Genomic DNA, 144,179 nt, shown 5'->3' with positions numbered 1-144,179 from the left:
AATGTGCTGAATTGGAAAAATATGTAGCCAAGAATTCTTTATCCAGCAAGGTTGCCATTCAAAATAGAAGGAAAAGTCTAAAAGTTTCTCGGACAAACAAAAATTAAAGGAGCTCATTACCACTAAACCAGCCCTGCAAGAAATTTTAAGGAGGATTCTCTGAGGAGAAAAAAAGACAAATTTAAAAGAAAGCAAGAAAAGAAAAGAAAAGAAAAGAAAAGACCAAGAGCAACAAAGACTAGAAAGGACCAGAGAACACCACCAGAAACTCCAAGCTCATTCTAAACATCAATGGACTAAATGCTCCAATTAAAAGACATAGGGTAACAGAATGGATAAGAAAACAAGATCCATCTATATGCTGTTTACAAGAGATCCACTTTAGACCTAAAGACACCTTCAGATTGAAAGTAAGGGAAATGGAGAACCACCTATCATGCTAATGGTTGACAAAAGAAAGTTGGAGTAGCCATACTTAAATCAGACAATCTACACTTTAGAATTTTTTTGACATTTATTTATTATTGAGAGACAGAGAGACACAGAGCATGAGCAGGGGAGGGATAGAGAGAGGGGGAGACACAGAATCTGAAGTAGGCTCCAAGCTCTGAGCTGTCAGCACAAAGCCCAATGTGGGGTTTGAATTCACAAACTGCAAGATCATGACCTGAGCCACAGTCAGTTGCTTAACCAACTGACCCACCCAGGCACCCCAAGAATCTAGACTTTAAATTGTCTAGATTTAGACAAGAGATGTAACAAGAGATGAAGAAGGGCATTATATCATAATTAAGGGGTCTATACATCAAGAAGACCTAACAATTGTAAATATTTATGCTTCAGATGTGAAGCACCCAAATATGTAAGTCAATTAATCATGAAAATAAAGAAACTCATTGATAGTAATACCATAATAGTAACGAACATCAACACCCCACTTAATGCAATAGACAGATCATCTAAATAGAAAATCAAGGAAACAATGGCTTTGAATGACACACTGGGCCTGAGGGACTTAACAGATATATTCAGAACATTTCTTCCTAAAGAAGCAGAATATACATTCTTCTCCAGTGCACATGGAATGTTCTCCAGAATAGATTACATACTGGGACACAAATCAGCCCTCAACCAGTACAAAAAGACTGAGATCAGACCATGCATATTTTCAGACCACAACGCTATGAAACTCAAAATCAACCACAAGACAAAATTTAGAAAGATAACAAATATTTGGAGACTAAAGAACATCTTACTAAAGAATGAATGGGCTAACCAAGAAGTTAAAGAGGAAATTAAAAGGTTCATGGAAACCAAAGAAAATGATAACACCACAGCCCAAAACCTATGGGATGCAGCAAAGGCAGTCATAAGAGGGAAGTATACAGCAATCCAGGCCTTCCTAAAGAAGGAAGAAGGGTCTCAAATACACAACCTAACCTTACACCTTAAAGAGATGGAAAAAGAACAGCAAATAAAACCAAAAACCTGCAGAAGATGGGAAATAATAAATAGTAAAGCAGAAATCAATGCTATTGAAGCCAAAAAACAACAACAAAAAAAAAAAAAAAACACAGTAGAACAGATCAATGAAACCAGAAGCTGGTTCTTTGAAAGAATTAACAAAATTGATAAACTGCTAGTCAGTTTTATCAAAAAGAAAAAGCAAAGGACATAACAGAATAAAATCAAGAATGAAAGAGGAGAGATCACAACCAACACAGCAGTAATAAAAGCAATAATAAGAAAATATTATGAGCAATTATACGCATGCAATCTGGAAGAAATGGACAAATTCTTAGAAACATAAACTGCCAAAACTGAAATGGGAAGAATTAGAGAATTTGAACAGACCCATAACCAGTAAAGAAATCAAATTAGTAATCAAAAATCTCCCAAGAAACAAGAGTCCACTACCAGATGACTTTCCAGGGGAATTCTACCAAATATTTAAGAAAGAGTTAACACCTATTCTATTGAAGCTGTTCCAGAAAATAGAAATGGAATTAAAACTTCCAAACTCTTTTGATGAAGCCAGCATTACCTTGATTCCAAAACCAGAGAAAGACCCCATAAAAAGAAGAACTATAGACTAATTTCCCTGATAAACATGGAGACAAAAGTCCTCAACAAGATATTAGCCAACTGGATCCAACAATACATTTAAAAAATTATTCACTATGACCAAGTGAGTTTTATACCTGGGATGCAGGGCTGGTTCAATATTTGCAAAAAAAATCAATGTGATTCATCACATCAATAAAAGAAAGGACAAGAACCACACGATCCTCTCAATAGATGCAGAGAAAGCATTTGGCAAAATACAGCTCGTTTCTTGATAAAAAACCTCAAGAAAGTAGGGATAAAAGAATCATACCTCAAGATCATAAAAGCCATATATGAAAGACCCAATGCTAATATCATCCTCAATGGGGAAAAACTGACAGCTTTACCCCTAAGGTCAGGAACAAGACAGGGATGTCCACCCTCGCCACTGTTATTCAACACAGTATTGGAAATCTTAGCCTCAGCAATCAGACAACACAAAGAAATAAAAGGCATCTAAATCAACCAGGAGAGGGTCAAACTTTCAATCTTTGCACATGACACGATACTCTATATGGAAAACCCAAAAGATTCCACCAAAAAACTGCTAGAACTGATTCATGAATTCAGCAAAGTTGCAGGATATAAAATCAATGCATAGAAATCAGTTGCATTCCTATACACCAACAATGAAGCAACAGAAAAAGAAATCAAGGAATCGATCCCATTTACAGTTGCACAAAAAAACATAAAATGCCTAGGAATAAATCTAACCAAAGAGGTGAAAAATCTATACACTAAAAACTATACAAAGCTTATGAAAGAAATTGAATAAGACACAAAAAAATGGAAAAAGATTCCATGCTCCTGGGTACGAAGAACAACTATTGTTAAAATGTCAATACTACCCAAAGCAATCTACATATTCAATGCAATCCCTATCAAAATAACACCAGCATTCTTCACAGAGGTAGAACAAACAATCCTTTTGTATGGAACCAGAAAAGACCCCGAATAGCCAAAGCAATCCTGAAAAAGAAAACCAAAGCAGGAGCATCAAAATTCTGGACTTCAAGCTGTATTACAAAGCTGTAATCATCAAGACATTATGGTACTGGCACAAAAACAGACACTTAGATCAATGGAACAGAATAAAGAACCCAAAAATGGACCCACAAACCTATGGCCAACTATCTTTGACAAAGCAGGAAAGAATATCCAATGGAATAAAGACAGTCTCTTCACCAAGTGATGCTGGGAAAACTGGACAGCGACATGCAGAAAAATTAACCTGGACCACTTTCTTATACCATACACAAAAATAAACTCAAAGTGGATGAAAGACCTCAATGTAAGACAGGAAGCCATCAAAATCCTCGAGGAAAAAGCAGGCAAAACCTCTTGACCTTGGTCGCACAACTTTACTCAACAGGTCTCCGGAGACAAGGGAAACAAAAACAAAAATGAACTATTGGGACCTCATCAAAATAAACAGCTTCTGCACAGCAAAGGAAACAATCAGCAAACTCAAAGGCAACCAATGGAATGGGAGAAGATATTTGCAATGACATATCAGATAAGAGGTTAGTATCCAAAATCTACAAAGAACTTATCAAACTCAACACCCAAAAAACAAATAATCCAGTGAAGAAAGACATGAATAGACACTTCTCCAAAGACGTCCAGATGGCCAACTGACACATGAAAAAATGCTCAATATCACTCATCATCATGGAAAGACAAATCAAAACCACAATGTGATACCACCTCACCCCTGTCAGAATGGCTAACATTAACAACTCAGGCAACAACAGATGTTGGCGAGGATGCAGAGAAAGAGGATCTCTTTTGCACTGCTGGTGGGAATGAAAACTGGTGCAGCCACTCTGGAAAACAGTATGGAGATTCCTCAAAAAATTAGAAATAGAACTACCCTACGACCCAGCATTTGCACTACTAGGTATTTTATTCAAGGGATACAAGCATGCTGTTTCAAAGGGCCACATGCACCCCAATGTTTATAGCAGCACTATCAACAATAGCCAAAGTATGGATAGAACCTAAATGTCCATCGAAGGATAAAAGGATAAAGAATATGTAGTATGTATACACACACACACACACACACACACACACACACACACACACACACACAATGGAGTATTACTCAGCAATCAAAAAGAATGAAATCTTGCCATTCGCACCTATGTGGATGGAACTAGAGGGTATTATGCTAAGCGAGATTAGAGAAAGACAAGTATCATATGACTTCACTTACATGAGGACTTTAAGATACAAAACAGATGAACATAAGGGAAGGAAAGCAAAAATAATATAAAAACAGGGAGGAGGACAAAACATAAGAGACTCTTAAATATGGAGAACAAACAGAGGGTTATAGGAGGGATTGTGGGAGGCGGGATGGGCTAAATGGATAAGGGCCATTAAGGAATCTACTCCTGAAATCATTCTTGCACTACATGCTAACTAACTTGGATGTAAATTTTAAAAATTAATTAATTAATTTAAAAAAAGAAGAGAGAATAGGTCACTGAGACAAAAATGAAAATATTATGCATAAATGCTGATTTATAGTAATTAAAATAGCCTTATTATTCTAATTGAACTTTGTGGGTATTGTTAAATTTTAAAATAGAAAATGGTAACAAACTTGTTTTTTTTCTTTTCTATTGGGGTCCTTTTCTTACCTTTTCTTTGTTGTTGTTGTTTTACATTTTTTTTTACTGAAATGAAACAAACATACAAAGAAGATCATAATCTCAAGCTTGGTGAAATGTCATCAAAAGAACACATTCATGTAACCATCCCTAGAACAAAAAGTAAAACATTAGCAGCATTTCAGAAGCCCTTCATCCCACTCTTAATCACTTGCCCCTACCTACTTCCCAAATATAAATACTATTTTGACTTGCTATCCTGACACCATAAATTCATAGTGCCTACTTAAACTTTATATGAATGAAATAATACATAATGGAAGATTCTGAGACTGGATTACTTTAATAACATTGTATTTGTAAGATTTTTATGTTTTGGTATATGTAATAGTTTATTCATTTCTGTAGATATGTAGAATTTTACTATGTGAATATACCAAATTTATTTCATTTAGTGGCCATTTTGCCTTTCTCTGGTTTACTTTATTATTATAAGGGCAATTTTGGTCATTCTTTAGATGTATTATAGTACATCATAAATTTGTGGTTATAAAATTTACATATATTTGAGTAAATAATCACTAATAATTTTTCAGAGTGATTGTATGAGCTACCCAAAGCCATCTATAGATTCAACGTGATCCTTATCAAAATTCCAATGGTGTTTTTCACAGAAAAAAATCCTAAAATTTATATAGAACCACAAAAGTGTCTAAATAGCCAAAATAATCTTGAGAAAAAGAACAAAGCTAGGAGTATCACACTTCTTTATTTCAAACTGTATTACACAGCTATAATAAAACAGTGTGGTACCAGCATAAAAACATACACATAGGCCAATGGAAAAGAATCAAGAGCCCAGAAATAAACCCACACATATACAGTCAACTAATATTCGACAATGGAACCAAGAGTGTTCAATGGGGAAAGGACAGTCCTTTTCAGAAATGGTGCCAAGAAAACTGATATTCATATGCAAAAGAATGAAATTGGACCACTATTTTACACTTCTCAAAAAAAGTAACCTGAAATGGATTAAAGACTTAAATGTAAGACTTTAACTTTATAACTCAGAATAAAACATAGGGAAAACTCCCTGACATGGGTGTTCACAACATTTTTTTGGATATGATACCAACATACACTAGGACATTATTCAACCATAAAAAGAAGGAAATCCTGCCTTTTATGACATGGATGAACCTTGAGGGCATTATGCTAAGTGAGATAAGTCAGACACAAAAACATTAATATTGCATGATCTCATATGTGAAATTTTAAAAAGCTGAACTGATAGAAACAGAGAGTAGAATGGTGGTTGCTAGGGACTGAAGGATGGGGGAAATGGGAAGATGTTTGTCAAGTGCACAAACTTTGAGTTATAAAATAAGTAAGATCTGGGTTTAATGTACAGCATGGTGACTATAACAATACTGTATTATTATATACTTCAAAGTTGCTGAAAGTTTAAATCTTAACTATTCTCACCACATACACATAGTGACTATATGAGGTGATGGAGTGTTAACTAAACCTGTTGTGGTAATCATTTCACAATATATATGAATCATATCATCTCATTGTATATTTTAAATTTACACAGTGTTATGTGTCAAATATATTTTCAATAAAGCTGGAAAAATAAAATAAAATAAAATAAAATAAAATAAAATAAATAAATTAAATAAATGTTTTCTGGAGGGAAAAAAAATGGTTGTATGAATTTACACCCTTCCAGCAGTATAGGAGAATTCCTATTACTCTACAACCAACCATTAGTATTATCAGTCTTTTTTAATTTTAGCAAGTCTGATAGTTATATGCTGGTATCTTATGATTTTAATTTGAATTTCTCTGATGACTAATGATACTGAAATTTCTTTTCCTTTACCTGGTAAAGACTTCTGCTCATTTTTCTATTGGATATCTGGATCCTTCTTATTGATTTCTAGGAGTTTTATAGAGACAGAGACATAGATTCCAGATGGAGTTCTCTGTTGGTTACTGTATATTTCATATATATTCCATTCTATCAACACTATCAACTCAACCAAATCTTGAGGTTACATTTTTGCTAGTTTTAATTTCCATTTCCAACTGTGTATGTCTATTTAGCAGTCACTGAGACATTGCTGGTTTCTGTGAGACTTATAGGGCTTAGCATTGCCAGGGTAGGTCTGCTCTACAGTAGTATATGAAATAGGTTTCTTTTACAGGTGAGAGAAAAGCCACCTCCTTATCAGGGTTTGGTACATCCCTTCCTGCTGGAATAATACATTCTTATATGACTTAATATGCAGAAGTTCAGGTCTTTTCTTTGTGATTCTTTTCAGTGTGATCTCTAGAACTCTTATGGCTTAGTTTTAGTGACTCTCTCTTCCCACCTCCCCCAAAATCCTTTGCACCATCGTCTTCACTGCTAGGCCCAACATGCCTGCTTGGCTTGGTCCTACAGAGGTGATTTTAATCTGGAGTGCAGCTGACTGGGGCACCAAACTCTGAATGGCAATGGGGTTTTAATCTTGAAGCCACAGTTTCAGTAGATGGGTGGGCAAATCCAGGATTCTCTTTGACAAGCTAGTGGTTTGGCTACTTTCTACATTCTTCGGCATCAGTAAATTTTATCCCATCAGGTAAGCAGGGAAAGGTGTCAAGAGCTTACCTGAGTCATTCCTTGGCTCCTTCTGGCCAGCCTCACATCCTCTGGTAAAAACAGGTAGGCTTACTGGCCATTGACAGTATTCAAAAAAAGAAACAATAGGTTATGAAGGCTGGGCCAGTATATGTGGACCAATGTGTCTCTTGTCAGGGAAGAGAGAGGCTGCTTCCTGATCTGCAGAATAAGCTTTTCTGATGTCTTCAAATCCTCTTTTCCCTGGATGCACCAGCTTCCATGGGATTAGTGAGATGAATCCCACTTCTGATGTCTTAGAATCCAGCATGTTTTCACTCTCTTGATGGTGTCTTTTGGTGATCAGAAGTTCCTAGTTTTACTGTATTCCAACTTACCAAAATTTCCTTCTAAAGTAAACTATTTTGTGCCCTTTTATAGAAATTTTTGCCTACCTATGGATAAAGATATTCTCTTATGTTATCCTCTCAAAGCTTATTACTTTTCCTTTTGCATTTATATCTAAAATTTACCTAGAATCAATTTTTGTATATAGTGTGAGATAGGCTTTCATTTTTGAGGTAGGGAAGGAATAAAAATGTTTTCACTCTTACAAGAGTTTGAAAATCACATGGCTATAATATATATCATTATTTAATGGGTACAGAAATAAAATCTAAAAGATGAAGTGATTTTTCTAGAGGCATATATTGTGGCTAGACCCTGGTAACCATTGACCCGACTTCTAATTTTAAATCTGTTCTCCCTCCTCTTTCCTCTTTTCTGTCTTCTTCAAGGGCCAGTGTCCTAATGCTCTTCCCACTATTTCTCCGCTTAAAAATATTTTCTGTATTTATGTAAGGTATCAATGGTCATAGCTTAGGGTTATCATTCTGTAAGTATCTCCATTTCATATAATCATTAAGTAAAAACTGGTGATGTTTTAAAGTAGACTTTTAAGAGAATGCCATTATGTGTGAAAGAATTAGGCAGGGGTGACAAGATGTTTAAATGTCTTTCCTTATTGATAAAGGCTCCAAGTTTAGGATAAAGGTATTAGAGGCCCACACATTCTAGAGGGATGCTACACAAAAACAGTAGGACTTGCTAACAAGTGGCCATACTGGCCCTTTGACCATCCCCCCTCAAAAACCTATATAACATAAAGCTAGAGATTAATTGAAAAAGAATTCTTAGAAGAGAATTAATAGAAGTAGAGAAATTTATGTCAATTTTCTTTTCTCTCTACAACTAATTATTACTGATCTAGTAATTAGTAAGCACTCACTATGTATTAAGAATTACACTAAGTTCTGTAAATATTTATCTTATTTAATTATCACAATATTCCTATGAGGTGGACACCTGTATCTGCCTGACCCTGGGAGTGAGTGCCTCTGTGAATTTTATGTCATAGGTGCCTCTCTTACTTCACCCTGGGCCTGGCCTTGCTGGAAAACCATGAACAGTATGAGCAAAAACAAAGTCCCACCTTCCACATTTTCTCAGATTATGCATACAATTTATGTTCTACCAACTGGGTTCAGTTTAATGATACTTAGAAGATAGAAGTTAGCAGAGGTCATCTTTTGGTTGCTGTTCGTGCTGGCAGGTGAAGGTTTGAATGTATGAGAATCAAGATGCAATAGTGGCAGCCAAAAATGGCAGCTGTGTCAAGAGGCATTTGTGGCAAAGACAGTGGCTTTCTGATCCCGGAATTGCAGCTCTAGTATTGTGTCCTTGAGCTCAATTATTTCAACCCTTGGCTCTATTGCTGCAGCAATTCTAATTTATTTTGAAGCACATAATTTTCCATATTAAGTCCCTTTCTCATGAAGATACCCTGAGTGATTTTTGTTTTATGTGCTGAACTCTGTCAGCAACAATGGATAAAAAAAAATGGCAATGGTGTTTCATTTTTTGCCTTACCCTAATAGATTCATCAAATCCAGTATCTAGATAGAGTCAAGTCTTTCCCATCTGGAACTCACTCTGTTATCATGAGCCAAGTTAGCTATGGAGTGAAAGGTGGAACCCCATCCAGGCAACAAGAGCTGGCACATGCTAAGCTTTTCATTAAAAGCAGCTCTGAGGAAAGATGCCATCCTCTTGCTCTAAGACCATGCTGGAAACTATTCACTTTGCCCTCATCACCAGTGCTACACATGCTTTCCCAAACTACTTCCCAAAGTACTGATCATGAGGTTTCTTTCTTGGCCATATCTCTGATCCTCCCAGGGTCAGCTCCCAACTCTCCCTGCTGAGCACACTACTCTGTACTTGACCCTGACTGCCCCCCATAACTCCACTTCCTGAGTGTTCATTCACTGTTTCTATAACACCCAACCCTGCACATCCCAGTCTTTATCCTGTCAACCTTCATGTTGAGGCAGAATACTTCCTACTGCTATTTTTGATTTGAGAAGAAAAATCGCTAGAAATTTGTAATAAGTAGCAAAGCAGTGATGTTTTTGGCAGGACTTTGGCCTTCTCTCAGTAGGACATTTTTTGCCCTGCAAGGCAGTTTAATCATAACCTTAATGATGTCTGCCCACTGCTTAATATGGTGCTGCTCTTGTCTCCAGAGTGAGGTGCAGTGTGGGCACGTAGGCACCCTAGGGCTTCGACATGTTTGAGTTGTCAAGCTCAGCTCTTGGAAATCTGTTAATTTCCTCTGAGGTAATTTGAGTGTGATTAAATTAAGCTGCCACCAGGTGGACATTGGAGCCTTAGTTAAGCCGTTTTAATCTCAGTAGCTAGCCTCCCTATAGACATGATAAAATGAAGAGAGGATGTAGTGTGATTTCCACTTAATTTTGTTTAAAAAAAATAAACAAAAAAGAAAAAAATCATAGTTTACCATACTACTTAACCAGAAATAAAATAAAGTAGTATAAAGACATTTATGCATTTAACCAATATTTACTGAGTATCTACTATATGACAAATATTCCTCTAGAATCAGGAATTGGGCAGAGAACATGACAAACCAAGTACCGGACTTTATAAAGTTTACATCCTAGGAGGGAGAGGGGCAGGAAGGAGAATAAAACAAGCAATAAATAAAAATATATATGTATCCTATATCACATAATATTATGATATGTGATATTATATCATGATATATATAGTATATCCCTAATCACACCCAACCATAAAGACAGATTAAATCACAATAATAATCACCTAGATATTACTGACTCTACCCCCTACTCTGCCAGTTTAGCCACGAAGGACTGTTCTCCTCTATAGAGTTTCCTCTTTTCCCAAGTCCAAAGTATTTCTGCAATTTTTTAGGACACATCTCAGTTATACTTATAGATAATCCTAATCAGTAATCTCAGTCAGTTGCCACGTGGTTCACACCAGCCACAGTTAATGTTTATTCTGAGTACCCATCACCAACCAAGTATCTTTGCCTCTGCTACACACAACTGCTTTCATCTTCTCCCATTTATTGCTCAAACGAACATTTGTTAAATACCTACTTTGGTCCAACAGGGAATAAGACAGCTACATCTTTATCCTCAAAGAGTTGATAATCCCTGCATTGAAGAAAGACAAGGAAAGGAAATATAATTGTGAATGAGTGTAGCTAAAAGAAAAGTACAAAATACCATGGAATCACTTAGAGGAAGAAGATAGAAAAGATGCTCATAAGATAGGCTTTTGAATAAGTCACGTGTAGATTGAGACTTAAAGGACTAATAGGAGTTAACTATGTGAACAACAAGTGAAATAATGTTCTCTGCAGAGGAAACACCATACTCTGTAATCCTGAGACTTGACACATTTCAGGAAGAATAGTCTCCTGCCCTGCACTTCTATTAATGTCACAGAACACTTAAAACATGGACATTAGGCCAAGAAGAAGTAACCAGAGACTAGATATACCTCCCACCAAAAACAACTAAAAATTAACACAAATATAGATTTAAAAAACATAGTGTTTGAGATTGAAAAGTCCCAGGATGGAATTGATGGCAAATTAGACATTGCATAAAACACTAGCAAACTTGAGTATACTGCAATAAAACTATTCCAAACAGAGAAATTAAAGGCTGGGGAAAAAAGGACATCATTGGGCTTTAGGGAATTTTCAAGTGGTCCAATTTGTAAAGTAGGAGTTACTAAGGGCCATAAGGGATAGAAGTGACAGAAAAAACATTTTTTTTAATAGTGGCTAAAATTTTTCTAAATTTTTCATCCATGTCATGGCAAATGACAAGATTTTATTCTTTTTGTGCCTGAATAATATTCCACTGTGTATATATACCACATCTTCTTTATCCATTCATCAGTTGATGGGTACTTGGGCTGTTTCCATAATTTTGCTATTGCAGATAATGTTGCTATAAATATTGGGGTGCATGTATCCCTTTGAATTAGTATTTTTGTATTCTTTGGTTCTTAACAGTAAAGAACAAATTGATGGTTACCAGAGTGGAGGTTGGGGTGAGTTACATAGGTCATAGGGATTAAAGAGTGCACTTGTGGTGAGAACCACATGTTGTATGGAAATGTTGAATCACTATATTGTACACCTGAAATTAATATCACACTGTATGTTAACTAACTGGAATTTAAATAAAAGCTTTAAAAAATAAAAATAGAACTACCCTATCTATGATCCAGCAATTGCACTATTGGTACTTACCCAAAGAATACAAAACATTCATTCAAAGGGATTCATGCACCCTTATGTTTATTGTAGCAATTTTCAATAGCTAAATTATGGAAGTTGCCCGAGTGTCTATTGATTAAAAAAGGGGGGCGGGCACCTGGGTGGTTCAGTCGGTTAAGCGTCCAACTTCGGCTCAGGTCATGATCTCACAGCTCATGAATTCGACCCCACGTTGGGCTCTGTGCTGACAGCTCAGAGCCTGGAGCCTGCTTTGGATTCTGTTTCTCCCCCTCTCTCTGTCCGTCCCATGCTCATGCTCTGTCTCCCTCTGTCTCTCAATAATGAATAAATTCAAAAAAAAATTTTTTAAAGAATCTCAACAAATCCAAGCACAAGAATGTGAAAAAAAGTTACACCATGCCAAATTCCCTAAAACCAATGATAAATAGAAAATCTAGCAGTCATAGAAATTATACATCTTGTATACAGAAGAACAAATGTCATAGAAATGGCAGCAGATTATTCATTAAAAGCATTGCAAGCCAGGGGCGCCTGGGTGGCGCAGTCGGTTAAGCGTCCGACTTCAGCCAGGTCACGATTTCGCGGTCCGTGAGTTCGAGCCCCGCGTCAGGCTCTGGGCTGATGGCTCAGAGCCTGGAGCCTGTTTCCGATTCTGTGTCTCCCTCTCTCTCTGCCCCTCCCCCGTTCATGCTCTGTCTCTCTCTGTCCCAAAAATAAAATAAACGTTGAAAAAAAAAAAAAAAAAAAGCATTGCAAGCCAGAAGTACTTTAAAGTACTGAAAGAGGAAAGAAACATTATTTTACCCAATAAAAGTATATTTCAAAGAGGAATGTGAAATAAAAACTACTTCAGACATTTTAAAAAGCTGAAAGAATTAATTATCAGGAGACTTGTTCTATAAGAAAAGTTGAAGAACTTGTTTCAAGCAAAAAAGTAAAATAAATAAATAAATAAATAAATAAAATTCCAGATAATAGTCTCAATTCATACAAAAAGTATCAGAAATGTGAACTATATAGATATATGTGAAGATAATTTTTCCATTATTTAAATATCTTTAAAAGATAATTTATTATTTGAAGCAAAATAATAACAATATATTGTGGATTTTATAACATATATGAAAGTAAAAATTACATTAAAAATAACCCAGGGGCACCTGGGTGGCTCAGTTGATTAAATATCTGACTCTAGATTTCGGCTCAGGTCATGATCTCATGGTTCATGGGTTCGAGCCCCATATTGGGCTCTGCACTGACAGCATGATGTTTGCTTGGGATTCTCTCCCTCTTTCTCTGCTCCTTCCCTGCTGCCTCACTCTTTCTCCCTCAAAATAAATAAATAAATAAATAAATAAATGTTTTTTTAAAAAAATAGCCCAAAGGCCAAGAGAAGAGAAATGGAAATATACTCTTGTAAGATTCATAAGTTTAACAGGGGTACCTGGGTGGCTCAGTCAGTTAAGCGTCCGACTTCAGCTCAGGTCACGACCTTGCAGTTTGTGAGTTTGAGCCCCGCATCAGGCTCTGGCTGACAGCTCAGAGCCTGGAGCCTGCTTTGGACTCTGTGTCTCCCTCTCTCTGCTCCTCCCCCGCTCATGCTCTCTCTCTCTCTCTCTCTCTCTCTCTCTCTCTCTCAGAAATAAAGAAACTTAAAAAAAATTATACATATAACAATGTCATATTGTTATATTGTTTGACATATATGTATATGTCAAAGTAGACTCTGACAAGCTAAATGTTCATTCTACAAAGGTGCAAAGGCAAATTAGTAGAAAAACAATTGTCTTTTCAACATATTTGCTGAGACTATTGGATAGCCATATGGGGAGGAGGAGGTTAAAATAAACTTTAATCCATATCCCGTACCACATAAAAATTAACAATGGATTATGTACCTAAATATAAAACTAAAATTATAGGGGTGTCTGGGTGGTTCAGTTGGTTGAACATCTGACTTTGGCTTGGGTCATAATCTCACAGTTTGTGATTTTGAGCCCTACCTTGGGGTCTGCACTGACAGTGCAGAGCCTGCTTGGGATTCTCTCTCTCTCTCTCTCTCTCTCTGCTGCTCCCCCACCCATGCTCTCTTGCTCTTGAAATAAATAAATAAACAAACTTTTAACAATAAATAAATAAATAAAAACAAAATTATAAAACTTCTAGAAGAAAATCTTTGTGACCTTGGTTTGGACAAAAATTTCTTAGATACATTACCAAAAACATGATCTATACCCAAAACAAAAACAATAACAGAAGATAAATTGGGCTACATCAAAACTAAGACTTCTGTTCTCCAAAAGATTATTTTAAGAGAATGAAAGACTGGGAGAAAAATGTTTGCAAGTCACATTTATGATAAAGAATATGTATCCAGAGAATACATCAAAACTCTCAAAACTCAATAACAAAGTAAAAATAAACAACTCAATTAAAAATGAACAAAAGACTTAAAAGATACTTCACTAAAGATATTAGCTGGATAACAAATAAGCACAGGAAAGGATGTTCACAGGGTTAGTCATGAGGGAAATGCAAATTTAAATCATGAAATACCTCACTACACATGTATTAGAATGTCTAAAATTAAAAATGACTGATCATACCAAGTGTTAGTAAAGATACAAAACAAAGGAACACTCATACAGTGCTGGTGTGCATATTAAAAAAGCACAGGCACTTTAGAAAGCAATTTGGCAATTTCTAAAAAACTTAGACATGCACCTATCAGATAATTGACATTCCATTCCTAGCTGTATATCCAAAAGATATGAAAACATGTGTTCATCCCAAGATTTGTAGGCAAATGTTTGTATCAGCTTCATTTGTAATAACCCAAATCAACAAACAACTCATATGCCCAATAACAGGTGAAATGGATAAACAAATTATAGTTATCTGTAAAGTGAAATATTATTCAGAAATAAAAAATAAAATACTTTTGATACATAATATGTTCAACAATGAGGATGAAATCAGGATAGTTAGGCTGAATCCAAAGTCCAGAAAAGAAGGGCAAATATTTTTTTTCTATTTCTAGAAATTTCTAGAAAATGCCATCTCATCTATAATTACAGGAAGCAGGTTTGTAGTTCCCTGAAGATAGGGCATTTGGGAAATTCATGAGGGAGGAATTAAAATGGAGCATAAGGAACGTTTTAGGGTGATGGATATGTTTATTATCTTTATGGTAGTGACACTTTAACGGATATACACACACATCATATGTAATACACACATCATATATAATGTATATAATTTTCCCAAATTGAAATGTACAGCTTATTATATGTCAATTACATCTCAATGAAACCATTAACAGCAAAGACAACAATACTGCAAAATGGCTGAGGCTCTGTGGCGAGAGAGCCTCCATTGCCAATTTGGAGTGGGCTTGCTCAGAGCGATACCAAAGTCCTGCCGCTTGTGCTTCCAAGCCATAAAGAAGCTTTTTGTGAGATAGCTTTTTGTTCTTACTTCTGCATACTCACTTCACTTTCAAGGATGCAGCGTGGGAATTGGGGGAAGGGAGGGCGTGCTCAGTGCTTCCTATAAATCCAAATGGCAGGCTCTACATTTTACCCAGAACCACTGTCCTTTCAGACCCAGAGGCTCCCTTTTGCAATTGGTCGAAGTTTATAGGCCAGGCTCTCTTTCCCTAAGGATGAGCACCCTCCTGGCCATCCTTGGAGTGTCTCACCCCAAACCACATCTGGTAGATTCTATACTAGTTTGCCAAACATCAAATGACTTGTGTGAACTCAGGATAAGGCTTCTACCATACATATTTAAAGGGAAATGCAATTAAAGCAATTCAAAAAAAATAGAAATAATTACCCACTTAATTTATCAATCATTGCTTAATCTACCCCTGGTTTCCCCTGCAGATTTGAGTTGAATAATTTGTTCAGCTCAACTAAATGTGTATACCTCTATGAAAGTCCCTCTGTGGAGAGATGCACAATTTTTCATTTTCAGCATTTTCATCAGTTTTGTCTCTGCCGTCTTTCTTATATAGAGCCTTTAATTGTCCTGACAAGAGTGTACAATTTTAAAAGGCTTCTGTTAAGGATCCTTGCCTAAGTGCTCTGAGACCTCATTTATGGAAGGCTGGGATGGAATCCTGACAATGAGGATGGCTCTTTGGGTGTAAAAGGGAGAGAGCAAGAGGAGAAGCCACAGTGAGTATTGTCTTCAAACATTTCTCTCTTCTCCCAACATCCCAATAAATTGAATAAAGATGTATTAACTCCCCTGGGAAATCTCACCTTGCCTCAAGAACACCAAGGTATATGTAGCAAGCAGATAGCAGAAATTCATTTCCCTAGTTAAAACACTTGATAAGTCTCCAGTTCCAACTAAGCAGGGAAGGGAACATAGACTCTTAATCATGGGCTATAATTCTTTCTTATTAACTCAAAGTTTGCCATTAGTCTTTGTATTATAAAATTCTGATTACTTACAGATATCAATAATATCAATCACTTGAACCAACAAAGAACCTTAACCTTTTATAGAATTGAATGTGCTACTCATTACAGAAAACATCTTGTATCCACTGAAAATTCTGTTTTAATCAGTGTTTATCTTTTATTCTTTTCCATAATTTTTTCACCCAGAGATCCCTTGGGCTTCAATGTGTCATATAAATCTACGGTGTCGTGGAATGGTCTGAAGTATATAAAGTGCTCCCTCAGTTAATACTACCACCCACAGCAATTTGATTTCACTGCTTTCCTTGGGTGTTTCTATGTTCTCCAAACACAGACTCACAATCCTATCCTAATTCCTCTTTTCTTCTCCTCTTCACCCTTATAACACTTCCAGCAACATGATGGATCACGAGCAGTGGGTCACCCTTCAGTCCACCAACACAGACAAAACTTCAGATGGATAAAAGATAAATACATCATAATATAATACCATAGCAATCCCTTCTTATGCATATTTCTTTGGACAAAGGGGAAGCCAGCCTCTTGTTCTGCCCTATAACCCACACCCTGTACCCCACACCCCACAGTTCCTATAGATATGGGAAATTTCTATACATTGCTTAAGTTTGCTTTTAAACATTACAATTACAGATACCTTGGCAGGGTTTATGGTTTGGCTTCTTTTGAAAAGTTATGTCCCTTTTCTAGTCATAAGTTCAAGCTTGTATGACTTTTAAAACAAATTTAAGTGGAACACGAACGTATTATGAAACAAATATAAACCTCAGGAAGGTGAGAGAACCTCAGAACCTTTATTTATAAACCCTCGCAATTGGGGCACCTGGGTGGCTCTGTCGGTTAAGCGACCAACTTCGGCTCAGGTCATGATGTCACGGTCTGTGAGTTCGAGCCCCGCGTCGGGCTCTGTGCTGAGAGCTCGGAGCCTGGAGCCTGTTTCAGATTCTGTCTCTCCCTCTCTCTCTGCCCCTCCCCTGTTCATGCTCTGCCTCTCTCTGTCTCAAAAATAAATAAACGTTAAAAAATTAAAAAAAAAAAACTCTCAATTAACCCACTGTTAATAGTTAAGTAGAACAAGAAGCTGTGAGCTCTTCCATTCTTGGTTGTCCTGAGCACTGTGGAATAAGCAGCCTTGCCTTGTGCTAATACCATAAGGACTCTGGTTCCAAGATTCTAGCCTTAGAATCTTGGCATTCAAGAAAATTTCTTGACAATATCGATGTTGAAATTGAATAGAATTTTCCTTTTAGAGTCCCAAAGCCAAGTTCGGATAATTACTATCATCAAATGCACAAGGATCTGAATGAGACTGTTTCTATGTCCAGGAAGAACTTTGGATTTGAAACTACTAGACATTTGTTGCCATAATTAACTTTTTTAACATCTTGCTTTCCATGTAGATAAAAACAAAATGCACTTTTTAAAAGCTCAAAAGCAGATAATTTTGGGGTTCCTGGGTGGCTCTGTCGGTTAAGCAGCCGATTCTTGTTTCAGGTCAGTTCATGATCTCACAGGTTCATGGGATTAAGCCCTGCATTGGGCTGCATGATGACTGTGTAGAGCGTGCTTGGGATTCTCTCTCTCTCTCTCTCTCTCTCTCTCTCTCTCTCTGTCTCTCTCTCTGCCCTCCTCTGCTCACACACATTTTCTTGCTCTCTCAAATAAATAAATAAACATTAAAAAAAAAAAAGCAGATATTCTTTCCAAAGTCCCATTCATCTTCTGCTATGGGTTGTTGGCTTGTTTTGTGGTTTAACAAAGTTACCTGGCATGTGTAACACCCCGGGTGCAAATTGTTATGATTGAGAAACATGATTGCATTTAGTCAGAGAAAGTTGAGAGATAATTCCCACATGGCAAACAGAAACTACCTCATTCCTCTGAAAACTGGAAATATTTTAATGGGATTTTCTGAGGAAACATTTCAGTTAGTGCCTCCAGGTTTAACAGAATGCACTCATGACAGCAGTTCAACAGGCTGCACATTCTCCCTTAGGTCTTTGAGATGTGTGAGTCTCTATAATATGTGTCACCTGATCTCAGGTGATCCTGAGGTGGCCTGCATTGAAGAGTTCCACTCAGAAACAGTGATAGCAATTAGGAAAACTTATCAGACTATCTTTCTCTAAAGTTTGCACTGAAGGGTATGAAGAGATTTCGTTGATCAGTAGATCAACTACTGCTTAGAAATAAGCAGTTGCTCGGGGCGCCTGGGTGGCTCAGTCGGTTAAGCGTCCGACTTCAGCTCAGGTCACGATCTCGCGGTCTGTGAGTTCGAGCCCCGCGTCGGGCTCTGGGCTGATGGCTCAGAGCCTGGAGCCTGCTTCCGATTCTGTGTCTCCCTCTCTCTCTGCCCCTTCCCCGTTCATGCTCTGTCTCTCTCTGTCTCAAAAATAAGTAAATGTTAAAAAAAATTAAAAAAAAAAAAAGAAATAAGCAGTTGCTTTGACTAAGACACCATGGAGTCCATGAGACCAAGATGGAGAAAGTAGCCAGTCCCCAAAGTGCCTCCCTATCCTGATGCATTCCCAATGCCAATGCCAATCTTTGTATCTGCACAATTCTTTTTCTCACAGCAACCTGAAAGAGCCTTTTTACGTTGTAGCATAAACATAAAAAAGATACTGATAGCATTGTAATAACAGTTGATTTTATTGAGACCTTACTGTGTGCTAAGAAAAATTATACGTGCTTTCTTTATAACTTATTCATTGTTAACTTAACCCTGTTAGATAAGTATTTTAATGTCGATCCTATTTATAGGTGAGGAAAATGAGGCACAGAGAAGTTTAGGAGATTTCCCATAGTCATGCAGATGGACAGTGGAAGATCTGAGATTGAAATGTAAACAATCTTGCTACAAAGCCCACATTATTTCACATTTAACCTCTATACCCAACAACGTGATGACCAAAGTTTTAATGGTATAGACAAGAATCAAAGAGGGAGAAGAAAAAAAGGAAAGAAGGTAAGAGAGAGGAAGGTAAGATTTGGAAGAATTTGTAAGGCTAGGAGTAGAAATCAGAAATTAGATATGAGAAACCAAGACCATCCAGGGATACAGGAACAATGCACAAGACATAGATAACAAGAGTAGACAGGACATGTCCCAGAGACAGAACAGAAACACCAAATTAAAGTGACACACTCACTTGGGGTAAAATTTGGCCTTCTGGTTCAGGCTGAGGAATCCATGCTTCATCTTATCTTGTCCTGTCTAGTCTCTCCACCATGTCCCAGAAATGTGCACACCTCATTTCCCATGGAAGCTGCCCTACTATGTCACAGCTCACTGGCAATGAGAAGAATGCCAATAATCAGTAAAGGCTGTCATGCAAGTCTAGATGAGCAGGATCTAACAGAGTAGGGATACTAATTCACAACTCTCTCCTGTATTAGCAGAGAAGGTGGATTGTGTCTTCCATATTATTGACAAACTAATAAAGTTTAAATCTCTTTTCTCTCTTCTGAATCTTCATCAATGTTTAACTTGAAAATAGCTGTCAACAGCCTTGACTATCATGTCAACACCGGGTCTAGAGCAAGGATAACCAAAAGAGTGGGATCATTCTGTTCCATTCACTGAATATTAGGGTATAGAAAACTTAAGCCAGATGAAGACCGAATAAAATGAAATATTTAAGTGCTTAGTATAATGATGGGCACATAGTAAGAGTTCCAAACGGACTGCTATCATTAGCAACAGTAACTGTATAATGAAATTCAACTCATGAATCATCACCATACTATCAACATTTTAACATCTAGCCCATAGAACATTGAAGTCCTTAAAGAAAATTAACATTCAGATCACTCTTGGGCAGAGGCATAATTGCTTCTACCTTGCACACTCAATCCCTAGCCTTCAAGACCCATTCTGATGCATACACCTAAGATGCTCCATTCTGATGCATACACCTATGATGGTCCTCATGACAGCAGCTTCTGCAGCCCCCTAAAATTATGCTTTGGTGCTCTGGCTTACACCCCAGGACTACTTAGCACAGATGAATGATTGCCAAAAAAAAATCTATCTTGTCTCAAACTTAGAGAGTTCTCTGTTTCTTACCTGTTCTTTCTCTAACCATAGGATTCAGCTCCTGATTCCCTTCTAATAAGAGATAGTATGGGAAAAGCTTGAGCTTTCAAGTAAGGCAAATATAAATAAAGGAACTACACTGGGGAGGATCAGGATGAGCATGACAGGAGAGGATTCAGTCTGGGGACAGATACAGTTATTTCTTTAATTTTATCTATAAGGCTATCAGATATTACATACTACCATTAAGTTTCTGCAGCTTCTATAAGAAACAAGCACCAGTTCTGTTGGGAGACTGAGGTGAGGTCATCTAAGAAAAAGTATTCTTTAAGTAAATTTGACATGCCCAGAATCCTCTGATCAGGTGGTTTTTTGGAGCCCACAACTGCAGAAAACTCCTCTCAAGCCTTGTGGAAGTGAGGGCCCCAGAAGTCCTGGGCTGTGTTATGCTTGAATGGTCAAGGCCAATTCCAACTCCAACATAGATTTGGCTCCCAGGGTCTGGCCCACTCCCCACTTCTCATAGCTCAAACTTCAAAGTGGCCAGAAATACCTACAAGTGTCACACATATGGTTGCACTGATTACCACTCTCTGATTTGGGGATTCCTGCCAGGGAGTGGGAGAATGAAGGGCACATGATGCTAAAGAGACATGAAGAAGAAATCTGTGACTTCCATATGGACAATGCCAGGGTTCGGGAGGCCCTTTCATCAGGCTTTTGTAAATTAATGATCAGCATTAAGTCAACAGAGTTTAGTGGGGTGGCTGCTCCCTAGTGCAGAACGGGGTAAGTTATAATTCATGAAATCTGTTAGATGTGCAGGCCTCTGACAAGTTTGAGAAGAAAAGGTAAGGAGATGCAGTGATCAAGGACTTTAAGACAGGAAGGGATGGTGTCAAGAGAATGAGCAGCTGTGTCCCATTTCCTCTGATGACACCATCAGAAGGATCAGACTGCTTCGCAATAGGAGTGCCCAGGTGAGTCTAGCCCAGCAACCCCCGGCAAGCCTGCAGCTTCCATATGCCTCGCCGTGTTCATGGCTTGATTGAACACTACACTCATTGCATCTATCCTTGCAGTGATTCCTGATGGCAAGGAGGTGAAAGGCATCCAATAGTGAGGAAATGTCAAAAAGTCTTTCAATATCATATGAACAGTTACCAGGGTTCTGGCAAAACTATCCTTCCGACCCCATACATCCATTCCTAGCTTTGATTATTTCTCCTTGGAAATGCCCAGCACCTGGTGGGCCGGTTCAGACTGGCATGTGCTCCACCTCAACCCATCAAGACGCTGAGTTCTCATGCCACCTCCACCACCCACCCGTTCCATTCCACCTGACAACTCTATGCTCACGAGGTAATAACCAGCTGTCAGATTGGGTTTTATCCTGGTTATAAATTAGTCTGTTTTAATTGGTTTTATTTCCAGTCAAATGTAGAGAATGGGGCAAGGGATGGATCCCCGTAGGGTTTCAGAAAAGCATTTTATTTTACTCTATCACAGCATCTTAGAAGAATTACAATAAAATAAAATGTGGATGCCCCCTCTCTCTTGCCCGCCTGTGTCTCAGAGTAATAAACTTTCCATTTCAGTGGGGGAATGAAGCTATTTGTCAGTTCCAATGTCAAGAATGAATACAATTTGAATTCTCCAGCCATTTATTTCAACAATTCTCTATTCTACAGCTGAAATAACTTAACATAAGAAATAGCTGTTCACTGTATGTAAAACTTGCAAACCTGGTTCCACAAGGCATATTTCTAAAAAGTAATGAATCTGGAAGGGCTGTTGGGTAAGACGCTCCATCCATCGTGGTGCGATGGTAATGCCCAAGTCCACTGGAGCACTTTCCTCCATCGTCCTAGGCTCAGGAGAAACGTCCCAGTGGGCCAATCTCTTCACTTCCCTCTTCATTACCATCATCATAATTGCTGCCGTTTTCTCATAAACATTCACGATTCATCATCTTTCCTCTTTAAACCTGAAGCATTGATGACACCCAAATGGCCCTGAATGTGAAACCGTCAATGACTGAGACATTGAGAAAAATTAGAAGTAATGATAAAATTTTTCATTTCACTCCTGACAAGTCCCTACTGCAGACTGCTACAGAAGGCAAACCTGAGCCGCAGCATACAGCAGGAAAATGGCTTTGTCTGGATGATAGCATGAGAAGTAGACTCATGGGAAACCTGTCAATACCCAATGCTAGACTCCCATGTTTGGTATCTGTCCTGGGACTGAACACCAAACCTCAGTGTTTGGAAGAATCTACACTTCTTCACCTCTGCCCCCATCCCTGACACACCACCCTAACCAGGGTGAGCATGCAAATGTAAAGATTGACAGGAGCCTAAAGAATGTGGTCTAGTGAAAGACCAAATTTTTAGCTTTTCATTAAAAAAAATAGCAAACATTTATGCATTCTATAGCTGTGTACCAGATTCTGAAGTATTTTACATATACTGCTTAGCCTTTATTATAACCCTAGAAAGTAAATGCTTTCACTATCTCCGTGTGAGAAAACTCAGATTCAGTGGCCTGGCCAAAGGCAGAGAGTTTTCAAATTGTGGTACTGAAATCAGATCTAGGTAATTTCCCCAGAGTGTCCCCAGAGGACACTACATGTCCTCTCTCAAAACTGCATGTTACTGAAATTTCCAGAGGACACTTTTTGAGAATTGAATGTTCCTAGCAACGATTTCAGTGAGATCGTGCCTAAAAGTAGAAGACAATAAATTCCAGCTACTCTTGCAGCCTCAGTGTACCTATACATGTTTACAGCTCTTTTCCAGATTCTACAAAAGAGAAAGAACCAGTCCTTTTTCTAGTATGTTTGTGTTCTTTATTTCCCTTTGGATAAAATGAGGGGAAAAAAGAGGGGGACCAGGGAGGAGGGTTAAAGGCCAACACAGATGGAAGGAGCCACAAATGGAGGCATCTTGCATGTTAGAGAGAGAGTGGGGAGGAAAATCTCTGAAGCATAGAATTCACGCAGGAAACTATAAGGAGATATAGTTAGGTGGAAAGATGAACTGGAACAAGTTACATATGGCCTTGGACATTAGAGTAAAGAGCTAGGCAAGGTTTACTGTGGGACTGGTGGAGCAGGGGTAGGAATGGACAGGAACCCCACCAGAACTACACTCAGTTATCCTTCCCTGACACTCAGAAACTGTCCTCCCAAGGTCCTTCCCCTCTGCTCTCAAAGACCCTGTCATCTCTTTTGTGTCCAGAGAAATTTGGAAGACAAAACTTAGATCTCAAGGCTCCCCTCTTATAAGGCCAGGCTGTTTGTTAAGGAAATTTCTCACAGCTCTTTTCTCTGTTTACAGACCAAAACAGAGCTAATATCCACAACCTCTTACCTGTCAGTCATCAAAGTCTCCTGTCTTTCACAAAGAATTTATTTCTGCATGTCTTCTTTCATCTACCAGAGAGCCCCAAGTGTAACACTAGCCACATTCACAAATCTCTCTTTCTCTCTCTGTCTCTCTCTCTCTCCCTCTCTCTCTCTCTCTTTAAGCTCCAGAGAAATATTTTAGACACTGAGTGATTAGTTCATAGACTGCTAAGGAGGAATATACAGTGCAACTCGTCTCTTAGCTGAGTCAAGTCCACCTCCCTATTTCCATCCATTTAATTACTTTCCAGTGGCTATCAACCACCATGAAAGTCTAGAGTATTGTGGGGGAGAAAAGAAGGGGCCTCATTGTCACTCCTATTCTCCCAGGACCTTGGCCATTGGTAGTTGGACCAGGTAAGGGGAGATAAAGTGGGATCGGTCATAAAGGTGGGGTGAGTGTGAGAGTATCACGGACTTTTTCTTACCCACACTTAAGTGATAGGGAAATAAGGGGCATGTCACTGTCTGCCAGAGCCAAAGATAATAAAACCTTGATCAACCAGGATAACGCTAAACTAAATCCTCAATTAATTAGATTTTTTTTTGTTTCTCCACTTTTGGCAAAAAGACAAATAATCAGATTTCAGATTGATGCCAGATATACATTTTTAAAAATCTATATCATAAGATTGAGAAGACAAGCCAAAAACTGGAAGAAGATATTTTAAAAGATATGTCTGATAAAGGACTACTATTCAAAATATACAAAACTCATAAAACTCAACAATAAGAAAATGAACAACCCAATTAAAACATGGGCAAAACATCTGGACAGAAACCTCACCAAAGAAGATATACAGATAACAAATAACACATATGGAAAGATTCCCCACAACACCTATCATTAGGGAAATGCAAATTAAAACAACCATGAGATAAACAGCTATTAGAATGGCCAAACTCCAGAACAGTGATAACACCAAATGCTGGGGAAGATGTGGAGCAAAAGGAACTCTCATTCATTGCTGGTGAGAATACAAAATGGTAAAGCCACTTTGGAAGAAAGTTTGGCAAAATAAGCATACTCTTACCACATGATCCAGCAATCACAATCCTTTGTGTCTACCCAGCAGAGCAGAAAGCTTATGTTCACACAAAAACTTGCACACAGATGTTTATAGCAGATTTATTAATAATTGCCAAAGCTTGGAAGCAGCCAAGATGTCCTTCACTAGGCGATGGGTAAATTGCAGTACACTTAGAAATAGAATATTATCCAATATTAAAAAGAAATGACCTATCAAGTCATGAAAAGACATAGAAGAACCTTAACTGTATATTACTACATGAAAGAATGTATGTTATATGTTTGCAATTACAGGCAGTCCCTGACTTACAATAGTTTGACTTATGAATTTTTGACTTTATGAACATGTGAAAATGATATGCATTAAGTAGAAACCATACACCAAATTTTTAATTTGGATCTTTTTCTAGGTTAGTAATATGTGGTACATTCCTATCTTGGGATGCTGGGAAGGAGCAGTGAGCTGCAGTGAGTTGCACACAATCATGACAGGAAACAACCCATACACATAAAGCTATTCCATACCCATAAACCATTCTGGTTTTCACTTTCAGTATAGAATTCAATAAATTATATGAGACACTTAACTCCTTATTATGAAACAGACTTTGTGTGAGATGATTTTGCCCAACTATAGACAAATGTAAGTGTTCTGAGCATGTTTAAGGTAGAGTAGGCCAAACTATGATGTTCAGTAGGTTAGTGTATCAAATACAATTTCACCTTAAAATATTTTCAATTTATAAAGATTTTATTGGGCAAAACCCCATTGTAATCTGATGAATATCCATATATGGCATTCAGGAAAAGGTAAAACTATGGAAACAATAAAAAGATCTGTGGTCTCCAGGAGGCATAAATGGTTGCAGCACAGAGGCTTTTTAGGGAAAGGTAACTAATCTATATGAAATTATGATAGTGGATACATGTCATTATACATTCATCAAACCCATAAAAAGCACAACACAAAGACTGAGCGCTAATGCAACCTATGGACTTTGGATGATAATAATGTGTCAGTTACAACAAGTGAACTGAACCACTCAGGTGCAGGATGCCAACAATGAGGATGATTGTGCATGTGTGAGGCCAGAGAGCATATGGGAACACTCTATACTTTCTGCTCAATTTTTCTGTGAACACAATACCACTCTAAAATATTGTCTACTTTCTTCAGAGCTTGAATAACAAATCTCTCCAAACTAATGCTTCTGAAGTCCTGACTCCTGAACAATCAAATTATGACCAGAACTAGGGTCCTAAGAAAAAGGCTCCTACTGCCTTGTAAAATTTTTTCAAAAATTATTTCTCTAATACTTCACTAAGCAGTTATTGAGGCATTGGACTAATCCCTGAGGGTCTAAAAATAATGCAACCCTGACTCTGGCCTTTGAGGAACTCACAATGCAGTGGAAGAAACAGACCTGCAAGCAATCAATTGTACCGAGTAGTAGAGACTCAATGCAGTAAATGTAAATCGCTATGGGAGACCTTAAAAGAGATGAGAGTTGGCTTGGAGGAAACTTTTGGTCAATGCTCAGTGAACCATCATCCATTCATACCTTCATCCATGCATTAAGGGACAATTCTGCTGAGCATTGGACCAGATAATAGGGAAACAACAATAAGCCAGATGACACAGCCCTTATTGGTCAGGAAGATGACAGTTTAAAGGTCCCTATTTTAATTACTGAAGAACATAATATTTAAGCAGAAGCAGAAAACCCTTCTCAAAAACCTGGTTAAAAAAAATGTGTAAGTTCCAATCACAGACTATTAGCATTAAGAGGGACATTAGAGGTGCAATATTACAGTGGTTCACAAACCTACTTACACATTAGCCCTGCATGGTACTCTGTCAGCAAACATCAACACCTGAATTTCCACCCAAACCGATTAATTCAGAATAGCTCGTGATTGGTAGTAGGTTTAGGTGCTTCTTAAATATCTCTAAGTGATTCTGGTGCATAGTGTGGGCTTGAAATACCGACTAATCTAATCCTATCTTTTCACTGATTGTGAATGATTGTCAAAAGATTGAGGTCAAAATTATAGATCCAGTCAATATAACAAATCCATGATCCACCATACAACTTAAGAACTATAACACTACCAATACCTTGTATCTAATATTCTCCTCCGAGTCCTTTTCCCCCAAATAGTAACCACTACCCTGAATTTTATAATTGTCTTTTTTGTTAATTTATGCCATATGTATATACTGTTTACCCACATAACAAACTATTAGATGTATCTTGGTTTTGAGCTCATAAAGAAGGTGTTTATATATATATAGGATATATATATATATATATATCCTATATATATAGGTTGCAGCAGCAACCTATAGATGCAGCAGCATCACCCAAAAGTTTATTAGAAATGAAGAATCTGGGGTGCTAGCACAGATCCACTAAATGAGAATCTTCATTTTAACAAGATGCCCACATATTAAAGTTTAAGAAGCACTGTTCTAAAGACTCATTTTATCACTGAGATTTATCCAAGTTGTTATATGTAGGTATAGTTATGTAAATGAGTACTTATGATGCTTCCAGCTATTTTTTATATTATGGAAAATACCCCTATGAATAATCTTGTATGTCTCCTACTGTACAGGTGAAGAGGTTTTGTAGGATATATACCAAGGTGTGGAATTCATGGGAAATAAACTACAAAAATGTTTAAATGCCAAAAATTTTCCAAAGTACTTAGATTTATGTATCTACTGGAGTATGTAAGAGTTTCTATTAACTCACATTTTCTCTAACACTGAGTATTGTCAGATTTCTTGATTTTTGCCTGTTTAATGAATGTACTTATCACAGTCTTGATTTATATTTCTTTGATTTATTAATGACTTTTGAAATAATTTTAAATGCTTTCTCGTATTTTTCTTCTGTGTATTTTGCCAGTTTATTTATTGCGTTATTTGAGCTTTTTCTTTGGGTTATAGTTTTTTTGTGTTTATAGATACAGATATGTTTTCAATCATATGTGTTGCAAATAACTTTTTCTAGTATAGAGGTTCTCTTTCTATTTTATTCACTGTGACTTATGATGAACAGAAATTCTAAGTTCTACTGTAATAAAATTTATTTCTATCTTAGTAACTGTTCCCTTTTTAAGAGATATTTCTTTACCCTGAGGTCTAAAATATATTCTCTTCACATTTTCTTCTAACAGTTTTAAAGATCGACTTTCATATTTAAGTCCTCAATCTATCTAGAATTAATTTTTGTGCTCTTGGTGCAGTCGAGATTAATGTCATTTTTTTTAAGTATGGAGAATCAATTGCCACAGAATCATTACGTAATAGCCCCTCCTTTCTTCCAGATCTGCAGGACTCTTGTGTACTATATATTCACCAATCTGTTTAAAGACACTGTCTTGTGTCACTGAACAATTTGTACTATTCTGACACCAATACCACAGAGTATTAATCACCACAATTTTATAGTAAAACTTGGTATCTATTAGGGCAAGTCCTTTCACCTTCTTCTCCTTTAGTATTTGAGCTATTCTTAACCCTTGTAATTTCCATATAAATTATAAAATCAGTCTGTCATATTCCACTCAAAACATTGTTGGGATTTTTATTGAGACTACATTATGAATCAGTTTGAGAAGAATTTATATCTTTATAGTGTTGAGAATTTCTTTTTATGAACATTGAACATTAATGTCTTTCAATCAAGTTTTATCATCTTCTCCACAAATTATTATATATGTTTGGTTACATTTATACCTAAACATCTTTTTTTTAAAACTTTGATATTGTAAATTTTATTCTTAATATTACTTTCTAATGTTGTGTTGATAAACTGTAGAAATGTAAATAATTTCTATAATTGTTTTTAAGCAGTCACTTAGATAAACCCTCTCATTATCTCTAATTATATATATACATAATTTGTCAATGAATTATTTAAAATTTCTATACATACAAGTCATTGTATCTGAAAAAATAACAGTTTTGTTTCTTATTCTAATATGCATATGTGGCAGGGACTGCTAACCATACTATATATATATATATATATATATATATATATATATACACACACACACACACACATACACACACACACACACACACACATATTCTTTCTTTTTAGTAATAGAACACTGAATTTCAGGTGGGATTATTGCTACCTTGCAGCTAAGTGTGCTGCAATTGACCAAGTTCAGGGCAGTCAGTTGTGAGGAGAAATATATGAAACTTCCACATCATAACCATAAGGACCAAGTATAATCTAATTGACTAAGACTAGGATTTTGAGTTTGGCTGTTTTAGAAAAGTTAACTGATTCTCTACCCCCAGACAGCAGGCAGGATATTGATACTCTGAGACTTTCTCAAGAATCTTCCATTACCTGTTCTCATCAACTAAAGAATGAGAGATAATCTAGTGGCAAAAATCAGATTAAGACTGGTGCTTCTCACACCAGACTGTCATGGCAAATGGCTTCAATACAGCTACGACTAAATTAACTGAGTTATGAGCTGAGCACAAAAGCTAATACCTAAAAGAGATTTGACAGATGTAAAAACTACAATCTGAAGAGATCATTGGATGTGTTTACTTTTACATGAAACTGACTAGAAACTCAAAAATTAAAAGCTATTTAGTTTGTGGGGCATTATATTAATGCAAAAGACAAAACTCTTGCCTTTAGAAGTATAAAGTCGTTCAATTCTTAAAGCCACACTTGGGCCCCAAACTTGCACTAACAGGAATTGGGCTGTGAAGATGTGAAGTTCCAAAAAAGCCATATGTTCTAATACTTATTCTAGATAGATGTATTAAGAGCCATGGAAAAAGGGAAAAAACCTAGTGGGCAAAGGCAAAGAAAAATGCACAATGGACTTACTTCCAGAGGGCAGGAGCAAGGGCAGGCAGCTGTGCTAAGCAAGGAATCTGCTCTACTGCCAGGGCAGGGAGGCTCATAATTCATGCCCAGCAAGATTTGATGACCTTTGCTGTTTCTCACTCTTTGCTTTCCAAGTAGGAGTTTTCATTCTAATTGTATTTTTCTTATTTGGATTAGTAAAGATGTAGGCTAAGCTGTTATAGAAAAAGGCACCAAAATAGAAATTTATTTTTTTCTGAGATAATATTCCAAATAAATACCAAATAGAAATTTATTTTGTTCTGAGCTAATATTCCAAATAAATTAGACTCTAAGAAACAACCCAAGGTCATAGGCTGGCAGAGTAGAGCTCTTATCCTTAATACATGACTATAGCTTCTTTTTCTGTGTCCAAGTTGTTATGAATTCCTTACTAGCTATAAGTCCACAGTGAGTAGTGAGTATGCCGTCTTTAAGGAGGTATCACAGAAGGTACACACATTACTTTTACATATATTTCATTGACCCAAATTTTGTCACATGTCTGCACCTAGCTTCAGGGGAGTTTAGAAACTTGGTGTGTGGCTAACTGGTCATGTCCCCATTGTAAAACTCTACTATTGAAGATAGTAGATAATAGTAGATAATCAGTCACATTAATTCATTATTTTATATTGAGTGTGAAGTATTGGGATGAAGTTACTTTGCCCTTTATTTTTTCATAAGTAAACTACAAGAAGATAAGAGGAGAGAAATAAGCATCATACAGATAACCTGAATTTTGAGCCTGCTGCATTAACAGAATGGGGCTTTGGGTTATAAGGGAAGAGTTTTGCTGGGGAGTGGGGGGGTGGGGGAGGGGGAAGAAATGCATGAAAACCTAGATGCCATAAAGGGAAAACTCAAGTCTACAAGGGAAAATGTACAAAGATATTCATCATAGCATTATTTGGTGACAGGATGTAGAAGCAAATCTAAGTGTTAATCTCTGGGAGAATAAATACATAAATGTGGTAGATGTATATAAGGTTTACTATGTAGCAAACAGAGAGCAGCAGTAGATTAGATAAGTGGGAATATGGATGCATATTAATGACAGTGCTAAGTACAAAAAAAGCAATTTATACCTTAATACAATTTATATAAATTTATATATAAATACAATTTACTTTAAAATCTAACAATACATATATGCCAGATTCCAACAAAAATATACAAATTAGCTTGTTAAAATGGTTACCTATAGTGGGGGAAAGAAGTAAGAGTAGGGATCAAAAGAAAAATGTGGAAAATTAAAATAAGCAAAGAGCCTTATGTATATCCGTGTCATTTTCTGACATGAACTGCAGAGGATTAACTACCCTCTGAAGCTGAAGTCTGGGGAAAAAAAAAAAAAAAAGAAGTGACTGTGGTGTTCTCAGAAGTGAAGGGTTTGGAAACATAGCCCCATCTGAGATAAAATTTGGGGGGGAGATGCCACCTGGCAGGCATGGACACAGACAGTGTAGAAGTAGGGAGTGGACAGAAGCCTGAGACAAAGGAGGGGTGCTTGATTGCTGGTTGGTGAGAGCACAGAGTTCCTATGCCAGAGACTAGGAAGCTGGGTGACACCATTTTCACTTCTCCCATGCATGTGTGTGTGTGTGTGTGTGCGCGCACACACACACACACACACACACACAGCCACATCCATCTACCCCAGTAAGCTAAGCAGCGCCAACTAGTGGAGAATGGAACCATTACACCAACCCTGCCCAACTGTGCCCTCCAAGCACATGCCTTAGAGGACCAGCACAAGTCTCTCCATTGGCTTAGTGTATGGACTATAAAGTGCTTCATAGTTTGAGTTCTAGGGGAAATTGGATGTAACTTCATTCAGGTTTCATTCTGTTTGGTGGTTCATCTATTTGTGGGTTTTTTTGGTTTTTTGTTTTTTGTTTATTTTTTTTGCTTTACTTTAAGTTGGTTTTCTTTTCTTTCTCCTTCTTTTTCTTGGATACAAAAAGAGAAAAAAATATGTTTATGTTTCTTTTTTACAAATTTTTAAATTGTTTTCACTATTATTTATTTTTTGTAAACTTTTTAATTCTATTTCATTTTCTTCATTTCATTTTATTCTATTTTATTGTATACATTTTTTTAAATTTTTAAACCTTTTCTTTCTTTTTTTTCTTTTTTTCTTTTCTTTCCTTTTTCTCTATTCTATCAAGCTTCTCTCAGCTACCAGACCAAAACACACCTAGGATCTAGCTTCCTATGATATTGTGTGTTATTTTTTAATTTTTTAATTTTTATTTTTAATTTAATTTTATTAATTATTTTCCTTCCTTCAAAAGGACAAAATGAAGGAATTCACCCCAAAAGAAAGAATAGGAAGAGACGACAACAAGGGGCTTAATTGACACAGATATAAGCAAGATTTCTGAACTAGAATTTAGAATCATGATAATAAGAATACTAGCTGGGCTGAAAAAAACATAGAATCCCTTTTTGCGGAGATAAAAGGAAGTAAAATCTAGTCAGGACAATATTAAAAATGCTATAAACAAGATGTAATATCTAATAGATGCCTTGTTGGCAAGGATGGATGAAGCAGAACAGCAAAGCAGTGATACAGGAGATAAAATTATGGAGACCAATGAAGGAGAAAAAAAGAGGGAAACTAAGGCAAAAGAGAATGATACAAGAATTAGAGAACTCAATGACTTATTAAAAAGGAATAACACCCAAGTGATAGGAGTCCTAGAAGATGAAGAAAGAGAAAAAGTAGAAGGTTTATGTGAGCAATATCATGGAAAACTTTCCTAACTTAGGGAAAGACACAGACATCAAAATCCAAGAAGCACAGAGAATTCCCATTAGGTTGAACAAAAAACAACCATCAACAAAGCATATAATACTCAAATTCACAAAATACACAAACAAGAAAAGAATTATGAAAGAAGCAAGGGAAAAAAATCCTTAATCTATATGTGAATACAGATCAGGTTCACAGCAGAACTATCCACAGAAACTTCTCAGACAAGAAAGGAGTGGCAGGATATATTCAATGTGCTGAATCAGAAAAATATGCAGCCGGGGCGCCTGGGTGGCGCAGTCGGTTAAGCGTCCGACTTCAGCCAGGTCACGATCTCGCGGTCCGTGAGTTCGAGCCCCGCGTCAGGCTCCGGGCTGATGGCTCAGAGCCCGGGGCCTGTTTCCGATTCTGTATCTCCCTCTCTCTCTGCCCCTCCCCCGTTCATGCTCTGTCTCTCTCTGTCCCACAAATAAATAAACATTGAAAAAAAAAATTTAAAGAAAAATATGCAGCCAAGAATTCTTTATCCAGAAACACTGTCATTCAAAGTAGAAGGAGAGCTGTTTCCCAGACAAACAAAACTAAAGGAGTTCATGACCACTAAAACAGCCCTACAAAAAAATGTAAGGGGTACTCTCTGAGGGGAGAAAAGATGAAACAAAACAAAAAAGACCAAAAGCCACAAATACTAGAAAGGACCAAAGATCACTACCAGAAACTCCAACTCTACAGGCAACACAATGTCAATAAATTCATATCCTTCAGTACTCACTCTAAATGTTAATGGGTTAAACACTCCAATCAAGACAGAGGGCATCATAATAGATAAGAAAACAAGATCCATCCATAATGGATAAGAAAACAAGACCCATTTTATAACTAAAGATGGCTTCAGATTGAAAGTAAGGGGATGGAGAACCATCTATCATGCTAATGGTCACCAAAAGTAAGCTGGAGTAGCCATATTTATAACAGAAAAACTAAATTTTAAAAAAGACTGTAACAAGAGATGAATAAGGGCATTATTTCATAATTAAGAGGTTTATCCACCAAGAAGACCTAACAATTATAAACATTTATGCCCCCAATATGAAGTACCCAAATATATAAAACAATCATAAACATAAAGAAATTCATTGATAATAATACCATAATAGTAAGGGACTTTAACACCCCACCTACAGCAATTGACAGATCATCTAAAGAGAAAATGAACAAGGAAACAATGGCTTTGAATGACACAGTGGACTGGAAGGACTTAATAGATATATTCAGAACATTTCATCCTAAAGCAGCAGAATACATATTCTTCTCGAGTGCACATGAAACATTCTCCAGAATAGATCACACACTGGGACACAAATCAGCCCTCAACAAGTACAAAAAGATCAAGTTCATACCAACAAGTACAAAAAGATCAAGTTCATACCAACAAGTACAAAAAGATCAAGATCAGACCACAACACTGTTGAAACTCAAAGTCAACCACAAGAAAAAATTTGGAAAGACCACGAATACTTAGAGATTAAAGAATATCCTACTAAAGAATGAATGGGTTAACCAAGAAATTAAAGGATAAATTAAAAAGTATATGGAAGCCAATGAAAATAACACAACAGCCCAAAGCCTTTGGGATATAGCAAAGGTGGTCATAAGAGGGACATATATAACAATCTGGGCCTTCCTAAAGAAAGCGGAAAGGTCTCAGATACACAACCTAACCTTACACCTTAAAAAGCTAGAAAAGGAACAGTAGATAAAGCCCCAAACCAGCAGAAGACAGGAAATGATAAATATTAGAGCAGAAATCAATGCTATTGAAATAAAAAACAAACAAACAAACAAAACCAGTAGAACGGATGAATGAAACCAGGAGCTGGTTCTTTGAAAGAATTAACAAAATTGATAAACTCCTAGCCAGATTTATCAAAAAGAAAAAGGAAAGGAACCAAATAAATAAAATCAAGAATGAAAGAGGAGAGATCACAACCAACACTGCAGAAATACAAATAATAAGAGAATATTATGAACAATTATATGCCAATAAATTGGGCAATCTGGAAGAAATGGACAAATTCCTAGAAACATATAAACTACCAAAACTGAAACAGGAAGAAATAGAGAATTTGAACAGACCCATAACCAGTAAAGAAATTAAATTAGTAACCAAAGATCTCCCCAAAAACAAGAAGTCTATGGAGGGATGGCTTTCCAGGAGAATTCTATCAAACATTTAAAGAAGAGTTAACACTTTTGAAGCTGTTCCAAAAATAGAAATGGAAGGAAAATTTCCAATCTCATTCTACAAGGCCAACATTACCTTAATTTCAAAACCAGAAAAAGATCCCCCTAAAAAGAACTACAGACCAATTTCCTTGATGAATATGAATGCAAAACTTCTCAACGAGATACTAGCCAACCACATCTAACATACATTAAAAGAATTATTCACCACTATCAAGTGAGATATATACCTGGGGTGCAAAGCTGGTTCAATATCTGCAAATAAATCAATGTGATACATCACACTAATAAAAGAAAGAATAAGAAACACATGATCCTCTAAATAGATGAGGAGAAAGCACTTGACAACATACAACATCCTTTCTTGATAAAAAAAAAAAAAAAAACCTCAAGAAAGTAGGGATATATGGATCATACCATAAGATCATAAAAGCCATACATGAAAGACCCACTGCTAATATCATCCTCAATGGGAAAAAGCTGAAAGCTTTCCCCTTAAGATCAGGAAAACGACAAGGATGTCCACTCTCACCACTGTTATTTAACATAGCGTTGGAAGTCCTAGCCTCAGCAATCAAACAACACAAAGAAATAAAAGGCATCCAGATCAGCAAGGAAAAATCAAACTTTCCCTCTTCACAGACAATGTGATACTCTATGTGGACAACTCAAAAGATTCCACCAAAAAACTGCTAGAACTGGTCCATGAATTCAGCAAAATTGCAGGATATAAAATCAAAGCACAGAATTTGGTTGCATTTCTATAGACAAATAATGCAGAGAAAGAGAAATCAAGGAACTGATCCCATTTACAATTGCACCAAAGCCCATAAAATATCTAGGAATAAACCTAATCAAAGAGGTAAAAAATCTATACACTGAAAACTATGGAAAGCTTATGAAAGAAATTGAAGAAGACACAAAAAAATGGGAAAATATTCCATGTTCATGAATTGGAAGAACAAATAGTGTTAAAATGTCAATACTACCCAAATCAATCTACATATTCAATGCAATCCCTATCAAAATAACACCAGATGGGGCGCCTGGGTGGCGCAGTCGGTTAAGCGTCCGACTTCAGCCAGGTCACGATCTCGCGCGGCCCGTGAGTTCGAGCCCCGCGTCAGGCTCTGGGCTGATGGCTCGGAGCCTGGAGCCTGTTTCCGATTCTGTGTTTCCCTCTCTCTCTGCCCCTCCCCCATTCATGCTCTGTCTCTCTCTGTCCCAAAAATAAATAAACGTTGAAAAAAAAATTAAAAAAAAAAATAACACCAGAATTCTTCACAGAGCTGAAACAAACAATCCTAAAATTGTATGGAACCAGAAAAGACCCTGAATAGCCAAAGCAATCCTGGAAAAAAAAAAAAAAACAACTGGAGGCATCACAATTCCAGACTTCACGATGTATTACAAAGCTGTAATCATCAAGACAGTATGGTACTGGCACAAACACAGACACATAGATCAATGGAACAAAATAGAGAACCCAGAAATGAACCCACAAACATATGGCCGCCTAATCTTTGACAAAGCAGGAAAGAATACCCAATGGGGAAAAAAAAGCAGTCAAATGGTGACTTCAGCAAATCATGTTGGGAAAACTGGACAGTGGCATACAGAATTAACCTGGACCACTCTTATACCATACACAAAAATAAACTCAAAGTGGATGGAAGACCTAAAAGTAAGACAGGAAGCCATCAAAATCCTAGAGGAGAAAGCAAGCAAAAACCTCTTTGACCTTGGCTGCAGCAAGTTCTTACTCAACAAGGAAAACAACAGCAAAAATGAACTATTGAGACCTCATCAAGATAAAAATCTTCTGTACAGCAAAGGAAACAATCAGCAAAACTAAAAGGCAACCAATGGAATAGGAGAAGATATTTGCAAATGACTTAATGGATCAAGGGTTAGTATCCAAAATCTATAAGGAACTTATCAAACTCAATACCCAAAAAACAAACAATCCCGTGAAGAAATGGGCAAAAGACATGAAAAGACACTTCTCCAAACAAAATATCCAGATGGCTAACTGACACATGAAAAAATGCTCAACATCACTCATCATCAGGGAAATACAAATCAAAACCACAATGAAACACCACCTCACACTTGTGAGAATGGCTAAAATTAACAACTCAGGCAATAACAGTTGTTGGTGAGGATGCAGAGAAAGAGGAACCCTTTTGCACTGTTGGTGGGAAAGCAAAATGGCGCAGGCACTCTGGAAAACAATATGGAGGTTTCTCAAAAAATTAAAAATAGAAGTACCCTACAACCCAGCAATTGCACTACTAGGTATTTATCCAAATGATACAGGTGTGCTGTTTTGCAGGAGCACTTGCACCACAATGTTTATAGCTGCACTATCAACAATAGCCAAAGTATGGAAAGGGCCCAAATGTCCACCAACTGATGAATAGATAAAGATGTGGTATATATACATATACATATATATGTACATATATATGTGTGTATATACACACACACACACACACACACATACATATATGGAATATTACTAGGCAATCAAAAAGAATGAAATGTTGCCATTTGCAACTAGAGTGTATTATGTTAAGTGAAATTAGCCAGAGAAAGACAAATATATGACCTCACTCATATGTGGAATTTAAGATACAAAACAGATGAACATAAAATAATATAAAAACAGGGAGTAGGACAAAACATAAGAGACTTTTTTTTAATGTTTATTTTTGAGGGAATGAGAGACAGAGCAAGAGCAGGGGAGAGGCAGAGTGAGACAGACACACAGAATCTGAAGCAGGCTGCACGCTGTGAGCTGTCTGCACAGAGCCCGACATGAGGCTCAAACTCACGGACCACGAGATAAAGTCCTGAGCCAAAATCAGATGCTTAACTGACTGAGCCACCTAGGCACCCCAAAATATAAGAGACTCTTAAATACAGAGAACAAACTGAGGGTTGTTGGAGAGGTTGTGAGTGGGGAGATGGGCTAAAGGGTGAGGAGCATTAAGGAGGACACTTGTTGGGATGAGCACTGGGTGTTATATATAGGAGATGAATCACTGGATTCTACTCCTGAAATCATTATTGCACTATATGCTAACTAACTTGGATGTAAATTTTTAAAAATTAAAAAGTAAAATAAAATAAGAGGATAAAAAGTACAGCATAGGGCATATAGTCAATAATATTATAATAATTGTGTATGATGACAGGTGGTAACTGCACTTACTATGGTGAACATTTCATGTTGTACACATACCTGAAGCTAATGTAACATTGTATTGTGTCAGCTATAGTTTAATAAAAAATTTTTTAAATTGAAATTACCAGGCATGCAAAGAAGTAGGAAAATATACTAAATATAATGAAGAAAAATGAATCTCAATAAAAACCAACCCATAAATTATATAGACAATAAGATTAGTAGATCAGGACATTATCATAACTATATTCTATATGTTCCAGAAACTAGAAAAATATTTAACATGTCAGAGATTGTGAAAAGTTTTTTTTAAATTCCCAAATGGAACTTCAAGAGATGATAACTACAATGTCTGAAGTAGAAAATACAATGGGTGGGATTAACAATATAGTATAATATAATATATATAATATATATAATATAATATAACAATATAATTTGCAAAAGAAAATATTAGTGAATTTGAAGAAACTATATAACAAAAAAACATGGAAAGGAAAAAGATTTTCAAAATAAGCAGAGCATCAACGGACTGTCTGGTGATTTCAAGATGCCTAACATGTATTTTTTAGCCTGAAGAAAGGAAAAAGGGAAGAAATATTGAAAATTTGAAAAAAATAGCCAAAATTTTTCCAAAACTGATAAAAATTTAGTAAATACACAAGTCTAGGCACCTCAATCAACCCAAGCACAAGAAACATCAAAGAAACTCCAAGAAGACACATCATAATTAAATTACTTAAAACCAGAACTTAAGAAAAAATTTCAAAGCAGCAAGAGATAAAAGGCGTATTTCATACGGAGCAACAAGATGAGGATGAGAGCAATTTCTCATCAGAAACAATGAAAGTCAAAAGAAAGTGAAGCAATATTTTTAAAGTATTGGAAAAGGAAAAAAACTGTCAAACAACCTTGAATTCAATACCCAGAAAATATATCCTGCAAAGGTGAAATAAAGACTTTTTCAAGCATAAAAAACTTTTAAAACTTTTATTACCTGCAGAATGTTGACACACACACAGACACACAGACACACACACACACACACAGACACACACACAGACACACACATACACACGTTAAGGAACTCCTTTGGGCAGAATGAAAATGATACCAGAAAGAAATATGAATGCACACAAAGAAAGAAGAGCATCAGGTCTGGTAACTACATGCGTAAATACAAAATACATTTTTATTACTTACATCTCTTTAAAAGACAGTTTACTCTTCGGCTAAAATGAACAAATCAGACTATAGATGCTGGAGAGGATGTGGAGAAACAGGAACCCTCTTGCACTGTTGGTGGGAACGCAAACTGGTGCAGCCGCTCTGGAAAACAGTGTGGAGGTTCCTCAAAAAATTAAAAATAGATCTACCCTAGGACCCAGCAATAGCACTGCTAGGAATTTACCCAAGGGATACAGAAGTGCTGATGCATAGGGGCACTTGTACCCCAATGTTTATAGCAGCCCTTTCAACAATGGCCAAATTATGGAAAGAGCCTAAATGCCCATCAACTGACAAATGGATAAAGAAGTTGTGGTTTGTATATACAATGGAATACTATTTGGCAATGAGAAAGAATGAAATCTGGCCTTTTGTAGCAACGTGGATGGAACTGGAGAGTGTTATACTAAGTGAAATAAGTCATACAAAGAAAGACAGATATCATATGTTTTCACTCATATGTGGATCCTGAGAAACTCAACAGAAGACCGGGGGAGGGGAAGGGGAAAAAAGAAAAAGTTACAGAGAGGGAAGGAGGCAAACCATGAGACTCTTAAATACTAAGAACAAACTGAGGGTTGATGGGGGATGAGGAGAGGGGAAAGTGGGTGATGGGCATTGAGGAGGGCACCTGTTGGGATGAGCACTGGGTGTTGTTTGGAAACCAATTTGACAATAAATTATATATATAGATAAAAAGACAGTTCACTCTTTAAAGCAAAAGCAAAAATACTGAAATGTATGTCAGGGTTTACAAAATATGCTGAAATTAAATGTATGACAATATCACAATGATCAGAAATAGAAAAATAAAAGTATGTTTTTGTAATATTCTTAAACTATATGTAAAGTGGTATAATTTTAAATATTTTTTATTTTATTTTATTTTTTTAAACATATTTATTTATTATTGAGAGACAGAGCATGAGCAGGGGAGGGCAGAGAGAGAGGGAGACACAGAATCCAAAGCAGGCTCCAGGCTCTGAGCTGTCAGCGCAGAGCCCAATGCGGGGCTTGAACCCACAAACCGCAAGATCATGACCTGAGCCAAAGTCAGACACTTAACCAACTGAGCCACCCAGGTGCCCCAAATATTTTTTATTTTAATTTCAGTATAATTAATATACAATGTTATATTAGTTTCGGGTGTACAATATAGTTATTCAACAATTCTATACATTATAAAGTGGTATAATATTACCTGAAGCTAGACTGTACATTACAGATGTGTACCATAAACCTTAAATGAAACACAAAAAGATCATTGCAGATGAGGCAACAAAGAAGAAAATATGGTATCATTAAAATGTTCAATTAATCCAAAAGAAAGCAAAAAAACAGCTAAAAGAAAACAAAGAATAGGATGGCCCAAATGAAAAACAAACAGCAAGATGATAGATTAAAATTCAACCATATAAATAGTCATATTAAATAGAGGTGGTCTAAACATCCACATGGATAAAAAAAAGCAATAACTAACTAAAAGCTACCTACAAGAAACCCACTTTAAACACAACACATTGTTAGAAGTAAATGCATAAAAACTACATATTATTCTAACACTGATCAGAAGAAACCTGGAACACAGCTTGAAAGGGATCTTGTGAGCCAAATTTGTGGCAGGGCATTAAAAAGAATAATGGCAGAACGTGGAAAATGAGGGACTTCTTTCCAATTCATTCTGTAAGGTCACCATTTCTCTGATACCCAAACCTAAGACATTATAGGGAAAAAAAAAAAAAGAACATCTTTCTTTCCTTCTCTTTCTCTCTAAATACATATACACACATATATATGTGTGTGTGTATATCTCTCATAAATGCAAAAACTCTCAACAAAATTTTATTCAATCAAATCTAATAATAGTTTTTTAAAATGTGTTTTAATATTTTATTTATTTTGAGAGACAGAGAGAGACAGAGAGTATGGGCCGGGAGGGGCAGAGAGACAGGGAGACACAGAGTCCAAAGCAGGCTCCAGGTTCCAAGCTGTCAGCATAGAGCCCAACATGGTGCTCAAACCCACAAAATGTGAGATCATGAACGGAGCTGAAGTCCAACGCTTAACCGGCTGCGCCATCCAGGTGCCCCTCTAATCATATGTTTTTTAAAAATAATACAGGGGCGCCTGGGTGGCGCAGTCGGTTAAGCGTCCGACTTCAGCCAGGTCACGATCTCGCGGTCCGTGAGTTCGAGCCCCGCGTCGGGCTCTGGGCTGATGGCTCGGAGCCTGGAGCCTGTTTCCGATTCTGTGTCTCCCTCTCTCTCTGCCCCTCCCCCGTTCATGCTCTGTCTCTCTCTGTCCCAAAAATAAATAAACGTTGAAAAAAAAATTTTAAAAATAAAAAAAAAAATAAAAATAATACATAATGACCAAATGGGGTAAGTTCCAAAAATTCATGTTTGGATTAGCATGAGAACATTAGTTAATGAAACTAATATTAACAGACTATATGATTCTCTTAGTAAATATAGAAAATGTATTTGATGATGTCAATGTTAGTTTTATGCATCAACTTGGCTAGGCTACAGTACCCAGTTATTTAATCAAACACTAATCTAGGTGTTACTGTGAAGGTATTTTGTAAGTGTGGTGAACATCTACAATCAATTGACTTTAAGTAAAGGAGATTGCCCTTGATAAGGCAGTGGGGGCAGGGGCCTCATCCACTCAGTTGAAAGGCCTTCAGAGTAAAAACAGAATTTCCAGATAACAAATTCTGCCTCAAGACTGCAGTATTAATTCCTGCCTGAGCCTACCCTACAGATTTTAGACAGGCCAGCCCCTATGATTGCATGAGGCAATTCCTTAAAACAAATCTCCTGATATTTATATAGATAATTTATGAATATAAATATATATTTATTATTTACTTAATACATTCAAAAATATACATTATTTATAAAAATGTATATTATTACTCAAATTCCATCTATATATAAGATATAGATAAACAGAATATTAAGGATAAGTTTCTGAATTGGTTTGTGGGTTTCTGGAGTTGGTTCTCTAATCTTACTATATTTAAAGGTAATAATGACTTTATTGCCAGTGGTAAAGACAGTGATAGTCTATGGCATGATGCGACAATAAAGATATATAAAATATCATTCCTGGATACTCCTCATCAAATACTTACAAAAGACAAGGCTCTGAGTGACCATCTGTTTGATACCTAGTTTATTTAGACTAATAAGTATAATGAGATAGACTGGTTGCTCCTAAGTGCACTGGAGAAAGTAGGAAAATAAGCAGTTGAGCTCAAGGCTTCAAGTTCCTAGCTCAAGCTCAGCATAAATAAACAGAAAGTGTCTATGCCATGCTACAAAGAAAGTCTTATGTCCTATAGCAGCAGAACTGAGACTTCTGAAAAACAAACTCGGAGTCTCATCCCCCAAGTAGCTGAATTACAAAGCAAATTGAATTCTCAATTTCATAAGGTATACTTTGCTAAACTAAGGACATTGTCTAGGAAGGAATAGGATCCTGAAAACTAGAATAAGAAGATGTGGGCAGATCCTGATGAAGCTGGAGTTACTGAACCCCAAATCTTCTTTGCCAACAGACTGCTTTGCTATCCCTGTCCGAAGAGATGACCCCACTTTGCCTGAGAGAACTGTAATAGCCTTTCCTGAGGTAGTTGACTTGTAAGACACTACTTATTCTTCTCAGGATCTACCCCCACATGACCTCTAATTGCTTCTAGACTCATAGCAAGATTCAAGTCCCAGCAGATCCTCAAGGATGAGATACAAAATGTGACCCATTAGGAAATGCATACACTCTAAAACACTGTGTGATTTTTCCAATTCATACAGGGATAAATCTGGGGAATATGTGTGGTAATAGATATTAGTGGTGTGAGAAAATGGTAGAAGGAACATAAAATTGGATCAGATCAAATTCATTGACATGGTCCACTAAGCAGAGATTCTCATTTCAGTGTTATAGCTCCAGGGGTTAGAAAGAGATCTAATAGTTTGTCTGGTTTGTTAGCTGAAACATGGACCAAAGATTGGCCAACACTAACTGAAATTGACATGCCAGAACTGCCTTGGTATACCATAGGGTAACATATCCCAAAGCTTAGGAAGATTTGAATGTTACAGGGATTTTATCAGGTAAGAACTGCTTTACTTCTGTGTCCAAGTGACTTGCCTTTCACCACAACTCTGTGAAATAAACTGTGAGGTGAGCCCTAACATTCTTAACTGTGGTCGCTTTTCTCCTTAGGCCAGAAATTCCAATGGGATCTGCTGCTGCAAACTAGGATACTTAAAAGAATGGATATAATTGGATCCAAAGGTAGCTGGGGGTCCAGTGGAGGCACTTAATCATCAAATACAAGGTGGGTGTGGTTACAAATGGACAGCATGATCAAGACAGTAATCAGAATAATCCGACACAGACACCTATGCTATTGGTTATTTGATCATTGTCCCTGGAAGAGAAATAGATGGGCAATCTACTAAATCAAGCAAAAGGGTTGTAGGTCAAGAGAACAGAAGTCTAATTTGAATCACGAAAACAAAAAGTATTGCCCCTTCAATCAATGTTAAGACTTGATCAAGTTTTACCAGGGAGATTGTACATTACAGAAAAGGAAAATAATTGTACTTTTGGGGGGTTATTGAAACATTGGCTCTGAACTGTCACTAACTTTAGAAGACCCAAAATGCCACTGTGGCCCACTAGTAAGACCAGGGGCTTAAGGGGCTTATGCAGGTCAGATTATCAATATGGTTTTAATTCAAGTCCATTCCGCAGGGGGTACAATGGGTCACCAAACACATCCTGTGGTTATTTTCACAGTTCAGAATGCATAATTGGAATAGACTTACTGAGGAACTGGAAGAATCCCCACAATATCTTCCCTAACCTGTAGAGGAAGGGCTACTGTCATAGACTCTAAGTCTAAAGTTCTCTTTTTGCCAGGAAAAGAGTGGATGCAGGATTAAAACGAGAGATGGCTTATGTCCAGGGAAAAGACAAGAGCCTCGAATAAGAATCCTTGCCCCGTATTTATTCAGATCAGAAGGCTTACAAACGTGATGGGCGTGCACAAAGAGACAAAGAAACTGTAAACATTAACTTGGGGATGTGAGGGGAAAAGGGGGGTTTTGGAGATATACAGTGTTTGGGGTTTGGGTCAGTGTAAAACAAAATCCTGGTGCTGGGCAGATGGGTAGATGGTTGTTAACAGCAGACAGGAGGCACCATGCCTGTTTATCTTTGCTAACCTAAGGGATGAGACAGATAGGGGAAATAACCTCAGGGTTAACAAGACACCTTTTCTTTTGTTAACCATCTCTGCTCCAGGCTGCTTTGCCTGCAGCACAGAGGTCCATAGCCCAATTCACCAATTTACCTAACCTGGCCCTCTTCTCCTATGAAAGCAGCCTTCTGCTATAGTACTAAATTTGGGGTGCTTTCACCCTGAATATCTAATCTTGTTATTCCTATGTATTGGCCACCTTTGTGCTGTTTCAGTTCCAGGCCTTTGCCTCTCCATTTTGGGGACTCTGCACCCCCTCTATATTTTGAGGGTGCCTTTGCACCTCCATATTCCTGGCACCTTTATGCCTCCCTATTCTCAGGGTGTCTTTGCACCCCCCTATTCTTGGAGTGCCAATCTGGTTTACCCAAACTCAGGTGTGAACATTTTATGACTTTGTATTTCTTTATGCCTTGTTAACCCATTGGTGTAAGCCCAAGAGATTCTTAAACTTATCCCCACAGGCTACTATGGTGGGAAAGGCCAAGTGAAAGCCACTAAAACTGCTTCTACCTGGGAAAAGAGTAACCCAAAAGCAATAGCATACTCCCGGATGGATTTCAGAAATTGGTGCCAGCATCAAGGACTTGAAGGACACAGGGGCAGTAATTCTATCATACTCTGATTCAACTCCCTAGTTTGCCTGTGTGGAAAACAGATGGATCCTGGAGACTGACAGTGGATTATCATAAACTTAATCAGGTAATGATTCCAATTACACCTGCTGTTGCAGATGTGATTTCAGTGCTTGAACAAATTAACACATCCCTGATACCTAGTATGTAGCTATTGATCTGGAAAATCCGTTCTTTTCTTAATACCTATTAATAAAGACCACCAGAAGCAATTTGCCTTGAGCTAGAATATACTTTCACTGTCTTAATTTAGGAGTATATCAGTGCTCCAGCCTTATGTCATAATTCAATCCACAGAAACTTGATTGCCTTTCCCTTCCACAAGATCTCACGCTGTACCATTACATTGATGACATTGACATGCTAGTAAGCTCAAATTGGCAACTATTCTAGACTTATTGGTAAGAAATTTGCATGTCATAGGGTGGGAAATAAATACAACAAAAATTCAGATGTTTTCCAGTTCAGTGAAATTTCTAGAAGTCCAGCATTGTCATATATATTGAGGTGCTCCTGTATCTCCTACACACAATGCCTAATGACCCTCTGGATTTTAGAGGAAACGTATTCCTCATTTGGGCATGTTATTCTGGCTCATATACTAAGTGACCCAAAAAGCTGTTTTGAGTGGGGTCCAGAACAAGAAAATACTCTGTAACATGTCCAGGCTGACATGAAGGTGCCCTGGCAGTTGGGCCATATGCTCCATCAGGTCAGTGGTGTTTGAAGGATCAGTGGCAGAAAGGGATGCTGTTTAGAGCCTTTGGCAGGCCCTTATAGGTATTTTCCCAAGACAGGAAAAAAGGAATATCTCCATATAAAGAATTGCACACAAAGGTTCACAAGAGTTTTATTTCATATAGTCGTAAACATTAAAAAATCCAATGTCCATCAACAAATGAATGAATAAGCACATTATGACATATCCATACAATGGAATACTACTCACCTATAAAAAGAATGGATCAATTGTTAATTGATCCATGCAACAATATGAATGAGCCTCAAAACAATTATGCCAGGTTGCCTGGGTGGTTCAGTCAGTTAAGCATCGGACTCTTGATTTCGGGTGAGGTTACAATCTTACTGTTCATGAGTTTGAGCCCATCATCGGCCTCTGTGCTGACAGCCTGGAAGCTGCTTGGGATTCTGTCTCCCTCTCTCTCTCTCTGCCCCACCCCTGCTCGCTCTCTCTCTCTCTCTCTCTCTCAAAATAAGTAAATAAATAAAAAATTTTTTAAATTAAAAAATAAATTTGAAAAAAAAAGACAATTATGTTGAGTAAGAGAAGCCAGACACAAAAAAGTCTATGGTGTATGATTTCATTTATACACAATTCTGGAAAATACAAACTAATCTAAAGTGAAAGAAAATAAATCAGTGGTTGCCTGGGGGAAGGGGCAGGACAATGTTGAGTGAACAGAGGGAAAGTTTTGAATATGACAGATATGTTAGTTATTACTGTGGTAGTGGTTCCATATGTCAAAACTTAATCAACTTGCACACTTTCAGTATGTGCAATTCATTTTATGTGAACTAAACCTCAATCAAGTTGTTAAAAATATTTAAATATAAAAAATTAGTGACATGGGGAAAATGCTTCTCTGTTTCCCATTCAAAATGATACCGTTGCCCTCTTACCATAGTTTGTTTTGAGGAATGTTTTTATTTTATTTTATTTTATTTTATTTTATTTTATTTTATTTTATTTTTAGCCTCTTAAGACGTTTATATATTATATATATTTGGAATGACTATATTACATTTGGAATTGGTTTGGTAGAATTGGCTGGTAAAACTCTCCAGTGTTTTCTTTGTGGTAAACTTTAAAAATAGTATTAAGTTTCTTGATAGAGTAGATTTATCCAGACATTTTATTTCCTCCTGAAATTATTTTGTAATTTACATTTTTCTAAAAATTTTTCCATTTTATCTTAGAGTTTAAGTTGGCTGTCATAAAAATTGTCTAGCCTTGTTCTCCCCTATATCTGTAATTATGTCTCCTTTTTCTGACTCAATATTGTTACTGTGTTTCTCTCTTTTTTGTTCTCAATTTATTTCACTTGATTTTTTCTTCTTTCTTATTACAATCAACTTTTGACTTTCTTACAATCAACTTTTGACCTTGTTGATCTACTTTATATTATTGACGCTTCCTGAATCTATGTGTGGATTTATGTTTTCATTCCAGTTTTAGAAAATTCTCTGCCAATATCTCTTTGATTCATCTTCTCCATTCTATTTTCTATACATTATCATATCTCCTTGCTCTCTGTGATATAGTCTAAGTAATATATTTAAACATATATTCCAGGTCATTAATTTTCTCTTTGGTTATGTATAATCAACAATTAAAGACATATATTAAGATGTTTATTTCAGTAGTGTGATGGAGGAAAAACTTTTCCTCTACCCTCCTGGGTTCTGTGACTAATTTAAGAATTACATTGACATAAAACAGATTAACAGGGAAAAAAACATTTTAATTATTCTTATGTGCATCAGAATTTCAAAAAAACATGAGACTCAAGGAGGCAGCCAGATGATTGAGACTTTATATACCATCCTGAGCTAAGGAAAATGGAGAGGGGTTTCAGGCTTCTGCAGGTGGGGGGGGGGGGCAAAATAGGGGAAGGAGAGAAGAGGAAATACATGGTAAATTAAAGTTGCCTTCTTATGCAGTTAAGAGTCTCTCAGATGGGAAAAAAGTTAACTCTGGAAGTAGCTCTCTTCCTGGTACATACACATTTATTAATGGAAATTTCATTCATAAGTGTAAGTTTCCTTTATACAGGGGAAAAATTAAACTTTATTTGAAGCTTTTTTTTTTCCTTTAGCTCAAAATAATCCATATGCCAAAGTGACATATTTTGGGAACTTCTGAACTTCTGCAATTGATTTTTTCACTTATTAAAATTCCATTTGGCTATTTTAAAAAAATCTGTATGGTCATATTGTATTATCTGTAATTACTAGATCATATTTATGTTTCATTCCTTTGGAGTTCATACACAGATAAGTATCAGTTAATTTCCATTTCTACAGCCCTGTTCGTCTAAATTTGATCTGTTTATTATTTTTTCTGATTGTCACTCAAGGTGGCTTGCCTTCTCATATACCTGATGACTTTGGATTTAGAATTCATATTCAGTCTATATTAAATGTGATTAATTTGGGGGGTTTAAAATGAGTATATTTTCTTCCGGAAAGGATTTTCATCTTTGTCCTCCAGAAGCTAGGGAGCACCACTGGCCTGGAATCTCTTCAAGTTCCCCTCAAGGATTGTGGGTAAGGCAGGAGTCAGGGGCTGAGTTTTAGCTCCTTCTGCTGATACAAGGCTCAGAACCTGGATTACAGTCCTGCTGAGGACATCTGTCCTTACGGCCACCCCGCCCACTACTCCCAGTTCTGCCTTCATTTCAGAGTTCATTTTCTGTTCTTTTGTTTTGGGAGAGGGCCAGGATAGCGCAGCTTGAACTTATTACCTATTTGTTTCCTCTTATGGATCCATCAATTCACCAAAAAGTATTTGCATTCAGGATCTAGTTGTTCTGCAGTGGAAAAGCACTTAATATTATGTGCAGTCAGATGACATATTTAAGTCTGGGTCTCTTTGAATTGTAGTTCAATGTTATTTTCATTTTTGTATGCCATGAAAGCAAATCCTGACAACTATTAAAACTATCATCCTCCTTTTCAGTATCCTGATCATCAAATTGTGACCATCCAGATAAGCCACAGACAGAAAGGAGCTCTTATGGGCTGAATTGTGTGTCCCCAGAATTCATATGTTGAAGTCTTAGCCCCCAGTACACCTCATAATGTGACTGTATTTAGAAATAAAGCCTTGTGGTAGTTAGTTTTACATGTCACTTCGACTGACCATGGGATGCCACATTAAACATTATTTCTGCATGTGTCTGTGAGGGTGTTTCTGGAAAAGATTAACATATCAGTTAGTGGACACAGTAGATTGCCTTTTCAAATAAGAGTGGTCATCAACCAATCCATTGAGGGTCTGAATAGTACCAGAGGTGGAGAAAGAAGACATTCACCATTTTTACTGCCTCACAGATAGAGCTAGGACATATCTCATCTTCCTCAGCCTTTAGATTGGGATTTACATCATCAACTCCCCTGGTTCTCAAGCCTTTAGACTTGTACTGAATAATACCTGGATATCCAGGTTGCCAATGGCAGATCATGGGACTTCTCAGCCTCACGGGCAGGAGCCAGTTCCTCGTAACGAATCTACGTGTGTGTGTGTGTGTGTGTGTGTGTGTGTGTGTGTGTACACATATATACTTGTTCTGTTTCTCTGGAGATCCAGACTTAGACTAAGAACTTAGTCTAACTAAGACTAACTAACTTAGACTAACAGACTTAGACTAGCTAAGAACGGACTAAGTTCTCCTGACAAAGAGAACTTTAAAACAGTGAGTAAAATAAAATGAAACTATATAGGTGAGCCCTAATTCAAATGAGTGGTGTATTTATTTTTATTTATTTTTGAGAGACAGAGACAGAGCATGAGTAAGGGGGGGGGGGCAGAGAGAGAGGGAGACATGAATCTGAAGCAGGCTCCAGACTTCAAGCTGTCAGCACAGAGCCAGACATGGGGCTCAAACCCATGAACAGTGAGATCATGACGTGGTCTGAAGTCGGACACTTAACCAACTGAGGCACCCAGGCGCCCCTGAGTGGTGTCTTTAAAAAGGAGAGAGAGAGGTACCAGGGAGGCACACACACACAAAGGAAAGACCATGTGTAGACACAGTAAGAAGGCAGACATCTGCAAGCCAATGAGAGAGGCTTCAGGAGAAACCAACCCCGCCAACATCTTAATCTTGGACTTTCAGCCTCCAGAACTGTGAGAAAATGAATTTCTGTTATTTAACCCATCCAGTTTGTGATATTTTATTATAACAGTTCTAGCAAATACAGGAGCTTACTCGGTGTTCCTCATGTTTTCCTTACTCCTGGAATGACTTGTTCTTCTTGTCTTCATGAGAAATTTAACCCATCTTTCAAGGCTAACACAAATGTCACTTCTTCTATGAAACTTTCCCTAATTCTCTGTGTTCCGGTATTTTGACATATTTCTTTGATAGCACTCAACATTGTGTCAATGCCTGTATCTTGTAAAAGATTGTGAATTATTTAAGAAGAGCAGCCACACAAAGTCCATCTTTGAATTCCCAATACCTAGCTTAATGCTAATGAATGGATACATGAAAGGAAGAATGAAGGAGTAATGGAGATAGAATTTCCCGTTAAGATGCCATTCTCCCTTCTGCCCTCTGGTGGCTATTTATTCTCCAATGCTACATCTGAGACAGCTCTTTGTAACTTCTTCCAGATAACTTGTTTTCCACTTTATGAAAAACTCCCTCCTCCTATTTTGATATTACCATACACCACTCTTCTCATCACATCACCCATAAACCTCTGGTCATCCTCCTCATTTTTGTACAAAACCCCCAGTCCTCGCTACCCTAACATCAGTACCTTCCAATGCCATGTAGATCATCCTTCTCAAAAACAGTTTCAAAATTTCTTCCTCAGAAGAAAATTTCTTCTTTATCCTACTTCAGAATCTCATTAATTGGATACACCCAGACTTTATCATCACAAATATTTTCACCTCTGGATATTTTGGCCCTGTAAATTAAATAATGACCCCCCAAAGATGTCCACATCTCAATCCCTAGAATCTGTGGCTGTGTTACCTTTTACAGCAAAAGAGATTTGCAGATGTGATTAAGTTAAGAATCTTGAGATCAGAAGATAACGTTAGATTATCTGGGAAGGCTCAATACAATCACAAAGATCCTTATAAGAAACACTCAGAAGGGTTAGAGTGAGGGGAGAAGTGACAACAGAGGCAGAAGTCAATGTAATGTGAGGTCATGAGCAACAGAAGGCAGGCAACCTCTAGAATCTAGAAAGGGCAAGAAAATTGATTCTCCCCTAGAGCCTCCATAAGGAACACAGCCCTGACAGCTGAGTTTAGATTTTTGACTTTCAGAACTTTCAGAGAAAAAAACTTACATTGCTGTAACCACTAAGTTTATGGAAACTTGATAGAGTAGCAATGGAAACTAACACAGGCCCCAACAAACCAATCTCTAACCACAAGCTTTGGTTCTTCTGGCTCACTCAGTCTCTTCCAATACAACTAACCCTATCTCATAATTGATGATCTCTCTCCTGGCTTCATTTCCTTCCTTAGACACATAGACATGATGATTTTAAGTTTTAACAACTCTCTCTTCAAGACCTCAAGGTCCTAACCCGAGTTAGGTCCTCAGTCTCTCTTTATTCTTTACATGAACTTCAATACCTCCTTCTGTTTCTCACAGCAATAATTCCAAACCAAATCACTTGCCCCATCACTACTTCTCTCTTTAGTAAGTTACCTTGACTTCCATTTTTCAGAGAAAATTGAGGTGTGGCATGAGCTGCTTTCAGCATGCCCCCTTGGTGCAGCCCCCCTTGTTCTCATTATCAATGCCTATTTCTCTCTGCTGTCTCTGCCTAACAGACTTTCCCTCTCTCTTCCACTTGTTCTCTCTATCCTACACTCACCTAAAATAATTTATTTACTTCTTTTTCTTTTTCCAACATTTTTCCAACTTTCTATGAAGACTTTATCGGCACCACCCAATTCCCCAGTTGACCACCCTTTCTTCGTGTTCCCATTTTATTGTACATACCTCTACTGCAACTATCATACCACACACGATAATATTTTGTTGCATTTATTTATTTATGTGTCTTTCTTCTATAATTAGACTAAGAATCCCTTGAGGTGAATCACTATGTCTTATTTGTCTTGTTATCTCCAACAATCTAGCACTTTGCCTACAATGTTTTAAGAAATAGTAAGAAGGAAAGGAAGAACCTATTGAGATGGTGAGTGATGTGGCCAAACAGCCAGCCTCCTCCCACCACATATACACAGCATCACTACCACCAAACATCAGTTCTGCCTCTCACCTCCTCCCTGTGATTAATCTGTTTGGAGACTAAGGCTGGCCCCAGATCTCTAGGCAGAAACTCATTCCAGTCAAAATGACAAGTGCACTGGCATGTTCATCTGAGAGTCCTGTTTCATCAAATCCATTTCAGAATCAGGAAGGCACTCTTGGCTACCTCCATGCTCCAGACCATCTGGTCAGGTGGCACAGCGCCCACTTACAAGGTCAGTTTCTTACTACCCTGAACACTCCAGATTATGCTGCAGAGTAAACTTTCTCTCTGAACTGTCATTTAAAACTCTTCAAGATCACATTAGTTTCTTCCTCATCCACTTCTTTTAGTTCTTGGCTAAGTGGCAAGGATATTTCTGCAGAGCATCATTGTGATCTAACTAAGGACAATGAAGTGGTCTGGGTGGATAAAGGCGGCAGCACCCGCTTCTTATCTTCCTTTTCTGTGGGAAGAAGGGCAGCAGAGAAGTAGTCTGTGCCATGGAAATACTGAACTACATTCTAGGATCTCAGGGATGTGCTCAGTCTGCTTTGTGGACATTCTGATATTAAATCAAATATTTGCATTAGAATTTATAGGCATTAACTACGATGGTTCCTTTTGTTTTCAAAAGAAATCTTTGCCCCAACAATAGAAATGAGAGAAGCTACAATACGTTTTCTTCTTGTTGGCACAAATTTTGGTTGGAGTTTGCCTGATGATTCCTCTAAGCATCTGGGAACTAATGCTATAATGATGAAGGCTGCTAACACCATTGAGAAAGCTGAAGATGAACAATCATAAATAGCACTATACAAATGATATACATCCTGTGTAAAAATAAAAAGGATAGTCACATTGCAGGCAGAGCTCCTAGGGACCAAGACGGTGAAGAAAGCTAGCTTCTAATGACACTGGCACAAACATTCTTACACATGGTCAGTACTACTATTAGGTATTCAATCTTGTAGGTAATTTTGTCTGTGTAGATAACTGAAGGCAAATTTACTAAAACAAAACAACCAAACATAGAGCACACTTCAAAACAAATATATTTGAGGATTGTCTCTAACTTCATCTCTACTTCTGCCTTCTTTTCTCATATATTTGGGGAAGAAAGTGGAAGAAGACATGGAGTGGGTAGAAACAAACTCACCTGCTTGAAGATTCAACATAAAGGCTACTTTCTCTGTGAGGTTTCCCTTACACCACTGCAACCCACAGTGATCTGTCCTTCCCCTGAACACCTATAAGATTTTGCATTTTACTATACACCATACTGACTTGCGTTGTTATCCATCATGATCCAAGAACTTGTCGTCTCCCCCATTAGCCACAAGGTTCTTGAGGACAAGGACTGCTTCTATGCCTCCACAGTACCCATTCACAGTGGTTAACTATAGCAGATGCTCAAAGTATCTAATAGCTTGGGTAATGCCACCAGCAAATAACTCCCAAATCACAAATAGGATTTTGTAACACAGTATATGAAATTTAAGGAATAAATCCATCCCTTAATAATGTTTTATGCCTTGTGTTCTGCAATTGCTCAGAACAAGGTAGGTGAGCTGTGTATTGGGGATTCGGGGGTGGGGGAGGGGGCTCTGGGGGGAAGCAGGGTAAATGTTGAAATGTATCATGACAACGAAAACATTTCCATATGGGATTGAAACAAACTGGGTTAGTGAGACTTTGCCTAAGCAGGAAGAGATGTCGGCGAACTTATTTAATAATTAAACCTAGAAGTCTCAGTCCTTCGACGGGGGGGGGGGGGCTGCCTGCAAGGCCGCTCTGCGTTCCACGCGGCTTTGGTCACACCCTTGAGCACTGGCTCTGCAAGCACACAGTTTGGGAAACCGGTGTCCGCAGGTGCTGTCACGGCCGTTCCTCACCACCAGGGGGCGCTGCGCAGCGCCGCGCCTAGGGGTGCGCTAACGCTCTCCCAGCATGCCCTGCTCCGCCGACGTCGACCCGGAAGCTGTCGCCGGCGGCCGCCGTCCGGCAGCCGTGACAGAAGTCGGGCTGCGGAGCGCAGTCGTCCGGGACCCCAACCCGGCGGAGGGTCTCTCCGAGGGCGGCGGCGAAGACACCGTTGAGTCCCTCGAACATCGGGGCTCCGTCTGGGCGCGCCCCCCAGCGGTATGTGACCCGGTGCACGGCGTCTGTAAGTGTCAGGTGAGGACCGCTGAAGGCCCTGCCCCGCCCTCCCCAGGCTGCGCGGAGGCTCTCCGACCCCGCATTATGAAGGCAGCCGAGTCTTTGAGAGCAGCTTCTCCGCTGGAAGGGGCTGGAGCGAGGGGGAGAAGCAGAGCCGCCTCTGTCGCTTTGCATTGCCTCTAGGACGTGGAGGGCCCAGAGCCCGCCGGGTCCTGAATAGCACTCCACATAACCTCGTCTCCGTACACAGTTAATGCCCCATTCCCTAACTCAGGTGAGATAAGAGAGCGGTTGTCTGGGTAGCCACCTGACCCTTTCAGCCATGAAGGCAGAGACAGTGTCCTCGTTGCAAGAGACTCCAGCTGAGTCCAGCTGGAGCCTCAGTAACCTGCTGAGTAGCCGGAAGCTGATGACTGTGGGGATCGTGCTCGGCTGGCTCATGGTCATCCACTTTCTGGTCAATGTGTGGCTTCTCTGCCTTCTGTCTGCATTGCTAGCGGTGCTGGGAGGATGGCTGGGCTCAAACGCCATTGTGGGGGCTTCAGGTCGACTGCATCTGGAACGCTTCATCCCAGTGGCCACCTGTCCTCCAAACCCTGAGGCAGAGAGGCAATTGGAACAGGAGATCAACCGCACCATCCAGATGATTATTCGGGACTTTGTGTCTTCCTGGTATCGCTCAGTGAGCCAGGAGCCAGCCTTTGAGGAAGAAATGGAGGCCGCCATGAGAGGCTTGGTCCAGGAGCTCCGGAGGAGGATGGGCATGGTGGACAGTCATGCTCTTGTTCAGAGGGTTCTGACTCTGTGCGGTTGTCACCTGCAGAGCTATATTCAGGCAAAGGAGGCCACAGCTGAGAAGCAGAGTGGTACAGTTGAGCCCTCCCAGCTCTGGGAGGCTTACTGCCGAGCTACTGCCCCACATCCTGCTGTACAGAGCCCCAGCACTGAGGTCACCTATACACGTGGCATTGTAAATTTGTTACTGCAAGGACTCGTGCCAAAGCCCCACTTGGAGACCCGGACCGGGCGCCATGTTGTGGTGGAACTCATTACTTGCAATGTAATCTTACCACTAATCAGCAAGCTTTCAGATCCCGACTGGATCCACCTTGTACTTGTGGGCATCTTTTCCAAGGCCAGAAATAATCCTACAGGAGTGGTTGAACCAACCTCCCCAGCCAGTGCTCTGGAAAAGCCCTCAGTGCCCACATCTCTGCCTCTGATTGTTGAGGTACAGAGTCTGCCAGAAGTGAGAGCCCCGTCTCCAGCAGCAGCACCAGTGCTACTAAACTGTAGTGAGCCAGAGGGGCCTTCCCACCACTCACCAGAAGTTGAAGAAGGCCATGAAGCAATAGAGGGAGAATTGGGTGGAGTGCCAGAAGAAAGAAAAGTAGGAAACAACGCATCTCATTTCCTACAGCCAGATATTCGAGGCCCTTTGTTCTTATGTGAAGAGCTGGAGTCTCCATTGTCTGAACTGAGTAAAGAAACCATCATGCTCATGACCCCAGGCAACTTCCTCTCTGACAGGATCCAGGATGCCCTGTGTGCCCTAGAGGGTCCCCAGTCTCTGGAGTCTAAGAATGTTGAGGCATCTGAAGGAATCGAAGGAGCAGAGGCCGAGGAGGGTCCAGGAACAGAAACAGAGGCAGGCCTGCTGGTCTCCATGCTGACTTCCTGCCCAGAGATCCACATTGACACAGCAGACAAGGAAGTAGAGCAAGGAGATGTCACCTCTCTTACAGCTTTGCTGACAGATCCGGAGAGGACCTGCCCCCCACGACCCTCATGCTTAGAGAAGGATCTCACCAATGGCGTGAGCTCCTTAGATCCTAGTCTCCCACAGGTTCTGCTTTCCTCCTCTCCAACCGGTCCTGTCAGCTCAGCCACCTTCAGCTTTGAGCCCCTGAGCAGTCCAGACGGCCCAGTTGTTATCCAGAACCTTCGTATCACTGGTACCATTACTGCTCGAGAGCACAGTGGCACTGGATTCCACCCATACACACTCTACACAGTGAAGGTAACAGGATTAGAATTCGGTCACCCCCACTGGGCTGGGAATGGGTTTTGAAAGCAGAGACAGTGAAGCTAGGAAGCTAAGGGAGAGAGGGTACTCTTCACTTGTTATGTTTAATTGAACAGGAATCTATATGTGAATGGTCTGAAGATCATTTGTAAAGCAGAGTTGGCCTCTGTTTTGTACCCATGCAGACAATCCTAGAATCTCAGGATTCTTAGGATACTGAGGGTCATATTTTTCAGTGGTTCCCAATGTATAGAGTTTTGTCCAGAAAGTCTCTTTCTACTGTTCATTTCTTTCTTTCCTTTTTTAATTACTAGTATCTTTTGTACTTTGTTTAGGAAGGAAGTTTATTTACCTATATACATCTCAGAAGGTGGCAAGTTCCTCATTCCTAGAGATGTTTAAGCACAGAAGTAGGAACTACTTGGCAAAGATGATATGAAGGGGTTCATGTATCAGATGGGTTCAGTTATAGCAGAGTCTCCCTTTAACTGGCTGTAGGATAGGCTGCTTCCAGATTACCTGAAGAGGGTATTTTTGGAAATTCTCATTCCAAATCTATCAGAATCTGAATATTTAAAAAGCAGCCCAAGTGATTTTTGTCGTGCAGCCAGGTTTGGGAATGTGTGAGTATTGACTAGTGTCCCTCAAGGAGAAAAATCCACAAAAAGCATCCTAATTCACAGGTGCTCCAAGTTTGAGAGCCCCACCCTGAATTCCATCTGTCTCATAGCTAGGCCTTCTCAGTGCTAGTGTGAGGGACTACTACTTTGCTCATGTCAGTTCATAATGAATAGTTCTCTCTGGCTCTAGAGAATTTTAAAATAGCTTTAAGTCCCACCAACAAAGAGATCGTTTCTTCCATCACTTGCCTCACACTATAATACCTCCTCCAAATAATAATGGTAACCTACTCCTAATGACAAGTGCATACATAGTTCTTCCACATAATTTCATTATATCTTAACTACTCTGTCAAAAAGTCTACCCTGTACTAAGTCACAGCTTCCATGCTGTTCAGGGTGTTCACTCTGGGGGAACATCCAGTACAAGTTGTCTTTTCCCACATACTGGCCCTCCACGCATATTAAGACAGCAAACCTTGACCCCTTACGACATCTCCAGTCTTCATGTGACTTCCAATCATACAGATGATATGTACTTAGGAAAACAAATTTCACTTGAGCTCCAAGAATAATAATTAATCTGCCCAAAGCAAAATAAAAACACATGGTTCTTTAATGCATTCCAGGCAAACAAATGATTTTATTCATCAGCTGTTCTGGATTATTTGTTCTTCTCCCAACTAACATAAATAATCACTGGTTGAGTATAATAGCAAATGGTTATCCTCTTATAACGTCCAAACCCATTATTTAGGAGTGAAAGAGGCAGTGTCACTTTTATTGCTGTTTTATCTTCTGTTTTATACTCTGAGATTTGAAAATTAATTAGCCAATTTTATAAGTCAAAGTGTTTGCAGGAGGGAGTTTTGAGATGGAAGAAGAGAATGGAGAACAGGAAAACTCTTCTTTTTCTGGGGCACATGTGTTAGGAAATGCATCTCATTCCTTAATTCAGCTGCCCTGGGAATTTGAGTTACTCATTACAACTCAGGGCAGCAATCAGCTCTAATAGGTTCAGAAACAATAGGAACATCTTTCTCCCTCTACCCCTACTCTGCTCTTACTCTGTGGCCAATGAGCTGCTGCACTAAACAAATTTGTTCATTCAACAGTATGAGACAGCTCTGGACGGTGAGAACAGCAGTGGCCTGCAGCAGCTGGCCTACCACACTGTGAATCGCCGCTACCGCGAGTTCCTCAATCTGCAGACACGTCTGGAGGAGAAATCAGATCTACGGAAGTTCATCAAAAGTCAGAGTTTCCCCAGGCTGGACTGCCTGCTTGCTTTACATATCTGGCCACCTGATCTGAGAGGCTAGAGGCCTACTAGTTTGTGAGGAGGGATGGTGGAGGAGAACACAGCATCAAGGAGCCTGTGCTTCCCCCATTTGTTTTCAGATGCTTTTTAGTGCAGGATGGCACTGATCACATTGTTTCTGAGGAATTTCTTTGCCACTGAATGCTCTGTTCTGGGGCCTATCTAGTTTAAGCTTAAGAAGCTTTCACATTTGCACCTGTGTCTGTGAGGTAGCATGAGGCATTAAATTAACTTTTCCAGAGGCATCGATGGATTGCTCTTAAATATTAAAATAGTATCCAGAAATGTTTGCCATCCTTCAAAAATCAGGCTTTTGTGTCTGTGTTGTTTGACACCCATAAGGCGTAGGAACAATACAAAAAGGTAATAAAATTTAAATCTAAATAAAAGCTGGTAAGCAGCTACTTTTTAAAAAAAACAAAATTACTGATGATCACCCAAATAAAGTTTAGGCATAAGTTATGGACTTCAGTTATGTATTTTCTTTCTTAATAACAATAGCTACTACTGAGTTAAACTTGAAAATATATGCCAGTTTCTCTTCTGAGTACTTTACATATATTAGCTCATTTAATTCTAACAGCTTATGAAACAGATATTATCATTATACAGAAAAAAAAAGTCAAAGGAAGATTAAACAACTTGCCTTAGGTCATTCTCACAGTAGGGACTGGAGCAAAACTTTAAACTTGCAGAAGAAAGGGACGTCTGGGTGGCTCAGTCAGTTAAGCATCCGACTTCAGCTCAGGTCATGATCTCGCAGTTTGAGTTCAAGACCTGCCTTGGGCTCTGTGCTGACAGCTCAGAGCCTGGAGCCTGCTTCAGATTCTGTGTCTCCTCTCTCTGCCCCTCCCCTGCTTGCACTCTGTCTCTCTCTCCTCTCTAAATAAACATTTAAAAAACTAAAATAAATAAACTTGAAAAAAAATTTAACTTGGGCAACTGGAGTTCAGAGCCTTCATCTATAACCATTGTAGTGTATGGCCTCATATACCTTAGTACAAGAGTAGATTGTAAGTATTATTTCCTTAAGATATATTTGGAACTCCTGAAATTAAAAAAATCCTAGGAATGTATTCAATAGTTCTGTTTTCCTTACATATATGATATGTTTTATATGGAATACCTCAGTAAATGTTAAGTGAATGAGTTTGTGTTTTTGTTTTTTTTAAGATGTAAAGGGTCCTAAAAAGCTCTTTCCAGATCTTCCATTTGGAAACATGGATAGTGACAGAGTAGAAGCCCGTAAGAGCCTCCTGGAATCCTTTCTAAAGGTCAGTATCCTTCTGTTTTGCTTGTGCTCTCATTCTGATTACCAGATACCCAAGCCAAGCTGGAGAGACCTGGGGACAGGAATTTCTCTTTGAAGTCTTTCTTGTGTCTTTTGCAGCAACTCTGTGCCATTCCAGAGATCGCTAACAGTGAAGAGATGCAGGAGTTCCTTGCTCTGAACACAGATGCTCGTATTGCCTTTGTCAAGAAACCATTCATGGTGTCCAGAATAGACAAGGTACCTGCAGGGCCACTGTGCTCAGCTTTAGTGTCCCATCAGAGCATAGGCAGGGACTAAAAAATAAAGGAGATTGGGGATGGGGAGAGACAGCAGAAAGGAGTCAGTAGAACGTGGACTAGAATTTTCAAGACCTCTTGCAAATATTGCTTGGATCATCACCTTCCTGAATTACAGTAAGCAACTATGAGGAGACACTCACCCTGACACTATACATGTACACATATCTCCTGGGGGATATTATGACATTGTTATTCTAGTGGAAGGAGGTAAGGATAGATCTGTACCTCCATAAATAGGTGAGGTCAGAAAAGTCTTTTCTGGAGGAGATCATTCTTGGTATTGGTCACTCAAGTAAAAGAGCCCCAAGACCACACACTCAGCTGGACTTAGACTGGTGTGGTGATTCTCTGCTAGAGAACAGAGAGTGGAGAGAATTGTACTTTCAAGAGGGGATCTCAGAACCTTTGGAGATGGTAGGAGAAGGATATTTGTGTAGTACATTATATCCTATAAATAGTGATTACCAGCTGATTTTAGAGTCCCCAGGGCACAAGTCTGAGACTTATGTTTATCGAAAGATGGCATATGTTTTAAAAGGTTAGAAAACACTGACTCATTAGCCGAAGGTGGGACATCACTCTAGACTTAAGAGGATAAAATGTTAAAGTGGAATTTCATGTGGTAGGAATTAGGAGAAATTCACTGCTGTGGGGAAAAACCTGCAGACTGGAAAGGGATGAATGAGGTAGAATCCCCAAAGTTCCGTGCAGATGTGTCCATCCACACAGATGTGTTCACTCACTGACCCACCATCCAGTTACTGCTTGCCTCCTCAAAGCCATGAATAGTACTAGCTGCTGGTGACACAACAGTGACAAAGCAGATAAAGACCCTCCCCAGAGATCTACAATTTTGTGAGCCTTGAGAGCAAGGTGCCATTATCTATTCATACTAGCCTCTGTGTTCTTTCCTTGGTTTGTTATGCCCTATGCTTTACTGTAGTCTTACTCAGCCACTCCAGCCTTGTCTCAGCTGTGCTAGCTGTGCTCCTTATAGAGGATGAACACAGGCATGAATTCAGGAAGGCATGACACTACTCTTAGCCAGCAGTGTTAATTAGCAAGGAGCACCAAAGGAAAAGTAAAGATTTCTTTTCATTTCTTGAGTATTGTAGGGTTTCATTTGTTTGTGCATTTTCCTTTTTAGCAAATATCTATATGCCATTTTCCCGTTCTGAGAAATACAGACAACTCTTACTCTTCAGTGAGGATTGCTTTATTTGGTCTTTATGACCAAATATTTGGTGTTTATGAGTAGAAAAGTTGATATCAACTCAAGATTCCTTAATTTTGACATGAGTGATTTTTGTTATTCTTTCTGTAAAGAAGAGAAATTGTTTGAATTAACTGGAAAAACCAGTTCTTTACTCTGTGAATTACTCTGAGCATGTTAATATGTATGCTACCAGACTGCATTTCTTATTTGATAATCTTTACTCTTTCTTTTTTCCATATATCCCTGCCTATGTTACTTCCATTTATTCACATCTTGGTGAAAGTATTATTGATTTACAAACTAAAAATTATTCCTTTATATACAAGGAAAGAAATTGAGAAATGAAAAGTATTTCACCAGCCTGTAGAACTCTCAAGGTTTTTATTTATCTCATTGTTTGTTTTGACTTATTTTCCCATGGTATTGTTTGTCTTAACTCTGTGAGGAAGAAGATTTTTATGGCCATAGAGAAAAGGGAGAATAGTTGACAGTAAGTCTGCCTGATACCTGACTGTGCTGATGAGTAAGATTCCACTAGCTAGCCTAGCTATCTGCGCATCCTAATTGCATAAAGCAGCATGAGACAACTGCTCATTTGGTGGTTCCTGTCTGACCCTGCACCTCTGACCCCTGCAGATGGTGGTGAGTGCTATCGTGGACACCTTGAAGACAGCATTTCCTCGCTCTGAACCCCAGAGTCCCACAGAAGAGCTGAGTGAGGCCGAGACAGAAAGCAAGCCCCAGACAGAAGGCAAGAAGACTAGCAAGTGAGAAACCCTTCATTTATCCAGGGACCCTTTCCAGTTCTCAAGTTGATTGCCAGTCTTCAGCCAAATCCCATCTCCACTTTCAATCCCTAGGAGAGAGGAGATGGGTAACACATACCAGTTATTATACAAAACCAGGCTCCATCAACCTAAAGGAGCCTAAGATCCAGCATAGGCATCCCTGATGAATGTTTGTCTCGCCGTAGGATTCCAGGACTTAAACTGATCAGGAATTTTTAATTAGAAGGAAAACTCTAGAATACAGATAGCGTCCTTTTCTATTTTCCTATAAAATTGAGATGTTTCTTTTCTATGAAGAATTAAGGCTGATAACTGATCTCTGTTTGCCATCGTTTCTGCAACTCTTAGCTCCAAAGATGCATATACTAGCAATAAACAGGAAGGGGCCAGCTATTGTTTCCTGCACTAGGGTCCCAAATATACCCTTTCAAAGCCAACATGTGGAAGGGAATGGCACCACTCTTAACCTTTAGTGCAAACTTCATATCTGTATCTGGGCCATTATGAAGAGACAGAGAGAAAGACTGAGAGAGAGAGAGAGAGATAATGTGGGTTTATGTGTGTGTTGGAGTGGGGAGAGGGAAGGATAGAGTTTGTATTTTTATGTCTGTATGTCTGACTGTCTTTGTGTACATGTGTCATGTACCAGCAATAACACTCATAATTTTTAGCCTTTTTTTTCTTTTTCTTTTTTTTTTTACTGAGCCCATATTTTGAAAGGTGACCATGATATCTGTGCTTATAAGATCCTTGAAACATTGAGGTTAGCACTTGTGGTCCTTCCCCTGGTTTTATTTGGAATACAAGGAGAATAAATGGATGTGCAAATAGGGTACCAACAGTAACAACTAAAGCCTTGGTTTATTCCACACGTCTCTTTAATCTTTGACAAATTTTTAATGAGAATATAGTATATGCTAGCCATTCTTCTAGCTTATGGGAATACAGCCATGATAGACTGGTCCCTGTTTTACATTAGCAAAAACCCTTTCACAAATGCGTTGTGCACATAGCTTAGTGCAGTGGTTGCACTATGTATTGAGAATTGCCTGTCTGTCACTTGGGGAATTTCAGGGCCAGGTCTCTCCTGGCAACTCTGACCACAGTAAGATCCCTAGAATAAGTATGAGTGTTCTTGTTTTAAGGTATTAATACTTGTCAGTCCTTCATATAGGAATCAAAATCATGCATTACATTCTGTTTCTGCTCGTTGTGTCAATACCAGGTCCAGGCTGAGGTTCTCATCCAGTAAGATTGCTCCAGCACTGAATATAACTGAAGCACCTGAGAAGATTCTCTATTGTTTTCAGGAAGGCAGTGTGGTAAGATAACCAGATGACTCCTGGAATTAATCACTGGGAGGTTGACCCTGCAGTTATAGACAATTGAGACATTCTCTAAAGTTAGGAGGGATGTAGGTGCCTTGCTGAAGGACCTAACCAGCATCTGTGTCTCTAACTTTTATTCTTTTTTTTTTAAATTTTTTTTTAATGTTTATTTCTTTTTGAGACAGAGAGAGACAGAGTGTGAGCTGGGGAAGGGGCAAAGAGAGAGGGAGACACAGAATCTGAAGCAGGCTCCAGGCTCTGAGCACAGAGCCTGACGCAGGGCTTGAACTTACGAACCGCGAGATCATGACCTGAGCTGAAGTTGGACGCTTAACCGACTGAGCCACCCAGGCACCCCTCTAACTTTTATTCTAAAAGTATTTTCTCTGGCTAGTTTGTAATTCCTACTGGCTCTGGGTCAGCAGTTTGACTTCTCAAGCACCATGGGTTTGGAATAAAAGGTGGCAGAATGAGAAGGAAAGCCAGTTCCTGGAAAAGAATAGATGACCCAAATGTGTTTGCAGCAAGTGCAAATACAAAGGCATTGTTTTACTTGCAGTTTTGGTAGAAGCTAAAGACTTTCCTGAGGTAGTCACAGAGTCATTTGGGTTCTGTACTCATGATACTTTTGCAGAGAAGGAACAGGGAAACTCAAGTGCCACAGTTGCTCTCATATATTCCTCATACTTTATGTGATGTGCCACTGGCTCTTTCCTCAGGAGTCAGAGATCCTATCCATGTCTGGGATGGAGTCCTTTATTGAAAAACAGACAAAGTTACTAGAAATGCAGCCAGCAGAAGTCCCAGAAAAAGACCGTGAACAAATCCCCAAAGGTTGTGTGGATGGTTACTTGTCAGATCCAGCCGTGCCAGCCCAAGACCTCAGCACCAGTGATCCGGGTAAGCGACAGGGTCCCTGCTCCTACAGAGAAGGGAGCCATGGTATAGTATACTTGGGACTTGTGACAGTTGGGATTTGTCCATTTAATTTCTCTTCTGTTTAGCTAAGCAAACCATGTGTTAAAAACCAGTGCTTGAGGTGCTCTGCCGAGCCTGGCATACAAAGAAGAATCCGACACAGTCCCCAGAGCTGAGTTAAACAGGGGAACAGGGCACAAAAACAGGGAGCTCTGATCCAGCAAGATGAGATCCATGCTTATCATATCATTATCTTATGTATATTATTTATGGCATGCTTTGGCATCTTTGGACTACTCCCTTTATCTGCAAAACTTCCTTCCTTCATGTCTGTGTCCCCCTCTCCTGGTTTTCTTTCTGCCTCTCATGTAGTTAGTCTCTTAGTCCCATTTGTTGGTTCTCTTACTAGCCTTCCAGAGCTTTATTTTTGGCTCTTTATTCTTATTCTGCATGGTCCCCCTGAGTGATCTCATTTGTACTATTGATTTCAAATCTAACACATGTGCTGATGATGCCTAAATGTTGGATGTTGTCTTTCCACTTGCCTACTAGAAATCTTCACTTAGATATAGCACAGGGCAGCTGAAGTGCAACCTGTGTGAAATGGAATTCTTCCTCTCCCTGGAGCTTTTCCTTCTGTTTTATTTACTGCCATGGCAAGTGATACCACCCAGTGCCCCACCATAGAACAGGAAAGGAGAAGAGGTGAGGATAGGGCAGGTTTGCTTCCTAGAAACAGTGCAGGTGTTTTCTACATGGTCAAAAATGGGAGCCCAGGATATTAGTATGTTTGCTGAGCTACAATTTCTAAAAAAGGTTTTCATTTCCACCAAGACAAAGTTTCCCACAAAGTCTCTTCAAGAAGAGATCACAAAATCTTTAGTTCAGAAGGAAAAAAAAAAACAAAAACGCCGATTTCAACATTGTTTCTTGGATGCCCATGAATAGTCACTTGACCTCACTCTATGGGACCTCTGCTTAACTGTGAGGAAGAAAAAATGAAATTTACAACCCCACCTCTTCACACATGTCTCACTGGATAAGTAAATAAAGTGTTATAATGGCAAAAGCATCAGAACTGTAAGAAAGATGAAATGGGTAAAACAGTATAAACAGCCAAAATCAAGGCTGTAAATTTTCAACATCATAACTCTAAAGATATAGTTTATGCCTGAGCTTTTCTTTTAGCCTTAAGAAACTCAAAATTCTCACATGACAGGAAATTCACCATTTTGTTCCAGAGGACTTGGTGCCTTGTTTTGCTTTTTCTTATATTTTCTGCTATGACTAACTGTCACCACATGGTGGCAGCTCTAGGTAAACACTAAACCTGAGAAAATAGAATTGAGAAGGGTGACAGATGCTCAGAATGATGCTGTTTCCCAAGGACCTAAATATCCTGTCTTTGAGCAAATGACTGGAAAGTAAACATACCAGTTCTGAACAATTTCCCCTTGAAATGCAGTGCAGAAAAAATATATATATTGGGTGGGATTAAGAAAAAAGTAGGATTCAGTTCTAACAGATTCATCTAAATCTGAAGTCATTAATGTTCTAAAGAACCCTTTAGGGAGAAGAGCTTGGGCAAACTGGCCCAGACAATACCTATTTGTCCTAGACCAACAAAATTATTGTTGATGATTAATTGTAATATTAATCACAGCAATAGCATCAGATTGCTGAGATTCATTCATTCATTCATTCATTCATATATTCCTAGGGATGTCTCTTGGGAGGCAAATCACAGATGACATGGGACCCCTGAACAGGGTTAGAGAACAGATGCTTCCATCCAAGAAATACATCTGTTCAGGAGACTTCAGCTTAGCACGGATATGAACTCATTTGTGGTCCTCTTTCCAGTCTTTGAAATAGGAAGGAAATCAATAATTGTCATGGCCTATTTTACCAAAGGTATAGTGCTCTTTCTAGAACTGCATGTTATCTCAGAACCAAACTGAAGCCTCCTGGATCCCAACCCAACAGCTCTGTGTAATGGAGATGCTTTCAAAGCAACTTGTTTATAGGAGAATGAATCCTAAATCTTTCCCCAGATCTGCTGCCCACAACATTTCCATGATGCTTTGTGGAGGCCAGTGGAATATAAGGATGGAAGAGACTGGGCCTTGCCAATTCCAGTTAGTCACTAGTTGGGAGCAATTACTTGGAACAGAATGTATTCAGCTCCCTGGAGAGAATACAGAAGAAACAGAAGCTAGGTGGGAAAAATATTTATATGCAAAATCTTTTAGAAAGGCAAACAATATTTACTGAGTGAGGAACATAAACAAAAGAATTATAAAGAAATACAGAGCCTATCACTGAACTTCTTAGATATAAAGTAAACATCTCTTGATTTGAGTAAAGAAGAATTACAGAAATACAAGATGATTGATATAAAGGTGAAGATCCAGTTCATTGAAATATGTTCCACCTGAATGGGTCTCTTCTCAGTTACTTTTGATGCCTTTCATTCCCCAGGAACAGAGACAGAGCTAGCTGACACAGCCCTGGATCTGCTCCTCTTGCTGCTAATGGAACAGTGGAGATGGCTGTGTACAGAAAACATGCAAAAAGTTCTTCGTCTTGCCTTTGGGACCCTAATTCAGAGGTAAGACTGCAGAGTTCTCTATCGTATTAGAGTCTCAAGTTGGACAGGGCTTGGGTGTGAATTCTGAATTCTGCACTGGAGAGGGAAAGTGTCGAGTCCAGGAAACCTGTGGCCATAACGGAAGACAGAGACTCTGTTGTAGGGGTTCAGGGATGAAGACTGCCTGAAGTGTACCAAAAGGCTTGTATTAATCACCTCATTGTCTAAAGAGTGAATGGGTCTGCTTCTATAGGACTTCTGGCATAATCCACCGAGTTACAGACATTGCCTGTGATCTTAAAATACTTCAACTCTTACTCCTGGGGGATCCATTCTCCACCCAGTTAAACCCCAAGCCCTACACTGTTCACCTTGTTACAGTGAACATTTCACTGACAGTATGTATTCACTGTGATGATAAATAATGAGAAAGACAAGGCGAAAACAGATCAGTGCTCTGAAAATAAAGATTGTTTTCTCCAAAAGGTGTGTAAATAGTCAACAACTGAGCAAGTACTTCCACAGGATGGTAAGGAATAGTAGTATACTTGGATTTAAAATGTGGATTGTGATCCCAACACCACTTATATCTCTTAAAAGATCTGTGAAAAGATTTATTCTGTGGAACTTTGTGTGGTATCCTCTCCCACCTTCCCCCAGAACTGAGGAGCCCTCTTGTCTACCCTTAGAGTTGTGATCATAATACTGACAACACAGTGTATTAGAGAAATAATGTTCTTTCCCTAAACTAGTGGTCCTCAAGTGAGGGCCAGTTTTCTCCCAGGGGTAGTTGGCAATATCAGGAGACATTTTGAGTTGTCACAACTGGGAAGGGAGATAGGAGACTATTTAATCTAGTGGGTAGAGGCCAGGGATGCTATTACACTACACAGGACAGCACTCTCCCCACTCCCAATGCCCCAAACAACACTGAATCATCCTACCCAAAATAACAGTAGTACAGAGGTTGAGAAACCATGTTCTAGACTACCAGTTCTTTAGGGAGTACACCTGACTTTATATCCCCAGCAACTTACACAGGACCCAGGACATAGAGGATGCTCACTAAATGCCAAATCAAAGATAAACATTTCCTTTCTCATTACCTGCATACTTGAAAGCAGAGTCTGTCTGTGTTGTTTTCAGTCACTTGTGGATGTTGTTAATTGAGCCTTTGTTTCTCTTCTTCCTCTGTTAAGCTTCCCCTTGCTGATCTTCCAAAATCTTCCAAAATGCTGATCTTTCAAAAAATTGGAAGCTCCTAAAACTAGCTAGTATGTGATAATTGATTACCCTCATCCTTGAAGGCATTTACATGACAAATTGGTTTCAAAACACAAGAAAGTATTCAAAGATAAGGATTCATATATGAAAAAGGTAGGAAGAAGTTTACCTGAAGTGTAAATAACTAAGAATATTAAAGGGCTTGAGCCAGTACCAGATAAGGAGAGAGAAATATATTTGGCGATTACAGGCTGATCACTGAAGAAGTAGTATTTTACATAGTCAGGGTTCTTAGAGATCTAAACCAGGGAGATTAAATACAAGGGAATTTCAAACTTGAGAATTCTAAGCCAGATTGCATTTACCTCAGTGGGCAATGATTATAAATTCTCTCGGGATAGGGAAGAGATAAGAGTAAAGTGGAGTGGATGGGATGTGCAGAAGTAAATATATTGTGCCCTCTGATCTGAGCAGTTTCTGGGTTTGACTGGTAGACAGTTGTCCAAGCTGTTTGTAGCATTCATCCACTTCACGTTGAAATACGCTTACCTGTCTATCTAGCTGGGAAATTGTTTTGGTCTTACTCCTTAATTCACCAGGCTGGTCAGTAGTGAAGAAAACAGATAGTCTCTACTTTTCACATTTTGTACAGTTTAATGGGGGTTAGAACAGAGGGCCTTATCCACAATCACAAAGCTAATGCATGGTGGAGCCAGAAATCAAATCCAGAAATTCCAAAGCCCAAGTTCTTATCCACACAATATACTACTACTCTGCTATGATTAATTTCTCTGAGCTTTGGTTTCCTCATCTGGAAAATAGGAATAATAATAGTGTCAATCTCAGGTGCGTAGAAGGTATCCAGTAGATGTTAGGTCTTAATTATTTGCACTTCAGAAAAAGGAAAGGATAAAAAAAAATTCTTTCTCTTTCTAATTCCTCCAGCTGGTGACCCCAGATTTGTTCTACTTTTACGTCTTCAGGTTGCTCTACCCTATACCCATCTCCTGTAGCAACTGCTATCCCCACTGTGCGTGTCTCTGAGTTTTGCAGAATAGAGCTCCTAAACAATAAAGGCTTTGTAAGGGGTTTCTAGGTGACTTTGTGCCAATGGGTTCCTTTGTTAAAGTAACAACTAGAGTATTCCCATGTCTGACATCATGAAGCAGACCACCCAGGTATCTTTCCAGCACAGACAAGTGTAGGTTAAGTATAGAATTCAGTAGTATTTTCCAGGTGCTCCTGGTTACATGGGTGGGGAGAGCTGCTAGACTCAAGTAATGCCTTCATGAGAAGAACTTTGAATCAGGCTTGCTCACCTTTTCGTCCCCAGCCCTTGACACTTCTACTAGAACTACACCTCTAGTTAGCTGGATAGATAGCTGTCTGGTGAATGAATATGAGCAAAACTCACATGGAGCTCACACCATAAACAAAATCAGGGAGAGGGCTTACAACTAAATTTCCCTTGACATTCCTTTAACTTTTTCTTTTTTAATGGAGTGGCATCTCTGCTTGTTAAAGGAGGGAAATTCTGGATGTCTTTAGTGAATTTGAATGAAGCCAAGATGAATCTTGTGCAAGAATAGAATTTTGTGGCTAGTTACTTCTGGAAAACTCTTTGTAACTGTGGTCTGTTATCTTTGTTCATCATAGATTTTTCCAGGCGATGATATTTTGTCCTTATTCACTTGTCTCATATCCCTTCCTATCAAAAAGTTCCCACTTCTATCAAATGTTATTGTTAGGTCCATTTTGTTTTGTGTTAGCTACAGTGGAAATGGGAACATAGCCAGTTGACACCCTTCACACCCTAAGTCTCCACAGACTAGAATTAAGAGTTTCATCCTTCCCTATTCAAGGCCTTTCATCCTTCCCTAGAAATCATTCCCATCTTTTAAATGATGCACATGGCCCCCTTCTCAAATAGCTGGTGCTGGGTTCACAGTGTTCTTGAAGCGTTTTAAAGGGAGTCAAGGGGTCCCTGAGGGGCTGTCAGTTAAGCATCCGACTTCGGCTCAGGTCATGATCTCATGGTCATGGGTTCGAACCCTGCGTCAGGCTCTGTGCTGACAGCTCAGAGCCTGGAGCCTGCTTTGGATTCTGTGTCTCCCCACTCTCTCTCACTCTCTGCCCCTCCCCCACTCGTGCTCTATCTCTCAAGAATGAATAAATGTTTAATAAATAAATAAATAAATAAATAAATAAATAAATAAATAAAAGATGGGAGTTAAGAGGCAACCATGGATATCTGGGGAAAGAATTACAATTCCCCTTCCAGAAGTTCGAAGTATCTGTGGTCTGTGGTCTTACACCAGCAAGTTCCCCTGTGCATGGTAGACAGGGAATAGACAGGGCTTACTTCAGGACTCAAAGTGTAGGTACTTTGTAGATAACAATGTAGATAACACAATGTAGATAACATTGTCACCTTCAGCGTATTTAGTGCCCAGCAAACCTTTGTTGAGAGTTTACTTTGTGCAGACACTATACTGAACACACAAGCGCATTATATCATTTAATCCCCTCAAAGCCCTGTAGAACAGCTATGATCCCCGTTTCAAAGATGAGGAAGCTAAGGCTTACAAAGAAGTGTGGTTATTTAATCCAGATCACAGAGCTAATAAGTATACCACAGGCAGAATCTGAACCCATGTTTGTCTAATTTTCAGCTTAATGACTTTATCTTTTCTTATCAGTTTTGCTCTGGGATTTGAAGGGATTAAAAACCAACAAAATTATTTTGCCTCAGAGTAGTCTACATTCCCCAAGAGGAAATTTTCAGTCATTTTGTAAAATCCAAACCACATTTCCCTATATGCACATTCTCATGTAACACAAAGGGCCCTGCAGCATCCTAATCCTAAGGTCATTCCATGTTACATGTCCCCTGAACGGCTTACGCTTCTTTTTATTTTTAAGATGCGGTTTATACAGTGCTACATTCTTGGGCTTTATTTGCTTTGGTAAGCAAATAAGTTGGAATTTGATATCCCCCCAAAGCTACAGCACCTCCCCCACCTCCCCACCACTCCACATACCTTTGTTACTATTACAAGAGGTACAGTGTGGTCCCTGCCTGCTTCAGTGTTGGCCTCTCTGAGACTGTCCCCAGGAAGCACCATGGCTGTTCAGTCTCTGAAACCATAAGTATCTGAGCTGTATCCTTTTGCAGCATACTGAGCTGTCTTTAGTTCTGCACTCTAAAGGTAGTTGGTATTGATGGCACTGATAGCTATTGCCACTTCTCTGGTCATCATGAACACACTGCAGTTCAGGCATCAGGGACAGAACTGCCATCTAGATTTACATTCATTACCTTCAAATGTCATAATTTTCCAGCCTCCAGCATTATCATCTCTAAGAAAATAAGTTAGCTTCTGCTTTCAACTTTGTTTACTCCCCTTGCTCCCTTAAAAGATCTATATACGTAACTGCCTTGGATGCCAAGGACTCCTGCCAAATCATGAACAGTCACTCCCTCAGTCTCTCTCTAGCCTGCAAAAAAAAAAAAAAAAAAAAGGAGAGTAAATTCAACCTCATGACCCCTCCTTCTAAGCCAAGGTTGGAAGAGTTCTGGTCTGAGCCAGGCTTCATAAATCTCCCTTGATTGTTGATGTTGTTGATGGTGTGGAGAGAGTGGGGGAAGGGAGCTAAAGAGAAGTTAGATGCCCAAAAAAGGCATTGTTAAGTCAAAGGGAAGTCTTGCACGCATGCGCGCCTGACCTCGTATGTAAGCTTCCGTGCTGGGAACATCCAATTATGTAAGAAGGAGCACTCCTTGTTTGGAATTAGAGACAAAGGGAGGGGAAGAGGAGTGGGGGTAGCAGTCTAAGCCAAGAAGTGAATCCAGCTTGTGCAGACTGCTCATGTCCGAAAACAGAAGAAACTTAACAGTATCCCTGCATGCATCAGAATCAGGGTTAAGAAATTGGACAAGTACTCAGATATGACTAGGCTGGAGGGAAGGAGGAGAGATGTACTGTGCTCCATTGATGGTAGAAGGTTTGGGGCAGGAAGACCCAGCCAAGGTAAGGGGTGAGATTATTATGGAGTCCTGATGTAGAGCAAAGGAATGAGAAGAAGCTGGACTGGTTCCCTGCTTGGATGCCCAGAGCAGTGATCTGATAAAAATATGAGGCAGGCTAGCAGTAGAGTACACGAATGCCACGTCTCGTGGCTCTGCCCTCCCCATGGCCCCGAAGATGGCATCAGACTCTGTGTCAAAAGGGCAGCAGACACATTCTTGGCATCTACATCAGGATTTCTTAAAGAGTGAGTGAGTGAATGTGTTTGTGTGTGTATGTTGAGGGGCACGTGGGAATGGAATAGTGTGGTAAAAAGAGTAGGGAAAAGGGAAGAAGGTTCTGTGATCTGTGGGCAAAGAGACTAGTTATGTTAAGTCAGGAATTATATGGAGATGAAGAAGAAAAGAAAGAATGTGTCAGGTTTAAGGAGTCCAACAAGCAGTGCACTTGAAAATTAAATGGATGAAAAAATTACATGGCAGGCACTGGACTTTATGCCAGGCCATGGACTCATTTTCTTAGAAAACCAATCTCTATAGATTATCTCCAGGGAAAATCAGAAGGTGTATGGGGAGAGAGTAGAGGAGCATGGGAGAGGCTGTGCTGCCAGGCAAGAATGTGCATTTTCCAGAAAGACAATTATGAATGGCTGATCGTGTACTCTTTTGCCTCCACTAATTTTCTTAGGTCACTCCAGAGTCTTAGGTGCTCTCTAAGAGGAATCTACTCAAGGGCCTCTTTCTCAGTGGGCATGTCTAGGTAGCAGATGGATAAAGGGTCTTTCTGACATTGGTTATATCTTAAGGGGGGAACATCAGGCCTGCCACCAAAGGGTACAAGTAAGTGCAACAGGAAAGGAGCTAACATTTGTTAAATACTAACTATGCCAGGTAAGCAGCCATGTACTTCAGGTACTAATGTGCAGTGCAGTTCTGTGAGATAGACATATATTTACACATTTTACAAGTGAGGAAAATGATATTTGGATTAAATAACCTTCCCAGAATTATAGAGCTAGTAAGTATCACACCCAGGATTCCACTTCAGTCATCCTGGCCTCAAAGCCTATGAAATTGCTGCTGCTCCATACTGCCTCCCTACTCTGCAAGCTTCCTCACCAAGGCGTGACCACTAGAATTGACCTTGCAAGTTCCTGTGCCTTATTTCCATCTAATCTCTCTTGCTTTCCATCTGACTAGACTGAGGGACACATGCACATGATGGTAGTATATAAATTCATTTCCATCTGAATATTTCTGATTTTATTCTTAAAACACTCCTGGATCAGAGATTGCATAGTTTCCCTTAGGGTCCCTGTTCTACATCCTATTCCCAGTCAGAAAAAGATTTTCAGAGTTAAGATTCAGAGTTTCTCAAGAAACGCAAATTACAGCTTTCTCCTTTGCCCCATAAACTTCTCTTTTGATTCAGCTTTGGTGCCTTGTGGTTTCTTACACTTGATCTCTTTCTACACACAATTTCTGTAGAAAATAGCATACTTTTGTAAGAGCCCCAGATATAAAATTATCTCAGACTAAGTCTTCAAATTTTCCTGTCAGATTATTTTCTGGCCCTCTCATTATTGACTCAGGCAGTTTTTAGAGTTGCTGAAAATAATTTTTTGCACTGATGGCTTTGGATTAGGTTGTATTGTGCTTCCTTGGGGAAAAGGAACATCGTTTGTCTTACGCTTCTTCCACTAGACCTTGACAAAGGTCTCAACTTCTATAGATTGTGCCAGGATGGGCCACAGCAGTCTCTCCTATTATGAGTGGCCTCCCTGTCAGATTTCTTAGGTGCCACTTACCCTACACCCATCTTAGGATAAAGACTTCATGCCTTTTCTATTATATACTGACAGTTTCTACTTGAATGCCTCTTTAAAGTTTTAACAGATAGGTGGTACCTGACTGGCTATGTGCCTATGCCTGTGGGTTTTTGCACTTCTGTATATAAATTCTCATACACTGAAACACAGAGGCAGAATTGATCATTGCATCAGTTATGAATAAAACAGTATCATGAGGTATTTCAACCTCAAAACCTTCTTTCAAGGCACATTACTTGTATCTCTTGTCCATCTATAACTACAAATTGAAACCCAGGGCACCTGGGTGGCTCAGTTGGTTAAGCGTCCAACTTCAGCTCAGGTCACGATCTCACAGTTTGTGAGTTCAAGCCCCACATCAGGCTCTGTGCTGATAGCTCAGAGCCTGGAGCCTGCTCCAGATTCTGTGTCTCCCTCTCTCTCTGCCCCTCCCCCACTCCTGTTCATTGTCTCTCTCTCCTTGTCTCTCTCTCCCTCTCTCTCTCTCTCTCTCTCTCTCTTTCTCTCAAAAATAAATCAACATTTAAAAAAAATTTAAAAAACAAATAGGAACCCAAGACAGTTTTGAAGGACAGTTTCAGACTGTCCGTATCCTGAGAGTGGGGACTCTGTCTTATTCATCATTCTGTCATAAGTACCTAGCTATATATGTAGAAGGCACTTAACAAATTTATGTCAAATGAACATCTTCCTACCACTAGTGAGAATTGCAGGGATTCCTCAGTAGTGCTAGGGGACAAGAAACACAAACGTGAACTGAGCCTCTGTTATATTCCTCCCCCGCAGCTCTAAGTGAGCAACTTGAATTCCCATAGCCATGGTTGAGCCTGAGAAGAGGGTTTTCCTTTGGGCCTTTCAGGCCTTCTCCTATCCTGGTGGCACTCTCCTTTCCAAAAGAACATAGTGCCCTCTCCGCCCTGGGCCTCCCACTGTAAGACCCATACAGGCTTGACCTCTCTGGAAGTGTCTCCTGCTGTTGTACCTTCTCAGCCCCTTTCCTTCCACACAGGGAAGTAAGAATATGTGCTTTGAAGTCAGACAGATCTGAATTCAAATCCTACTACTTTGTGTCTTACTGTCTGTGTGACTTAGACAAGTCACGTAACCTCCCTCTGCCTCAGTTACTCTCCAAATGGAAATAAGAGTTCCTAACTCATGAAGTTAGTTGGAGAATAAGAGATGATAATGAAAGCCTCTTGATGTGAGCCTGGCACAGGGCAGCATCACCCATGACTTCTCACCCATCTTTATAAGGTCCATGTTCCATTTCCTTGGGGATTTTGACTTGCTGGGGCAGTAACATATCTGAGGTAGAGAATATGTTTACATTTCAACATCTTTCTGGAGAGGTCTTTCTACTGTGCTTGCTTTGTGATCTGCAGGGCCTCTTTCTTCATATGATCTATCTATGCGCTCCATGCTACCTTACATACTTAAAGTCTCCCCCAGTCATATCCAGAGCAGAACCTCAGAGTTTCTTCAGAACCAGGGGACTGCCCTGTAATGTAGATGCTCCTAACCCTCTTCACTTGCTTTCTAGAAAACTAACTTTATGTTCTTGTTATGGTGACCTCTTTACAAATAATTTTTGAAAAGTCTAAGATTTGATACCTCTGTGCTAGCCCTTCAGATCCAATGTGTGACTGTTTCTACTTTAAGGTCCTTTCAGCCTAAGAGAAGAAATAACCCATATGAAACAATTAGAAATATTGAATAATGTGAGGCCAAATGACACTGGATATAGACTGTAAACACAGTACAAAACAAATTAGAATTCTTGGGGCTAAAGGCTTTATAAAGGAAAGTAAGTGTTTAAAGCTGTATGTGAGATGGGTGTCAGTTAGGTTTAGCATAAAGAATAGTACAGACACTGAACATTTTAAGGAGAGGAGGGGCATTATTTCTACTTTAAATAAAAAGTAAACTTTAAACGTATTTTGAATATCTTCATCCACTCCCTCTCTGAGAGAGACAGAGACAGATACAGAGGAAGTGTTTGGGTGAGAGAATCTTCATGCGCACAGAAGACAGAAAGATCATTTTGACAAATACATCTTGGAAAGCCCAGCAAGATGCTGAGGGAATTAGAGCAGGAATTCTCCCTGTAGGCACCAGGTGGCACTGCAAGTTAAATTGTGCCCATTTGCCTTCTTTGAGGGAGGATTTATTTTGCAACTACAGGTCCTTGTCTTGGTGGTGATAGGAACAGAAACCATTCCCTGCCTTGCTCCATGATTCAGAAGCTACTTATCTGCCCTCTACTCTGGGCCACTGACTTTTAGATGAGCCTGTTTCTTTTATCTTTCACCCTCTCCCCTCTCTCTGATCGGTCTTCAGTGTACACTTGCTTCTCTGAGCAGTATGTACGGCCAGAAGTTGCCCGTTTGAGTGCATTCCACCCCTCAAGGGTTCAGTGCTGGAGCTGATTCATCAAGAACAGTTTTAACTCAGAAACCCAGAGTAAACCAGAGAGCCTACAGTGATTAAACCAGCTGGACATCTGAAGTTGAAAAAATCTGTTGCTACTCTCTATAAGCTAGTTGGTCCTATACTCAAGGCCTTTTTAGATACCAGAATCCTAGATATATATGTCACTAAGGTAGACATTGTCAATGCTAGATTGCACTGATATTGGGAATCTTATAAACCTCTTAAATGGTCAAGGGTATTTCGTTTTGCTTTCAGCCATGGATGGAGATCATTTGTCTCTTTCCTGTTGACTTGGTATTGGAACACAGCCATATGTTAACGCTTCAGGTTTGATCTTTACCTCTGTCTTTAGACAGAGACTTCACCAAGTGCCCTGTGGAGGAATAGACCTGTATGGTACTAGAGTAGGGAGGTAGTAGGGGTGACCCGGTGGGAAATACACCTTAGTCTAGTGCTGTAATTATGGCACCGGAGATTTTCTTTGGGGGAATTTAGCCCTTCCTCAGTAAATATATAATCTCTATAACATGGTATGCTTGGTATGGAAATGCAGCTTCAAGGTAAGCCCCTTGACCACCTCCTCCTCTCTCCCCCTTGTTTTCTAACCACAAGTGGTGCCCCCAAAATCCCTACTATGTGGACATCTGGAGTCACCACAGCTCTATTCCATATCCTTAGGATCAGAATGGATAACCTTCTATTTGGAAAGGTTTTAAAATTCAGCCTATAGACAAGAAACTGAAAACAACTACCTTTGGGTTACTCTTCTACCCCTTGTTCTTTTTAGCCTTTTCCAGCTTCCTCCACCCATTTTCACAGTATAATTTGGAACCCTACTATGTCTACTTATTTAAACCCAATCCCTAATTCTCTTCCAGATCATGGCTAAGCATACTTTAACCTGAGATCTAGTAGAAGTTGGGAGCCAGTCGCATCATGTAGAGCACACACTTACCACTTTTCCATCCTTCAGTTCTCCCTCCTTCTTCCTCTCCAATAGTGGTGGGGTTTGCTCAGAGCAGAACCTGGGCATCCTTCTGTGAGGTAAACTCAACCAGGAACAACAGGGGTTTAGTTGTCAAGACAGCAGTGAAATTCCTGCCTTCTGCCCTCCTTTGTGCCCTTGCCTTTCTTTCCAGGGCTCCAGTTCTAAGCATTCCTCTCCGTCTCCCTGTCCTTTCCCCTCCATAGACTCAGTATTCTTCTGAATGGGTGCCCATTTTAATCAGCCTTCCCTTTCGCTGCCTTCCTGCCTTACGTGCTGAGAAAGAAAGGCTCAGCTGCCTGGTGACTGAGAATGACCCAAGCTTGCTGTTCACATGGGAGTGAGGAAAGAAGGAAAGAGAGATTTTGGATCCTGCAGTCCAGTCCTTGCAGTGAAAGTTGCATTGTTTAGTATTATTGAGGTCTTGCTTTAGGAAGGATTCCAAAATATAATCTTCAAATTACCCATAAGCCCCTGTGGTTTCTCTCCAATCTTCTTAAACACACAGGACAAAAATGGTTCACTGTTCTAATATTTATACCCCTAAGCCTGCCAGGAGGAGAGTCAGTTTGCAAAAGGGAAAACTAAGGCATGAAATGCAAAGCTCACTCAGGACTTTACCATCATTAACTTTGTGAAGAAGGTAAGGCAAGAATTAGCCCATTTTATTAAGAACGAAGCCAGAACTCTGGTCATTCAAGTGGTCAAGCCAGGTTCAAAACTGTGGCTTTCCAGTGTTATTTCCAGTCATTATAGCACACTGCTTGTGTGAAGCCTTTGTAGCTGTGGCCACTGAATGTGTCTTTTCCATAGAAGAGTATGAGCTAGTTTATACTCAGTATTGCCTTGAAAACTGTGGTGACAGAGGAATCTCTTGGGCTTGGAGAAAAGACATGGACTGTTCTAGAGATGCTAAGGAGGCTGCTGGTTGTGAGGCAGATGTTCTGCTGTTTCTTTTACATGGATCAAACAAAGAGCACAGGCAATTGTCCAAGAAGCATGACTTTGATTTTGCCTAGCCTTAGAATCTATCAGCTGTGACTTTTCAGGGCTGGATTATGGTGCATTAGCAACATTATATGTGGCTGAGAAAAGTTGATGGGAAGGTCTTCAGAGGTATACTAGATTTGTGTAACCAACTTTCAAACTGGAATCCTAAGGGTGTCACAATCCTCAAATCTAGAACAAATTTCTAGAGCTCTCCCTTTGCAATTAGTCTCATTTATCCCATGAACACAGAACCCCTCAAGTGTCTTCCTCTCATTCTGTATTTGTTAGAAAGATAAGCTGACCCTTGCTTTTGGTCACTTTTAACCCAGACGTTCTGCTATTTTCTTCTTCTTACTAGTTTCAAGTAATGGGCTGGAATCCGTTTGATGCTGCTCCATCCATCAGGGCAGTTCCAAAAATACAAGTGACTCACAGTCCTCTTAACCCCTTTGCTTTTGTTTGACTTTCAGTTTCTTCCATCCTCTGGGCCTATTTGCCAGGAAAAGTGACAAAAACATAGACTGCTGGCAGGTGTCTCTCTTCTCTAGGCTTTATAGAGTGTGCCACATACGAAGCATGGCTGACCCAGTCCCTTCCTTCTACCTCTCTTGCCTTCCAGGGGAATACATAACCAGAGGTGAATTGCATGGATTATTCATGGTTTTTTTGTTTGTTTTTGTTTTTGAGAGAGAGTGCACAAGCAGGGAAAGCACAGGGGGAGAGAGAGAGAAAGAAAGAGAAGGAGGGAGAGAATCTTAAGCAGGCTCCATGCCCAGCACAGATCTTGACATGGGGCTTATCTTGCAACCATGAAATCATGACCTGAGCCAAAATCAAGAATCAGACACTTAATCGACTAAGCCACCCAGGCGCCCGTCATGATGAACTCTTAATTCTAGCTCAGCTGACTTACTACCTGGGATACTTACAACATTTACCCTATACCTGGTGTGTTGGAACACAGTTTAATTTTAATGTTAACCTAAATAAAAGATTATTAGGAAAATAAATCTGCCTAATATTTATGTAAATACATATAAAATGCCAAATACAAAGGATTTCTAGATTGTCCACAATTTTTTAATCTCTGTCTTCTTCCATAAGCATGAATAATGAGGAGCTTACTATTCTTTTCTATTCTTACTGTTCTTTTCCTGCTTTAAGTTTTGGGATATTTGCCTTTTCCAAAGCTTATTTTGAGCAGTGTGCCATGCTTTTAGACCATTGTCCCATAGAGAGCATTAATTCCCTTAGTAACTAACATTTATTGATTACCCTCTGTGCTAGACACTTCATTAAGTGATCAAAATACAAAAAAGACCCCAAATTCCTACCCTACAAAGTTTAATATCCAGTTGGAGGTGCAATATTATAAATTAGGAATTAGAGTACAAAGTTAGGACTTTAACAAGGACCCTGTAGGTGATTAAGAGAAGTGATAAAGTAATGAACAATGAGAGGCCCAGAGCAGGCTCACAGGAAGATGACTTCTGAGGCAGGATTGAAAGGAGTAGGGAAATGGAGAGCAGACACTGGAGAACAAAGTATTGATGGCAGAGCAGTAAACAGCCTGATGTTTTATGGTACTCGAAGAAGTCAGGTATGATTAGGAATATATGACGTGCAACGAGAGTGGCCAGATTACATTGAAGAGTCTGATGGGTACCAACTCATACAGAGCCTTGTGAGCCATTCAGAGAACGTCAAGTTTGTCCCCCATTTGTGGGGAAGCTTCTTAGAAAATGTAAACAGGTGATGACATAACTGACTTTGTAACTTAGAAAAATCACCTAAATAGCGCTGCAGAGGATCAGTTGAAGGAGGCAAAGTTAGCACCAGGGAGACAAATTAGGAAAGGGTTGTACTGACAGCAGTGAAAGGTGATGAGGAATTGTGATAGAGATGGGAAAGGTTGAAGAATTCGTGAGATGGAGGAGGTAGGATCACCTAGATTTACTAATTGTTTAAATCCTTGGTGTTGCAGGGGTATATGTGGATTCAGAACAGGGAAAAGGAGAAAGAATAACTCTTTTCCAGTGTGTAGATTGAGAAGCATGACTGATAGGACAGTATGACATCTTTCCATACAGCACATCTGACTTGTGCTTAAAAAAGTCTGCGGCTGCTCATTAAATCAATAGATTTTTATCTCCTTTTGTGTAAAAATAAGTGATGATATATGAGGAAACATGGACTATATCCCTAGTCATTTTGAGATTTTTAATAGAATACTTAGAGACCCAAGAGCCCAGATTATATTTTCATCTTTTCTTCTGTCTATAAGTTCTTTTGTCTTTGGAAGAAAAAAGGAAATGTGGAATGTATAGCTGGTACAAAGGGAAGATTTTCAAATTTTCTGTTCTTTGGCACATACTCACATGGTGGACTCCTGACTATCAAATAGAGCATAACTCAAGGATAATAGAATGTACATGGCGGGAGACCTGTCAATTCAGTGAAGAGCAAGAAGGTAAAAAAAAATTTTTTTTAGATAAAGCTAACACTGGATATGAGAACAGACAGAGAATGAGATAAGGAATATTACTGTTTTATATGCCATAATAATGAGTTAACTCAAAATTTTAACACTCAAAGTTACCATGAGAATCGTGGAATAAAATTGATTCAGTATTTGATGGCTTGTTGTATGACTGGCACTATTATAGTAAATGCTGAGGAAGATATCAAAATGAATTCAGTAAGATCCCTTTCCACAGAACCTTACAGTCTATTCTTTTGGCATCTACAAGAAGCTCAACCAATTTGTGTGGAATAAATGGAATAAACAAACTAAACACAGAATTCCAGTGAGGAAAGGAAAGAATCAAAATCAGATGAAACCAGCTTCGTTAACTGAGATCAGATTCTAGAAGTATGCATATATTTAAAAAGGGGGCAGAAGGGAGGACACACACTGAGTAATGCAAAATAGTAGCAATAGAACTAATAAGAATGGTGTCCAGTAAGCTTAAACTCAGAGTTGAATTTATGGATAAATGTTAGGGGTAAAGGCTTTAAAAAACAACAACATGAAAAACAAGAAAAGCAAAGAAAGTAATTTAAATTGTTTGAAACAGATGCTGTAGTATTCACTGGCTACCTTGAGAAAGCATTTATTCATCTGTTCAACAGTAAATTGACCTGCTGTATCCTAAGCTGTTTAATTTCTGTTTGTTTGTTTGTTATTTTTTTCTTGTCAAGGAAAATGGTTTGACAAGAATTGGACAGACATGATTAAACTAGAAGACTAAAATAGAAATGCAGATAAAAGAGCACTTAACCTATTTTGAAGCTCCCATACCTGACCCAGATGAATTATATTCTGTGGAACTGAACATTTGTATTTATCATTGAAGACCTAAGTTCATTAAGAAAATTGGCATATAGGATGTGGTGGGTTGGAGGTGGACAAATATGTTGCCTTTTAAAAAATGGATACAGGTCATTAACCCTGATATTTATCTCTAGAAATTTCTGAAGCAGATTATTAAATAGATGTTTTGTGAACATGCTTGGAGGGAGGAATGGCGAGCCCCAGAAACCAGTATGTGTTCAGTGGGAACATGCCCTGCCTTATTAGCATAGTTTCTGTCTTTCTTTGGCAGAATTATTAAACCATTACATTGCATTGGTTAGTAAATTGTAGGTGGATTTCCACAAGCTTTGGCCATATTCTTATAATATCCATGTGGAAAAAAATGGGCATATGTGGCCTGAACTATAGTACTTTTAAGTGATTCACAGCTAGTTGAGTTTCTCTAGCCCAAGATATCTATCTAACAAACTGACGGCCTCCTGGAGGGAAATTTTTAGTGATAGAGCATTTTTCTTGTTCTTATCCTGGTCAATTTTTTCATCAGTAAATTTGCAAGTAATTGTAATCTTAGAGGTATAATTAATACTCTGGATGACAAAAATCAAGTTTCAAAAGGTTAAAATAATAGGTCAAAACCAACAAGGTGTATTTAATAGAAATAAATGTTATAAATTAGAATTTAGATTTTAGATTCAAAAATTGCACAAGTACAGAAGGGCAAGACTAGGCTTAACAGAGAAGCATGTGATTTTTTGTTAAAGTACATATGTGGAACTAGGGTCCTAGTTGACTGCAAAACTCAGTACGAGTCAGTGCTTTGATATGTGTGCCCAAAAAGCCAACACAGTCTTTGTATTAATAGAAGTATAGTATATGGATCAAGGAAGGCACTAATCCTCTGCATTCTTTCATTCTTTCCTGGTCAGGGCACATCTAGAGGTTGTGTTTTGTTCTGGGTACTCCATTTTAAGAGAGAATAGAAAGCAGCACACACCCAGAGGTTGGAACCAGGATGATGAATCGTTCATTTCTCTCCTCCATTCTTTAGACCTTTGTTGAGTGTATTCTGTGTGCTCAACTTTGAGGTTATCAGAATCGTGGATATATAACTTGTAACAGAGACTTAGGGGAGAAATAGCAGTTGAGTTTAAAAATGCAAAGTGTTTGTTCAGGAACTCTGCCCATTTTTAATTGGATTACTTAGGTTTTTTTGGTGTTGAGCTATGTAAGTTCTTTATGTACTTTGTATATTAACCCCTTATTGGATATATCACTTGCAAATATCTTCTCTTATTCAGTGTTGTTTGTCATTTTGTTGATGGTTTCCTTCACTGTGTGCAAAGGCCTTTTTATTTTGGTGTATTACTGATAGTTTAATTTTGCTTTTATTTCCCTTGCCTGAGGAGACATATCTAGAAAAATGTTTCCATGACCAATGTCAGAGAAGTGACTGCCTGTGTTTTTTTTTAGGGTTTTACGGTTTCAAGTCTCACATGTAAGTCTTTGAAACATTTTGAAAGAGATATGACCTGGTAACTTTAAAATTCCTGTTTTTAACTCCAGAGGGTAGAAGCAAGACAATGACCAGAAGTTACAACGAGGCAGTTTTTGGTTGCCAGTATTTAAGAAGCCTGTCTAATAAATTGCAGTTATCCTTTTCAGGAATTAAGCAACTTCCCCAAAGTCACATTCCTAATTGGTGGCAGAGCTAAGATGAAAGCCCAGCTTTCTGGATTCACGGACCAGAACCCTTGGGCTCTGCCATGATGTTACACAGGAGATTTCTACTCTGGGAGGAGGTGAGGTAGGGATTGCCTGTTTCCTTCCAGCTATGAAGTTGTATGTTCTTATTATAAACCTTTTGCTATGCAGTAGTCCTTTTTGGTTCTCTGTTTTCATGTGTGAATTGGTTAGATTATTGGAATAGATCACCTCCAAGGTTAAACAGATGATTTCTTTAATTTCCTTCCTTGATTCAAAATGCTTCAGTTTGTAATGCATAATAGTCTTACAACTGTAACTTGTTCATTTCTTTTTTTTTTTTTTTATTTTTTTTTCAACGTTTATTTATTTTTGGGACAGAGAGAGACAGAGCATGAACGGGGGAGGGGCAGAGAGAGAGGGAGACACAGAATCGGAAACAGGCTCCAGGCTCTGAGCCATCAGCCCAGAGCCCGACGCGAGGCTCGAACTCACGGACTGCGAGATCGTGACCTGGCTGAAGTCGGACGCTTAACCGACTGCGCCACCCAGGCGCCCCTAACTTGTTCATTTCTAATCAAAAACAAAAACTGGCTAGATACAGAAGTGTGGAACTCAGGATTCTTAAATCGTGGTGTTTAGGCCATATGTAGTCTTCCCTTGAAGCACGTGTTTTAAAGATGTGGATCCATTATTTAAAACATGAAAGCAAAAATCAAAGAAGAAATTGTGTAGACTCCATGGCCATTTTAGATTTCACAATAGTCACTAGAAAAAAAGAAACAGGAGTTTCTGGCCCTCAAAGTTCATTTCCTCCCCATTCTTCTTCCAACACAGAGCAGGAAAGGATGATGACCTAGATACACAGTCAGAGAGCAACAATGCTGAACTTTCTCAGACACAACTGAGTAACCTGGGTCTGGCCAGTTCTAGGACCAAGAAGGCTAGTGAGAGCTGACACGGAGGAACTGTCTGTAAACAAAAGAAGGGGCAATGGCAGGAAGGCAGAGACCTGGGAAAGGAATCAGAGGGAAGAGAAGTGTTACTTTTATCAGGTGTGATACTGGCAAAAATAACTTGTTTAACGGGAAATGCCCTGGATCCACACCATCACCCTCAAGATCTCCTTTCTCTCCACTCTGTACGTTGGGGCTACTGAATTAATGAGCAAATACTCATAGGACTGTGGGTACAGAACACAATGTTCATGGTTTATGCCGTTGTAAACATTTTACAGGGTACTTGGAGGATGGGTGGAGGGTGGGGAGAGTTTCCAGGAGGCTAAAAATGTAGCTTGGGCTTTTTCCCCCATTTCTTGTAACTCCTCATTCCTTATACTATATCAGTGTTTTTCTAACTATTTTTAAACTTCAACCCACAGTAAAAAATGCATTTTACAACAGGACCCACTGTGAACACAACACATGCATGCACACACATCAGTAGGTCCATGTATGAAACAAAAGAGTCCCAAAGCAGGAAATACACTTCTATGTATTCTAAGCTGTTTCTACTTAGATGTTTTTAAATGTTGTCACAAACCAGAGTTGAGTACATGGCCACCTCTAATGCTGTTCAGAATTTGAGAAATACCGTGCTACAGCCACCAGAGTTGAAATGACTTTGGAAGTAGCCTGACACATGGCAGCCAAGACCCTAGGTCTAAGTCAGTGTTGCCAACTGGGGAAGGTTTTGTCCCTCAGAGGAGATGTGGCAATGTCTGGAAATGTTTGTGATTGTCACACAAGAGGTATCTGGGAGGGCAGAAATGCTTCTAAGTGTTTAATAACGCACAGGACAGCCCTTCACAACAAGGATTTAGCCTAAAATGTCAGTAGTGCCAGAGTTGGAAAACCTGGCTCTGAAGGTAATTGAAATGAGCTGACACTTCTAATCTACTATAGATCTTTTACAACGGCAGAAGCTTTAACCTGATCTTCTTTTACTCTTTTACTTTGAACTGTATTTGGTACATTAAGGAGTTGGAGTATAATCACCCTTGGATTGTCTACAGAGGTAGCCCAGTTGAAAAAAGGATGAGAGGAATGATTCTGCTGTATCTTTCATTTAGACTATACCAAGCATTTTTTGTTAGAATATTGTTACCGCTGTTAAGAATATTTTCTCTTTTTTTAATGTTTGTTTATTTTTGAGAGGCAGAGAGAGAGAACGCAAGCCAGGGAGAGGCAGAGAGAGAGAGGGACACAGAGAATCCAAAGCAGGCTCTGAGCTGTCAGCGCAGAGCCCAAATCGGGGCTTGCACTCACAAACCGTGAGATCGTGATTGGAGCCGAAGTCGGACACTTAACCAACTGAGCCACCAGGCACCCCAAGAATATTTTCTATGTTAAGATTTCACTCTCCTTCTCCCCCTGTCCTCCCCATTAGGCTCACTTACCCACGGCCCCTCCTCACTCAGCCATAGAAGCTCTTAGCAGAGAAGAGAAGGGAATTTGGCTAATTAGATTAGACATGGTCCCTTAAGCTTTCTCCCCTTACTTGTGAGAGTTGATTCTGTTGTTTTGATGGGAAATGACCTTGTGCTAACCTTGAGGTGCTGTCTTAAGCCCTAGTATTAAACTGTCTCCTTTTTAGCCACTGCTCCATTCCTCTATCTGTAGCTATTTCAGACCAGGTTCTTGTGAACACGGATAGACTTGCACTCCCAGTGTAATGAAAAGCCCTAATCTCCACATCCTCCCTCCTTCCATGTCTGGCATCAGAGAAGCTCATGAATATCTCAATGTCAATCTGTTGTTGCTTCTTTCTCACTTTATTGGCTATTTCTGGGCCCACTAGTAAGGCTGCCATGTGCTCTGAATCATTCAGAGATGGCCTCATAGAACAGACCTGGTTTGGCTTTTTTTCTTCTTTTTATTGGGGAAAAGGTAGGATGGTAGGAGGAGATATCTCTAAATCAAATAACAGAACTGGAATAGTAGTAGAAAATAAAACCAACGCTATTTGTGGATGTTCGCTACCATATTTATTTTAGCATATTTACCTCATGCATCTTGAATTACATAAACAATAACATTTGTATTTAGTAAATGAATTCTTATAAATAATTTATAATAAATAGACTGAGAGATATGTGTTTGTGTCCACCTTGAAACTTCAGATTTCTGTTAGCATAATAGTAAGTGGTACCAGCAGATTCCAGAAACTGATACTGGAAAAGCTCCTGTGGTACCTTGGACTTCAGACACATGCATTCCATTCCTTTTGCTTCAAGAGAACTATAGGGATACAGATTTCTTTTTAACTTTCCCACTTGTAAGTTAGGAATAGAAAGACACATGTGGAATAGAGAGATGAAGGGAACTAATAAGCTAAGGCATTAGTCTCTCTTTTAATTTTCCAGTGCTTAATCTCTTCACGTTCTCTAGCCCGGTTTCAGAGTGAACAGACCAATATGAAGGGAATCAGTAAGACTAGATAAAGCACTGTGGTGGTATGTGTGGAGCTCTACTCTGGAGAAGGATGATGGAATAAGAGGAAGGGAAAATGGGGATGGAAAGGGGAGAAGAGATCATTGGATGAAGAAACCCCTGCCTTCTTTGTTGTCATCAGTTGTTGGTTCTGTGCTAGGTGTTAGGCAAGGTAAATGATACAGAATCCCTGAATCTGGTCATTTACAACTTAAGAAAGGCATTTTGTGTAATAATAAAGCATGCCTTAGAAATTGTTCTAAAGCTCACAGATTTTTTCTGTTCTATCTGAGGCGCAGGGCAATTTGGGTGGTGGTAGTAGTCGGCATTGGTCACTTTCTTGGTTTTGGCTTTATGATTTTTTTTCCTTCTACCTTGGGATGCTCATCATTCACGATAAGATACCATATCTCAGGAGTTCTGTGAGCACGAAAGGTTTCGCTGCCCTGCCTCTTTTCCATGGGCTGTCTGGGGCTAGGAAATGAAACATGGCTAACCCTAGGTGTCCAGGAGAAAGCCTGTTTTCTTAGAGGAAGAGAGGTAGGAGGAACCTGGGCAAGAGGAGAATCTTGAAAAGGGTGAATGTTTAAATCTGCGTGGTACAAGTGTGTGTGGTTGGTGTCTTTTACCTTCAGGGTATGAAGAAGCCTGAGGGTAAGAGAAACCACAGCACCTTGCAGGTAGAAGCCACTTTGTACATTACATTCCTCTTTTTAGACATGCAGTTTGTTTCGTTTCCACCAATTTGTACAAGTCCTATACTTTCTCATATTCCTTACATTCCTGGGAATAACTTGTTGATCACTTCTGTGCCTCAGGGTTTATAGTGCTTGACAGTTTCTTTATCAGCAGTTGACATTTACTTGGAGACCTTAGTTCTCTTTGTCAGTTCCACTTAGCTCCCACAACTTGAGTTGACTCACTGACTCATCCTCATCATCAAGGGCCTTATTTTTACTTTTCCCTACTTTGTTTCTCCTTCCCAACATTCCCATTTAGGGTTTGATAAGTTGTAGTTCTATAGATTTGTATACATTTATACACTCATTTTGCCATGTGCCAAAATTTGTTTTGCACCCAGCGGGTATGCTTGAGTCACAAAGTCACAATGGAAGAGAACAAAAAGGACATCCTTGCCATAATGCAGTGGTGCAAGGGCCTGTTCCTATCAGGTGAATTAAGGTTAATTCAAAACAATCAGACTCCTATATTGTAAGACGTGCCCAGAAGATGACCGAGGTCCCCAGATTTACTGTTCAGTATTCTGCTCTAAGACGGGTTGAGCAGATGCTGAGATAGATACCTTTGAAGAGTGGAGTCACAGGCATCGCTGGCCCCAGAGAACAAGAATAAGGGTACACTGGCTTATGTGCAAATGGGAATGAGAAGCTGAGCTAGAACTAATTCCAGGCAAAGGTTTCTGGTTTAAGATTCTCCTGGCTTTTTGGAGGACTTCAAGATTTTGGTTTTCACTCCAATGAAGCCAGTTGCTCAGATGAGACCCTAGTGCACATCATTCACCTTAGCAGAAGTCACACAAGTATTTGTGGCCTGAGGTGAAGAACGAGAGTTGGGTCATTTGATTCCCTGCAGATAATCTGATCAGGCCATTGCATACACCTCCCTTTGCTGACCCTTTTCTATAAACAGGAACAGAAATTCTTGCTACTGGATCCCTTTCATCAGGCGTCTTAGGCTCGCTGAATGAAAAGCCCTATAAAAAGGAGATGCAGCCCTAATAATATCAAATACGATCGTGATGGCTATTTTGGGCAAGAGCAGCTTTGTGCCGCTCTTGATCTCCATTGGTGTCTGCCATTCCTGCCCTGCCATTACCTTTCAGACTTCCTATTCTTAGAATCATTTGTGAGCCCTCGGCTTGGGGGATTGCAGCCCCCAAGGCTGGAATGCCTAGCTTGAGTGGAATGCAGACTGTCTGGCAGAGTGGAGGTTAAATAAAGTTTGCCTTGGCAGCCCCCTCTGCTCTTGGATGGGCGACAAGTAACTCGGGTATAGGAGCAATGGCATGAGCTGCCATGTGGTGCAGGACCAAATAGAGTAGAAGTGGTTGATGGTCCATCCGTTAGAATCATAGCCTTGTCAGGCTCAGCCCTGCTCCATACTGAGGAGACTTGGCAGGCTTGAACCTCAGCTAGTAACCATATTGCTCTGAAGAAATGCAGGAACAAATAAAGAATAAGGGTGAAATGACTGCAGGAACTGCAGATTTAGTATGTTTGCCCCCTGAGAGTTATTGCCTCATTTTTGAATGTGAGATAAAGGGGGAAATTTTCATTGTAATAAGAACTATCGCTAGTCAATCAACAGGCCTTTCTTGAGCACCAGGGCACTGTGGGAAACTTTTTAAAAGTATAAGACATATAGAAATCTTGTGGTGCTTATACTTTAGTTGGAAAATTAAGCTGTAAGCACATGAGAAAATAATTTATATTCTAGAGTAAATTATTAGTTCCAAATCTGTACCGTAGAACTAAGTGCTGAAGGAAGTCTAAGAGGAAAGAGAACGCTTCTAGCTGGAATGGTCAAGAAGAATTTTGTGGAGGAGGTGGGGTTAAGCAGGTGTTGCTAGGATGGCAGACTTGTACTGGAAAGAAGAGGGCCTTGTCAGCAGACTGTTACGAGCAAAAGATGGATGTAGGACACTCTTAGAACAGCTCATGGGTCCATGAAGAGCCTGGATGTGCCACACCCTGGATGTGGACAGGGTGGCAAAGGAGAGGGATTTATCTAAAATCACCAAACCCTTAGCTGGAAAGGCAGCCATGTGCACATTGCTGAGAAATGACAGAACTTCCCACTAGAAGACAGTTAGAAAGCTCCAGCCCTGCCAGATACTGGGGCCGTCCTAGTGCTCTGTTCTGTGCAACCTCTAATACAACATGCAGTTCCTATCGGACACACAGTAAATAACAGTATTATTACTTTTACTCATCTTCAAAGTGTGTGGTGCCGAGTTATTAAATTGGCTGGGTTTCATTTGTGAGAGTTGCCACTGCCTTCGCTTTGCTCTGTGCTGATTGCTCACATGATTCACACCTTTCTGCAGTCCTTCCTTCAGATTTATCTGACCATTCTCTCTTCCACCACAGGTGGCTGGAGGTGCAAGTGGCTAATCTAACATGTCCACAACGCTGGGTGCAGTACCTCCGACTTCTTCAGGAGTCCATCTGGCCTGGTGGGGTTTTGCCTAAGTATCCACGGCCTGTAAGGACCCAGGAGCAGAAAGTGGCTGCTGAAAAACAGGCTTTGCAGAGCCTGATGGGAATCCTGCCAGGTAATTGGATGATGAAATAAGTTATACTGATGATTAGTCCTTTCTCATCTGGCTTTGCCACCATTACCCCACACCCCTTCCCATTTTTAAAAGGGCTTAAATGTGATTAGACTGTTGACCCACCATTTCTCAGGCCAACAGGAAAATGATCGGGGCCGCAATTCTTTTATCCCTCATTCAAGTGATGCTGAGGGAATAGAAGGAATCACTGAGACCACACCGTAAATAGTAGGTGAGAATCCTGCAGATACTTGAGATAATAACAGCTCTGCCTACACCACAGAGTCAGGTCTCAGAACTGTTCCCACCAGATGAAGACCTCAGGTTCTCTGCCAATTCATGGTTTTTGGACTAGGGAAGAAAATGATATGTGTCATAGAAGCTTGGTCTTTATAAATTGGGGTCATTGAATAAAGTACCTGGTTATTAGCAGTAGATAAAAACAAACTCTGGAGAGGACTTTTTTTCCTTTACTTTCTATGGACTTTTAGAAGGCAGGAAAGGCAGTTTGTTGCCTGTCGCTGTGCTGTGGTAACCAGGGTACAGTAGTAAACTCTTAACTCTTAAAACAATTTTATATACTCTTATTAACCTCTGCTCTCCACCCTAAACTGTTACATCAGAAGTACCTGCACTTTAGGGGTGCCTGGGTGGCTCAGTAGTTTGAGTGTCTGCCTGTTGATTTCGGCACAGGTTATGATCCCAGGGTCGTGGGATCAAGCCCCACATCGGGCTCCATGCTGAGAGTGGAGCCTGCTTAAGATTCTCTCTCTCTCTCTCTCTCTCTCTCTCTCTCTCTCTCTCTCTGCCCCTCCCGTACTCATGCATATGCTCTATCTCTCTCTCTCTCTTAAAAGAAAAAAAAAAATCCTGCACTTTAATGATTGGTTACAGAATTATTTCTTGAGGCCCATTCTTATTTAAACACTTGAGAAACATTTCTCTTAGCTTTTCCCTGTTTTAGTTTGACTATGTAGTTCAGAAGTTTGCCAGAAATACCTACTTTGAATAAAGATGGCAGATATCATGAGATAATCTCCTTAGAATCTAAGGCTTCCACGGTAGCACTGAAACCACATCTGCTTTTTCCTCTTCAGATATTATAGTAGAAATCCTGGGGGTGAACAAATGCCAGCTGAGCTGGAGTCTAGTCTTGGAGTCACTACAGCAACCCGTCATCAACAGGTAGGCTGAAGGCGTATGTATACTCAGCATCACCACAGCTGAAGCCATCTCTGGTCTCAGAGGTGTCCACGATTTCTAAGTGTGCAACCCACATTGAGAAGAATAGAACTGCAGTCTTTGTTTGCCCAGGGCCCTGACTGCAGGGTGTGATGTCCAGATCCACACATACTAAGAAAAACCTACACTGACAGCTTCATATGTCACTGACAGGTCATATAATTTCCAGCTCTACATTCAAGGCTGCACAGCAAAGCTGAATAGTATTACAATCAGGAATTGTCTTTGCTTAATATGAAGTAGACAAGATAATAAGGTTTGGCTCTGATAAAGGGACCAGAAATATTGGGTGAATACTCCTAGAATAATCCAGAAGAGGTAGGTATTTCCCTGGCTGGTGCCTTGGGATATAGTGCTTCTGAAAAGTATTTAGGACTTCCAGTCCTTTCTCAAACCCTGTCCCAAAGCAGACTGCATCAATTAACTGTCACTACTTAAGGGCCCTGGCTTTTGCTTCATTGCCTGTAAGGTCACCCATAGATCCATGATGATTAATTATGAGAAACAGCCATAGTCAGAAGCTCTGAAAATTCTTAGTAAGTTGATATCACAAATATTTTCCCTACTTCACAGTTTTTCAGAGTAGTGCTGATCTGCTAATGCAGCTATATAAATAAATGTGGAGTTTCCTAAAATCTAGTCTCAAGTTCTATTTCTACCTCTCTTGTGGTCATAGCCTTTATTCGCAAACTTTTATTTCATGGCGGAGGCTTCATCAAGCTATTGAAATTTAGAGTTCACTAAAAATATCAGTAATGGGCAAGGAGGGGAAGGGAGAATAAATGTCATAAACAGGGATCTGGTGTCTGTTGACCGAGCCAGACCCTCCTCTAAGTTGTTTTGTCCATTTGTTTCAGGCATTTGATTTACTGCCTTTGGGACATCATCCTGGAATTCTTGGATCTCAGTGCCTCTGTTGAGGAGTCTACCGTAACCACCTCTGCCTCAGATACCCCAGGCAACCCCAGGAGAATGGGTGTCTCCCCTTAGCCATAGGTTATTTGCTCATTCTTTGAAGGCTAGGAAAGGAGAGTTGTTCTCCCACCCCATGACCAGTCAGGAAACCTGTGCTCTCTGAAACTAGGCTGTAACTCAGAAGGGGCACAGTTCTTCCCTAGCTCTACTCCATTTGTAGCAGGTGATGGGAGAAATATGTACCAATCACATGCGTATCCATTTCCATACCTTTTTTTGTAATGTTTGGATTGTTACTAGTGGAAAAGGAATCCGTGAGGTAGAAGAATGAGCCCCTTTTGCCTCCTCTTTGCCCTCCTTCCTAAGGTTGTTTGACAGGAGCCTGGCCCTGTATATACATGTTCCTAATCCATTAACACAAGTTGTAGATAGACCAAGAGAAAACTGGTAACCAGATTTCTTGGAGGAGTAGACAATCTTCTAGAGCTCTCTGTTCCCACTAAGAAACTGAAAATTCATTCAGGTCCACCCTTGAAAGCCAGATCCTCTGAGTTCTATCTAGTTTCTCAACAATTCCAGAAGAAGGAGGGAAAACATTTCTCAAGGGACTTTTTGCTGATGGGCTATTGCCCAACACATCAGTCCTAGGGAGGATATCATTGAAGGCTGCTTCCATGGGTGGCTACACTTTTCCTGTTCAGAAGACTTCAAAGTGGACTGCTAAAGCTTCTGGGTAGATCCACCCCACCCTCCACACCCTTTCCTGAAAGGAGTTGCATCAGATTTTATTTATTAGCTTTCCTCCTAACCCCTCTCCAAGAACAGTTGAGTTTTGGTCTTTGTGAACTTCTCTCTGTCTTCCTTCAGCAGAATCATATGGCAAGTTACTTAGTCAGCCCAGTGCTTCCAAAGGGAAGGGAAAGGTTTGCTCCTGCTCTGTGCCTGGGAATGTGCCCAAAGAGGAGGGAACCCAGGGGAAGTACAGGGCTTCTCTTTTCACAGGTAGGGGACTTTTTCACAGGCAGGGGACTTTTAACTTGAACCGATAATATTAGCAAACCTGCAATGGATTGATTACCACAAAATGCTTTAAACAGGAAGTACTGTTCTTTAAGATTATAATTAGCCTTTAGGAACACTTGAAGATGGAGGCAAAGGTACTATATCAGACACTAGTGTCTTAGAAGAATGGAACAATTAAGAGAAATTGTTGGTAGGAAAGAGGCAGACAGAAAGTCACAAGGGAAGTACTATACATTAAATTCATGTGAGTAGCTGACAGGGTTTAAGGGGGTCACTGGGAGACCTTTGCCCCCCCCCCATCCCTTTAGCTTTGCACTTGCCTATTAGTGCCCTGCTGTCACTGAATTATGGATCCTCCCATTTAGAAGGGGATCTTGGGGTAAGACAGCAAGGAGATGGATCTAGAACAAGTGTCAGGTTCCCTTAGACTCTGAAGTAGATGATGTACACAAAATTAAAGTGGTTTATGGGAGAAAGTTGTGTAATCTTTTTTTTTTTTTTTTTTTTTGAATACCCCTTGGGAGGCTTTTGCCTATAAAATGTGTTCTGCTGTAATCAGAAGGCTTTAGTTAGGCTATTATTGCCTAAGGACAAGGAGATGAATGAGATCATGTCTCATGGCACCTTCTAGCCTTAAAATTTGATTGTTACAGCAACTTTATGGCTCCAAAACTTCTTTCGCCCTGGACACTCACAGGCAGAAAGAACTCAGCATTTCTAGCTTTAGTAATTACGTATTTGCAGGATTACAGGGGTTCCAGTCTCACATATTGAAGTGGATCCTTCACCTTTTTCAACTATAGGGCCGGATGCTCTTTGGGATAGGTACAGGTGGCCAGCTCATTTCTGCTACCCTTCTCTCTTCATACTTTACCCTCACAGGTACTTAGCCACCTATATTGCTTTGAATCTCTGCTACTAGTTCTGGCTCAGATGTCATACAAAGCCAGTCCATAAGCTGACACACCATAAAATCCTTGTGGCTGTAACATCTAAGGAATCTTTTGACACTGCCATTGTATTTCATTTTACGTAAGAGATCCCATCCCTGTTTTCTATGTCCCAAAACATGAATTGTCTTCAGATCCTCCTTCCCAGAAGGGAAATAATGGATATCACCAAAGAAATAATCAAAGCCCATCTGATCTTGAAATAACCTGTCAAGTTTGGGTAGAAGGGACAGACTGCAAGGGAGATCAGCATTTGGGAGAGAGCCACAGGTATCAGGAAAAGTTGCTGTTGGCTGAATGATAAAAGGCAATGAAAAGTTGGGTCTGCACTAACCCAGAACATTCCTGAATTTTCTTTTGCCCTACCCAGCACGTTCATTTCCAGTTGCTCCTAATACCCAACAGCAGTTGTTAGGTTCTGGGTGGAGTAAAATATGTATAAACATGGTCCCTGGCTATATGAGTCAGGATGCTTTAGACCGAAAGGAAACTAATAGGAAAATTTATTTTCTTCCATAAGATCAGTACCTGAGTAGGTAAGCCACAGGGATTGATGGATTCAGCAACTCTGACCCCATAAAGGGCCCAGAATATTCCCATCTTATTTTTCTGCCATCATAAACATGTTTTTTCTGTTCTCAGACTGCCTGCCTTCATGGTTGCTGCAGTTTGGAGCATCACATTCATACATAAAATGTGAAAGAACAGGGGCATCTCTTCCATCTGTTTTCTTTTCTTTTCTTTTCTTTTCTTTTCTTTTCTTTTCTTTTCTTTTCTTTTCTTTTCATTTCTTTTTTTTAACATTTATTTATTTTTGAGAGAGCACAAGTCGAGGAGGGGCAGAGAGAGAAGGAGACACAATCCCAAGCAGGCTCCAGGCTCTGAGCTGTCAGCACAGAGCTTGACCAGGGCTCAAACTCACAAACTGTGAGATCATGAGCTGAGCCAAGGTTGGATGCTCAACTGTCTGAGCCACCCAGGTGCCCCCATGTTTTCTTTTAAAGAATGAAGAAACCTTTTCCCAGAAGTCCTTCAAGAATGCTCATGACTCACTGGCCAGAACTGTTCACCCTGAGCCAGTCCACGGTCACTAAAAATGGCATTACCTGGTTGGCTTGCAATAGTATTTACCCCACCAGAGAGGAGATCACCCCCCAGGAAAGTTAATACCTAAAAAAAACCATTAGATGTTAGCAAGGAAGAAACAGAGAATGTGTGTTAATAGTATTCTATCATCTGTTACAACATCAACAAACCCCCATGGCACTAAAAATATATAGTACCAGGTAAGAGAAATATTTGCTGCAGGCACCACTTGGAGCACTTCATCTACATTAACTTATTTAATCAACCTTGTAAAGTAGGTTCTGTTATATGTCCCCATTTTATAGATGAGGAACACAAGGCACAGAGAGATTGTGAGTTGCCCAGTCACTTGCAAGGAAATGGCAGAGCCTAGATACAGATCTTGCCAGTCTACCCTCAACCCTACATGCATAACCATTACACTAGTCTATGTTTCTTCTTACAAAGCAAAATAAGACCAGGTTCTCACTTTTAAGGAGCTTACAATCTAGTAAAGAAGTGTGCAAACTTTTCGGTAAAGGAGCAGAGAATGAATACAGGCTTTGTGGCCATATGGTGGTCTCTTTTGCAACTACTGAGCTCTTCCATTGTAACACAAAAGCAGCCATAGACAATACATACAGAAATGACTGTGGCTATGTTCCAACAAAACTTTATTTACAAAAACAGGTAGCTGACCAGATGTGGCCCATGAGTCATTTGCAGACCTCCTGTCTAATGAGTTAGAACAGTGCTTATCAAACCTCAATGTCCGTGTGATTCAGCTGGGATCTTGTTAAAGAATATGCTGCATTTTTAACAAGCTCCCCAATGTATGCCATTGAGAATATGGATCTTCTACCACATGCTGAGTATCAAGGGATTAGAACATGGGCAACTCTTCATCGAGTGTGATTAATCCACTACTAAATATTTAGGAAGGGCACTTAATTGAGAGTGGAGGAACAAGGAAAGCCTGAGATAATAATATCTGAATTGACTCCTGAAAGATTCATGAGAATTAGCCAGTGAAAACATGGGGAAGGTGTCCAGATGGAGGGAACAATGTGTGCAAAGACAGTCATCACAGGAAGACAAATAACATGATCCCGTGTATCCAAGGTACCTAGAGTGGTCAGCCTCACAGAAACAGTAGAAATGTGGTTGTCGGGGACTAGAGAGGAGGATGGGGAGTGTGTAATGGGTACGGGGTGTTAGTGTTAGAAAATGAAAAGTCCTGGGGATCTGGTTTACAACAGTATCAGTTGATGTGACACTACTGAGCTGTACACTGAAAGTGGGTAAGATGGCAAATTTTACATTATGTGTGTTTTACTACAATCAAGAAATTTAAAGTTAAAGCCATGGAGAGCTACAAGTGGCACAGCACAGTGGGAGCGCAGGCTGCGGGGAGGGGGATGGAGAGGGGGTGCTGGGAGAGGGCCTGTCTAGTGTGACATGCTCAGGAACCTGGTGCTGTTCTCCCTCTACACAGTGGGGAATTGTTGAGGAATCTTCCAGAGGAGTATTTCTCATCAAAATTAACAGTTCCTGCTTACAGGACACATGGTGGTATAAAAGGTAAACAGCCTTTCTTAGTCCTGTCCTTTGGATTTGACCCCTGTCTCCGTCACCTTCTGACCCTCCTTAATTTCTTCGAGTCTGTTCCTACTCTTTCTTACATATAAGGTGGCTTCAGGATCTATAGAGTATAATGAGCTGAAGTGACAACAGCCTGACTGAAACCTAGCTCTGTCACTTAATCAGCTGTGAAGATGTGGTCAGGTAACTTAGCTTCACTGAGACTTAAATTTCTCTCTCAGAAAAAGGGACAAATACAACCATTTTGAGAAGTGAATTGTAAGAACAAGCTTTATAAAACACAAGAGCTATGCTATAGAAACATCAGTGGTGTTATTATCCTGCTGTCCTGCTGTCTGAGGGACAGTTGGAGATGCCTTGCTTCACATACCATGGAGCCACACTGTCCTCTAGCAAGCCTCAGTTCCCCAGCCCTCTAAGAACCTGCCGTTTATCTTGGTCTTCTTTGCACTGGGGCAATATGTGTTTTCCCAGGAGGAGGAAAGGAAGGTTAGCCAACCCTGCTGGATGCAAATGGGAATGGGAACCAACCAGGGGCAGGAGTGGTTAATTGGGGAGGAAAGGAAACCATGATGCTTTTGTAGTTAAAGGCCCAACTGGGCAAGCTCTTCCATCACTTGGCATCTCCATTTCCTTTCCACTGAGAGTGCCAGAAATAACAGGGCAGTAGTTGGTTTCACTGCCTTTGTGGACAAGAGAATGAAACCATTGCAGGGGGAATTTCTGCTAACAAACCCCCACCATTCTGTGGTGTAAAGGATGAGAAATGCTACACACAGCAGTGTTTCTCAGAAGACAGCCAGTAAGGGGAGACTACCCCAAATACTACTTCCATAGCCTAAGACTTGTCCAGTATTTATTACACAAAGACATCACTGGCCTGTTTAAAAAAGAAAGAAAAAAAAAAATGTGTCAAGCAAGTGAAAATCATCAGAGCTGTTTTCCTGTAGTGACCTAACAGCAACAGGGTTGGAAGCCGGGGCAATGCTGATTTGGCGGAGGAAATGCGGGCACTGACAGCCACCTTGGCAGATACACTGTGCTATTCTCAGACTTGCTGAGCCTTCTTGCCGCCTCCCTACATCTCTCACCTGTCTCTGGTCTGAGAATGCACTTGAACTCTGCTTTCTTGGAAATGAAAAGAAGCATGCAGCTGTATCCAGAGAACTCCTGTCTGATGTCTGTTCCACATGACAAAATCTGTTTTCTCTCCACATCTTGACTCTTCAAACCTTACCTACAAGTGCTTCTGTAGAAGTCACTAGCACACTGTTTCTGGGATGTGGAAGTTTGGGAAGGAAAAAAATATCAGTATCAGGATCCAAACTTAGAACTAACATTTCTTTAAGTGACAATTATCTACTCGTTTTAACTCAAAATAGACCTCCTTGTTACCAGAATTTGTTTAGGAACTGCAAGCTAATTGTAGTATTAGGGTGTTGTAATGATTAAGAAGGTAAGTCTATGTCAGATATCTAAATTCCTACTTTGGGGGGCGCCTGGGTGGCGCAGTCGGTTAAGCGTCCGACTTCAGCCAGGTCACGATCTTGCGGTCCGTGAGTTCGAGCCTCGCGTCGGGCTCTGGGCTGATGGCTCAGAGCCTGGAGCCTGTTTCCGATTCTGTGTCTCCCTCTCTCTCTGCCCCTCCCCCGTTCATGCTCTGTCTCTCTCTGTCCCAAAAATAAATAAACGTTGAAAAAAAAAATTAAAAAAAAAAATAAATTCCTACTTTGGCTTTTTTTTTCCCCCTTCCCCTTATGTTCCGTATGACTGTTGCAGCCTATTATTATGAGCAATGGAGAACTATAGCTATAATTGTACTTTCAGACACTTGCATTCATCAATGAGGGCAAAGGCCAAACAAGATTAACCCACAAGTCTGTGATTGCAAAGAAAGGCTCTAGTATGTCTGCAGAAGCTGTGACTTCTCTGTTCTGGGTTGCCATGGATTTGGGCATCTTCAAGCTCAGGTGATTGGCCCTTTTGCCTGTGCACCGTTGTTGGAGAATTATCCTGCCCCAGTAGCATCAGAAAGATTAGCAAAGATTTAGCAAAATGTCTGCATTTCATATCTTGCCTTTAGGGAGGATTGACCTTATTAAGAAAAAAAAAAAACTTAAAAAGTCCTTCTGGAGTTTACATTCTTTACCAATACTAACATGGAGTCCAAATTCAAACTAATGGCAAGCCAGTTCCTTTCCAGCTTCCTGTACTTGTGGCAAAAGTTTGCCTCCTGTCATCTGTAAACACAAATGATTCAAGAATACTGAGGGTACCTTTCTTTAAGGCTTCATATGGCTCTGGGAGAGTCACGTGGGCTTGGTTGGCAATAGGACTTCTGCTGGGAAAGAGAATGTATTATGGAGATGGTTTCGCAGAAGGTTGCATGAGATGGCTTCCCAGAAATCTAGGGGCCTGCATCCTGTTCTCTCCAGCTTCTGTCCTTTGGCCCCTGTTCTTTCATCCAGCTGTGCACAGGTGGGCACCCTCTGTCAAGGCCAATTCAAGTTTCACCTTCTCCAAGGAGCTTTATCTGATTGTGCCAATCAAAATTTGTTCTCCTTCTGAGTTACTTACACTTCTCAATTTGATCAAGGTCAATGTGCATTTTATGGGGTCCTCAGTAAGAGATGAATTCTTCAAGGGCAAGAAACATATATCCATTTTATTCCCATTATACCCCTATGCTTCAGCCTCCCCATAGGTAGTGCATAATAGATACAAAATAAATACTGAGGCTTATTTAACTAAAGAAGATTATGCTTGTAATACTTTTAGAAGGTAAAATATGTTAATAAATTAAAGAGTTTACTGGGCACAGAGATGTGAGAGAGGGACAAAGGGGAAGCACATTTTCATTTTTCTGACCTTATATCTTTATTCAATAGCAAATATAAAATGAAAGAAGTTGGTTTTTATATTTCCCATGCCAAAATCCACACAGTTTTATAACAGTACTGTTTGCAGTCTATGTGGACCATAAGGTGCTAAAACTGTAAGATTTTTAAAGAAAATTAGTCCTGATTTGAAGATATTTTTAAAATCCTCCAGTCACAAAAGTACAAAACATACCCTGTCTACTTTCTAGTCCCCACCTTCACCTACTGGATCAGAAAACAAAACAAACAATCACAGGAAATATTCTCAACTCTTTCCTGCCCCAGACACAAATTTGTAAGAAAGCAATTACCATGAGGAGAACGATTGGTTTGCTACCTGACTGCTCTAAAATAATCTTGGAAATCCTTTGGTCCCAGATTTAAAATTCTTTACTTCAGACCTTCTCTAACAGCATATCTAAGCCATGTCTAAGATCTTACAAGGAAAACTCTTCAAAGACAAAGTAATAACCTTGAAGAAAAGAAAGGATAGCATAAATTCCTCCTCGTTCTTACAGGTGTTTGCTATCTTCCCCACCACATTTCCTGCTGCAACTATTTGCCCAAACACAACAGATCAAAACTAGGCAGCTGCCATAGGAATGAAAACTAACGAATCTAAGACATCTGGATTAACGGCAGGACAACATGTTGGCCCTGAGGGGATAAAATCACCTGCTGTTTTGGGGGCCCCAGAAAGGGCCTCCAGGCCATGATTTGAAAGAGGGCAACAGCAGGTAAAGGAGCACAGGAGGAAGTTCAGTCTGAGAATTAAAACAATGATGTATTTCATGAAAAGAAGGAAACTCTAGACAATATAGTGCTTGGGTCATATATTATCTTAGACTAGGTCTGCATAAAAAGGATCCCATCTGCTATGGAATGAAGTCCATTCTGGTGCCAGTTAACATTTGCACAACACATGATGTGGAATAGTCTCTGGAGCCAAGATTTGTTCTGTATCCACCCAGGGGCAGGTTGGTCGCTCTCCAGTGTAAACCTCCTTGGGATTAACCACTTATTCCAGTGTTGTGCACTGCATAATTAATACCAGATCAGTTCCAGACAGCTTTGTACATCCTGCATATGGATGAAGACCCAAAAAATTTTTTTGGTGATCTGTTTGGATGAAATAGAGAAAGGTGTTGTTCTAATGTTTGAAGCAGAAGTCATCCCCATGTACAGGGGTTTACCTTGCACAGATGGGGGCTCGTGGGTGGCATGTGACATTTACCAGGAAGGAGCTTGTCTGGACAAGTAAGAGGGGTGATAAGTGTGCATGTGTGGATACAGAAGTAACATCTGAGGCATTAATGCTTGAAGAGCAGGGCTATGCACCTTCTTTTAGCAATCTGGAGAGGATTGAGGCAAGAGCTTGTGTTTCAGCAAGGTTTTGGATATGGAAGAATGCCCACTGTTGGGGTGGAATGACCAGAGTTATAAGATTAGAGTTTCTGTGGATTTTTCCCATGTAATAGAAATTTTTTTTTCTTCTAGTTTCGTTCATAGCAGGCAGCATTGGACCAATAGTTTGCCTAAGCCTATTTCTTCTCTATATTATTTCTGAAACCCTTTTCTTTTTTTCTTTCTTTTTTTTTTTAATTTTAACGTTTATTTATTTTTGAGACAGAGACAGACAGAGCATGAACAGGGGAGGGGCAGAGACAGAGGGAGGCACAGAATCTGAAACAGGCTCCAGGCTCTGAGCTGTCAGCACAGAGCCCGACGCGGGGCTCGAACTCACGGACCGCGAGATCATGACCTGAGCCGAAGTCGGATGCTTAACCGACCGAGCCACCCAGGCGCCCCTGAAACCCTTTTCTTAAACACTAAAGTAAATAACAAGAAAAAACAAGAAACCTTTTCAAAAAACTTCATATTTCTGTCATTTCTCTTTATTGTGTGTGCAGCTCCAAAGCTGCTTTTCCTCATCTTTAATTTTTTTTCCTATGTCAGCTTACCAATCTTCATGGGTTTGACTTGGCTGCCCCACTAGTCCAGTTGTCTTTTTGATAAATTAACATGGACAGCAACTTAAGGTTCCATGGAAATCTTAAACATGATATTTCTTATACTTGACTCACAGTCGATATTCTAGGAGGAAGATTGCCCTACTGTCCCCTCCTGTGAAATCAGAATAACCACCAATCCTGAAATTAAACATTTTGATAAATTCTTTCCATGTCCCAAGCTGTTCGTACAATGTTATGGACTAAATGTTTGTGTCTTCCCAAAATTCATATGTTGAAGCCCTAGTCCCCAATGTGATGGTATTAGGAGGTGGAGCCTTTGGGAAGTAATTAGATTTAGATCAGGTAATGAGGGTGGTGCCCCATGATGGGATTAGTGCCCTTACATGAAGAAAAGACAACACAGTTTTCTCTTTCCTCATGCACATGAAGAACAGGTCATGTGAGCACATAGTGAGAAGATGGGACACCTGCAAACCAAGAGCAGAGGCTTTAGAAGGAAACCCACCTGTGGGCACCTTGATCTTGGACTTCCAGCCTCCAGAACCGTGAGAAATAAATTGCTATTGTTCAAGTCCCCCAGTGTGTGGTATTTTTTTTTTTTTTTTTTTTTTTTTTTTTTTTTAATTTTTTTTTCAACGTTTATTTATTTTTGGGACAGAGAGAGACAGAGCATGAACAGGGGAGGGGCAGAGAGCGAGGGAGACACAGAATTGGAAACAGGCTCCAGCCTCCGAGCCATCAGCCCAGAGCCCGACGTGGGGCTCAAACTCACGGACCGCGAGATCGTGACCTGGCTGAAGTCGGACGCTTAACCGACTGCGCCACCCAGGCGCCCCATGTGTGGTATTTTCTTATGGCAGCTCGAGCTAAGATACACAACTAAACAGTTTAGTCATGTAAATCTCTTACCCTGATTTTAAGTCCAGATTCTGAGACTCAGAGAATTTAGGGACTTTCTGAGCCCTCCATGGAAAATCTGGTGTAAAAACTGTTCAGGCACTAAAAAATATAAAAACTGCCTCTGAGTATATTGCTAAAGCTCTCCTCTCCCTCAAATTACCTCTATGAGCTTTCCCTCCTGGAGAAACTTTCTGAAAACTAGTGACTAAGTGCTCAGATGGGAAGGAGGATAGGTGAAAGGCAAAACACTATTGCTAATTGCATCTGTTGTTCATAGTACTATATGCCTTTTACCTACCCACACTGATAAGCAATATGTAATAAAGAAGCTCCTTTTCAAAAAATAAAATGTAATTAAAAGTTTCTCTTAAGTTGGCTGGACTCAGCACAACTTACTTGAAACATACCCAGCTAGCTTCATTGAGAAGCACCTAAAATGTCCATTCTAACCTGTGCCTTATCAGATGGCTGCCTGTCTTCCTAACTGAGCTGTAAACCCCTTGAAGCTGATTGTCATGTTTATTACAGTCTCTCCAGCATTAAGCATTACACCATGGCACCTCCCTATTTTCTCCTTATGCTGTCATCTCATAGATTCTCAGAAAGCTTGTCAAGTTCCTCTGTCCTCTCCACATAAGCTTGTGACAGACTTTGCCTGTACACAGTTGCTTGATCCATAAATGAACTTGGCAGCCTTCTTGTGTCAATGAGTAACAGTTTTCTTTCCTTCTGGTAGTCTTGGAATCCTTATTGCCATCTGGCAATTTTCTTTCCATCTTCCTACACACAAAATAGAGCAAAACCCATTTGACTAACCCAAGTTCCATGTAAGCAAAGGTGGGGCCCTTGGCCTGTGTCTGGCCCCGACCTCCCCTCTGCCATCAAAGTATACCAACTTCTCAGTTTGATACCAGAGAGGGTAGCTTGTGTGAATTTTGTAGTGGCAGCAGGCTTCATCTGAACCTTGGGGACTCCTGTGGGCCTGTTGCCATGGTAACCAGCCACCACCTGACTCTAACACCCTTTAAGACTGTCTGATCTGAGGTGGAAATGTCCCAAGAAGCAGACCCCACACTGACAGCTCTTAAACACATGACCCATCTCATAAGCACATAGCCAGCTGGAACTTCTTGGTTGCTGGGGCGAAGGAGCCTCTTTATCACCACAGGAGGAATCAGATGAATTCTGGGCTCAAAAAAGGGTTTTGCTTTTTTCCCCCCTAACAGACATACTCTCCAATCCCCAACCTAGCTTGTGGTGAAAGGGCTTCCCCCCTTTCTTATTACATTATGCGTTGTTCAAAATGCTGAGCAAAAGTGGGAGGGAGCCATAACACTAAAGGATTTGAAGTATCTTCCTGTCTGTGGAGGAAGTCTCTGCCCTCAGTGTGGGAAAAGAGAAGGCAGAGAAGGAGGGGAGCAGAAAGTCAGCCTCCTGGGATGCATTGTTGTAATTGATTGTTTCATCTCACAGGAACACACAGCACCATAAATGGGAGCAGATTTCAATCTTAAAGGGCAGTACTCCTTCCCACAGGAAAACAGGTGATTAATAGTATCCATGAGGCCCATATAGATGGTGCCTGTTCAACTCTTCAGGCATGTAAAGGCAGAGAAATAAACATTCCAAGGATTAGCCTTAAAAAATGACCACTTCATTCTTTGGAATTGTCACAAGGGCATGATATGGACCTTGAACAAATTCCCAATCACCCCAAACTCAGGCAAAGAGAAGCAACAAAATGGGAAGGAACATATTTGGGCATTGAAAGAGCTGGCTTCTAGTCATAGTCACAGTGATCTTGGACAAATCTCTTTACTTTCCTGGACTGATGTTTCTTTCCTCCATACAGAAAGGTTGGACTGGATAATAGGTAAGACCCTGTTCAGCTCTGCAACATCCATTAGACAGCAAAGGCTGTCTTCCAGTTTGAGACCAGTTTCTGGAACAGTGATGATGCTTTCTAAATGGTTTGTCATGAAAATGAATGAATGATTATATTTCATCTTGACTTTTATCTCAATAGAGATTTTCTTTCACTTCATTTGGGTCTCAATTTGAGGAAGGAAGGAAGGAAGGAAGGAAGGAAGGAAGGAAGGAAGGAAGGAGGAAGGAAGGAAGGAAAGGAAGGAAGGAAGGAAGAAAGGGAGGAAGGAAGGAGGGAGGGAAGGAAGGAAGGAAGGAAGGAAGGAAGGAAGGAAGGAAGGAAGGAGGGAAGGAAGGAAGGAAGCTTTGACATACTCTTGCTGAGAGGAATGTCTTGCCTTTCTCTGGGCCCTAGGATACAAAGTTCCCATCCTACATTTTCCATCTTTAAGCCTGCCAAAATTAAATTGTTTAAGAATACCATACAGATTTAAGGAAAAACTACATCTCCAAATTTTCAAGGAATCCAAAGACCTATTCATCTCCAATCAACATTTCTAAGGATCATCAAAGTACACCATTTCGTTTTTCATTTTCCAGATTATTTTCTGTGAACCATCTCATTTTATCTTCTCATTATTCCTTTGGGGGATGTAATACTTGACACATATATAAGACTTTCTAAATCACAAAGTATTTCATATACAATATCTTATTTAGATCTTGAAAATCACTTTTTAAGATACTTTGGGAAGTTATTGGCATCCCCATTTTACTGAAGAGGAAGCTGAAATACACAGAGTTTGTCTCTTGCCCAAGATTCTGCCCATGTTTTCAGGAGGCAAAAGAACCAGGATTAAGAAAATGGCTCTGCTAGTAGACGTCCAGGTGAGAATCCTAGCTCTGCCACTGATTAGCTCTGTGTCTGTAGGTAAATTATTTAAAATCTTCATGCCTCAGTTTTCTCATCTATTAAATTGGAATAATAATGGTACTTTCGTCACAGAAACTGGATGGGGGAAGGGACTAAATGAGTTAAGCATTTAGATGCTTAGAAGAACTTCCAGCACACAAAGCATCTTAATTATTTGTCATCATTGGCAAAACTAAGACTAGATCTTGGGTCTTCCAACTTTTAGCTCAGTGATGTTTCTGCTGCCCTACACCAATATTATCCTTATTATACAGAAGAAAACCTAAAGCTGACAACGTTTAAGTGCAAATCTCATCCAGAGCCTCTCTTAAACAGAGAGGTCTAGAACTAATGTCTCCTGGACTCTGTTTAGTCCTTCCACCATTAAACCACGCTGCCCTCCACTGCTCTTAAGTTTTTAAAAGTTATAAACCAACCACTCTCATGCAATACTACTGACAGCCTGAAGGCAGACTCTCCCACTCCTCTGGGGAAAGGATCTTCTACCTTCAGTCTTAAGAGATCAAAGGGTTTCGGAATGCTCACTACAATGGGAGCATGCTCACTACTACCTCTAGGCCTTTTCTGGGATAGTCTCTCTTCTTTCCCTTCCAACTATAGTTATCCTCAGCACCAGATGATTCAATATTTGACCATTTTTGGCTTTCTGAGAACAAGTATTGTTTTTTCATATTTTCATTATATACTCCTTGAGAGTGCAGACTATGTTGCATGCAGGCTTGTATTCTCTGTTGCACATGGCAAAATGCTCAGTCAATAGCAGGTACATAAACAGATCTTGATTCGTGAATTGATTGTTTGATGGACTGATAGTGTACCCTTCCAGTGGTTGGCAATTGTCCTAACCTCTTTGTTGCAAATTAAGGATGATCAGAGAATTGCCTGGATGGCATTTAATACCACAGTGACTGAGCAAGGGTTTTCTGTGGAGGGAGGAGCAGGGGCTGGGGAGGGGAGAGAGTTCCCCTTTGCTCTCACCTGGGCTGGCTTCCACAAAGCCTCAGAACCAGGCCCATGCCACTGTCTGACTGCACATTTTGTATATGGAAGACACAGACCTGAACCAGGGCTTGCCCTCTTGTCCACAGTCTGGACCCCTCATAGCACACCCAGACCAGACGTGACCTTGCTCTACAGTTAAAAACAAGTGAAAGTCATCTGCCAGGGTCACTTGGCACCAAAGTCCTGTGACAGAAGGGGCTCCACTTAAAGGGCAGCAGAAATCCAGGGCATTAAAATAACCTGAATGGTGTCATTTTCTGATCAAATGCCTTTCCCTGTCGGGTTTGTGATTTTTGAGCCTGAGAATGTCCCCTCAAGGCTCAGGTTTCTCTGCTGTCACACTGGTCTCAGGCCTGGAATGTGAGTACTGGCCGTGGAGATCTGATGTAGCTATGTCACAATCCCAAAATGGAGAGACATTATCTCATAGACAGTGGCAGCAGGCAGGCACCAGTTTGCTGCTGGCAGGCATGGTCAGAATCTGGCCCCGTGAGTATTTCTCACCCATGGTTCTCAGTGGACACACAATTTGAGGTCCAAGATGCCAATCTATGCACTAGTAAATTAGGGTCTTGCAAAGCTTCTCATCCAGGAGTAAACCCAGGAAAACATAAGCTGAGGTACAGAGAGGCTCATTTTTGTTATAAGTCCTGTTGGTTTGCAGGAGGGTGATCCCTGGTGGAGAGGCCCTGGAGTACCTGAAAGGCTTGGTCAGAATGCAGAGAGCAGCAATTCGCTAGGTGAAAGGGTACTCAAGGCAGGGCTAAGCTGCCATCCTTACTTTCCTGGGCCTGCGAGGGCAGGATTTCTGACCACAGGGCAGGTGGGGCCTGGTGGCCTATGAGGTAACCATCCCTTTCAGCACTTGGAGAGGATGAGGCCCCAAGGGGAAACCATTTCCCCTCTCATAGAGTAATAAAGGCCATCAGAGTCATAACTACTTTGATCGTGAACTATCTTTAGGGATGAAGAGAAACACCTTCCTACCCAGCCTTAGAAAGGGGGGTCCTTTTCTCATTGGTAGCCTGTTCACCCACTTACTTCCTATGGCTCTGCTCTGCGACTTTTGTTACAACCAAGCCATTTTCCAAACAAGCCCTGCATGCTCCTGCCTCCTCCTGTCGCTCATTCCTTCCTGGACTAAAGAGTCTTCCTCTTCTTAGTCCACCTTTTCTTCCAGGTGCACACTTGATTGATTCCTCCTGCTGAGTGAGTCGTCTGAGTGCTGCAGCCTCCAGTCTCTGGGGCTCCTTCAGAACCAGTGTCTATTCCTTTCACGTGACTTTTGGCACACACCAGCTTCCCAGTCCCTTACCATCATGCATGAGGGTTAGAGCATGTTTGTTGGAAGGCCCTTCAGCACAAAGGCTGCGTTTTATCTCTCAGAATTTCCCATGCCTAGCAGAGGGCTCACAGCATTGACTCTTAAGAATGTATGACCTCTCCAATGGCTTCCCATCACACTTAGCAACAAAACCTAAGATAGAAGCCAGCAATATAGCCTCATGTCCTAATTTCCCCATTTCTTTACCTTCCTCCAACACACTGGGCATGCTAGCATCAGGCCTTTGCACTTGCTCTCCCTTCTGCCTGGCATATCTTTCCCTGGACCTCCAGGTGGCCACCTCTCTCACTTTGTCTTTGTCTCTGTCCAAAGGCCACTTTCTCAGAGAGGACTTTCCTGGCCACCATGTCTAAAAGATAGCACTCCTCATCCCATATGCCTTGTCTTGCCTTATTCTTCATCACAGCACCTAATTACTGACTGACATCATATTAGTATAGTATAGTATAGTATAGAATAGTACATTACACTATGTATTTTTTTTTATTGTATGGTCCCCATAAGAATGCAAGTTCCATGAGGGCCAAGACCTGACTTTATTCACAGCTTGTTCTCAGTACCTACGGTGGTATCAGGAATATTGTAGGTATTCAATACTTGTTGACCAAATGGATGGGAAAATGAATGAGCAAACATTTCCCTGAGAGGTGGGGACCATTCTGGACAATGATGTGACATGCGGTCTGTTGTGGGATAACATAAGGCTTCCTTTCAAAGAACCAAAAAGCATCAGAACTATAAAGGTACTTCAAAGAAGGTCAACTCTCAACTGTACAGAGTAAGAAACTGAGTCCCAGGGAGGGAAACATAAATGGCATAAGCACTGGAAAAGTTAAAATCTTTGACTTCTAATTGTTAACTCTTCCTAGAATGTGGCCTGATGTGACAACTCTTCTGAACGAATTCTGAGTTACCAATTTTCTACTGGTTTTGCACTTGAATAATTTTTATAGAATCAAAACAGTCAAGAGAATAAGACCAGTCGCATAAAAGTTTACCTCTTCGTGCTTCCAAGTGTTTTTAGAGGCATTACTGCAAAGGAAGCATCAACACTGATTTTGTCCAGTGTCGCTTCTGCAGTAGCCCAGTAGCCCAGATCTGGACAAATATTGAATGCTGTACATTGTTGCTTTATTCTTCCCAACCTTTGTGTGTTAGGCAGGACACTGGAGGACATCTTCTTTTGGAATAAAGAAGAAATCTAAGCATTTGCCCAAAGCTAAGCTGCAGCTGAGTTCCAGGTCTTCATCTGGCCTTCTCCTTCAGGCACCTGAGTAATGCTGGTTCTAGGTCATTGAAAATGGACTGGAACTACTCATTGCCCCTGGTGGGTGGTTCAGCTGACCATGAGTGTCAGTATTCATCAGACCACAGCCATTCTAGGTTTTCCTTTTCCTTTTTATTTTCTAATTCCCCGGAGGGTTCTAAGAAAATCCCATCCAGATCTCCTCTCCCAGGTGGCCCTCGAGGGTGGCTGCCACCTTGCTCTTCTTGTAAGATTATGTTTGACAGCAATGAAAACCAACAGTTCAACAGCAATAATTTCTTGGCAGGACAGATTGGCATGAGACTTATCCCAAAACAAAATAAGCCTTTCAAGGAAGTGTATTTCAAGTTGGGCTCACGTTCCCAAGACACTGAGATTCTTACATGGCTGACACAGGAGCTGAAGCTGAGCTCCAGCCAAGGCCGTCAATGATTGTCAATAACACGACAGAACAGAGAGAAGACTCAGGGGCTGAGTATGTTCCTGAACAGTTCAAACAGGGGTAACTGGAAATGCTGCGGAACTCGTTCTCAGAAAAAGTTTTTTGCACTCTGGCCAGATTTTCTTAAATGGCCTTGTTAGTGATTTCAGTCTTGGAGGAGGGTGTGTGGGTCAGAGTAGCATCCACTTGCCTTCCTTCCACTTCTTTTCACTACCCATTCCTTCCCATCATTCTCCACAATTCTTTCCATGTCACCTACCACCATTTTCACTGCTGTATGTGCCACTTAGAGGAGCTCTCTAGACATTGTGCCACTTAGAGGAGCTCTCTAGACATTATGCCACAAGGGAGCCTGTCATGTCACCTGTGAATGGCAACTTATATGCCTCTGGTTGTCTGCATCCTAAGTTGTTATAAGCCTTCCTCTCTAGGCTTGGTTACAATGCACAAGCTCACAGAATAATTCAAACATCAAAGGTGGAAGTGACCTGGGGATAACCAGCATGACCTGGGGATAACCAAGTTGCTTTTGCGCTGCATCCTCTCAAAGCCCACAAGAGGACGCCCAAGACCTCTCAAGTCCAGTTACAAGTGGCAGTGAGGCCAGGAGGTGGCGCTGTTGCCTTAACCATCAAGAAGGAAGCAGTTCCGGTTTAGTCGGGGCTGTGAATGTACTGGTTGGGGACACATAGCACCCCTGCCGACTGCGAGTAATCCCTATGTGGGATGCTAGGCTGTCCCAGCCAAACATTGCTACCCGACCCTGAGAGGTAAAGCCAAGCTCTAGCCAGCCTGATTCAATGGAAAAACTAGGTGAGAAACCAGAATTCATGGGTTCTAGCTCCAGCTGCCATGCTATTTTGCTGGGAGGGCTTGAAGGAAATCACTTACTCTTTTTGCCCCAAAGGCTTCCTCGAAGTTCCATGTGTTCTAACAACATAACTTAAGATTCAGGAGTGCCAAGTGGGCATAGAATTCAGGAATAAGAAAGACAAAGCTCATGTCCTGAACAAATTCATTGTCCACAGGTTGGGGAAGGGTATAGGGAAGGACACATAATCAGAAAGTCACAGGTTGAGGAGGGAAGTGGAGGTCTGGAGGTGCACACAGATGCACATGCGGGGAGGACTTCACCAGCCTGATGGATCGGTGAAGGATTCCTGGTGATTCTAGACAGTATCAGAGCTGAATAGGAGTCATGTTGGTAAAGATTTGGACAGGCAGAAGGGCAGCCAGGGCAAAGGCAGTGAGGCAGAAAATAGCCTAGTGGGTGAGTGGGGCTCTTGTGTAAGTGAGTAGTGTTAGGAAGTGGAGCTGGATGAAGACACAGACACCAGGCAGGTGGGGCTTGCAGATCCTGTCCAAATGTCCCTTTATAGGCTTGTGGTCAAAATGCTCTGGAAAGGGAGCATTGCAAAGACCAATGGTGTCACTAATACATGTATTTATTACAGGTGCATAAATCTGTGCTCATTTGGAGATAAAGAAGATAAAGAACTACCAAGAAGGAGGGAGGGCTAGGGGAGACACAGGACCAATATCCACCTTCTGCTGTGTTTTAGCTTGACCTGAAGTCACCACTAGCCACCATTGTTCTCTCTCTTTCCTCCCTGACCAAGAAGTAAAACAAACTCATTAGGACATGGACTTGTTAAGATCTAAAATTGAAGAACAGCCATATATTTATTTATCAAGACAAATATATACATTATTTATGCAAGATAATAAGTCACCAAAGTATAAAAGCACATATTGTCATTTATGTATCAAAACAAAGGTATGCGTTCATGTTTTACAGATGAGAAATAGGAGACCCAGGCCACATGACCCAAAAATGGTGGTGCTGGCACTCTATCTGGGCTTTCTGATCGTACTACATGCTCTCCACTTTTCACCAGCATGATTTACTCTGAGCGCTTTGAGGATTGACCTCCTGGCTGGGGAAGGCAAGCCCAGCATCACTGGTACCCAGTTCATGCATTCACTCTGTGATCCGGAGGGCCTATAAAACAGGGTTTCTCACACAGGCTGCTGCATTCACAGAAAGAGATGTTGGATCTCTGGTTTTAGTATTTACTCTAAAACCCCCTGTTCTTCTCAAATGAGCACTAATTGGTCACCAGCACTGAAGGAGCATGCAGTGCGCCATGAGTTCTAGAGAATAAGAGAGACTTTCAAATGCACTGCTGTACACGCATTATGGCTGGGTACAGGCAGTTAGGCTGGCTGTGCAGTGCTTTGTTGGTATCTGGGACGATGTTGCAGGGAGGGCCATCCATGAGTGTCTGTGACTTGATGTACCCTTATTTAAAATGGCATTTTTCCCAGATGCTTAGTCTCCAAACAGAAAACAGCCTGAAATCTCATTTTTTCAAAGTTTCTGCTACAAAAATTGTTGCCAGTATATTTGAAGTTTATGGAAAGAATGTTTTTAATCAACTAAGTGTACTGAAGTATGTAAAGTTCCGGGAAGGAATACAGCCCACCAGTGAGGCAGAGAGAAGTGGAAGTCTAGCAACAACAAATGAAGGACCCCAGGCTCAGCAACACTGGAAAGAAGTTACATCCAGTAAGAGGACTGTGATGGGGGCAGGACTGTAAAAAACAAAACTAAACTAAACTAAACTAAACTAAACTAAACAGCAAGCAATCTGTGAGAATGGAACAAATGACATGCAAAATAGTCCAAAGAATAACATGTAAATTAGCATCAGATTTCCAAAGAATCTTAGAGTTGAGAGCCTAGAGAGACCATCTCTCTAGATAATGCTACTGAACCCCCACGGAAGGGAAGCAACTTGCCCTAATAGAAACAGCTAACTTCAAAGAGGGCTCACAGGGAGTGAGGCCCTGATTTCAATGCTCCATGTTAATTAACCCATTTAATTCTCCCAGAAAGGGCATGAAGTGTGAGGCTTCCCCCATATTGGCAGATGGGGCAACGGATGCTTAGGGAGGTTAAGGTACTTGCCCAGCTCATCTCATTAGTAAGAGGCAAAGCAGGGACCAAACCGGGGCAGTCTAGCTCCCAGCCCATCTTCACAAGCATATTGCTCCTGGAACCATTGCAAACCAGCAGCAGAGCCAAGACTAAAGCCCTGGTGCCCCAGTTTCCTATCCCTGTTCTTTCCACCATTCTGCTCTCTCCTTGGGCCCAGAAGGTTCTCTTCTCAGAGCCATGGCACTTGCTGGTCCCAGCATCCTTGTCTGGAATGCTCCTCTCCTACATCTCCACAGAGTCTGCTCCCCGGATTCCTTTTCTGTCCACCCCAAATAAAATGGCAACACCTCCACTGTCCATAGCACTGGAACGTCAGATACCCCTTACTTCATTCATAGATGAAACACCTCACCATCTACTTGCTGTATATTTACTCATTTTTATTGTTGTAGCTCAGTGTTTCCTACCAAATGCAAGCTCGTGAAGGTAGCATCCATGCTTTCTTCAATAACACGTCCCTGGTGCCTGGCGCCTCGAAGCAGGCAAAAAACGTTTGATGAAAAAGTAAATGAATAAAATGAACAAATGAACAAATGGTAAGTAATTCCCAGGCCTGAAGCAAAGAACTCAGGTGCCCTGTGCCACACGGCAAATGTCACCCCTGGCTGCTTTACTCACATGCTACCCAGGAAACCTGACTCCTTCTACCGTGAGTTCCTGGCAAGATTCATTTCTTGAATTGTAATATCATGTCTCTAAGAGTCTTCTATTAAACTGTAAGTACTTCTGGGGCACCTGGGTGGCTTAGGCAGTTAAGCATCCGACTTCAGCTCAGGTCATGATCTCACAGTTTGTGAGTTCAAGCCCTGTGTCGGGCTCTGTGCTGACAGCTCAGAGCCTGGAGCCTGCTTTGGATTCTGTGTCTCCCTCTCTCTCTGCCCCTCCCCTGCTCACTTCTGTCTGTGTCTCAAAAATATATAAACATTAAAAAACATTTTTTTAAACTGTAGGTACTTCTGAAAGGGAGAACATCATACATGAATTAATTACTAGCCTTTAACAATTTGGGATATACTAAAGTGATACATAAACATCATTTTATATATAACAGATCCAAACTAAAATACAGCTCGCATGGTTGGAGCATTCGGAACATGCCGGTCATAGTGCAAGGTACTTTACACATGGTACTAATTGCCAAATATTTCCGGCTCTCTGCCTTCCTGGCACTCGTGGGAATAGCACTTCCCAAGTCTTTTGTGGTGGGTAGCACCATGTGACTGGTTCCAAACAGACATAAATGGGCCTGTTACCCATTTACAGGGCTAATGAGAGACCCCTCAGAACTCTCTTTTCCTTTCGGCTCAGCTGCCTTCAATATGGGACCTGCCTTAGTCTGAATCCCTGAGTGATGTGATGAACACAGGACCTGCCCACCCCCACCCCCATCCCCAGTGTCTGTACAGCGATCTTCTGGGGTAATCTGTGCTATCATGTCTTTACAGGTAAAGAAGGGGCTGTGTGTTATTAAAGGATTTTCACAAGATTTCATGGCTGGCAAGTGATGGAGCCACGAAGAGAACCAGGTGTATTTGATGCTAAAGCCCATAACTTTCACCTACATTTACTCTCTCTCCCAAATCTTTATGGAATAAATAAGGAGAGAGAAATGAGAATAATACCATCTGTGGCCTGGAAAACAGAAGCTTCGTATGGCACTACAGCTTTGGGGAGTCAAGAAGGCTGTGGGATCTTGGGGAAATGCTTATAAAAACTGGTGGTATTGGGGAGAAAACTCTATTGAGAATATTCTTTCTCCCTGTTCATATTTTTGCTTGTTGGAGAGGTAGAATCCATGATCTTGGGCTTGATTCTTTTCCATTGCAGATTCATTGGTGAGGAAGCCAGCACACATACAGAGATGTCTCACAGTGCCCCGGCCCTGTGCTGAGGGCACCCTGATGACTCCAACACTCAAGCCCCTGTTTTCAAGGATCTGCCAATGCCCAGTCAATCCCCCTCCCCTTCCGTTGTTCCTACAGGGAATGGTCACTACTGCTGAAGATAATTGCTCAACTGTTTGCACTGAGAGTTAGGGAGGGTCAAATCTCCACTGCTCCATGTACTCTTTGTATCCTTTATACAAACTACATGGAAGTGATAGAAAATTCTGAAGGTCTGGATCACCTAAGAACAAAACTGGAATGCTTGGGAGGCAGGAGCCTCCTGTATAAAATTTTTCACCCACTGCTAGCGTGGTACCTAAATTTTCTACCATTAGAAATTTATTCCTTTGGGTTTAAAGCAGATTTCTCCTCTTGCCTAGAACTTGCCCAGACTATTGTATAAAATCTTCTTTTGTCATACGTCCAAATGACTACCCTAACAACTTCTAACAACTATCTCAACATTGAGATCTTGTAGAAATAGCCCAAGGAACCCGGCAACATAAGGAATGGCTGTACTTCCAGTGCTAAATACTTCAATTTTGAGGGTGAAAATGTTCCTTAAGGCCTTCTCCTTTTAATTTTCTTTTTCCCAAAAGAACTCAAGTAGAGGGTTTGTTGGTATTGTTTGTTTGCCACTGGTGTTGACGAGGGGCAGAATGCCATCTTCTCATGAGGACTAAATTGATGAGAATTCTCATTGTGCTGTACAGAACCCAAATTACCCACACCACTATCCATCACAAACTCTGTGGATTCCCGAAGTTTGGACTGAAATTGTGCTCTGAGAAGTGTCTTTCTTTCTGGGAGTCAGGGGATGGTGGAGGGATGGGGACACCTTTACGGAGAGGGACAGCCATGGACTAACGGAAATGAGAAGATGTGGAAAATGTTGTAGCCTGGGAAGAGAGGATTCTAGGAGGGTCAGGGGAAATACGGCATCAAAACTCAAAGGCACAGGTCTTAGGGATAAATATCCAGAAACTCACTTAAAAAAACAAGGAGGTATTATGATGACCCCAAGCAGAGAGGAAAGGCAACACAAGAATGTATTTGTAGACTTAACCATGACATAAAATTATATGATTTGAGGCCCAATTTGTTTAGAATGTCCCTGCTTTTCTTGATCTCTTTAGTTTATTATCCAAGACCACCTCGTGAAATACTTTGAACCCAGATTCAAGTTGAACATAAAACACAACTGAGTGTGGAAAAGAATAACTGAACAAATGTCTAACCAGAGTGATATGTGAAGGTTCAGCTCACCTGGAAGCCTGCAGGACTTGGGGCGGCTGCAGGACCTGGGGGTCTGGGGCCGGAGATGAAAGAGAACTGGCCCTGAGTGGCCTGTGTGTGCCCAGCACTCTGCAGGGGAGCAGTTGTGTCCCAGAGGAATAGCAGTTTCCTGCTCTGTGTGTGTTTATCATGTGACACCAAAAATAGCAGAGGTTTGTTTTCTGTAGGTTTGCCAGAGACCCAAAGCTGATAGGGACTGATGGTTCACCAGATTGCATGTGACGTTTTACCATAAAGAGAGGAAGAACAGGGGTCACACAGACCCGGGCTTTGCCATTTATTTACTCCTCCATGACTGGAGGCCAGCCACCAAGGTTGACAGAACCTCAGTTACCTACAAATAAGATGAGTACAGTTAGACCGCTCACACACACTTTCTGTAGGCACATAAGTGAATGATATGAGTGAAGTGTCCAGCTCACAGTGGACACTCACAAAATCCCTTTCCTTTCCTGGAGGGAGAACTGAAATTCACAAAGACACTGAATCATATGCTGATTACTGCACCCACTCAGACTACTGTCCCCTTACCTAGCTAATCTCCTTCTGGTCTCTCTGACTCTGGTCTTGGGTCAATCAGTCACTCAAAACCAGAGTGCTTTTACTAAATCTTAAATCTCATTTCAAAACCCTTTTGAAACCCTTCAATGGCTTCCTGTTCCCATATCCTCACAGGGCTTTCGGAGGCTTCTCATGAATTTGTCCTACTTACTCTCCACCCTCACTGTTCACTGCCGTGAACCCCCTCACTCAGCCTCCCCCAGGCCATGAGCACTCCAGCCCTTCTTTCCCTGCAGTGCATACAGGACCTGCATTTCTCCAAAAGCTCAGCTTTTGCACAATTTATCCCCTCTGCTAGATGATTCCCCACATCTATCTCCTTACAGGCCCTTTTTTTATTTGGATAACTTCTACCCACCTGTTGGGGCTCAGCTTAGATGTTACTTTCAGCTTTCTCCATTCTTCTTATGCTCTCTTCATTGCACTGTGTGCATACATCCAGGATGCTTATGCCAGGTCACATCTGCACCCATCAAGTAAGGAGGCCTCTTCTCCCTACCACCTTTCTCCCTGAAGGAGCCAGGAAGAGCAGGAAGGGTGAGTAGGCTGGGGGGGAGGGGTGGCAAGACAAAGAGGAGAAGCAGGTCTCTGTAGGCTTCACAGCCCCAAGCAGGCCTTGACAGGGTAAGGGAGAGTTTGGTAAAAGATTACACTGGACTTTTTAACATCAGAAAATGACCAGAACATCCTATGGGATCTCCAGAAATGAAGAAGGAATCAAACAATTTAACACATGGGTCACCTGGGTGGCTCAGTCGGTTAAGTGTCTGACATGTCTGACTCCTGGTTTCGGCTCAGGTCGTGATCTCACGGTTTCGTGGGTTTGAGCCCCATGTCGGGCTCTGTGCTATTGTGTAGACCATACTTGGGATTCTCTGTCTCCCTCTCTCTCTGCCCCTTCTCCAACTTGTGCTGTCTCTGTCTCTCCCAAAATAAATAAATAAACATTTTAAAAAAAGAATTTAACACACAGTGGAGGAAAAATGAAGTTCTTTCTTTTTTGTATCCTACCAAGTGCAGCCCCTCAGAAATACTTCTGTAAAGTGTGGTTACCTGAGCAGCTACAGAGGTCTGCACCTAGAAGGGCCTGGGCTTGCCTTAATGCTCTGCTGCTACCATCTTGAAATTCTTAATAATTGGTAAAAAGGGGCCCCATGTTTTCATCTCGCACAGGCCCCACCAATCATGCACCTAGGCCTGGTTACTACATAGCAAGGATTTAGCCATATTCTATGCTACCCCAAGGGGCACAATGGGACCAATCAGTGAGAGGTGGAGAGATACAGATTTAACTCAATATTGGGAAGAGTTTTGTTTGAACTCGTGGCTGCCCAAACTGGAATAGGCGGTGCATTGGTAGAGCATCCGGTCACCAGAATCCTTACAACGGAAGGTCAGCTACTTGGCAGGAACATTGGAGACACAGTGCAAGCTCTGGACTCTGTGGCCTACACAATCCCTGCCAACACTGGGATTATGTAATTCTTTGATTAATATCCTTCAAGATGTCTGCTTTACCAGCTTCACTGAGAAATGAATTTACCAGTGCTGAGACCAGGTAAGTGTATCTTCAAGTCCAGCCTCTAACCCCTACATAGTTGGGAGTTTCACTGACTCCCCAGGTTTCTGTCCAAATTGTGAGTTGTTGTTTTCCCTTATGAGGACATTATTGCCATTACTCACTGTATTTCTGATCATTGTAAGTTGGATCTTACTATGGCTGGCACACTGTGACTTCTTATTTCTAAGAAAAAGGCCTAAAAAGCCTCAGAAAGTGTTTTAGGCTTAAAGCCACTTTCATTAATCATCATTTTGACAATGAAGCATAAACAGACATGACAAATATTGATTAAGTTTAACATTAAAAATCTACAGGCATGTTTTGGTTATTGTTGTCATCGTCATTATTATTTATTCACTCCTTCATCGTTCACTCCTAATTTGTTTCAGAAGAAGAAAATGAAGTCCATTTCTTCCTGGGACCTCCCAATTATAACTTCTCAAGCTAGAAAGTGCATCTTCTCTGCTCCACCTTTGTAGAGCTAGTCTCGGAAGACTCAACTTAAGGGTCGAAGCTCCACTACAAAGACTCACCATTGATGACAATTTGGGGCCAGGAACTGACAGGAAATGGGTACATTTGGTCATGCTTAGTAAACCCATTTCCTCACAAATTCATTTCTCCCTCATATTGGAAAACTTTGAGCTTCTTTCATACCATATTTTGGCCTTGACCTTTCTAGCACTTAGCCTCCCTACAATGAAGTCTATGTATCTCATACCCTCAGTGCAGGCCCCCTAATTATAGCCATTCGTTAAACTGTCAGGAAGAAATCCTCAGTTCAATCACGTCTTTATCAGACTCTGGCTGCCGATGGGGTCAAGTTAGGCGTCAAGTCTGACCTGCTCAGAGCCCCTGTGATGTTCTGGTCTGCATGCTCACTGGGGCCTTTGTGAGGAGGCAGGCCAGACAGCCACCTGGTTGCCCCCAGCTAAGTTCCCTGTCCAACTGCATTGCCCAGACAGGGTGGAGCCAAGAGAAACAATAGGGCTGACTTATGTAGCACCTTCCTTTTGGCTCTGTCTTTGGGGAATTTTGTGCACAGGAGTTATACAGGGTTATCAAAGTCCTAAATTGTAAATGAAGACTTTACTGAATAGGGAGGAATCTGGTGTCAGGGGAAAATAAATTCTTCAGTTTGGATCTGCTCTCAGAGATTGTAGAATCATGGAATTTTATCACTGCCAAGGAACTCAGTGACCATCTGTCTAACCCTTTATTTTACAGATCAGTATAAATGTGGCCAAGGGACTTGGGTTTTACTTTTACTGCTGAGTATGGTTTTCTTGAATTTCAGGTGAGTAATATTTTTTTTTTTAATTTTTTTTTTCAACGTTTATTTATTTTTGGGACAGAGAGAGACAGAGCATGAACGGGCGAGGGGCAGAGAGAGAGGGAGACACAGAATCGGAAACAGGCTCCAGGCTCTGAGCCATCAGCCCAGAGCCCGACGCGGGGCTCGAACTCCCGGACCGAGAGATCATGACCTGGCTGAAGTCGGACGCTTAACCTACTGCGCCACCCAGGCGCCCCAGGTGAGTAATATTTTAACATGAGCTGCATAACAATGAAAGAAATCCAGGTTGTTCATATGTCACCTCATATTATTTTCCAGTTTTTTCATGCAGATATGTTTTCTCTTTCATACCAAATTAGAAAATATTCGAAGGACAGGTTATTTCTTCCTCTGTTCCCCATAGAAAGGTACTAGTGAAGGGAGTGCTTTGAAGTATTTGTTGGGGTGTCTGGGTGGCTCAGCCAGTTAAGCGTCCAACTCTGGTTCTGATCATGATCTTGCAGTTTGTAGGTTCAAGCCCGGCATTGGGCTCTGTGCTGACAGCTCAGAGCCTGGAGCCTTCTTTGGATTCTGGGTACTCCCTCTCTTTCTGACCCTCCCCTCCTCCCAAAACTAAAAAATAATTTTCAATATTTTTAAAAAGTATTTGGTGAGAGTTAGTATATGTTCTTTACTCCTTTTTCTGTTTTGGTGTATTTCTGCATGTCTGTGTCTCCTTAGATAGATTATAAACACTATGTGCAAGTTAAAATAGAACCACCAAATTTTATAGCTAGTCCTACTATCCCATTTAAAAGGTGAGAACACTGAGATCCAGAGAAGTGAAGTTACTTGCACAAGATCACTTGGTTAGTGTATGATTTAAACTCAGATCCACTTTCTGCTCATTCAAGTTACCTCCTTATTATAGCAATATATCAATATTGAAGGTCACAAAAGAAACAAGACATCAGAACAGACAAGGGCAATCAGCCCTTAACTGATAACATTATCATTGTTATTAGTAATACTTTAAATATGTAGAGCTGTTGCAGTTTATAAAGATAAACATTGAGCAGTTTCTTATATATTCTTCAGTAACAAAAACCACAAACAAGTCTATGTCCCATATATGCATGTTTACTTACACAAGAGGAATTTTACTATACCCATTGTTCTGCACTTTGTTTTTTATTTTTTTATTTTTTTCACTATATGATATTACTTAGCAATCTTTATATATCAGCACATGGAGATCTACTTCATGCTTTTTAAAGGGCACTTATGGTTGGATAGACCATAACTTATTTAACCAGTCTCCTACTGATGGACAGTTGTTTCCAGATTTAGGTGAAGAAATGTGCTTTTTTTTTTTTTTAAAAAAACAATCTCCCCTGGGGAGTTTTAAGTAACTAGCTTGACATCAGATCAGCATTTTGGAATCACCAATAGTCTTATACCTTATTTTAGCAGATGATAAAACTGAAGTCCAGAAAAGTTTGGGAGCTTCCACTATTAGGGGCAAAACCATAACTAGAGCCTGGTGTTTCTGCATCTTCTTTCACCATCCATCTATTCCACTGCATTTGGGCCATGTCAGGGCACCGGGCATGCTCAATTTGGCTGTTTGTAGAAATCAATGGCCACCACCCAATAGCTGGCCCAACAGAATCTTTGTTAAAAGAACTGATTCATCAAAAGATTCTCATCATGGTTTAAATTTTACTAGCCCAAAGATCACTGAGTTAAACTTCCCATTTCAGTAGATGAACCAAAGTGCCTTGAATAAAGACGTAATTCAATAAAAACTTAATACTCTCATAAAATTGAATATTCTCTGGTTCCCCAATGAACTCCAAAACTTATTATATTTCTTCTGCAGATGATGTGAGGTGGCTTGTTTTACCTAAACTAACCCCATTATGCCTTTAAAAATACGTTATTATTTAAATGTTTACATTTCTTTTATCCTGCAAATGTACAAAAAAGCAAACATAGTATTTCTGGGAGAGAAAATGCTGGTGGAGGAAATTATCACATGGGGAAGTTTAGGACATTCATTCAAGAATTAGGAACAAAAAGCAGATTGGAGTAGTGCATGTTTAACTCATGAGTGGTCCTGGGAAGTGGCTGTTTCTACAAATTGCCACATAAGGAGCTCATCACTGAATGAGGGAAGAGGGGTGATTAGGATAAGGGTTTTCCAGGAATGAGAATCTGAACACTACTCTGATTTTTCAAACTAAGAGCCTTTTGTTTGTTTGTTATAAATAAACAAAGAGAATTTCTTTATTAAGCGGTAAAAATCAAAGTTTTTAGTTTGCTTTCAATAATGAAAATTATAGCTACCATGCACTGAGCACCTGTTCTGCTGGCACTGTTCTCAAGGATTTACATGGTCATTATTATACATTGTAGAACAATCTAAGAGACAAAAGATAAATACTAGAGAACTTCTGGATATCAATTTCTTACTGACTTCTTAACAACTTCCATGTGCCCACAGGGTGTGCCTCACGGAAGTCTTAGTTTTGGAGAAGAGCTGGAGCCAATGTGTACTTCACACCACCTCTCGGCCCCAGTACAGACGTTGGAAACTTTTCTTTCTACACCATTTCCAATCCTGCAGTGCAGGCCCCTGCTCTCTAAGAATTCACACACTTAGCCCTTAAAAATGGGCATCTGTAGGGGCACCTGGATGGCTCAGTCAGTTAAGCATCTGACTTTGGCTCAAGTCATGCATGATCTCATGGTTCATGGGTTCAAGCCCCCTGCTGGGCTCTGTGCTGACAGCTCAGAGCCTGGGTCCTGCTTCGGATTCTGTGTCTCCCCCTCTCTCTGCCCCACCTTCACTTGTACTCTGCCTCTCAAAAATGAATAAGAGTTAAAAAACGTTTTTTTTAATGGGCATACGTGGGGTATTTTGAAATGCATTTAGCAAAATTTTAGGGTATCAATGGTCGTCTGTCATTTTTTTCTGGATGATCAGAGGGAAACAAGAAGGTCCTCCAAGATAGCTTCTTGAGCCATGAGACATGCCCTCTTATCAAAGGATGGTGGGATCCTTGCTCCAGTCCTATGTGGCTCCCCAGCACTGGCAAAGGACGGTGCTGACAGATGGAGGCCGACCAGTTTCTTGATGCTAACTCTAACCCCTGTCCTTGTTGTCCTTCCTACACTGAACTCTCATTTGGAGAGACCCCTACCCTGGACAAGGCCCTTCTATTTCTTCTGTCTCTCAACTTATCTTCCAAGAGAAATTTCTACCTAATTTTTGGGGTGCTGATTTTGGCCTTTTAAAATTCTCTTTCCAATTTATTGCTAACTTTCCAACTTTAGTCATTACTTTCTTCCATGTGAGTTTTAAAACTGTTTCCTCTGCTATGAGTCTGAAAAGACATTTTTGAAGATAGGGAACACCACAGTACTATGACTATGTTACCTCACAGAATTAAAGGCAAAAAGATAATTACCAGGAACAAATGCCATACCTGTTACTGTGTGCAGATAACTTCCATGCTGTGTATGCTCCATGACCTTCTCCATATTGTATCTCTGGACTCAAAAACAGAAATTTCTATCTTAATAAAATAACTTAAGACACATTCAATGCCCATAGAAATATTCAGCCCCTAACTCATTAGGCTTTCTCTACTTGCGTCTGTCAGCCCCTAACTCATTAGGCTTTCTCTACTTGCGTCTGTGGATTTTGCTTTAAGCCAAAGGTTCTACCTCTGTTCATTCTCTTTGGGTAAAATGTTCAGGTAAAGTATTCAAGATTCCACTTTTCTCCCTTAGTATTATTTGTTCATCTCTATCCCTTAAATATATATCAGAAATCTATGAGGAAGCATAATATTCTTTTGCCTTATGGGATCATTCATTTAGTTTCTTCCCATCAAAGCTATGATTTCCTGGTAATTTAAGCTCAAGAAATGTATAAACACCTCCCTGGACTTTCTTGCTTCTAGAACAGGGGACACCAAACTCTTTCTGCAAAGTTACAAATACTAAATATTTTAGACTTTGACAGCCATACAACCTCTGTCACAATGACTCAGCTCTGCCCCATAATGTGAAAGTTGCCATAGGGAATATGTAAACAAAAGGACATAGCTGTATTCCAATAAAACTTTATTTACAAAAACTGGAAGTAGGCCATAGTTTACCTGCCTCTGTTCTAGACGATGTGGAGGAGAAGGAAAAGGAAGATATTTATTATTGATTATTATTATACAATTAACATTGGTCTCTCTCTACAAATACTGGGCTAAGTATTCTATTAATATTATCTCATTTAATGTCTAAAATTTCACAATTGAAAAAACTAAGCTTTCAAGAGGCTAAACAATTTCCTAACAGTCAAACATCTAGAAAACAATGGAGCCAGGAACTCAGATCTGACACCAGGGCTCACCAGAACTTTCCATTATTAAGCTGAGCCATAAAGCATGCATGTTTGCTGTTTAAAGGTATTTGGTCAACTTCTCTTAAAAACTATTTCTAAACACAATGAACTTGTGAATTCGGTAGAAAGATTAAACATAACTTTAATTTGCATAACCTAAGTCAATTTGGGGCTATCGATACGTTTAGTCAAATGAACATTTATTACGCCACTACTATAAGCCCCAAATTATGATAGTGATTTGAGGTGGAAAATAATAGAATCTGGTTGCCTTACCTCAGAAACACTTAGAGTCTTGGGCAGGGGGTATCTTTTTCTTTCCTTTCTTCTCATGGAGTCCATCTTGGTTTGAGGAAGCAGACCCACAGCTGGCATTGCTTAAGGACGGCAACCAAAATTTATTTGCAACTGTCTACAGGCACACAAATATGTTTTCCTTTCCAACCTTTAATGATTTATGTTTTCACATGGATTGTTTATTATGGTGATGTGAGCAGTTTTTAGAGAATTTCAAGTGATCTTAAAACCCAAAATATCTTCTCCCAAGATTTAAAGCCCAAGTCCTGACAGCCTTTCCCTGAACATCTTAGCCTGATTGTTTACCTCTAAATATCCAACTCCAGCAAGCCTCTTGAACTCTCTGACTCAATGTCTCCAGTTGTATTAAGAACAGAGCCTTTCCTCTCAACACTTCTTTTCCACCTAGCCACACTTGCAGAGCACCAGGTGTGTGTGTGTGTGTGTGTGTGTGTGTGTGTGTGTGTTCTAGCAGGGTGGGTTACTTCAATACTACAGAATCACATAAGGAAAAGTGAAAGTTCCTACTCTCATAAAGCTAATGACTCATAATAGTTCACACATTGTTCAGTTTTAGGAAATTTTCTCTCTGCTTATCATCCATAAAACTTCTCTCCTTTACCCCTCTCCTGACTCCAAATGAAATGCCTCTTTAATTTTTTTCCCCTCTAAACACATCTGTTTAATTGTCATTATGCCTCATTTGCACTAAATCCAAGTGGTAACCAGCCTATGGTGGTGGGATTTGGTGTTGCTTTTCCCCAAAGGTCAAACCTCACACAGCTGTTCATCATGAGCTATCTCCAGCTCCCAGCAGCTGCCCAGCATTTATGTTATGTTAGTGATGTTCTCTAGTTGCAAAGTCCAGAGAGCTTGCTGTTCAGCCAAAAGAAATCCTAAGGGAAAAGAGTCATAATGAATGGTCGCACATCACGTGCAGTGTTGCTGGGCACCTCCTTTGTATTGCATTTCCCATACAGAAGTTAATGCAAGCCAGTCCAAAGTCACTAGCAAGACCCATAGCTATTGGAGGACCCCTGATCCCCAGCTTCCTTAACATACAGAAAGTTATGTATGTATTCTTGAAGAGCCCAAGAATATGCTAAGGACTTCCCTCTGGGATTGAGATCTACATCTCTGATTACCAGCCACATGGATACTAGGAAAACAAGGGCACAACATGTGGACAGCAGTGGCTTAGAAAAGCATGGGATTCACTTCTCTATTATTAGGTTATTTTAATTAAAAAGTAAATGGAATTTAACAAAGATAAAGGAGAAAAAGGAAAGAGAAACAAGGAAGAGAAGAGATGAGATTCTACAGTTATACTGTTGAGTTTTATTTGCTACAACAACACACACACACACACACACACACACACACACTGATGAGGCTGTAGCATGACTGCCATACTGTGAACACCTTTGACCCTGCCCAAACCACATGAGCATCCCCACTTGTCTTGAGCACCACTTTAGCCATCTCACACAACTGTTGACCAACGGCAGAGTCCACAGCTGCCTTACCCGCTGGGTACCACGGCAGAGATAAACAGGAGCCCCCCTGGACCTGGGATATGCAGCCCAGAGGAGGAGTTGCTGGAGAAGTTAGTGCCCCCAGGGGCAACATTTACAATTACTAAATACTCTGGCTTCCCAGACTTGCTGTGGGCAATTCCTGGAGGTGGATGATTCTGTATGCTTCTTGGGAAGTCTAAGAGAATTGAACCCCTAATGTACACAGCAGCAGCATTGACCCAACATTCTTATATTGGCTTTTTTCTTCTGTTTATCACTCTTGCTTATCCCTCATTATGCACCTTGGAATCATTATCCCAAATAAGTTACCTGCCTTAATGACCCTGTCTCAGACTCTCCTTTCAGGGAAATGAGTCCTTTTAGAGCCGCCTACTCTGCAGTTAAGACATTTACAAGTAGCTGTGTATGTGGGGTAGGCCACACACAGGCCTAGGTAAGATGCATGGACCTGAGAAGGCTTTAGGTTTTCTCTCTGGGCTGATCCAGGGGCTCAGAACATGCCTGACTAATTATGTAAAAACTTCCTCAGCACAGAGCCAGTCTGCAAAATTGGAAAAGGTAGTTTTTCTTTCAAATGCTCAATTTTCAACAAAATAAAATTATAAGCACACAAAGAAGCAGTAAAATATGGTCCATTCAAAGGAAGAAAATTAAATGGCAGAAATTATCCCCAAAGAATACAACATTGAATACAAGACAAAGACTTTAAAACAACTGTCTTTTTTTCCCCATATGTTGACTATTGAGAACATTAATGGTTCTAGGAGTTACCAATTCACTCTCAGAGAGATGTGCAAATAAGGTACATGTGTCTATGAAGAGTTTATTTCATCCTTAAAGAATTTCAAGCAAGATTGTTTTTGGACACTGCTCCATAAAGCACATTAGTTATTCACGTATTCACTTTTGCACTCATTTACTCACTTTTGCACTCATTTACTCACTCTTGCACTCATTTACTCACTCTTGCTAGGTCCTGAATTGGGCATCTAGGTTATAATGGAGAACTTAGCAGCCAGGGATTATGCCCTGAGGCCCCTGGAAGTACCTGTTCATTCTCTTCTGTCTTGCCAAAAAAAAGGTTGAAAAGTATTGTCACCTGATACATGAAATCCCTCTAAAACAAGCAAGGTGCTTTCAGGTTATTTCTTAAAGGAAATAAATGACTGGGGGAAAGAAATTCTTATGCAGTAACCCATCCTTATTTGGAATAATTAAATTGGAAGAAAGTTTCTGTTGGTGAAAAGCCTAATCTATAGTATAATTTTTAGAGAACTGTATTTTATTTCTCTCAAGTGTATGCAATAAATTAACCATTAAAATGATATGGGTAGATAAATTTCCTGCAATATCTATGATAAATATTTTATTAATATATTTTTATAATTATAAAAATTATATATATATATGTATACTGCATAGAAATTATTGAAAATACAGAAAAGTATAAAGGAACAAAGTACATGGTTCAAAGTACACAACTCCACTTTTTATTTTTGACAAGACTTAAAGACAACTGCTTTTAATATAGGTCCACATCCCTTATCTGATTCTTGGGACCACTTGTGTTTTGGAATGCAGAATTTCTCAAATTTTAATAATGTGTGTGCCACGGTGTTTTATTTTATTTTATTTTATGAAGTAATTGGCATATAATATTATATTAGTTTCAGGTGTACAACATAAGGATTCAATATTCATATATATTACAAAATGACCACCACAATAAGTGTAGTTAACATTCATCACCACATGTAGTTACATTTTTTTTTCTTATGATGAGAAATTTTAAGATTAACTCTTTTAACAACTTCCAAATATTCAATACAGTCACCATGTTGTGCATTACATACCCAGGACTTATTTATTTTACAACCAGAAGTTTGTAGTTTTGACCACCTTCACCTATCCCTGGCCCTTGCCTCTGGCAACCACCAATTTGTTTTTGTAACCATGAGAAAATAAGTGTCTTAAATGTTTCCAAAGAGGTAAAGGAACACACAAATAATTAAGGGCAATCGGAAAAACAATATATGAACAAAATGGGAATATTAACATAGAGATAGAAATTATATAAAAGAACCAAACAGAAATTCTGGAGCTCAAAAATACAGTTAAAAAAATTAACTGGAAGGGTTCAACAACAGAATTGAACAGCAAGAAGAATCAATGAACTTGAAGATTGGACATTTGTAATTATTGAGTCTGAGGAACAGAAAGAAAAAAAAAGAATAAGGAAAAGGGAACAGAGTCTAATGGATGCATGGAACACCATTAAGCAGATTAGCAGACTACTTATGCATAAGACTTCCATAAGAAGTCCCAGGGGTAGAAGAGAGGAAGGGTCAGAGAGCTTATTTCAAGTAATGGCTAAAAACTTCTCAAATTTAAGAAAAGCATGAATCTACAAATTCAAGAAATTCAATGAATTCCAAAGAAGATAAAGCCCAACAGACCCACGAGACACATTATAATCAAACTGTTGGAAGAAAAAGAGAGAATCTTGAAAAGAGCAAGAGAAAAATGATTCATCAAGTACAAAGGATCCTCAATCAGACTATCAGCTAATTTTCCATCAGAAACCTTGGATGACAGAGGGCAATAAGATGCACATATGTAAAGTGCTAAAGGACAAGACATATTGCCAAGTGAGAATTCTATACCCAGCAACACTGTCCTTCAAAAAATAAACAAGAAACTAGGACATTCCCAGATAAGCAAAAATAAGGAATACATTACCACTAGCTGTGCCCTACAAAAATGCAGAGTCCTTCAGGTTGAAATGTAAGGACAATATAAAGTAACTCAAAGCCCTATGAAGATAAAAATGTCTGGTAAAGATAAATATGTGGACAAATATAAAAGCCAGTATTACTAAAATTTTATTGTATAACTTTACTTCTTATTTTGATAATATTTAAAGACAAATGCATAAAAATAATTATAAATCTATTTTAATGGGTACACATATATAAACATGTAATTTAGGACGTCAGTAACATTAAGTTGGGGGGGGGGATGGAGTTATAAAGGACTACAGTTTTTTTATATAATTAAAGATAAATTGGTATAAATTCAAAATAGATTGTTATAATTTTAGGATGGTTAAATGTAACCCTTATGGTAACCACAAAGAAAATACCTATAGAATATATACAAAAGGAAATGAGAAGGTAATCAAAACATGTCACTACAAAAAAATCAACTAAGGCAAAGAAAGTAATATGGGAAGTGAGGGACTAAAAAAATCTAATACATACAGAAAACAAATAACAAAATGGCATAAGTAAGTTCTTCCCTACTACCAATCACTTTAAAAAAAAGTGTAAATGGTTTAAATTTCCCAATCAAAAAGCATAGATTGGCAAAATTAGGAAAAAAAAAAAAAAGCAGGATCCAACTTTATGCTGCCTACCAGATCATTTTAGATCTAAGGACACAAGTAGGGTGCCTGGGTGGCTCAGTCGGTTAAGCATCCAACTTCAGCTCAGGTCATGATCTCAAGGTCCGTGAATTTGAGCCCCACATCAGGCTCTGTGCTGACAGCTCAGAGCCTGGAGCCCGCTTTAGATTCTGTGTCTCCCTCTTCCTGACCTTCCCACACTCATTCTCTCTCTCTCTCTCTCTCTCTCTCTCTGTCTCTCTCTGTCTCTCTCAAAAATAAATAAACATTTTTAGATCTAAGGACACAAGTAGATTGAAAGTAAGGGATGGAAAAAGATATAACAGGCAAATAGTAAACAAAAGAGAGCTGAGGTAGCTATACAAATGCTATACAAAACATACTTTAAGTAAAAAACGACTATAAGAGATAAGGAAGGACAATATATGTTGATAAAAGTGTCGAGGGGCGCCTGGGTGGCGCAGTCGGTTAAGCGTCCGACTTCAGCCAGGTCACGATCTCGCGGTCCGTGAGTTCGAGCCCCGCGTCAGGCTCTGGGCTGATGGCTCAGAGCCTGGAGCCTGTTTCCGATTCTGTGTCTCCCTCTGTCTCTGCCCCTCCCCCATTCATGCTCTGTCTCTCTCTGTCCCAAAAATAAAAAAAAATAAAAAAATAAAAAAGTTGAAAAAAAAAAAAAGTGTCGATTCACCAAAAAGATATGACAAGTATAAACTTATATGCACCTGGAGTCAGAGCTCCAAAATGTAAGAAGCCAACATTAACAGAGTTCAAGTGAGAAACAGCCAGCTTTATAATAATAGTAGAACATTTTAATATTCCACTTTTAATAATTGGTAAGGTAACCATACAAAAGATCAATAAAGAAATAGGACTTGAACAAGCCTTTTTCTGTCTTTGTTTCCTTATTGTAAACTATTATTTAGCACTTTCTGTGAGGAAGACTCTATCCTGGGCTTTGCAAATACCAAGAATGAGCATTACTATCCTTGCCCTCAATAAGATGTCAGTTTCATAAAGAGGAAGACAGATTATATAAGCAATGAGCCTGACCACAGAGACATGTATACAATGTTTCAGGGACACTAAGAAGAAACTGATGGACTCTTCTTGGGTGGTCAAGGCTGGAGGGTAGGGAAGGATTTAGAATAGATGATGTTTGAACTGATGTTTGAAGGATTAATTGGAGTGAAGTGAACCAGAGAGATGGCATATGAAGGAAAGGATAGAGAAATGCATGAGCTTGGAACTGTTTAAAGGAATTGCAGCTAATTCTGTATGACTCCTGTTTTTATGGCAGGTTCAAATACATTATTACTACAACAGTCCTGTGAGGTAGGGAGTAATATCATCCCCATTTTACAGATGACAGATTTGAAGAGAAAAGAGATTAAGTGATTTTCCCAAGATTACGTTGCTACTCCAAGACAGCACTCACATGAATTTCCAACCTAGGAGGAAGGATATGGATATCTTCCCTAAATTCCATGCCCAGAGCAAAACGAGAAGTCTTTTGACACTTAAGCCAAACAGCTTTGCTGAAACATTTTATTTCCTCTGTGAACCAAAACAAAATTCAGATCTGAAGTTACATTTCTACCACCACAGTCCTCTATACTCTTGCTTTGAGAATACATGGTATCTTATTTCTAAGGGGAAAAGAAACACTTACAAACAAGACTGCAAAGGCATCTTAAGACAACAAATCACTCATAAAAAAGGGAACATTCTGATGAGTTAAGTGTAAATGAATCAGAAACATATGGATTTAATCTACTTTAAAAGGCCCAGTGGAGTTCTCAGTGAAGGGCAAAACCCTGGAGAAGATTATATTGGGGATAGTTCCAGACCCAGGACCATTAGTTCTGGCCAGGCCCAGAGCTAGGCTGGTATATGGATCTCCAAGGAAATCAGCAGGATGAGAACCTCAGAAAGGTGTGAAGGTCACTTTTATCCCAAATCCTCAAGCCCAGACTTGAAAATCTGCAAAGCAGAAAGCCTCCTAGAAACACCTTTGCTGAACATTTCATTCTGGCCTGGGTCTGGGACACCAAGTCCAGCCAACAATTTCTCCCAAGAAATGCAGCTTCTTCCAAAAGGGTGTAGAGGTTAAGCTGAAACCCTTCATTTCTCCCAAAGATCCCCTCCCTTTGGATTGATCCCTTTGATTAGGAACAATGTCTAGGCCATGGGCTTGGAAGATAAGAAAACAACCCTAGTCCTCTTTGGCAGCATCAGATGGGAAATGAATATGCACAGAAATATTGAGCACAGTCAGCTAAACAGGAAACAACATAAGAAAAGGAGAAATATCCAGACTCATCAGTCTGGTTGGGTAACATCAGCCATGAAAATAAACACAGGACAGCAGGCCTAGAGCCCAAAGAAGTCAGGCTGGTTTAATGGAAACCAGGCAATGAACAGGTGTGTTTCCCTGGATGTAATCTTTGGTGCTCCTGCAGGTACCAAGCTTTTTCTGGGGCCCCACATGGTCAACCACTAGGAAATCTGGGGCTCAGAGCCCGCTCAGTGTTAACTGGGCCTTCACTTCTTTACCCACCCAAGTGCCCGCTTGCAAATGAAAACAGCCTGCACTGTGTTGCTGATTTTTCCCTCTTTCACAGTGGCGTTGCTATGGAAACAGGCCTTTCTCATCCACCACTGATGGAATCAAGTTTGGGGGGTGGGGGGGGGGCGCGAAGAAAAATGATCGAGTGGAACAGAATTCTCCCCAAATACTGCCTTAAATTGAAATCATCTGTCTCACGGCCCAGCCTGCCCCACTCCCCAGGCCACACCCAGGCAGCTGCGGAGGTGGGCGGGGCCACCCTCCCTCACTGACTCCTGGAGTCGCTGCAGTAAGGTGATATGCTGAGAAGAAACTCACTTCTGGGCTGTTTTTGTTCAGCTCCCCCTGCAACCCTTGTCATCAGCTTTCACACTCAGCATGAGCCTCACAGGGAAACCTGTGCGTCACTTCCTCCCAGTGTCATACAGATAGCATGGGAAGTTCTGGGTGGGACTGGTTGGGGAGCTGGGGCTCTAGGTCTCATAGGCATTTTCTGTGTATTCAGAAGTCCCCACTGTTACCCCCTCCCAATGCAGGCCTTCTTCTCCCTTATGATGCTGGAAATCAGTCATCTTAGAGATTTATTCCTTTAGCTTAAGACTTTGATACATGAGGCAAATAACCAAGGTGAGGTAGAATATGAGCTTGTTAACATGAAGAAAGGATCAACAAGGGGAGGGAAGCCATGGTGATGGGGTGGCAAGGTGGTGGGTTGGCACTGTGGACGGGGCAGAGGCAGGCAGGGAGGGTTGGAGTGAGGCTGAGAACATGGAGATACACTGCATTCACTTCCCAAGTCCCCCACCCCCACCCCTGGGCCTTTCTGGAAAAGAAACAGAAAGGGCTTTAGAGCCTCAGGATGCTGCCATAAATGGGCACCATCCACCCTCAGTCAAGATATATTTTCTGAGAAGCCACTGTGTGCCCTGGATGGCTGTAGACCCTGGGGTACACCAGTGGGTAAACAGGGCTGGGGTCACAGACACTGTTCCGAGGAACTCAGGAATGGTGGAGAGCACAGGAAGCAGAAGTGACCAAAGATGTCCTGTCATTCCCTCCCCAGCTCCCCCGCTGGAGTGCAGAGCCCAGGGCCTCTCTAGTTCCAGATTCTTCTTCAGTAGATCCTGCCTTGCAGAGAGGGCTCAAGCTATACAACAAATTCCTTCAGATGCAGTGCTGAGCTCACTGGACTCCAGAGCCTGAGTCCAGTCAGGCTCTGAGGCGCTGCTGGGGTGGATGACCAGGTGGCTCATGGCCTTCCTTAGCCATGCCTCAGTTTCCACATCTGTTGCCATAGTCCCAAGAGTCTGTACACAGAGCAGGGAGGACAGCTCCAGGAAAGCATGCTGTTCGGCAGTGTTGTTCCTTGCACAGATGGCCAGGGCTTTGGCTGAAGCTGGCCCAGCCTCCCAAGGGAGAAATGCTTCAGAGTCCAGTTACCCCTTCCCCAGCACTCCAGAATCTTCAAATCCACAGGACTGAGCTGGTGCCTTTGGAACCAGTGCAGTGTTGGCCAGTGTTCTCAGTTGGTCTATGGATGGAAAGAAAAGGTGACTCAGAAAGGGATAAAAAAAATGGGCTGAGGGTGCAAAGCAGGGGACAGGATTTGGGGGTGGGCTTCTTGCCCAACTTAATTGTTTTCATCCTCAAAATGATTCTCAACAGCTGGGCCAGTGATCAGCCTGCTCATGTTCCCTGGGCAGCACCCAGGAACTAAGGAAAGCTAAGGCATTTGGCAAAGGCAGAAGCAAGGCCAGGGCCTGTACCAGCACCAGTAAGCTCAGTGCTGGGGGAAGGGGTGAGGGAAGCTGGGCACCCACTGCTTTGTTATGATTGTTGTTGGTGAGAGCTCTGAGGAGGAGGGGCTGGGGCTGGCCCAAGGTGAATATGGGCTCGTTGGGCAGGGTGTCTTTCCCTCCACATAACACCCAGGATGGTCACCCTCAGGCTCTCTGGACAGCTGACTTGTGACATAGCCTTTGATTTCCTGTCATCTTTGGTCAGCTTTCTCAGGTGGCCAGAGCTCTGGGCCAGCAAGGCCAAGGGCTAAGTATAAATTTCCGAGGAGATAAGTGAGCTGCATTCTGTCTGAGGCCCCAGGTGCCTCTCCAGCCCTGACAAACTATCTGATGTCAAAATATCAGCCTCTGGTTACAAGAGGAGACAAGCAGTGGAACCCAGTGCTGCCCAGGCATCTGCAGTCCATCAGTGACAGAGAACTGTGCATTTCCGCCCCCCCCAGCATGGAGCTGTAGAAAGGATGTAGCTGGTCCTAGCTAACTGTCTCAAGGGGGAAGACTTCAGTGCATGTGCTAGTTTCTTCTGAGCTGCCTTGGTTACATGATTTAAATTATTTTAAAACTCCCCAATGTGTAAACTAGTTGACAAACACCAGGGTAAAGTTAAGCACTAGAGAACAGGGGCTGGGAACTAAGAACTTAGCCATCTCACAGTATAATCCTATCTGAATTTCAGATACTCATTCACCCAATTCTTACTGTGTGTCTAACAGTAATAGCAAATGTGCCAGACACTATTCTAACTGGTGATCATCTCATTTAATCCTTGCAAAGCAGGTACTATTATGACCTCCACTTAACAGATGAGCACACTGAGGTGCAAGTAGACCAGTTAACTAGCCCAAGTCACAAGGCTAAATGGCACAGCAGGGATTCAAACCCAGGCAACCTGGATACAGACTGTACCTTCTTGACCATAGAGCTAGTTTGTCTATTCTGGGCAAAGTACCATGCTGGGCTACGTGAGGGAATTCAAATAAATACATGATGTGGTCATTGCCCTTGGGGAATTTATCATCGCCAAGACTTAACCAGTCTTTCCAGACTGACCTGCACAAATCTCCAGCCTGAGCGGAATTCTTCAATCTCTGTGTATATCTTTGAGTCTTTGAACTTCAGTGCTATGGCTAGACCATCACCAGCCCCCTCTGCTATCCCTGAACATCAAATTCCACAGACACTGAAATCCTACCTTACATGCCTCAAACTATTCTTCCAGACAAGTCAGCCAAAGCGCCTTCCTTCCCCGACCACTACTCCAAAGTAACAGAAAGAATTAAGCAGTCCTTTGCCAAGCTTCATGACAAAGATGTTGTGTGCAGGCCAGAGGACACAGCTGAGTCGGGCCTGCTGCCTGGGCTGCAGCCCCAGCCAAATATGAACCAGGTCAAACAGCAAAGTAATGGAACACACTGCACTGCCTTTGCCTGCCCAGTCCAGCTCAGCCAGTAAGGTCACCCCCGGCCGCCCACTTGCAAATAGGTCATTTGGCATTTAAGATACTTCCTGATTGCACTTGCCTGCAGGTTTGGGGGATGCTTCTTGGCATTTGGTCCAGAATCCAGTCCATATGGGACCCTTAGGGCTATGGTAGTTGTGTTACAAGTTAGCAAAAGTCAAAAAGAAGATTTCATTAAGAGCTTGAGTGTTAAGGCTCCAATCAAAGTTGAACCAAACAGGTAGAAGGAGCTTGGTGCCAGGCTGACCCAGACACAAAGAGGAGGCCCATGAAGCCCAGGAGTTCTTCTGGAGCATTGAGCCTACTAATAAGGGCTATCAGAGGCCAACATAAAACGTTGACTGAGAGCCGGATCTCCTTCCTGGAGGAACATTAAAATACAGCTATGTTTTGGAGGCAGGATGCTGGGGAAGATGTTCTGTTAGTCCCCTGTTCACTTCTGGCTCTAGAGTCCCTGAGAGTCTTTTTAAAGGCGAGTGCCTCTCCTTTTCCATAGTGGGCACTTGCATCACAGAGATACCAGGGTATTTGAGTGAGTACAAGGGCCCTTATGAGCATCTTGTAACAGCACCCTGGCTCTAGACTGAGGAAATGATGCTTGGAAAAAAAATACAGTGTTTTGGGGGGCATAATGTGCATGAGAAAGAGGGGCATGATACATCAAAGTTGACAGTAAGGACACACCCCTTTCCTTTCCTGAAATCTGGCTTGGCTTTGTAGACCTCCAAGGGAATGCAAGTCTATTCCAGGAGGAAAGCCAGCTGCACCAGCATGAACTCCTAGGCCATCAAGAGCCAGAATAACCTCCAATGCTGGGCTCCAGAGTAAAGAGCACAAACACCCAGTTACTCACCCCGACCCTTCTTGCAGTGCTCATTAATGCTTTCACGAGTAAATGGCTAAAATCTGGGGAGCTGCTCAGATTCAGGCAAGTTCCAGGAGGTAGCAGTCATGTGTAGGATCTGGCCCATCCCCAGCACACAGGCCTAGAGGCAAGCACCTCATCAAAAGGGTACCTAGGAGAGTGGCAGGCCAGACTCGTGAGCCATAGCAAGCCTCAGACAGACAGCATGCCCATGGTGCTTGAAGTCTGCCTTTGGAAGGGTTCAGAAGCTATGGAGTGGCCATAAACAAGCTCAGCTGACTTGCAGAAAATCAGGCAGATGCAGGGGCTCCAGAGTCAGCCTACTGCCTTAGCATTGCCATCCCGGGGTAGTCTGGACTTGGTGATAGCCACCCGAAAGGGCAACCCCAGGTCACCTGAGTCATGACAGCTTCTCTTCTGATCTGTGCATCCTTCCCAGAAGGCAGGTCATACAATTCTTGTTGCAACTCATCTACAGCCATTTAATTCCCACTTCTTCGAAATAAGAAAGGGAAAGAAAAATTAGTTAAGACCTCAGAGTACCTTCTAAAAGTGAACAATAAACTAAGACAAGAACAATACGTGCTTTCCAGGATTTCACAAGCTTGTGCAATTTCCCTATGTTTATAAAGCACTGGGGCCTGTTTGTCCAGAGTCACTACGATGAAACTCTCAAGTAAAAAGTTGCCCAGTGATGGTTTTTCAGAGGCAGTAGAGAATGGCCTTGGAAATTTGTTGTTGTTTTTGTTTTCCCCACTCCACAAAAGTAAATCCTATGGGGAAAGAATGCCCAAGAAGTGGTTGTGATTTTTAAAATAGAGTTTCTCAGTGTTTCACAGAACCTCAAAGCATTCAAATTAGAAATGATTTTGGAAATCACGTAGGCACACCTTCTGTCTGATGTGGCCAACAGTTCTGGAGTATGACCAGCAGGATGGTTCAGATGTCCACCTCCAGAGGCAGAAACTCATTCCCTCAAGGGGCAGCTCACACATTTCTGGACAGTGCTATGTTTTAGATAGTTTTTCCTCATATTAAGCCAAAATTAATTTTCCTATACCTTCTAGCCAGCATTTCAAACTGTGTTCTTTGGAGTCATTATAAATACTTCTCCACTTTCCCCCTGTGACATCCTTCAGATCTCTGAAGATAGCTGTAGTGTGCTTTGGCCGCTCATGCCTTCTCCAGCCTAGAGTCATTGGTTTGTCAAACAACCCACTTTAATAAGCCATTAGCTCCCTAGATCTTTTCCATTTCCACTGAAGGGCGATTTTTGGCAGAATCAGAGTTACTGTTGCTCTGCCTTTTCTGATGGCATCCACCCCTGCCTTCTACTGTGCTGTGCCCCACGGTTGTCCTGCATATGGACAAGTGCTTTTTCCAACTGGCAACTTGGCTCAGCCTCCATCAGATCACAGGGGCAGTGTTAGGTTCCAGAAGTAGAATGACTCACCTCAGAGTGCCTTTCTTCAAAGAGGCAGAGGACTGAAAGCCATGTGAGGAGCAGAAATATGCCTGCCTTCTTTACTGCTGTGTTCCCAGGAACTGGTACATGGGACTCATATTTTCTGATCTGTGAATGCATACAGGAATGAAGGAAAGCAAGCTGGGATCAGAGGTAGAGACAGAGAAACACTTCTATAGATTGAAACCGTTTACCGCAAATGTCCTGAATCTCCTGCACTCATCCTGAAGCCCCTTCTAAGCCAACACATGGGCCTCTGAAGCTACGCTCTACCCATGGCTATGCACACCACCCCACTTTGATCGTTTATTACTCCATTAAACTTCCATTACTTCCTCCTCCTCACACCCTCACCAACCTCTTCCCATTTCCTCTTCCTTCTCTCCCCATTTCCCCCAAGGTCACAGTCCACAGCCTCATCTGTAATGGTCCCAGGGTGTGCCTCTGCAATACAAAATCCAAAGAAAGCCAAGTAGGAAGAATTAAAAATGGCAGAAGACATTGCATTGCTTTGGGGGCACCACTGATACCCTTTGACCCTGGTCCTTATTTGGACCCAAGTATCCCAAACTCATTGCCCTGGCTGCACGAACAGAAATCCCTGCCATGGAGGGCTGTCTGGGCTGTGTCTGTCTGCACACAGATCTCTAGTAATGAGGCCTGGCTCAAAGGCATCTTAGGGCCATATGTTGTTGAACAGCACAAGATGCAACTGATCTATAAGTGGGCAGTTTCATTTTTTATTTTTCCTCTCTGGAGTAAAAAGAAAAAGGAACTCTGGCCACTGGTGACATATAATCTCTGCAAGCCTCAGGACTGAGTCCATCTACACATGGAAAATAACTGCTCAGGCCTTCCTTCTTCACCCCCACCTCTGGAGATAAACTATAATAAAGTATTAACAACTGGCTCTGCTCTTCTGACAGATAAGGGATAACTTTCTTTAAAAGACCTTTGTGCTCTGTTGCTGCCAAAGACATTTAAACTGCAATCATTAGTGACTTCTCTGCTTACTACCCGGGCCAAGATGGATTTCTCTGGGAGAGGCTCCATCAATCACGTGCTCTGGGCGGGGAGCAGCTTTCTGAAGCTAGGAAGTAGGAGCAGGGCCCAGCAGGGAATGTGGGGTTGGTTTGGGGCCTCTGGTGTACCCAGCTGGGAGGTGCCTGACAGCACAGCGGGGTGGAGAAAGCAATGGGACCCATGCCTCCCCATTCTCAAGCAGCCTGAGGAAGGTGGCAAAGGAACATCCACAGAGAGGGAGACAGCTGGCCTGGGGCCTGAGATATTGTGATGTCCTTGGGGAAAGGGGCTGGGGAAAGGAAGGAACATTTAGTGACAGCTGAGTTCTCTTGTTCCTGTTTAAGACTTTCAGATTACTGGAAACCCTTGGGATGGTGAGACTTAAGAGGTAGGAAGCTGGAGGAAAGCATGTGGAAAGGGTGGGGAAACCGAGATATAAGATGAGGGGAAAAAAAAAGAGAATGGAGAGAGAACATAGCTGAGAAACAGGAGTAGGAAAAGAACAAGGGAACAAATAGGGAGAAGGAAGGAGAGCCAAGGCAAAGGAAAATGAAAGGAGATATAAAATAAACAATGCAGGGATGCCTGGGTGGTTCAGTCAGCTAAGCATCCAACTCTAGATTTCAGCTCAGGTCATGATCTCACAGTTCATGATATTGAGACCAAGTCGGGCTTAATGCTGGCAACACAAAGCCTGTTCAGGATTCTCTCTCTGCCTCTCTCTGCCCCTCCCCTGCTCTTGCATGTGCCCCCCCCAAATAAATTTTTAAAATAAAATAAAATAATGCATTATAATGAGGACAGAGAATTTAAAAACACGAATAAATGAAGGAGACAGGGACTAATTTCCTTTTTTTTTTAAGGCTAAGTAATATTTCATCATATGTATATACCACATTTTTTAAAATCCTCTCATCTGTTGATGGGGTATTGGATGCCATTTGCAAAACCATGGATGAACCTAGAGAACGTTGTGCTACATGAAATAAGACCAACACAGAAGGACAAATACTGTATGATTCCATTTATATGTGGTATCTAAAATAGTCAAAGAAGCAGAGGGAAAACTGGTCATGCAGGCTGGGGGAGGGGGAAATGGGGAGTTGTTATTCCATTGGTATAAAATTTCAGTAATGCAAGATGAATTAGCTCTAGAGACCTGTTGTACAGCATAGGACCTCTGCTCAACAATACTGTATTGCACACTTAGAAATTTTCGTAGTAGGCCTCATGCTAAGCATTCTTACTACACACACAAAACTTTCAAACAAACAAAAGAGGTGATGGATATATATCTATTATCCTTGGTATTCTGGTGATGTTTCACAAATATATCCACATGTCTGAATCTATCAAACTGTGTACATTAAATATGTACAGCTTATTGTATATCAATTCTACCTCAATAATGCTGTTTTTAAAAATAAGAAGAAAGGAATTTTAATTAGAGAAGGCTGAGTCTTTTGAGAGAGAAAAGTTAAAAACTGGCAGCACTTTCTACACCTATGAAACTCAGACACATTCCTGAATGTAATTTTTCCAAATCAAAGAAATTCCTTTTTTTTTTTTTTTTGGTTTTAGTTTCCAGAGTTTAAAAGTCCTATTTATTGCCTAAACTTTGTGATCTGTTCCAATCAGGTGACTGAAACATCTGCATGTGCTTTTTTCAGAAAGTTGTGTAAGGATTACCTCCAGCTGTCTCACCTACATCACATTTCAGATCCTCAACCTGTTAGGAAGTGGATGGAGTGCAAATCCTGAATAAAGAACAAAACACACACTGGGGGAACCAGGAAGATAAGTTCTCCCAACCCATCTTGTCTCAGGAGGAGAATAACACATGACCTACAAAAGTAAGACAAGGCTGGACAGTAAAAGGACTTGGGAGAAGAGGAAGATCTGGGAAAGGCATGAATCTCAATGGAGCAGTCTTGCAGACACACAGTAACCAGAAAGACCAGTCAACCAATCAGGATTGTTGAAGTTGTCTGATTACTTTGACTTATTTTTAATTACTTAATATATTTAGTTGATAATGCAAGAACATGGTATACATTCCCAAAGGTCCAAAAAGATCTGCAGTGAGAAGTAAGTCATTCTCCCAGCTTTGTCCTCCAACTATAGTCTCCCTCCCGCCACCAAGGCAAATGCTGGCCTCAGTTTCTTATGTCTAAAGAAAAATGGTATGGTTCTCTAAGAGGCTTGACAAGGGACCCTGGCTCATCCTAGAGATGGGGTTAGAAAGGCTTCTCTATGGAAGTGATGGTTGTGCTGAGAGGTAAAGGACAAATAGGGATTTGCTAGTGAAAGAAGGAACTGCATGTGCAAAAGTCCTGTCATTGGTGTAGGTATAGCACTTTTGATGGAATGGTAAGCACGAGCAAATTGTAGAGTGAGATGAAGGATAGGAGTATAAAACTGGGCAAAGACCATATTAGAATTGAGATCTTTATCCATAGATGTGATCTATGTGGTCCATTTTACATTTTGAAAACACAATCACTATGGCTCCTACTTAGGGAAGATAAAGGAACCAGCACTGATGAGGACAGAGCAGTTATGAAGTTGTACAGGAAAACTTGGGTGTCCTGCTCCACATTTCAGCATCTCCTTTGAGTTAAGCCATGGCCCTGGAGGATACTCTCACATGGGCTCTCTCTTCATACTGATAGCCCCAACCTCAAGCACATCCTTCCTGAGGGCCTTCTGCAATGACACTGATGCCAGGGGAAACTACTGGTGCATGTGCAGGAATGATCTCAGAGTTCAGGTAAGTTCATGCTTCCAAGAGCAACCTTCAGCCAGTGGAGAAAGAGAGCCAATGGATAAATGTTCTTCCTGGGCAACCCACGGAATACATTCCTCAGAAGGTCCTGGATAGGTCCTAGGTGCTGACAGCAGTGAGGTCCCTTATGTATTTCTATATTATCTTTCCTTCTTCTCCTATTCTGCCTATTTCTCATTTCTGATCCTGGAGATTACCTCCCAAGTAAACAACCAGCACAGAAGTCTTTGTAGGCTCTGCTTTCTGAGTATATCAGAAAGAACTGCAAAGTAATTGCAGTTATCCAGGTAAGAAATCATAGGAACTTAGACTATGGGATGGACAGATTGGAAAGGAGCTTAGACTATAGGAATGGGCAGATTGGAAAGATATTTGGAAGTTTAAATCAAGCGCCTGATGCAGCCATGTTTTCTGGCACCACCCTCTTTTATGTTCTCTTTTATGTTATTTTATATTCATTGCGGCCAGTCCAGGCTCATAGTTTGTGGTACGTCCAGGATGGAGGAAGTATGGTGATGTGCCACAACCTTGTTTTATAGCTCTGCAAATGGACACCATATATGGAGGTAGAACTGGACAGCCATTGCAAAACCAAAGTTACAGGAGATGAAGATGGTACTTACAGGCAATCCTTAATTTAAATGAATTTAAAATGGGGCCTTAGACAAATATCCACGCCTGAGTGTCTCCCTCAGGCAAGACCACATAGCCAGGTCCATTGTAGTAGAGAAAGAAGTAGTAGTAATAATAAGGGGGGGTGGGAAAAAGATGTTATTTTTTTAAACAAATTATTTATTTATTTTTTTGTTTTGAGAGAGAAAGGGTGCAAGTGAGCAAAGAACATGGGCAGGGGGGAAGGTGGGGCTCACCTGAAGCAGGGCTTGAACTCACCTGATGTGGGACTCAAACTCACAAACCATGAGATCATGACCGAGCTGAAGTCAGATGCTTAACTGACTGAGCCACCTAGGCACCCAAAAAAGATGGTCTAAAACAAAAAAACAAAAAAACAAAAAACTTTTTAACGTTTATTTTTGAAAGAGAGAGAGAGAGAGAGAGAGAAAATGAGATAGAGCACGAGCAGGTGAGGGGCAGAGAGAGAGGGAGACACAGAATCTGAAGCAGGCTCCAGGCTCTGAGCTGTCAGCACAGAACCTGACGCAGGGCTCAAACTCACAAACTATGAGATCATGAGCTGAGCTGAAACCAAGAGTCAGATGCTTAACCGACTGAGTCACCCAGGCGCCCCTTGAAAAAGATGTTCTTAATTGAGCCATGTACACTTATGCCCACACCTCTCCTATGAAGGATATATCATTATCCCTATTTTGTAGATGAAGAAATGGAGACTGAGAGAGGTATGGTATCTTCCCAGGCAGGGTTGTCTGAGAAGTGATAGAGCAAGGATGTACCTTCATCCAAATGGCTGCAAAGGCCATGCTTTTAACTACTATTCCCTTTTGAATTTCCCTCTGCTACAAAGTGGATGGAAAGCTCTGGGAGAGTCCAGCTAACTCTATTTATGCTGGATTTTTAGATTAGTTGATTGTCAGTTAGATTCTGTTACTTGTAACTGAGGCTCAAGAAGACATTTGGTGTGTTATGGTGGTAATCATATTGCAGTACACAGATGTATCAAATCAACATGTTTCACACCTTAAATTTACACAATGTTATGTGTCAATTATATCTCAATAAATTTTTTTAATTGATTATTTTTAGGAAGATGAAATTTGGTGGGAATGAAGAATAGAGATGACAATGTGTGGCCTTGGCATACTGGATGGGTGAGAGGCAGCACTGAATGCTTCTCACTTCTTTATCTAACAGACAACTTATGTTAATTAATTTAGTCTTTATAACAACTCCATGATGTAGGTTCTGCTATTATCCCCCTTTTATAAATGAAGAAACTAAGGCAAAATAAAATGGTTTAATAATTTGCCCAGGGAATGGGCGCCTGGATGGCTTAGTCCATTAAGCATCCGACTCATGAAAATCATGTTTTCAAGGACATGAGATCAAGCCCCATGTCAGGCTCTGAGTGGACCATGGAGCTTGCTTGGGATTCTCTCTCTCCCTCTCTTTCTGCCCCTCACCTACTTGTTCTCCCTCTCTCTCAAAATAAATAAACTCAAAAAAATGATAATAACTTGTCCAGGGAAACATAGTTAATAAGTAGGAGAACTGTGATTTTTAAGGAATTCCAAAATCTGTGTTCTAACTCGCTGTTCCACATTGTTCCTCCTTCACTGACTCAGTCTACAGACAAACACTTGCGGGTGCTTGCTTCATATCAGAGTTGAGTTAGATGCTGTGGGAGTGAGGCAGAGCAAAATATAAAAATGAATCAAGTAGGAATTCAGTCCCTGAGTAATTTATTCTCCTATAGATGGTAAGTATTTACATGAATGACCATGAGAAAATGTGTAAAGTGACAATTGTCCAGTGAAAGATACTGATAAAACACCATGTGGATTCAAAAAAAGAGATTCCAAACTTAGGAGAATGTGACAGGAGGGTAGAGCAGTTTGTTTTGCTGTGTAACAAGTCACTCCAAAATTTGGTGGCTCAGAAAACACCTATTTATTATTTTTCACAATTCTGTGGTGGGCCAGGCAGCTCTGTTGGGCTGACTGCATGGTGCTGGATGATCTAGCCTGGCCTCACTCACCTGTGGAGGCTGGGACCTCTCTGTATATGACCTCTTATACTGCAGAAGCATAGTGTGGCCTCACTTTTGTAGTGGAAACCTGTTCCTATCAACAAAAGAGAAGGCCCTGATGCACAGACCTTTTTAAGCCCCACCCTACATCATGTTTGCTAATATTCCATTGGCTAAAACAAGCCACATGGCCTAGTTCAAGATTCAAAGGGTGGAGAAATATACTTGACCTTTTGATAGGAAAGCTGCAATATCACTGTGCAATAAGACATGCTTGGAGGAATTGGAAGGATATGTAGTCTTTCCCCCATCCCCACCCCTACCCCCAATTAGGACCAGAGAAATCATTACAGAAAGGATAGGCCTTGAAAGGGTCTGGGGAATGTGACCAATTTCCCATTTGTGGGTACAAAACCATAGAAGCAAAAGAGCTGAGGGATCTACAAGGACCAGCAAGGGCTTCATTTGTGCTAAAGGAAGGTTGGAATTGAATCCGAGAGGGGATAGGGTAGCATCCATCAGATCCTGGATGGTTTCCAATGACAAATGAAGAGACTGATCTCTGCTTGCAGACCATTGTTCCTCTGAGAACAGGCTCCATCTACACACTTGGCTGCCATGGCAGCACTTCTCTTATGTCTGTGCAGTGCCCTCACTCCCTGGCCTGAGTGGCAGGCAAAGCACCTGTGGTATCTGGTCTATGAGCTGTCAAAGCTCTATGGTGGCCTGTCCTGGAAAGGTGAGCTGGCACAATGGTAAGTGAAGGGTGACACGCCTTAGGGATTCAGGCATTAGTGGCAGAGGTGAAATGAAGAGTACACTGAGGTTAAGTCAAAGCCAGGTCATCAAAAGTCATGTTCAAATTGGCCATGTGGAAGCTGAGAGTAAGGGCACCACCTGGTAGAGAGAGGAGAAGAAACACATACAAATCAAGAAACAGACCCAGAGAGAGAAGATCAATCCCTGGAGCAGCCTCAGGTCCTGATGACTTTCCCACCCATACATAGGTTTACAGGTAATTCTTTTCTCTTCAGGTTTTGAATGGTTCTGTCCT

The 144,179-nt window shown here is 40.6% G+C and overlaps 1 protein-coding gene and 1 long non-coding RNA gene across 6 annotated transcripts; both read left to right on the top strand.

The window, feature by feature from the left end:
- Positions 1-54,064: 54,064 nt before the first annotated feature.
- Positions 54,065-102,089, top strand: SNX19 (sorting nexin 19). 5 transcript variants are annotated; one of them, XM_030331192.2, is made up of 11 exons: positions 54,065-56,279; positions 58,021-58,159; positions 59,400-59,500; positions 59,617-59,736; positions 61,651-61,781; positions 63,028-63,124; positions 63,850-64,030; positions 66,530-66,659; positions 89,682-89,866; positions 90,964-91,051; positions 91,966-93,522. In XM_030331192.2, the coding sequence occupies exons 1-11, from the start codon at positions 54,582-54,584 to the stop codon at positions 92,096-92,098; spliced, it is 3,003 nt and encodes a 1,000-aa protein (XP_030187052.1). In that variant the 5' UTR covers positions 54,065-54,581; the 3' UTR covers positions 92,099-93,522. The 5 variants fall into 5 exon arrangements, 4 of the variants coding, with proteins under 4 accessions (XP_030187052.1, XP_030187053.1, XP_030187056.1 ...); XM_030331195.1 differs by having other exon boundaries at positions 54,114-54,277; XR_003972183.2 differs by lacking the exons at positions 90,964-91,051; positions 91,966-93,522 and adding an exon at positions 83,102-83,243 and having other exon boundaries at positions 54,080-56,279; positions 89,682-89,768.
- Positions 102,090-113,171: 11,082 nt separating this feature from the next.
- On the top strand, positions 113,172-114,935 carry LOC115526132. Its single transcript, XR_003972551.2, has 2 exons — positions 113,172-113,798; positions 114,100-114,935. It is a non-coding gene; the product is annotated as an uncharacterized LOC115526132 (long non-coding RNA).
- The last annotated feature ends 29,244 nt before the right edge of the window (positions 114,936-144,179 follow it).

This window comes from Lynx canadensis, chromosome D1 (assembly GCF_007474595.2).
Source record: "Lynx canadensis isolate LIC74 chromosome D1, mLynCan4.pri.v2, whole genome shotgun sequence".
Taxonomy (NCBI): Eukaryota; Metazoa; Chordata; class Mammalia; order Carnivora; family Felidae; genus Lynx; species Lynx canadensis.
The sequence above is the reverse complement of the archived record's forward strand: the minus strand, read 5'-3'. Positions and strand labels throughout refer to the sequence as shown.

Excerpts from the sequence above, each read along its gene's own strand:
- SNX19 (XM_030331192.2), top strand. The coding sequence starts at position 54,582 with ATGAAGGCAGAGACAGTGTCCTCGTTGCAAGAGACTCCAGCTGAGTCC. Across the intron at positions 59,737-61,650 it reads TGGTGTCCAGAATAGACAAG|ATGGTGGTGAGTGCTATCGT; the intron begins GTACCTGCAGGG and ends TGACCCCTGCAG. Across the intron at positions 63,125-63,849 it reads GTTTTCAGGAAGGCAGTGTG|GAGTCAGAGATCCTATCCAT; the intron begins GTAAGATAACCA and ends CTCTTTCCTCAG.